This window comes from Phoenix dactylifera, chromosome 3, assembly GCF_051530095.1.
Source record: "Phoenix dactylifera cultivar Ajwa chromosome 3, Ajwa_hap1_PhDact_Kaust_v1.1, whole genome shotgun sequence".
Lineage (NCBI taxonomy): Eukaryota > Viridiplantae > Streptophyta > Magnoliopsida > Arecales > Arecaceae > Phoenix > Phoenix dactylifera.
The window spans coordinates 22,084,543-22,228,721 of NC_143192.1; the positions used below are offsets into that span (position 1 = coordinate 22,084,543).

At 43.8% G+C, this 144,179-nt stretch overlaps 1 protein-coding gene across 1 annotated transcript; it reads left to right on the top strand.

The window, feature by feature from the left end:
* Nucleotides 1-28,491: 28,491 nt before the first annotated feature.
* On the top strand, nucleotides 28,492-98,193 carry LOC149767983 (uncharacterized). Its single transcript, XM_089929895.1, has 4 exons — nucleotides 28,492-29,175; nucleotides 29,258-29,761; nucleotides 97,280-97,326; nucleotides 97,851-98,193. Exons 1-4 carry the CDS (start codon nucleotides 28,582-28,584, stop codon nucleotides 98,191-98,193), a joined length of 1,488 nt encoding a protein of 495 aa, XP_089786021.1. The 5' UTR covers nucleotides 28,492-28,581.
* The last annotated feature ends 45,986 nt before the right edge of the window (nucleotides 98,194-144,179 follow it).

A 144,179-nucleotide genomic window follows, 5' to 3' on the forward strand; every position in this document is an offset into this window, starting at 1 on the left:
GCAAGATGTGAGTGCCAAAGGATCCAAAAGATCCAGAGATGAGATAAACCAAAGATATTTGTGGCACCTCAGACTTGGCCATATTGGAGAGGATAGGATGAACAAAATGGATAAAGATGGGCTTCTCGGCTCATTGACTTCCGAGTCATATCCAGTTTGCGAGTCCTGTCTTCAAAGAAAAATGGCTAGACTGCCCTTTGTAGGACATGGGGAGAGGACCACTGAAATATTTACCCTAATACATACAGATGTATGTGGCCCATTCGATGTGCTAGCCAGGGGACGTTATTCTTACTTCATTACCTTTACCGATGATTATTCACGGTATGGGTATGGGTATCTTATGAGACATAAGTCTGACTCTTTTGAAAAGTTCAAAGAGTTCAAGAATGAAGTAGAAAAACAAACTGGAAAACCTCTTAAGGCTCTTCAATCAGATCGAGGAGGAGAATACCTTAGTAGAGAATTCCGGGACTATCTCAAAGAAAACGGCATAGTCTCACAATGGACACCTCCGGGTACACCTCAACTCAACGGGGTGTCAGAGAGGAGGAATCGAACCCTATTGGATATGGTCAGGTCCATGATGAGCTTCACTGATTTACCCATGTTCCTTTGGGGAGATGCCTTACTCACAGCGATTTATTTATTGAATAGAGTTCCCTCTAAATCCGTTCCTACCACACCGTATGAGATATGGCATGGTAAGAAACCAAGTCTGGGTCATCTCAAGATTTGGGGATGTCCGGCCCACGTCAAGCGACTACAGGCGGACAAGTTAGAGGCTAGGACCATAAGTGCTCGTTTTATAGGATATCTTAAAGAGTCATTAGGATACAATTTCTACATCTCAGAGGATCACAATGTGTTTGTGAGCCGTCATGCCATCTTCTTGGAAAATCAGTTTATCCTTGATAGAGGCAGTGGGAGGAAAATTGAGCTTGAAGAGAAAGTCTCTGAAAAGCAACGAGTCATGGATCCTATAGAACCCATTCATAAAGAGCCAGTACACGATGTCTCTCAACCACCTCGTAGATCTAGTAGGGTCTCTCATCCTCCCGATAGATACTTAGGTATACTAGAAGAGGATACCGAGGAAATATTCCTAGTGGGAGATAGGGATCACATACAGGATCCCAAAACCTACAACGAGGCGATATCTGATATCGATTCCGAGAAATGGCTGGAAGCTATGAAGTCAGAGTTAGACTCCATGCATTCCAACCAAGTCTGGACCTTAGTAGATCCACCAGAAGGTATTGTACCTATTGGATGCAAATGGATCTACAAAAGAAAGATAGGTTCGGATGGAGAGGTAGAGACCTATAAGGCAAGGCTTGTGGCGAAAGGGTATAGTCAACGCGAAGGCATTGACTATCAGGAGACCTTTTTGTAGGGTTCTAGCATGTCATAATGGGCAGCGGAAGCTAGGGATTTTAAAAATTTTCTTAATAAAGTCCCTATGCATGAAACCCTTTTAAGCCTAGATCACCTTAATGATTACAATCAAATAATATAAAATAAATACAGAATTAGTAGAATACCTCAAATGCTAATCCAAAGTGTACAATCTCCACGAGGCGTCCAAGTGTCCGCCCTCCAATGGTGATCCACACGAAAACTTGATCAAGACTTTAGCTCCAAAGACTTTTGATCCTTAATGCAGAATTCTTCTAAAGAACTCTAATAGCTTGCTTTCCTTCCTTTCTATTTTTCTTTAGCCTTCTAAAATCACTTCTAATCCTTTTGTCCTAAGGAAGACCACCTTGTCTTGGCTTAGGACACACTAGAAGCAATGTTAGAAAGAAAGAAACTAATGTAAGAAAGAAGGGATATGAGAGAGAGAGAGTTGGATTGATTTCCGATGATTAGAAAACACCGGGAGCATTCCTATTTATAGATGGCGTGGGGATGCATCACCAAAGGATGCATCCCATCCACACATCCTTCAGATGGGGCGTGATAAGAGGAGAGAAGGCGCCACAAAAATAGGGAGAGGCGTATCAAAAGTGGTTAGGATAAGATCAAGCGCTTATGATGTGGCGCTTGATTCCCTAAGCACCTCTTCATGAAAATGCGCCGTACTCTTCCCTTTCTTCACTTCTTCTCACGCAAGAAAAATAGGAACCAACCTTATCCATTCATCAAGGGTTGATGATGATCCAAAGGCCATGAAAGAAGGCGCCATATATCCCTTAGGCGTGATGAAGAGAGAAGAGAGAGAATGGATAAGATCAAATAAATGGTTCATCCTTATCCATTTAATCTTCACGTATTCTCTCTCTTTCCTTCACCTATTTTTCATCTCCACGCCTCCCAATGATATCCATCACGTCATCATGATCTCCCATCATCCTATGATGAAAATCCAATGGCTCCAATTCATGGTGCCATCCATTTGATCCATCTCTTCATCCAAATATTGATCCAACGGTCAAAAATGAATGATTTATCAAATCTAATCCAATTAGACTCAAACCAAGCCAATTAGGTGCCAAATCTTGGCTAACCCATATTAGAATATGATCTAATCAAATTAGATTAATTAAGAATCAGATTCGAATCCAATTCGAATCAGATTCGAATCCAGTTCGAATCAGGAGCTAAGGTTTGCAACACCTGCTAGGATGTTTATCTTGCAAACATGATCTAATCCAATTAGACCCTTGATAAATTTTCTTGTGTGTGACCCATTGGGTTCCATACTTAGCCAGCAATAGGTGTGAGTGCGAGTTGACCCAACTTGATTAGAACTCTTCTAATCGATTTAAGTCTAAACTGCGCGAACCCGAACTTAACAATTAGAATTCTTTCTAATTGGTGATCGAATTAAACTCTTTAATTCGATCAAACTTATAAGACAAGATTCACGTCTAGCAACGTGTCATGTCTACCCGAAAAATATGGAATTTGGTAGAAATACCAAAAATACCCTTCAGTGGCAAGTTACCATGCAATTCAATCCTTTAATCAAACTGCATCCCAAATATGTATATGAGTATGAATATATGTCAAACCCAATTAATATTCATATTTTTCTCAATCTTTTAATGATAATTCAAATAATGAAACATTAGAAACTCTTTCTAATTTTCATTCTGCTTTGATCAAAGGCTTCCTGAATTATCATATGATTAGAATAAATAGGATGCTATCTTCTCTTACTAGAAGTGATTAATTCCTTGTTGACCTACTCATAATCTTCGTACACAATCCACCATATCCAGAAGACCTCGTACATAACTTATTGTCATGAATGAGTGTAAACCAAAACATAGGTTCATGTGCACAAGATACCATGGTGATCTCAGGTCAAAGGATCAGTTGCACAACTCCCACTAAGAGAATCATCTTTTGACATGTAAGTAAGACTTCATAAGATTTCTCTTTGTAGGTCAATTCAGTGAACTCATTCTTCTAATGAGCACCCATATCTTTGTATTAGTGTCTCCACACAAATGATTGTGAGATCAATCATCCTCTGCATCGAGCATACATAAGACATGCCAGTTTTTCCGGTAATCATTGATCCCCGACTCAATGTACCAATGACTGGGAATATTTAAGATTAGGATTTTAGGATTTTAAGTCTCACTAGTATGATCTCATCATAGTCTTAAAACCATTGCCCTAATCTAAGGAGTTTATCATAAATATAATCAACAGCATATGATAAAACATAATGCCTTTATTCATATTTAAATGTTATGTACATGATTTGGACAAATCAAAAGAAAAACCCTTCGCAATACATATTGCGATTGGCTTGTAGGGCATCTACTCTTTCAATCTCCCACTTGCACTAAAGCCAATCGCTCTTATATTTTATCCCCATACAATCGAGGTGGCGATCGAACTGCTGTTGTGGTAGAGCTTTAGTGAACGGATCTGCTAGGTTGTTCTTGGTGTCTACTCATTCAATGACTATGTCTTGTCTCTCGACAATCTCTCGAACAAGATGGAAGCGTCTTAGAATGTGCTTGGATTTGTGATGAGACCTTGGTTCCTTCGCTTGAGCAACAGCTCCAGTGTTATCACAATAAACTGGGACTGGTCCAGCAATCTCGGGAACTACTCCTAACTCAGAGATGAACTTCTTCATCCAGACAGCTTCCTTAGCGGCTTCACTTACAGCAATGTATTCTGCCTCAGTAGTTGAGTCAGCTACAGTTTGTTGTTTGGAACTCTTCCAGCTCACTGCACCACCATTTAGGGTAAAGATATACCCTGAAGTGGACTTGCTATCATCTGGATCTGATTGAAAACTAGAATCAGAAAATCCTTCTAGTTTCAACTCAGATCCTCCATAAACTAGAAAAATATCTTTTGTCCTTCTCAAGTACTTAAGAATATTTTTCACAGCTATCCAATGATCCTCTCCTGGATCAGCCTGAAATCTACTTGTTATGCCTAAGGCATAAGCAACATCAGGCCTAGTACATAGCATAGCATACATAATCGATCCTACTGCCGAAGCATAGGGAATAGAATTCATTCTATTCCTCTCTTCAGATGTCTTAGGAGACATCTTCTTAGAGAGACGTATGCCATGACTCATAGGCAAATAACCTCTTTTACTTTCTTCCATGCTGAATCTTTTCAGCACATTATCTATGTACCTAGACTGGGACAAGCCTAGCATCCTTTTAGATCTATCCCTATAGATCTTTATACCAAGTATATAGGATGCTTCTCCCAAGTCTTTCATGGAAAAGCTTTTTGACAGCCAAGTCTTGACCGATTGTAACATTGGAATATCATTTCCAATGATCAGTATGTCATCTACATACAATATTCAGAAGACAATGGCACTCCCACTAGTCTTCTTGTACACACATGGTTCATCCACATTTTTGATAAAACCAAACTCTTTGACTGTTGTATCAAAATGGATGTTCCAACTCCTCGATGCTTGCTTTAATCCATAAATGGATCTCTTAAGCTTGCATACTTGATTTGCTCTCTTACTTGAGACAAATCCTTCTGGCTGTGTCATGTAAACCTCTTCCTCAAGATAACCATTAAGGAAGGCGGTTTTGACATCCATCTGCCAGATTTCATAATTATAGTATGCAGCTATTGCAAGCAAAATCCGAATAGATTTGAGCATAGCTACTGGCGAAAAAGTTTCATCATAGTCAATTCCTTGCTTTTGCCTGAAACCTTTTGCCACCAATCTAGCCTTGTAGGTTTCTACTTGGCCATCTGCTCCAATCTTTTTCTTATAGACCCATTTGCAACCTATAGGGTTTACACCCTCTGGTGCATCAACCAAAGTCCATTCTTGGTTGGTATACATAGAATCTATTTCGGATTTCATGGCTTCTAGCCATTTGTCAGAGTCATTACTCTTGACAGCTTTCGAATAGGTCAGAGGATTATTATTCTGAACAATGTGGGCTTCATCATTTTCAATGATGAACCCATACCTCTCAGGTGCTCTTCGCACTCTATCTGACCTTCGGAGAGGAGATGTGTGTTGTGGTTGTACCTCATCAATGGGTACATCTGGTTGAAGAATTTCTTGTGTTTCTATTTGTAGGTTTTGAACTTCTTCAAGTTCAATTTTTCTATCCTTGCCCTTTTCTAAGATAAACTCTTTTTCTAAGAAAATGGCATGCCTACCTACAAAAACTTTTTGTTCGATAGGATGATAGAAGATGTATCCTATACTATCTTTAGGATAACCTACAAAAATACATTTATCTGATCTAGCACTTAGCTTGTATCCAAAATTTCTTTTGACATAAGTTTGACAACCCCATATCTTAAGAAACTTAAGATTAGGCTTCTTTCCTCTCCATATCTCATATGGAGTGCTAGGTACAGACTTAGAAGGTACCCTGTTTAATATTAGTGCAGCGGTCTCTAGGGCAAAACCCCAGAAGGAAATAGGAAGATCAGTAAAGCACATCATGGACCTTACCATATCTAATAGAGTACGATTCCTCCGTTCAGCTACACCATTTAATTGTGGCGTATACGGAGGTGTCCATTCAGAGAGAATGCCCTTTTCTTTAAGATGATTTAAAAACTCACTAGAAAGGTATTCACCGCCTCGATCAGATCGAAGGATTTTAATACACTTTTCGGTTTGTTTTTCAACCATACTTTGATACTCTTTAAACTTATCAAAAGCTTCGGATTTATGTTTCATAAGATACACATATCCGAACCTTGATAAATCATCAGTGAATGTGATGAAGTAAGAGTATCCACCTCTAGCTAGAGTTGTCATAGGACCACATACATCTGTGTGTACAAGTCCTAATAACTCACTTGCCCTTTCTCCATGTCCAGTGAATGGAGACTTAGTCATTTTACCCATAAGACAAGATTCACAAGTTCCTAATGATTCATAATCATAAGGATCAAAGAACTCTTCTTTGTATAACTTGTTGATTCTTGATTCACTTATGTGACCAAGTCGGCAATGCCAAAGAAGGGTGTTATTCACTTCCTCTCTTTTTCTTTTATTGCTTTTATTAATATGAAAGACATTGTCATTAAGTAATAAAACAAGAAGACCATTTTCCATAATGCCATTGCAAAGATGCTTATTAGAAAAATAAATAGAGCAACCATTGCCCTTTCCATTAATTTCAAATCCTTTCTTTAACAACAAAGGAATGGAAATTACATTTCTAATAATTTTGGGCATATAATAACAATCTTCTAATTGTAGGAGCTCTCCCGAAGGTAACTCCAAGTTGTAGGTTCCAACAGCTTCAGCCTGGATGGACTCTCCTCCAGCGCCATACAGCTCGAAGTCACCTTTCTTCAAAATTTTAATTTTCTGTAGTCCATGCAAAGATTTGCAAATGTGAAAACCACAGCCGGTATCCAATACCCATGAATTTGAATTTGAAGAACTTAATGACAAGTTGGCATGTAACATAAACATACCTTTTGATGCAACTCTTGCATCGGTCTTCATACTTGCAAGAAAACTCTTGCAATTCCTTTTCCAGTGGCCAGCTTTGCCGCAATGAAAACAGGTACTTGATCCGGAGTTTTTCTTTCCTTTTTTCTTTTTGATGCTACTCTTGGGGTTCAATCGTTTCTTAGAACCCTTATTTCCCGATTTCCTTTTAGAAGTGCCATCTATAAGGAGGAGTGGACCTTTATCCTTCTTAATATGGCCTTCAGCTGTTTTGAGCATATTTAACAGCTCGGGCAGGGAGGTGTTCAGCTTGTTCATGTGAAAGTTCACAACAAACTGAGAGAATGAATCAGGCAGTGATTGCAGGATCAAATCCTGACTGAGCTCACTATCCATAGCAAAACCTAATTGACTTAATCTAGTGATTAAGTCTATAACCATAAGAACATGGTTTTGCACTGGAGTTCCTTCATTCATTTTAGCACGGAACAACTGCTTAGATATCTCATACCTAGCAGTCCTGCTTTGTTCTCCATACAACTCTTTTAAATTGAGAAGTATGGATTGAGTGTCCATGCCTTCATGTTGCCTCTGTAATTCATTGCTCATAGAGGCAAGTATGATACATTTGACAGTCAAACTGTCATTTTTCCACATCTTATGTGTGGCAACCTCCTCTTCTGTAGCATCATCCCCTAGATCTCCAAGATCAGGGGTTTCAAGTATATAGAAAATTTTCTCCTGAGTGAGTACTATCTTTAAATTCCTCAACCAGTCCACATAGTTTGGTCCGGTCAACTTGTTGGCATCTAAGATGCCTCTTAGTGAAAGTGAAGCCATTTAATAATTCTACATATGCAAGAACATAACTAATATAAGCAGACCAATCATGATGACATGTTTGCAACTAGATAAGGACTTTAATCTAATTTGTCTCCTACTATTTTTATCGAATATCATAGCCCTCTCCTATGATAAACGTGAAAATATAATTTTTCTTAGTAGGGTTGAGATCCTAATTCATCATAAAAAGCCTTGTGTTTACACAACAAACTCTTATGAGTTCAAAGGTAGGAAACTCTTTCCAATTGCATCTCATGCAATTCTCAACTTTATCTTGTCCTCTTAAAATACTTATTGCCTTGTGTTAGCACAACAAACAATAATATTTTAGTTAAGTCAAACCCTTCATTTCCATATAGTCATATTCGAATAATATTGCCCTTGTGGTTACACAACAAGGCAATATATTAAAATATGCCATAAGCATCTTAATGCACCAAGACAGTATAACATCAGTCCCCATTGCAAGTTTTGTGTTAGCACAACAAACTAGCATGGATCTTGACATAATAATATCGAGGCATGAAGGAAGGCTATCAATAGTGTTATATCAACATTAAGCTTATCCATAATAGACAATCAAACAATTGGCCAGGTAAGCAGGTGGGAGGCTCCCCTTACTCAAAGAGTAAGGTCCTAATTAAGTAACCACCTTTAGTGCTTTCCTTAGACACCAATTAGATTAATTATTCTAGAATGGGTTAGCTCAAAGTTTTTCAACACTATGACTTAATATAATTTTTATTGAGGGCTTACTAGTCTCTAGCACATTCTTTAATTGTAACATATGTTTAACATATCTAAAATAAGCTATCATGCATCATAGCTATCTCATAGCATGTATAAATCATAAGCAACTAATTAACATGCTTCAACATATTTTCATATGGAAAATATCATATCATGACATTTTATTACATATCATATCATATATGAATCATATATTTCAGCATTTCATTAAGCATATGACATTACTATCTCATAGTAAATTAATAATCATACATCATGCATTATTATTTGATTGAACCAATTAAGGATGGCTCTGATACCACTGTAGGGTTCTAGCATGTCATAATGGGCAGCGGAAGCTAGGAATTTTAAAAATTTTCTTAATAAAGTCCCTATGCATGAAACCCTTTTAAGCCTAGATCACCTTAATGATTACAATCAAATAATATAAAATAAATGCAGAATTAGTAGAATACCTCAAATGCTAATCCAAAGTGTACAATCTCCACGAGGCGTCCAAGTGTCCACCCTCCAATGGTGATCCACACGAAAACTTGATCAAGACTTTAGCTCCAAAGACTTTTGATCCTTAATGCAGAATTCTTCTAAAGAACTCTAATAGCTTGCTTTCCTTCCTTTCTATTTTTCTTTAGCCTTCTAAAATCACTTCTAATCCTTTTGTCCTAAGGAAGACCACCTTGTCTTGGCTTAGGACACACTAGAAGCAATGTTAGAAAGAAAGAAACTAATGTAAGAAAGAAGGGATATGAGAGAGAGAGAGTTGGATTGATTTCCGATGATTAGAAAACACCGGGAGCATTCCTATTTATAGATGGCGTGGGGATGCATCACCAAAGGATGCATCCCATCCACACATCCTTCAGATGGGGCGTGATAAGAGGAGAGAAGGCGCCACAAAAATAGGGAGAGGCGTATCAAAAGTGGTTAGGATAAGATCAAGCGCTTATGATGTGGCGCTTGATTCCCTAAGCACCTCTTCATGAAAATGCGCCGTACTCTTCCCTTTCTTCACTTCTTCTCACGCAAGAAAAATAGGAACCAACCTTATCCATTCATCAAGGGTTGATGATGATCCAAAGGCCATGAAAGAAGGCGCCATATATCCCTTAGGCGTGATGAAGAGAGAAGAGAGAGAATGGATAAGATCAAATAAATGGTTCATCCTTATCCATTTAATCTTCACGTATTCTCTCTCTTTCCTTCACCTATTTTTCATCTCCACGCCTCCCAATGATATCCATCACATCATCATGATCTCCCATCATCCTATGATGAAAATCCAATGGCTCCAATTCATGGTGCCATCCATTTGATCCATCTCTTCATCCAAATATTGATCCAACGGTCAAAAATGAATGATTTATCAAATCTAATCCAATTAGACTCAAACCAAGCCAATTAGGTGCCAACTCTTGGCTAACCCATATTAGAATATGATCTAATCAAATTAGATCAATTAAGAATCAGATTCGAATCCACTTCGAATCAGATTCGAATCCAGTTCGAATCAGGAGCTAAGGTTTGCAACACCTGCTAGGATGTTTATCTTGCAAACATGATCTAATCCAATTAGACCCTTGATAAATTTTCTTGTGTGTGACCCATTGGGTTCCATACTTAGCCAGCAATAGGTGTGAGTGCGAGTTGACCCAACTTGATTAGAACTCTTCTAATCGATTTAAGTCTAAACTGCGCGAACCCGAACTTAACAATTAGAATCCTTTCTAATTGGTGATCGAATTAAACTCTTTAATTCGATCAAACCTATAAGACAAGATTGACGTCTAGCAACGTGTCATGTCTACCTGGAAAATATGGAATTTGGTAGAAATACCAAAAATACCCTTCAGTGGCAAGTTACCATGCAATTCAATCCTTTAATCAAACTGCATCCCAAATATGTATATGAGTATGAATATATGTCAAACTCAATTAATATTCATATTTTTCTCAATCTTTTAATGATAATTCAAATAATGAAACATTAGAAACTCTTTCTAATTTTCATTCTGCTTTGATCAAAGGCTTCCTGAATTATCATATGATTAGAATAAATAGGATGCTATCTTCTCTTACTAGAAGTGATTAATTCCTTGTTGACCTACTCATAATCTTCGTACACAATGAAAGAGTAGATGCCCTACAAGCCAATCGCAATATGTATTGCGAAGGGTTTTTCTTTTGATTTGTCCAAATCATGTACATGACATTTAAATATGAATAAAGGCGTTATGTTTTATCATATGCTGTTGATTATATTTATGATAAACTCCTTAGATTAGGGCAATGGTTTTAAGACTATGATGAGATCATACTAGTGAGACTTAAAATCCTAAAATCCTAATCTTAAATATTCCCAGTCATTGGTACATTGAGTCGGGGATCAATGATTACCGGAAAGACTGGCATGTCTTATGTATGCTCGATGCAGAGGATGATTGATCTCACAATCATTTGTGTGGAGACACTAATACAAAGATATGGGTGCTCATTAGAAGAATGAGTTCACTGAATTGACCTACAAAGAGAAATCTTATGAAGTCTTACTTACATGTCAAAAGATGATTCTCTTAGTGGGAGTTGTGCAACTGATCCTTTGACCTGAGATCACCATGGTATCTTGTGCACATGAACCTATGTTTTGGTTTACACTCATTCATGACAATAAGTTATGTACGAGGTCTTCTGGATATGGTGGATTGTGTACGAAGATTATGAGTAGATCAACAAGGAATTAATCACTTCTAGTAAGAGAAGATAGCATCCTATTTATTCTAATCATATGATAATTCAGGAAGCCTTTGATCAAAGCAGAATGAAAATTAGAAAGAGTTTCTAATGTTTCATTATTTGAATTATCATTAAAAGATTGAGAAAAATATGAATATGAAATTGAGTTTGACATATATTCATACTCATATACATATTTGGGATGCAGTTTGATTAAAGGATTGAATTGCATGGTAACTTGCCACTGAAGGGTATTTTTGGTACTTCCACCAAATTCCATATTTTCCGGGTAGACATGACACGTTGCTAGACGTCAATCTTGTCTTATAGGTTTGATCGAATTAAAGAGTTTAATTCGATCACCAATTAGAAAGGATTCTAATTGTTAAGTTCGGGTTCGCGCAGTTTGGACTTAAATCGATTAGAAGAGTTCTAATCAAGTTGGGTCAACTCGCACTCATACCTATTGCTGGCTAAGTATGGAACCCAATGGGTCACACACAAGAAAACTTATCAAGGGTCTAATTGGATTAGATCATGTTTGCAAGATAAACATCCTAGCAGGTGTTGCAAACCTTAGCTCCTGATTCGAACTGGATTCGAATCTGATTCGAACTGGATTCGAATCTGATTCTTAATTGATCTAATTTGATTAGATCATATTCTAATATGGGTTAGCCAAGAGTTGGCTCCTAATTGGCTTGGTTTGAGTCTAATTGGATTAGATTTGATAAATCATTCATTTTTGACCGTTGGATCAACATTTGGATGAAGAGATGGATCAAATGGATGGCACCATGAATTGGAGCCATTGGATTTTCATCATAGGATGATGGGAGATCATGATGACGTGATGGATATCATTGGGAGGCGTGGAGATGAAAAATAGGTGAAGGAAAGAGAGAGAATACGTGAAGATTAAATGGATAAGGATGAACCATTTATTTGATCTTATCCATTCTCTCTCTTCTCTCTTCATCACGCCTAAGGGATATATGGCGCCTTCTTTCATGGCCTTTGGATCATCATCAACCCTTGATGAATGGATAAGGTTGGTTCCTATTTTTCTTGCATGAGAAGAAGTGAAAAAAGGGAAGAGTACGGCGCATTTTCATGAAGAGGTGCTTAGGGAATCAAGCGCCACATCATAAGCGCTTGATCTTATCATAACCACTTTTGATACGCCTCTCCCTATTTTTGTGGCGCCTTCTCTCCTCTTATCACGCCCCATCTGAAGGATGTGTGGATGGGATGCATCCTTTGGTGATGCATCCCCACGCCATCTATAAATAGGAATGCTCCCGGTGTTTTCTAATCATCGAAAATCAATCCAACTCTCTCTCTCTCATATCCCTTCTTTCTTACATTAGTTTCTTTCTTTCTAACATTGCTTCTAGTGTGTCCTAAGCCAAGACAAGGTGGTCTTCCTTAGGACAAAAGGATTAGAAGTGATTTTAGAAGGCTAAAGAAAAATAGAAAGGAAGGAAAGCAAGCCATTAGAGTTCTTTAGAAGAATTCTGCATTAAGGATCAAAAGTCTTTGGAGCTAAAGTCTTGATCAAGTTTTCGTGTGGATCACCATTGGAGGGCGGACACTTGGACGCCTCGTGGAGATTGTACACTTTGGATTAGCGTTTGAGGTATTCTACTAATTCTGTATTTATTTTATATTATTTGATTGTAATCATTAAGGTGATCTAGGCTTAAAAGGGTTTCATGCATAGGGACTTTATTAAGAAAATTTTAAAATCCCTAGCTTCCGCTGCCCATTATGACATGCTAGAACCCTACACACAATCCACCATATCCAGAAGACCTCGTACATAACTTATTGTCATGAATGAGTGTAAACCAAAACATAGGTTCATGTGCACAAGATACCATGGTGATCTCAGGTCAAAGGATCAGTTGCACAACTCCCACTAAGAGAATCATCTTTTGACATGTAAGTAAGACTTCATAAGATTTCTCTTTGTAGGTCAATTCAGTGAACTCATTCTTCTAATGAGCACCCATATCTTTGTATTAGTGTCTCCACACAAATGATTGTGAGATCAATCATCCTCTGCATCGAGCATACATAAGACATGCCAGTTTTTCCGGTAATCATTGATCCCCGACTCAATGTACCAATGACTGGGAATATTTAAGATTAGAATTTTAGGATTTTAAGTCTCACTAGTATGATCTCATCATAGTCTTAAAACCATTGCCCTAATCTAAGGAGTTTATCATAAATATAATCAACAGCATATGATAAAACATAATGCCTTTATTCATATTTAAATGTTATGTACATGATTTGGACAAATCAAAAGAAAAACCCTTCGCAATACATATTGCGATTGGCTTGTAGGGCATCTACTCTTTCACTTTTCACCTGTAGCCATGCTAAAATCCATCCGAACATTGCTTGCCATTGCAGCATTTCATGATTATGAAATCTGGCAGATGGATGTGAAAACTGCTTTCCTGAATGGATATCTTGATGAAGATATCTATATGGAACAGCCTTTGGGTTTCACTTCCAGTGATGGAGATCACAAGGTCTGCAAGCTGCAAAGGTCCATCTATGGACTAAAGCAAGCATCTCGGAGTTGGAACACTCGTTTCGATGATGCAATCAAAACGTTTGATTTCATCAAAAACGAAGAGGAACCGTGTGTTTACAAAAAGGTTAGTGGGAGTGCTGTCGTTTTTCTCGTACTGTACGTAGATGACATTCTCCTGATTGGGAATGATATTCCCATGCTAACCTCGGTCAAGGTCTGGTTGTCAAAAGAATTCTCCATGAAAGACCTTGGGGAAGCATCCTATATTTTGGAAATAAAGGTCTATAGAGATAGATCTAAAAGAATGCTTGGCCTTTCACAGAAGATGTACATAGAGGAGGTGCTGAAGAGGTTCAGCATGAAAAACTCCAAGAGGGGTCTCTTACCCCTAAGGCATGGAATTCATCTCTCCAAGAAGATGTGCCCCAACACATCTGAAGAGATTCAACGCATGAGCAAGATTCCTTATGCATCGGCAATAGGAAGCCTCATGTATGCCATGCTATGTACACGACCTGATATAGCTCTTGCTGTGAGTGTCACAAGCAGATATCAGTCGAACCCAGGTGAAGAACACTGGACAGCTGTGAAGAATATTCTTAAGTACTTGAGAAGAACTAAAGATTTATTCTTGGTTTTTGGAGGATCATCAGAGTTAAAGGTAGAAGGGTACACAGATTCAGACTTCATGACTGATGTCGATGACAGGAAGTCAACATCTGGATATGTGTTCTTGTGCAATGGTGGTACGGTAAATTGGAAGAGTTCTAAACAACCGATCATTGCTGATTCTACTATGGAAGCTGAATACATCGCCGCCTCTGAAGCTGCTAAGGAAGGCTTTTGGTTCAAGAAATTCATTGCAGAGTTGGACGTGATGACATCAGATGCCATAACACTCTACTGCGATAACAATGGCGCCATAGCCCTTGCTAAGGAGCCAAGGTCTCATCAGAAGTCTAAGCATATAGAGCGGCGCTTCCATCTCATACGCGACTATATTGAGAAGAAATATATAGAGGTGTAGAGAGTAGACTCCGCGGATAACGTGGCGGACCCGTTCACTAAGCAGCTGAGTCAGCAAAAGACTGAAGCCCACCTTGAGAAGATGGGCCTAAGATATATGACCAATTGGCTTTAGTGCAAGTGGGAGATTGTTAGATGTATGCCCTAGAAGCCAATTTGGCTGACACATTGTTGATTCTAGGGACATAATTTTGTACTTGACTATTTATTATTGAATAAATAAAAGGCATCTTTTCATTCATATTGTTTATGTGTCTATGAATCGTCCGAGAAATTAATAAGATGATGATACATATTCTCAAGAGTTGAGAATTTGAGCCATGTATCATTGGTGATTAATTTCTAAATGCTCCTGATCAATTGATCATCATGAGGACGGTGATCGATCCGATCAGTGCACAGATCACTTTCCTTCTGGATGGACGAGACTTGAGTCCACAGTGTAGGGACACTGAAGTGATAGTGCAGGTGCTTGTTAGAGAACAAGGGTACTGAGCGTGACCAAGACAAGAAGTCACTTGGATGTCTATCCACTCGTCAGTGACTTGCTTGATGTTGCAGTAGTGTGACTGGTCCTTTGACCTGCGGTGCTTCGGCTACTCACAGTGAGGTTATTGTAGTTTGACTGCACACATACATGGTCTCTAGCCATATGGGTCCATGCAGTGTAGATTGGCTGCAGTAGGTTCACTGTAGGAGTAGGGTATGCACCTATAAGGAATCTATCGACCTTGATAGAAGAGGAGTGATCCTATGTGATTTGTTAGACTGAGTTCTAAGACCTTGGCCAGGGCAGTAATATAAAGTGGAAAAAGAGTTTTCCACTATCGAACTCAAGTCGAATAAATCTTGACATATGACAGACGATGGGGTTTGACGAGTTGTCCATGACCTCCGTCCTGTAGGGATCCACGATAGTAGGACTGTATCACATGTTAACTGCACCTAGAGGTTCATCATTCCATTCTGCTGGGTAGCCACTACATGCTGCTAGGTGTCACTGGTGGATGGTGGGACTCATAGGGATTATCTTGATGATCGATAAACCCTAACGAGTTGAATTGGAATCGTTCCAACCCATTGAAAGGAGTTTTCAATGATATAGTGATAGAGATCACAATATATCTCACTACCAGTCAGAATAGAACCTATGGGGTCACACACACTAGAAGTATTGACCGATCCGATGGTTGAAAAGTGATTATGAATCACGAGTAATCAATTTGATTGATAAGAAGTTGAAGAAGGAACAAAGGGGATTAATTAATTGGACTTGAAACAAGAGTCCTACTTCGGGTAGGATTCCTAGAGTCCTAATTGGATTAGGACTGGGAATCCTAGTTGGAGTAGGACTAGGATTCCTACTTGGAATAAGATTCCTACAATCCTAATAAGATTAGGAATTTTGAATCAAAATCGGATTCCTACTTGAAGTAGGATTCCTAGAAATCCTAATTGGATTAGGACTTCGAATTCAAATAGAGTCCTAATTGGATTAGGACTAAAATTAAATACATCCTAATTGGATTAGGATTCCTTAAGTCTAAATTAATTATTAATCTAATGAATCAACATGACTCCTAATTGGATTAGGATTGAAGAGTTCAATTGAGTCATGGTTCATTCAAGTCCTAATTGGATTAGGACTAGCATAGATTGAACCCAATTTGGCTAATCCTAATTAGATTAGGATTAAACCATGAGAGAGGCACCTAATCCTCTTTGGGAGAGGATTAGGTTAACCAAGTAAGAGGGACATCAGCCCCTCTCCACTTGGCTAGGGCGACATGAAGAGCTAGGGCCGGCGCCCCTTCTTTGGTAAGTTATCATGGAGCTCCTAATTGTTAGGAGCTCCACTCACTTTAAAAGGAGGACTAGGGCCGGCCCCCCTCAAGGTTGAATCCTCTCTTCCTCCAAGCCGTGGCCCTCTCCTTTCCCTTGGTGTTCAGCCGCAAGCAAGGTGCAAGCAAAGGAGAGCTTGGCGACATCCCTTCTTCCTCCTTTTGGCTTCAACGCGTGTGAAGAGAAGAAGGCTGCGAAGGGCTTTGATCTTCTTCCTCTTCTTCATCCTTCTTCTTCCTCCTCTCAAGTGCAATCAAGAGTTGATTGAAAGAGAGGACATCAGCCATCAAAGCTATCTCTGCAAGGGAGCTAGCACCCCGGTGAGATAGAAAGCTTGGATCGGATCCTGCTTCGTGTGGATACCCGTAGAGGCCGGACGTTTGAACGGCTTCAAGCGAACCCTCTTCCAAAACCACGAATTCAGATTTGCGGTGATCATCTACCCGCGCAAGGTGAAGATTTGATCTTCCTAATAGTTTTAAAAGTTTTAATTCTTACCTAATTACGAAAGGTCTCGAAACAACGTTCATGCGATGAACGTCGAACCCGTGCATGCCGATTCCGCTGCCATCTGAAAATTTTTTGAAATATCAGCGGCATGGGCGGGTTCCCAACAGTTATGCCTAAGGCATAAGCAACATCAGGTCTGGTACATAGCATAGCATACATTATTGATCCTACTACCGAAGCATAGGGAATAGAATTCATTCTATTCCTCTCTTCAGATGTCTTAGGAGACATCTTCTTAGAGAGACGTATGTCATGACTCATAGGTAAGTAACCTCTTTTACTTCCTTCCATGCTGAATCTTTTCCGCACATGATCTATATACCTAGACTGGGACAAGCCTAGCATCCTTTTAGATCTATCCCTATAGATCTTTATACCAAGTATATAGGATGCTTCTCCCAAGTCTTTCATGGAAAAGCTTTTTGATAGCCAAGTCTTGACCGATTGTAACATTGGAATATCATTTCTAATGATTAGTATATCTGTTAGGAGTATGCCCTAGAAGCCAATTTGGCAGATGCATTGTAATTGTTCTAGAGGCATAAAATTTATACTTGATCATTTTATTAATAAATAAAATAGGCTTTTTTGTTCATTCATGTTATTATGTGTCCATGAATCGTCCTAGAAATTAATAAGATGATAACACATATTTCCAAGAGTTGAGAATTTAAGGCATGTGTAATTAATAGTTAATTCCTAAATTGCTCCTGATCATGGATCATCACGAAGGACGATGATCGATCCGATGAGATTAGTGCACAGATCACTTTTCTTGATGGACGAGTCTTAAGTCCACAGTGTGGTGACACTGGGGTGATTGTGCAAGTGCTTGTTAGAGAACAAGGGTACTGAGCGTGATCAAAGTAAGAAGTCACTTGGATGTCTATCCATTCATTAGTGACTTACTTGATGCTGGAGTTGTATGACTAGTACTTAGACCTGCGATGCCTCAACTAGTCACGGTGAGGTTGCTGTAGTTTGACGAGCACATAAACATGAGCCCTAAGGATTCTTGTGGTGCAGATTGGCTGCAGTAGTTTTGCTGACGGATTAGGGTTGCATCTAGATGGGATCTATCGACCTTGATAGATTAGGAGTGATCCTATGTGATTTATAAGATTAAGTTCGAAAGACCTTGGCCAGGGCAGTTCTGGAAAAAGAGTTTTCCAATCTCGAACTTGAGTCAAATAAATCTGACATAAGACAGACGATGGGGTTTGACGAGTTATCCATAACCTCCATCATGTCAGGATCTACGATAGAGGTATTGTATCATACGCTAACTGCACCTAGAGGTTCATCCCTTCCGTCCTGCTGGATTGTCACTATATGCTGCTAGGTGTCACTAGTGGATTGTGAGACTCAAAGGCATTCACTTGGTGATCAGTAAACCCTAAGAGTAGAGTTGAAATCGTTTCAACCTATTGAAAGGAGTTTCGATGATATTATGATGGAGATCATAATATATCTCACTACCAATCAGAATAGAACCTACGGGGTCACACACATTAGAGGTTTTGATCGTTCCGACGGTTGGATTGCGTTTTAGATTCGTAATTAAAATTGATTGTCAATTTGATTGACAATTGGTTTAACCCGCTAAAAGTTAGTGAGTTAAAGAAGAAGGATTTGCAATTGGATTGCAATTTAATTGATTTAATTGGAACTAATTAAATTAGGCTTAATCTTTTTGGATAAGGATGGGAAGGCCTAATTAATTAGAACTCCTTATTAGATAAGGAACTTGATTCATGAAGTCCAAAAACAAGTCCTAATTAGATTAGGATTCATATAAATCAATTTGGAGGACACATTGGGTTCTAATTAGATTAGAATTCAATTGGCCAAGTGGGACCATGTAATTCCTAATTAGATTAGGAAATAAATGCATGAAAAACCAGGAAGGGATCTTCCTTCATGCCGTGTGGAACAAAGGAGGAAAGAAGGAGGGGCGTCCGCCCCTCCTCCTTCTCACACGCATGAAGAAAGAAGGGGTGTCCGCCCCTCCTTTCCTAGTTTGATCCCATGCCACATGGAGGGCCGGATGCTCCTCCTCCTCTTTCACGCGGATTGCCACATGGCACGAGCACATCCCTTGGATTCTCTCCAATCACTTTTAAGTAAGGGTTGTGATAGAATTAAGTAAGGGGTGTTGCTGATTTTGGAGGGATGAATCAAGGATTGATTGATTGATGAAATTATTCCTTATTTGTGTAGGCATGAGATGCCTATTTAAAGGGACCAGGTGTGATGCGTAAGTGATAATTGGAGCCTTCAATCAGCCGCCACCCTCTCCCTCCTTCTTCCCTTTGGCGTGAGCAAGAGAGAAAGAAGAAGAGCTGTCGTCTTCTTCTTCCTCCCCTTCGATGTTCGTCGTCTTCCTTCTTCTTCCTCTCAAAGTAATCAAGGAGTTGATTAAAGAGAGAGGAATTCAGCCATCAAAGATGATCTCTGCAAGGGAGCTAGCACCTCGGTGAGATCTTGGAGCGATCTGTACCTCGTGTGGATACCTGTAAAGGCCGAACGCTTGTGCGGCTTCAAGAGAACCAGAAATCCTACGATCATCAGATAGCGGTGAAGTTCTACCCGCTCAAAGGTAAATATTAGATCTTTATAAATTCTATATAATTAGGAATTATAGTAGATCTGAAATCAATCATGTCTTTCAATTTTAATCTTCCCTTTAGATTTCATAAAACTGAGTTAGAGAACTCTAGAAAATTTTTGAAATCTACGTTCCCTAGAACGTTCATGAGATGAACGCCCCCGCACGTGTCTTTCCGCTGCGATCGTCGCAACGCGTGTGGGGGTAATCCAACAATGGTATCAGAAATGCGTTTATGAGATTTAGATTAAAATTGATTGGCTTGATTAGGATTTAATTAGATCTAAAATTTTCTTTTATGCTTGCTTAAATTTCTGCGTGCTGAAATTTCAGATTTCAGCATGCAGATTTTTGTTTAAAAATCTAGATCTTGCATGATTAGTTTTAATCACAATCAGATTGCAGAATTAAAATCATATCTTACATGATCAGAATTTCAGCTGATAGCATGTTTAATTGAAAAATTTCTAGATCTGAAAATTATGTGCATGAGATGTATGTAAAGGCTCAATCAAAGATTCGTGATCATAAAAGATAAATTTCTATTTATGCCTATGCTTAAAAGAAAATTAGTATATGCATGAGATGTATATATATATTAAGCAATTTTACATAAGATGTGAATAAAAACCCAATTAGGTTAGGCCATTTACATAAGATGTAAACCGAACTAATATGCCATTTACATAAGATGTAAACACATATGCAAAGGGTTTCAAATTCACATAGGATGTAAACCTAAACAATATGACATTTACAGAAGATGTAAACGCATAACATATGAAAGGAGTTTCATATTTACATGAGATGAAAATTCTATTTGAGACCTAAAACCTCCTCAATCAGTCGAGAGTGAACGATACATTGAGCTAGTCATTTTTGATTAATTGATCTAATTGGTGTCTAGAAAAGCATTAAAGGTGGTTACTTAATTAGGACCTTACTCTTTGAGTAAGGAGGGCCTCCCACCTACTTACCTGGCCAATTGATCGATTACCTTCTATGAATAGCTCAAAGTTGGAATCACTAAGACTAGATTACCCAATATTAAGTCTAGTGGTCTTCCACCGTAGTAGAGCTGCTAAGGTCTTTTCGGCGTTGATTTGTCTCGACTGGATATAGTGGGCAAGTTGCATCAGGGGACCGGACCTCTCTATAGACATGAGATGTTGTAGGGGTAAAGATGGGGTTGGGCCCAATAACTGTTAGGTGAGGGACCCAATGACGGCTTTGCTTCTGCGGTTATACGGTGGGTCCGACTTAACTAAGGAATGGAGTCAATAACTGTTAGGTGAGGTCTTCATTACTTAGAGACCGGATAGCGCTACAATTTGCTTGAGAAGCATTGCACAAGAGTTGTACAATCATCGTTTATGTATTACCAATAACTATTAGGTGAGATGGTATGTAAATTGGTGGGACCGTAGCACCCCACTAGAAATCCTAGTCGCGAAGGGTTTCCGTTTCTCTACCTGAGGAGTGTGAGAGATTCAAAGAAATAGTGGAAGGTGTTTGTTTTAAAAGTCCCTAAAACAAATAGAAATTCTCTACCGTTTGACCAAACCCAATTATAAAAAACTGCTCTGCAATTTCAAAATAGTTTTGAATTGTGTGAAATTAGGATGTGTGCTAGACTATGAAATTCCTGCATTACCAGTCCGTCTGATCACTGATCAGCGTAAGACGCATGACAAGTGGACGAACAATGACAATAAAATTAGGTGCTACATAATGGTATCAATGTCCAATGAACTTTAATACCAGCATGAGAACATGAAGACTGCCGGGAATATATTGAATCACATGCAAGAGTTGTAGGGTGAGCAGAGTCGCGCAGCACGGTTTGAAATGTCCAAAAGGCTCTTCAAGGCCAAGATACGCGAAGGGCAGTTCATCCATGATCATGGTTTGACCATGATAAAGGATTTTGAGGAGCTTGAGAAGCTCGGCATGACCATGCACAAGGAATTGCAAACGGATTTGATCCCGCAATCCCTTCCAGCTTCATATGAACAGTTTATAGTAAACTACCATATGAACAAGATTGTATGCATCAAAACAGAATTGTTAAATAAATTGGTAATTACTTAGGGACCTTGAAGAGTTCAAGGGGCATAGTTCTCGCTGTTGAGTTGGTTTCTACTTCTAAGAGACAGTCTACCTAGAAGAAGAAGAAGACTGCGAAGAAGCAAAAGATCGAGAAAATGCCAAGTAAGAAAGTTCCAAGAAAAATGCCAATTGCAAAGGAAAGTGTTTCCATTGCATCATGGACGGTCATTGGAAGAGGAACTGTCCTATCTACATAGAAAGCATAAAGAGCAAGAAGGGTGACACACCTTTAGAAGATATGTCAGATATGCTCACGATACTTAGGGACTGTTACCTGTTGCTAGCAGAAATTAGATTTCTTTATCTTGTTTAGCATAGGAAGATTTTTATAAGACTACTATTCCATTTATTTGAGAAATAAATTGGTTGCACGTAGTTTTATGATTGTCAGTCACTATCACATACATATGGATGTATCTATAAATATATCTGAGCAAACAATGAGTACCATAGGATCCAAAAGATCAGAGATGAGATAAATCTAAAGTATTTGTGGCACCGAAGCTTGGCTATATAGGAGAAGACAGAATAAACAAATTGGAGAAATATGGGCTAACTTTCGAGTCATATCCGATTTGTGAGTCTTGCCTTCAAGAAAAATGGCAAAATTACCCTTTGTAGGACACGGGGAGAGGTCCACTGAAATACTTACCCTTGTACATACTGATGTGTGTGGCCCATTCGATGTGCAAGCTAGGGGAGGTTATTCTTACTTCATAACATTTACCGATGATTGTTCACGGTATGGATATGTGTATCTGATGAGATACAAGTCTGAAGCCTTTAAAAAGTTCAAAGAGTTCAGATATGAAGTAGAAAAACAAACTGAAAAACTCATTAAGGTTCTTCGATCAGATCGAAGAGTGAATACCTTAGTAGAGAATTCCGAGATTATCTCAAAGAAAATGGTATAATCTCACAATGGACCCCTTCGGGTACATCTCAACTCAACGGGGTGTCAGAGAGGAGGAATAGGACCCTATTGGATATAGTCAGGTCCATGATGAGCTTCACTGATTTACCCTTATTCCTTTAGGGAGATACCTTACTTTCAGCAATATACATATTGAATAGAGTTTCCTCTAAAACTGTTCCTACCACACCATATAAGATATGGCATGGTAAGAAACCAAGTCTTGGTCATCTCAAGATTTGGGGATGTCCAGCCCACGTCAAGCGACAACAGGCAGACAAGCTAGAGGCTAGGACAGTTAGTGCTCGTTTTATTGGATATCCTAAAGAGTCATTAAGATACAACTTTTACGTCCCAGAAGATCACAAAGTATTTGTGAGCCAACATGCTGTCTTTCTGGAAAAACAGTTTATCCTTGATAAAGGCAGTGGGAGAAAAATTGAGCTCGAAGAGAAAGTCTCTAAGGGGCAATGAGCTACTGTGCCTATAGAACCTATTCATATTGACCAAATACATGTAGAACCTCCTCCACCTCGTAGATCTAGTAGGATTTTCATCCTCCTGAAAGGCACTTAGGTATGCTTACAGAAGATGTAGAGGAAGTGTTCCTCATAGAAAATAGGGATCATTGTAAAGATCCCAACACCTACAACGAGGCAATGCTAGACATCGATTCTGAGAAATGGATGGAAGCAATGAAGTCAGAGATAGACTCCATGCATTCCAACCAAGTCTGGACCTTAGTAGATCTACCAGAAGGTATAGTACCTATCGGGTGTAAATGCATCTACAAGAGAAAACTAAGTTCGGATGGTAAGGTAAAGACCTGTAAGGCAAGGCTAGTGGCGAAAGGTTATAGTCAGTACGAAGGCATTGACTATCAGAAAATCTTTTCACCTATAGCCATGCTGAAATCCATTCAAACATTGCTTGCCATTGCAGCATATCACGATTATGAGATATGGCAGATGGATGTGAAAACTGCATTCTTAAATGGATACCTTGAGGAAGATATATATATGAAGAAGCCTTAGGGTTTCACTTTCAGTGATGGTGATCACAAGGTCTGCAAACTGCAAAGGTCCATCTATGGACTAAAGCAAGCATCTCGGAGTTGGAACACTTGTTTCAATGATGTGATCAAATCGTTTGATTTCATCAAGAACGAAGAGGAACCATATGTTTATAAGAAGGTTAGTGGGAGGACTATTGTATTCCTCGTATTATATGTGGATGATATTCTCCTAATTGGGAATGATATTCCCATGCTTACTTCGGTCAAGGTTTGGTTGTCCAAGGAATTCTCCATGAAAGACCTTGGAGAAGCATCCTACATTTTGGAAATTAAGTTCTATAGAGATAGATCTAAAAGGATGCTTAGCCTGTCATAGAAAATATACATAGCGGAAGTGCTGAAGAGGTTCAGCATGGAAAACTCTAAAAGGGGACTGTTATCCCTTAGGCATGGGATTCATCTCTTCAAGAAGATGTGCCCCAACACATCTGAAGAGATTCAACACATGAGCAAAATCCCTTATGCTTCGGCTAAAGGGAGCCTCATGTATGCCATGCTATATACACGACCTGATATAGCACATGCTGTGAGTGTCACAAGCAGATATCAGTCAAATCCAGGCGAAGAGTGTTAGATGTATGCCCTAGAAGCCAATCTAGCTGACACATTGTTAATTCTAGGATATAATTTTGTACTTGACTATTTACTATTGAATAAATAAAAGGCATCTTTATCATTCATATTATTTATGTGTCTATGAATCGTCCAAGAATTAATAAGATGATGATGCATATTCTTAAGAGTTAAGAATTTGAGCCATGCATCATTGGTGATTACTTTCTGAATGCTCCTGATCGATGGATCATCACGAGGACGATGATCGATCCGATGAGATCAGTGCACACATTGCTTTCCTTATGGATGGACGAGACTCGAGTCCACGGTGTAGTGACACGGAAGTAATAGTGCAGGTGCTTGTTAAAGAACAAGGGTACCGAGCGTGACCAAGACAAGAAGTCACTTGGATGTCTATCCACTCGTCAGTGACTTGCTTGATGTTGCAGTAGTGTGACTGGTCCTTTGACCTGCGGTGCTTCGGCTACTCATAGTGAGATTATTATAGTTTGACTACACGTATACATGGTCTCTAGACATACGGATCCATGCAGTGTAGATTGGCTGCAATAGGATAACTGTAGGAGTAGGGTATGCACCTATATGGAATCTATCGATCTTGGTAGATAAGGAGAGATCCTATGTGATTTATAAGACTGAGTTCATAAGACCTCGGCCGGGGCAGTAAAAACAGTGGAGAAAGAGTTTTCCACTCTTGAACTTAAGTCGAATAAATCTTGACATATGACAGACGATGGGATTTGACAAGTTGTCCATGACCTCCGTCCTGTAAGGATCTACGATAGTAGGACTGTATCATATGATAGCTGCACCTAGAGGTTCATCATTCCATTCTGCTGGGTAGCCACTACATACTGCTAGGTGTCACTGGTGGATGGTGAGACTCACAGGGAATATCTCAATAAATCCTGATGAGTTGAGTTGGAACTGTTCCAACCCATTGAAAGGAGTTTTCAATGATATTGTGATAGAGATTGCAATATATCTCACTACCAGTCAGAATAGAACCTATGGGGTCACACACACTAGAAGTATTGACCAATCTGATGGTTGAAACGTGATTATGAATCACAAGTAATCAATTCGATTGATAATAAATTGAAGAAGGAACAATGGAAATTAATTAATTGGACTTAAACACGAATCCTACTTAGAGTAGGATTCCAGGAGTCCTAATTGGATTAGGACTGGGAGTCCTACTTGGAGTAGGATTCCTACAATCCTAATTAGGATTAGGATTTTGAATTCAATATGGATTCCTACTTAGAATTGGATTCCTAGAAGTCCTAATTAGATTAGGACTTCGAATTTAAATTAGAGTCCTAATTGGATTAGGACTAAAATTAAATAAGTCCTAATTGAATTAGGATTTCTTAAGCTCCAAATTAATTATTAATCTAATGAATCAAGATGACTCCTAATTAGATTAGGATTGAAGGTTTCAATTGAGTCATGATTCATTGAGTTCTAATTGGATTAGGACTTACCTAGATTAAACCCAATTGGTTCATCCTTAGACTAAGCCTAATTAGATTAGGACTTAGCCATTAGGAGGCCCCCTAATCCTCCTTAGAGGAGGACTAGGGCTAACAAAGAGGAGGGCCATACGCCCCCTCCTCCTTCTCTTCTTTGGTGCGGCAAGACAAGAGGGGCCGGCGCCCCTCTTGGAAATCAATCAAGGAGCTCCTAAAAGTTAGGAGCTCCACTTGCTTTATAAAGGGGTATGGGAGGCACCTAGGGCATTCAATAGAAGTTCTCCTCCTTGTGGCCGTACGCCTCCCTCTCCCCTTTCCTTGGTTCAGCCGCAAGCAAGAAGAGGAAAAGAAAGAAGCTTGGCGGCCTCCTCCCTCCTCCTTTGCTTCATCCAGCGCAAGGGAAAGAAAAGGGCTGCAAAGTGCTTTGGTTCTTCTTCAAGATCCCTCCTTCTTCTTCCTCCTCCCAAGCATATTCAAGAGTTGAAAGAAATGGAGGAAATCAGCCATCTAAAGTTGTCTCTGCAAGGGAGCTAGCACCCCAGGGAGACAAGGAAGCTTTGATCGGTTCTTTGCTTCGTGTGGATACTCGTAGAGGCCGAACGCTTGTGCGGCTTCAAGCGAGCCTTCTTCCAAAACCACTGTTGCTGGTGGTCCAAACCGAGAACGATTGACACGACGGTGTGAACGGGGTTCCGCCTGAGTTGTCTTGGTTGGTGCTGGTTGCGCTCCACCTTCCGCCAAGGAACCTGCAAACAAGCCTTGCACCACCACCAGGGTGGTGATGGCCCTCCGACGGTCAAGTCAGAGGAGATTGGAGGAGGAGAGATGATAATCACAAGTGGGAGAGAGTGCTCTGGGAGGTATTGCTTACCCCCCCCCCTTCTCCCCCCAGCCGCATATATACCTGGCTGGGAGGTCTCTCAGGGGGGTTTGTCGTCGTGGGGCACGATAGAATGGCCACTGACATGGCCGTTACGGGGCGTCGTGGAGCAGCGCCGGGTACGGTCATGGCAGGGCGTAGTGGAGCTCCGCTTTGTACGGTCGATACAGGAGATCGTGGGCAGCATCGGGTACAGCCGTTGCAGGGAGTAGTGGAGCAGGAGGCCGCGGCGTGCCTCTGGAGAATAGCCTGTCGTTATCAAAAGATCTCCGACTCGGGGTCGGAATGCTGGATCATAGGGCAGCCGACCTGGGGTCGGGCTGCGAAGCCGAGGAGGTCCGACTCGGGGTCGGAGTGCTGGATCATAGGGCAGCCGACCCGGGGTCGGGCTGCGGAGCCGAGGAGGTCCGACTCGGGGTCGGAGTGCTGGATCATAGGGCAGCCGTAGCTTTCCTGGATACGCGTGCCGATCACGTGGGGCATGGCGGCTCAATTCCCCCATAACAGTAGCCCCCGCTTCCGAGCCTGGAACCAGAAGGGGAACAGGTGAAGGGAGTGATGTTTCGAGATTGCCGCCATCCTTCGGAGAGGCGCGCGCGCTTCAAGCTTCCCGCCTTCTTTATGGCCTATGGCGGTTGCTGCTGACCTGGCAACCTGAGGATTTCGGCGGACATCCTTCCTTAATGGTGTCGATTCGCCTTTGGGGTGCGAGCGACCCTTCGGCGGCCAGGCGTCTTCTGGCGTCATCGAGGTGTCACTTGCCCTTTCGCCTATTTAATCGGGGGCCCTCCCCCGTCCGTCTTCTTCTTTACGGACATTTTCGAGTTTCTCCTTTGCGCTACCATTGTTGCCGCCGAAACGTTCGCTTGCTTTTCCTTTGACGCTCTCGGAGCCGTTCTTCCTCCTCTTCAAGTGAGTTTCCCACTCTTCTACTTTGAGCTCTTCATACTTTTTCTTTTTGTACTAGTGCACCCCAGTCGTTCCGGCCTTTCCCTCCTTCTTGACCCCGTCCTGACCGTAGATTGGCCATTAGGGATGGGCGAAGTGGGAGCAGATAGCATCAAGTCAAAACTGGTCGCCGAGGACTTAGACGGATTTGTGGCTCGGTACCACCTTCCCGAGGCCTGCAATGTCACGCTCCCAGGGCCTGAGGAGAGGATGTCTCATCCTCCTCGAGGGAAGATCGCCATCAATGAGGGCATCCTCCAGGCCGGGTTCCGCTTTCCCCCTTCAGACCTAGTCTTACAGGTGCTCCGGGGTTTAGGAATGGCACCGACGCAACTGGTGCCGAACTCGTGGCGTGCTCTGACGGTCTTCCAGGTTCTCTGTCGCTTGCATGCGATTCCCGCCACCTTGAACGTTTTCTGGGAGCTCTACGGCCTGAGCGGCCACCCCCAGGACAAAGGGTGGTGGTGCTTCGCAGCGCGGCGAGGGTGCGGCCTTGTCAAGGAGGGTCCTACCTCCATTCACCACTGGAAGGAGCGCTTCTTTTTCGTTGATGCAGACCCCTCCTGGGAAATCAGGGCAATCTGGGGGACGCCGGTGAAGTCCCCAATTGGCCTGTCGAAGTTGTCGAGGGAGGAATCCGAGGGCGTCGCCGCCTTGAAGGGGTTGGTCGCCGAGGGCCAGCTTCCCCCGGTGGGCCGCCTTATTTCTGAGGATACCTTGGTGAACGTCGGTTTGAGCTCGGTCCCCACCGACTGTGAGTCCGCCATCGTTTCTTTAGCTCTTTTCTTCTCTTTCGTTCCTTCTTCCTTTCGGTTTCTCAGTCCCTGACCATCCCGTCCTTCTTGCAGAGGTCGACGACGTCATGCGGTCGGTGAAGTCGAAGGCTGTTGGTAGGGCGTCCCTGCTGGAAGCAGTCCGGAGGAGGAAACGAGCTCTTCCGAGCGGGGCCCCACCGGCGAAGAAGTCCCGTAAGGAGATACCTCCGATGCCGACCGACGAGTCCGGGCCCACCGGTCAGGGAGATGTCGTGGGCACCGACCGGCAGCTGACGCTGTATCAGCCCTCCGGTGGTAAGGTTGCCGCTACTCCGGAGGTGCCACCTGAGCCTGCTCAAGACGGACGGGTCGGACGTGATCGGTCCCCAACCCGGCCTTCGACTCGGTCGGCTCCTGATGACTCGAGGAGGGACGCGCCGAGGCCCCGGCCGAGCGGGACCCTATCAATTCCTGGGGCGACCCCCGCCCCGAGCGTGATCAGCCGGACTCTTCCCCAGGCGATGGATAAGGGTAAGGCTGCAGAACCACCATCCGGCTCCGGGGAGAAATCGGGGTCTGCCTTCACTACCGATGGCGCCCGAAATCTCATCGAAACAGTGTTGCTGGAGAAGGACCGTCGGCGGGTCCGGGAGTTGGATGTCTCTGACGTCGGGGCCGCCAGCTGCGTCTGTCTCATGTCGGTGAGTGTTCTTCTGGCCGTCTTTCACCATTTATTGGCTCTGTTGTTCTCCGCCTGACTCCCTTATTTTTCCTATTTCTTAGCTCGCCCAGTACATGATCCGTCTGGAGGAGTGCTACAAGGAACAGGCGGGGCTTTTGGCGAAGGCCGAGGACCGGCTGAAAGCAATGGAAGAGGGAGGCCGGGCTGCGGCAGGCAGGACGACCGGGGACCTCGAGGCGAGGCTCCGGGAGGCCGAAGAGCGGGCACTCGGCTTCGCCGCCCTGGAGGAGCAACTGTCAGAGGCTCGGGAGCAACTCAAAGCCGCCTCGGGCCTCGAAAGCAGGGTCAAGAAGGCGGAGGAACGGGCTGAAAAGCAGTCCCGGAAGATCGCGGACTATCGAGAGCGGTGGGAGAAGGCCCAGCGGTCTGCCGACAACGCCTGCGACCGAATCCGCTCTTTTGAAGCCAAACTAGGCGAACTGGAGTCGGCCCTGGAGAAGTCATGCACGGACGTCCAAGAGCTCCGTTCGCGCCTGAAGGAAGCCGAGGCCGCTCGGGTTGCTACCGAGGCGAAGCATAAAGAGGCTCAGGCTGATCTGCTGAGGGTCTCCTCTGAGGCCGAAGGCCGGATTGTGGCGAAGGTCTTGGAGGCCAAGGCTCAGATTATGGAGCGAGCTGAGGCGGAGCTGGCCGAGAAGAGGGCGGAAATCGGGCGTCAGGCGGTAGAGGCTTATCGCCAGTCCGCCGAGTTCGCCCATGATATGTCGGAGGCAGTGCGGACCTATCGCCAGTCTGACGAGTTTGTCCATGACGCGTCGGACGCGGGGGCCGAAGCCTTCACCTTGGGCTTCGAGGAGGGCCTGGCAAGGGTGTCGGCTAAGTATCCCGAAGTTGACCTGAGCGAGATCTCCCTCCTGGACTCCTCTCCGGCACCATCGCCTGCTGGTTCTCCTGCTGCTTCCCTGCCTCCCGCGGACGAGCCCGGCGTTCCCGACCCGGGAGTTCCTCCAAGCTGACCTCTTGTACCTTTCATTGTCTTTTTTATTTTTGTATGTCGGCGTTTTGCCCAATTGTATGGGCCTCGGCCCTGAAAATTAATGCACGTCGAATATTTCTTCATCTCGCCCTCGTCCTCTTTTTTTTTTTTTTTTTTTTTTTTTTAGCTCTTGGTTGCTTCTTGCTGACTTTTGATTCCCGAAGTTCTTCCGGCGCTAGGCCAGGCATCCGAGGGTTAAACCTCAGGAAACTCTTCCGGCGCTAAGCCAGGCATCCGAGGGTTAGGCCTCAGGAAATTCTTCCGGCGCTAAGCCAGGCATCCGAGGGTTAGGCCTCAGGAAACTCTTCCGGCGCTGAGCCAGGCATCCGAGGGTTAGGCCTCAGGAAACTCTTCCGGCGCTAGGCCAGGCATCCGAGGGTTAGGCCTCAGGAAACTCTTCCGGCGCTAAGCCAGGCATCTGAGGGTTAGGCCTCAGGAAATTCTTCCGGCGTTAAGCCAGGCATCCGAGGGTTAGGCCTCAGGAAACTCTTCCGGCGCTGAGCCAGGCATCCGAGGGTTAGGCCTCAGGAAACTCTTCCGGCGCTAGGCCAGGCATCCGAGGGTTAAACCTCAGGAAACTCTTCCGGCGCTAAGCCAGGCATCCGAGGGTTAGGCCTCAGGAAATTCTTCCGGCGCTAAGCCAGGCATCCGAGGGTTAGGCCTCAGGAAATTCTTCCGGCGCTGAGCCAGGCATCCGAGGGTTAGGCCTCAGGAAACTCTTCCGGCGCTAAGCCAGGCATCCGAGGGTTAGGCCTCAGGAAATTCTTCCGGCGCTAAGCCAGGCATCCGAGGGTTAGGCCTCAGGAAATTCTTCCGCTCGCTGGTCGGCCAAGGCTGGCGCAAGCCGAAGCGACCGGTCGGGGCTTCCGGCTAGTCTGCTCCCGGGATGATCATCGGGTTAGCCAGGCATCTGAGGGTTGTCAAGCCTCAGGGAAATTCCGCTCGTTGGTCGGCCAAGGCTGGCGCAAGCCGAGGCGGCCGGTCGGGGCTTCCGGCTAGTCTGCTCCCGGGATGATCATCGGGTTAGCCAGGCATCCGAGGGCCGAGCCTCGGGAGATTCCACTCGTTGGTCGGCCTAGGCTGGCGCAAGCCGAGGCGACCGGTCGGGGCTTCCGGCTAGTCTGCTCCCGGGATGATCATCGGGTTAGCCAGGCATCCGAGGGCCGAGCCTCGGGAGATTCCACTCGTTGGTCGGCCTAGGCTGGCGCAAGCCGAGGCGACCGGTCGGGGCTTCCGGCTAGTCTGCTGCCGGGATGATCATCGGGTTAGCCAGGCATCCGAGGGCCGAGCCTCGGGAGATTCCACTCGTTGGTCGGCCTAGGCTGGCGCAAGCCGAGGCGACCGGTCGGGGCTTCCGGCTAGTCTGCTCCCGGGATGATCATCGGGTTAGCCAGGCATCTGAGGGTTGTCAAGCCTCAGGGAAATTCCACTCGTTGGTGGGCCTAGGCTGGCGCAAGCCGAGGCGACCGGTCGGGGCTTCCGGCTAGTCTGCTCCCGGGATGATCATCGGGTTAGCCAGGCATCTGAGGGTTGTCAAGCCTCAGGGAAATTCCGCTCGTTGGTCGGCCAAGGCTGGCGCAAGCCGAGGCGACCGGTCGGGGCTTCCGGCTAGTCTGCTCCCGGGATGATCATCGGGTTAGCCAGGCATCCGAGGGCCGAGCCTCGGGAGATTCCACTCGTTGGTCGGCCTAGGCTGGCGCAAGCCGAGGCGACCGGTCGGGGCTTCCGGCTAGTCTGCTCCCGGGATGATCATCGGGTTAGCCAGGCATCTGAGGGTTGTCAAGCCTCAGGGAAATTCCGCTCGTTGGTCGGCCAAGGCTGGCGCAAGCCGAGGCGACCGGTCGGGGCTTCCGGCTAGTCTGCTCCCGGGATGATCATCGGGTTAGCCAGGCATCCGAGGGTTAGGCCTCAGGAAATTCTTCCGCTCGCTGGTCGGCCACTTGTCGCTCGCCGCCCATCGGGGTTTCTCTGTGCCCAGCCGCGACCGTGTTTCTCCTCTCCTCCAAGCGTTGCCTGGGGGGAACACGAGAAGGGTATTAAACGCTAATTAATGCGTTACCTGGGAAATCGGATCGCCAGTTGCTGCTGGTGAGGAGTGTTAGTTGAGCGGCCGCGATACGCGGGTTCTTCGAGGAGGATGCGGCCTGGGCGCGAGCGGAGACACGTGGACCTAGGGGTATACGTCACCCGGATCGTCCTGCACAAAGAATGCGATTTAAGGAGAATGACGCTTAGGAAATCGCGGGGAGATACGCCTCGGGAGCCGGAACGGCTCCGGATTCAGTGCGCCTGCATTTATTGGAGCCACCCGTATCGGAACTACCAGGGGGCCGCAGCTTGGCTATAAATACAGGTGCAGGTACGATGGAATTTGCCAAGCCGGAGCTGCAGGTTGCCATGGATCGCGGACCTCCTCCTTGGCATATGACTGAGAGACTCCTGTCGAAGGAAAGGGGAGGCGCTCCCCTTACAACTTCAGCCAACTAGCCGTTTCATCTGGGATCAACAAGGAGGGTCTTCCCGGCGGAACTCCGCTCTAGGCGTTTCATCCGGGATCACATCTCCCCTCCTTGAAGTTCAGCCTCCCGGTTGAGCTCTGCGCCGGACGCTCAATCCGGGACCGCGCCTCCATATACTCTTCCCCCTCGAATCCCTTCTCTTCCCTACCACTGGGGAAGATGGGAATATCCTTTGGAGGCGGCGTTCCCCTGGGGGCAGCGGGAGCTTCTTCTGCGGCGGCTCCTCCTCTTTTTGGTGAGGTGCTGGATGGCGCCTCCGGTTAGAAGCACCCACTTCTGGTGGGACTGCAGCCGCCCTGGGTTGAGGGTTTGGGTCCCCACCTCTTCTTTACTTTCTTTACTCCCTAATTCCCCTCTGGGAATTCCTTGTAATCACACGAGCACGCCACTGTAACCAGAAATTATTGAAATGAAAAGTATTGCACCTTTTTAAATTGTCTTTCTGGCCTTGTTGTTCTACTGGTAATACATCCGCAGGTTAGCGGAATTCCAGCCCCTTGGAATTTCTCGGCCATCTAGGGCTTCCAACTGGTAGGAGCCAGGTCGGTTTACCCAACGAACTTTATACGGGCCTTCCCAATTTGGCGCTAGCTTCCCACCTTCCGTAGGTTGAGATGCCTTAGCTCGCCTCAGCACCAGATCTCCAATTCTGAAAAGCTTCGGTCGGACTTTGGAGTTGTAATATCGGGCCACCCTCTGCTGATACATTGCCATCCGTACCTGAGCCATTTCCCTTGCCTCTTCCAAGAGATCCAAGTTCCCTCGGAGTTGCTCTGAATTGGCCTCGGGTCGGTGCGCGGCCACCCGAGGCGAGGGGAGTCCGAGCTCCACGGGGGCAACGGCTTCCGTGCCATAGGTTAGGCTGAAAGGCGTCTCTCCAGTAGGAGTCCGTTGTGTGGTCCGATATGCCCAAAGGACATTCTCGAGTTCCTCGACCCAAGCTTGCCCCGTCCGGCCGATCCGCGCTTTGATACCCTGGAGGATTGTCCGATTTGTGACCTCGGCCTCGCCGTTGGTTTGGGGATGCGACACGGATGTGAACCGATGCTCGATCCCGAATTCCTCGCAGAAGTCCCGGAAGTGCTTGTTATCAAACTGTCGACCGTTATCCGAGATGAGGACCCGTGGTACTCCAAATCGGACAATGATGTTCTTCTTCACGAACTTCCGGACTTGTGCCTCCGTGATGGTGGCCAGTGGCTCTGCCTCCACCCACTTGGTGAAGTAGTCGATGGCGACAATCAAAAATTTCCGCTGGGCCGAAGCGACGGGGAATGGTCCGAGGATATCCATTCCCCATTGTGCGAAGGGCCAGGGCGCGGTGATTGGCGCCAAGGGGACAGAGGGGACTCTCTGGACGTTGGCGTGGCGCTGGCAGGCGTCGCATTTCCGCACGTGGTCCTTCGAGTCCTCCATCAAGGTCGGCCAATAGTAGCCTTGCCTCATGATCTTATGCGCCAAGGACCTAGCCCCCAAGTGCGATCCGCAGATGCCTTCGTGGACTTCGCCGAGGGCGTAGGCCGCTTCCGCGGGGCGGAGGCACCTTAAGAGGGGGGCGGTAAACGAGGTCCGATACAGCCTCCCTTCATAAAGTACGTAGTGGGCGGACTTCTTTACAAGCCGCCGGGCCTGATCTTCGTCTTCAGGGAGGATTCCTTCGGCGAGGTAGGCGACGAGCGGGTCCATCCAAGACGGCTCCGGATCAATTGCCATCACCGCTCCAGCCCCGTCAATGCTCGGGGCATCCAGGGTCTCCAGGTAGATTGCCCTCGACAAGTTGTGCGCGTCTGCGTCCACTAGGCGGGACAACCTGTCGGCCCTGGCATTTTCGCTCCTCGGGACCTGCTGAATGTCAACACTGCCGAGGTCGGGAATGAGTGTTTGCACCTTCCGGACGTAGCTCTGCATGGTCGGGCTCCGCGCCTCGAACTCCCCTCGAACCTGCCCGACCACCAGCTGGGAGTCGGTGAAGACTTTCAGACGCCGGATGCCGAGCTCCTTGGCGAGTTTGAGTCCCGCGACTAGGGCCTCGTACTCCGCCTCATTGTTGGTCACTGGAAATCCGAACCTCAAGGCATACTCGGCTATCACTCCATCGGGATTGGTGAGGACCAGCCCAGCCCCTCCACCTTCAGGGTTCGACGATCCGTCAATGTGGAGCGTCCAGATCGGGAGATCGAGGCTGGGTGTCTCCGGCGGCTTAGGTTCCGCCTCCTGCACAGTGCACTCAGCAAGAAAGTCCGCGAGTACCTGGGCCTTGATGGCTGGTCGGGGCTGGTAGCGGATGTCGAACTCACCAAGTTCTACTGCCCACTTCACCAGCCGTCCCGCATTCTCTGGATTGCTGAGAATCTGCCGCAGTGGTTGATCGGTCAAAAGGGTGACAGAATGAGCCTGGAAATAGGGGCGAAGCCTCCTGGTCGCAGTCAGCAGCGCGAAGGCGATCTTCTCAGCCTTCGTGTACCGCGTCTCGGCATCCCGGAGGACTCGGCTGATGTAGTATACAGGCTTCTGAAGTCTTGCCTCTTCCCGAACCAGTACTGCGCTGACTGCGGTTGGGGAGACCGCCAGGTAAAGGTAGAGCATCTCCCCCTCTTGCGGCTTGGACAGCAGGGGAGGAGACGCCATGTACTCCTTGAGCTGGTCGAACGCCGCATGGCATTCGGCCGTCCAGAGGAAGTCTTTTGGGCGCTTCAACACCTTGAAGAATGGTTGGCAGCGTTCGGCCGACTTTGCCACAAATCGTCCGAGCGCGGCGACCCTTCCAGCGAGCTCCTGAACCTCCTTCACTTTGGTCGGAGGGGACATATCTTGGATGGCTTTGATCTTGTCCGGGTTGGCCTCGATCCCGCGCTGGTTGACAATGAAACCGAGGAACCTCCCGGCCGAAGCACCAAAAGCGCACTTCGCTGGGTTTAGCTTCATGCGAAACTTTCGCAAGGTGGTGAAAGTCTCCTCCAGATCTGCAATGTGCTGGTCTGCATGGCGGCTTTTTACCAGCATATCGTCCACGTACACCTCCATATTCCGGCCGATCTGCTCCTTGAAGATTTTATTGACGAGGCGCTGGTAAGTGGCGCCAGCGTTCTTCAGACCGAAGGGCATTACCTTGTAACAGTACAGCCCCCGGTCTGTTATGAAGGCAGTTTTCTCCTCGTCCTGTGGAGCCATCATTATTTGGTTGTAGCCGGAGAAGGCGTCCATAAAAGACAGTGGCTGATATCCGGAAGTCGCGTCGACCAGTTGGTCTATCCGTGGAAGCGGAAAGCTATCCTTGGGGCACGCCTTGTTCAGGTCGGTGTAGTCGACGCACATCCTCCACTTCCCGCTCGCCTTCCGGACAAGTACGACGTTTGCCAGCCACTCGGGGTAGCTCACCTCTCTTATGAAACCTGCCTCCAAGAGTTTGTCTACCTCCTGGTCGACCACCCGGATCCGATCCGGGGCACAGTGTCTCTTCTTTTGCTTTACTGGTCGGTGGGTCGGGTCGACGTTGAGGGTGTGAGAAACGACCTCCGGGTCGATCCCAGGTACATCGGCCGCCGACCAGGCAAACACATCTGCATTGGCTCGGAGGAATTCCACTAACCGGAGCCGAGCTTCCAAGTCGAGGTTGGCACCGACCCGGACCGTGCGGTCCGGGCGGTCTTCTTCGAGGGGAACTTCGATTACGCCCTCGGCCGGCTCCCCGTGCCGCAAGGCCACTTCGTCTCTGGCGTCAAGTGACTCGACGCTTAGGGCCTCCATGGGCTTCTTCCCTTTGAGAGTTGCTAGGAAACACTGCCGTGCGGTCGGCTGGTCACCTCGGACCTCTCCAATCCCGGCCGCTGTGGGGAACCGCATGAGCAAATGGTAGGTAGAAACCACCGCGCGAAGGGCGTTCAGTCCGGGTCGTCCGAGGATAGCGTTGTAGGCCGAGGGGACACGGACGACCAAGAACCCGAGCCGCACCGTGGCTTCTGCGGGTGCAATGCCCGCAGTCACAGGCAGCTCGATGACACCTTCGGCCGAGATAGCGTCTCCAGTGAATCCTATGAGGGGGGTGGATGTTTTGTGCAACAATTGTCGGGAAAAGCCCATCTTTTGGAAGGCCTCGTAATACAAAATATCAGCTGAGCTTCCACTATCCACAAGAACACGCCTTACATCATAGTCCGCCATAGTGAGAGAGATCACCATGGCGTCATCGTGGGGAGTCTGAACCCCCTTTACATCTTCATCACAAAAAGTGATTATATTTCCGACCCGCTGCCTCTTCGCGACGGCCACTCCTGATACTTCCGCCGAGCCCCCTGCGTTCCTCACGGGCCGAGAGCAGCCCCCAGTGATGGTGTGGATCACTCCCGCAACGGGTCGATTCTGCTCCCGAGGCTCCTGAGGGGCCGGGTCGGCTGGACGCGGGTCTGCGGGGGGACGTCGGTCGTTTACATATCGACCGAGACGCCCTCGGCGAATGAGAGCCTCGATCTCGTCCCGAAGCTGGAAGCAGTCTTCGGTATCGTGGCCGTGGTCTCGGTGGTACTCACAGTACGCCCGAGAAGGCTTCCTCCCAGGGATCTTCTTCATCTGCCTCGGGACCGGGAGGTCCTCCCGCCCCTTGACCTCCATGAGGATCTGGGCCCGGGGGGCCAGGAGTGGGGTGTACCGGTTGAAGCGCCGGTGCGGAGAACGAGGGCGTGTGGCGCCGTGGTTCCTTGCTGGTGACGGGCTTCTGCGCCGGCGTTGAGGCGTCGGGCTCCTCCTCTGGGGTGCCTCTTTTCGCCTTTTCTTCCCGGGCTTTAGAGGGGCTTCGGCGGCCTCCTTGTTCCGGTGGGAGGCTGCCTCCTCGGCGTCTGCATACTGGTTTGCCCGAGACAACAGCTCCGGGAAGCTCCGCGGCAGACGTTTGTCCAGGGAGAAGGTGAGTCTGCCCTTCCGGAAGCCTCGCTTCAGGGCTGAGAGAGCCACCTCCTGGCTCAAATTCCGGACCTCCAGTGTTGCCTTGTTGAAGCGGGTGAGATAATCCCGCAGGCTCTCTCCCTCGTTCTGCCGGACATCGAAGAGGGAGTCGGAGACCAGTCTTCGCCGGCTACTGACGGCGAAATGGCTGATGAAGAGACGGGTGAACTGGTGGAAGGACTGGATGGAATTAGCCTCCAGGCCGGCGAACCACGCCCTTGCCGGGCCGCGGAGGGTCGCCGGGAAGGCCTTGCAGAGGAGAGGATCCGATGCTCCATGGAGGAGCATAAGAGTCCTGAAACTCTCCACGTGGTCCCGTGGGTCCGCCGCCCCGTCGTAGGGTTCGATCGCCGGCATTTTGAACCCCGGCGGGTTTAGGGTTCGCAGGATCCTTGAGGCAAGCGCCGGCTGGGAGGAGATTTCCAAGTCGGCGAAGGGATCTTTGGAGTGGCCCTTCAGGACCTGGAGCTGTCTGTGGAGATCGTCCACCCGCCGGTCCAGGGAGCGCGACCGGTGGGTGGGAGACAAGGAGCGGCGCGAGGGGGACCGACTGGAGTGCGGGCCCCTCGAGGACTGGGGTGTCTGAGAACGCGCCCGGGTCCGCCTCTCGTACCCCGCGCAGCTCCGATGAGAAGGTCCTGGCAGAATGGACCGCACTCGAGAATCCTCCCCGCGCCGGCGCTCCTCTCCATGGGAGAGGAAGGAGCGCGGGTTGTGAGGAAGAGGCGAGTGCTCGGGGAGCAGCGGCTCCTGAGCTCGCTGCGGCACCCGAGAGATCACACCCTGCAGATTCTGCACTGCCTCCGCGAGGGTGCGAACCTGCTGGGCTAGCTGGTCGAACTGAGCAGGTTCGACCGTCTGAATGGGAGGAGAAGCGGTGGAATGCTGCTGAGAGTGTGTTGGGGACGCAGCAGCCTCCCGGCCAGAGGCGCGAGAGGCTCCGCGACCGGAAGCATTGGAAGCTCCGCGACCACCTCGCCGTGCCATTACGATCGTTCTGAGATTCGGTGCCCTCCTTCTAGCGCCAACTGTTGCTGGTGGTCCAAACCGAGAACGATTGACACGACGGTGTGAACGGGGTTCCGCCTGAGTTGTCTTGGTTGGTGCTGGTTGCGCTCCACCTTCCGCCAAGGAACCTGCAAACAAGCCTTGCACCACCACCAGGGTGGTGATGGCCCTCCGACGGTCAAGTCAGAGGAGATTGGAGGAGGAGAGATGATAATCACAAGTGGGAGAGAGTGCTCTGGGAGGTATTGCTTACCCCCCCCCTTCTCCCCCCAGCCGCATATATACCTGGCTGGGAGGTCTCTCAGGGGGGTTTGTCGTCGTGGGGCACGATAGAATGGCCACTGACATGGCCGTTACGGGGCGTCGTGGAGCAGCGCCGGGTACGGTCATGGCAGGGCGTAGTGGAGCTCCGCTTTGTACGGTCGATACAGGAGATCGTGGGCAGCATCGGGTACAGCCGTTGCAGGGAGTAGTGGAGCAGGAGGCCGCGGCGTGCCTCTGGAGAATAGCCTGTCGTTATCAAAAGATCTCCGACTCGGGGTCGGAATGCTGGATCATAGGGCAGCCGACCTGGGGTCGGGCTGCGAAGCCGAGGAGGTCCGACTCGGGGTCGGAGTGCTGGATCATAGGGCAGCCGACCCGGGGTCGGGCTGCGGAGCCGAGGAGGTCCGACTCGGGGTCGGAGTGCTGGATCATAGGGCAGCCGTAGCTTTCCTGGATACGCGTGCCGATCACGTGGGGCATGGCGGCTCAATTCCCCCATAACAACCACGATTATCAGTTTGCGGTGATCATCTACCCACACAAGGTGAAGATCTAATCTTCATAATTGTTTTAAAAGTTTTTAATTCTAATCTATCTACGAACGGTTTTTGAATAACGTTCATGTGATGAACGATTGATCCCGCTTATGCCTCTTCCACTGCCATCTGAATTTTTTTAAATTTTCTGCGGCATGGGCGGGTTCCAAACAGTGGTATCAGAGCTTAGGCTTCGTAGATTAAGGTTAGAATTAATTATAAACAGGCATGTTAGATCTGAAATTTAAAAGGTTATGTATGCTGAAATTTTCAGCATGCAGAATTTTTTAGGGTTGCTGATTTTTGCATGCTAATTTTTATATGTTTAAGTTGATGATTCTATTGCATTGTTAATGAAATTACAAAGATTTAGAATCATGTTTTACATAATCAGCAACTCATGTGATGACATAACAATTTAGGTTTCAGATCTGAAAATTTTAATTGATGCATGTGGTGATGATCATAGGATTCAAACCCTTTTGGTATCAAATATAATAACCTGCGATGTGATCTGTAATGTCATGTAATTTTTCAGATGCTTGCATGCAACTTATTTGATGGTTTGAGGGGCCTGCGTGCCTCCTAAAAGGGATGTAATTTATTTTTAAATCTGGTTGTATTTCTGTGATGAAATGTACGTCAACGATCATTCGAAGACAGCACATGAGATGAACAGTGATCTGAGCGGTTGATGGCGATTGGATCACGAGTTGATCGAGGATCGAATCAAGGAGGCTCAGAACCAATTCAAGAGTTGAAGACCAATTGATCGATTGACGTGCATGTGCTTGTAATATGACCCAATTAGAATCCATGATCATCACCTGTATTCAGCTTTAATTTTATTGCTGCAATTATAACTGCCTGTGATGTGCCGTTTTTGAATGTGATGTGAATGTGAACGGGATAGATAGATTTACATATGATGCAATCTAGTATAGCAATCCCAATGAGACCTAAACTAAAACCTCCTCAATCAAGTCGAGTGTGAACCAACATGAGCGAGTCATATTAGATTAATTGATCTAATTGGTGTCTAGGAAAGCATGAAAAGTGGTTACTTAATTAGGACCTAACTCTCTGAGTAAGAGGAGCCTCCCACCTGCTTACCTGGCCAATTGTTCGATTACTTCTTATAAGAGCTCAAGTTGCAAACTCTAAGACATGATTAACCAATATTAAGTCCATAGGTCTTCCACCGTAGTAGAGCTACTAAGGTCTTTCTGATGTTGACTTGTCTTGGCTGGACACAGTGGGCAAGTTGCATCGGGGGGCCGGACCTCTCTATAGACATGTGATGTTGTAGGGATAAAGATGGGGTTGGGTATCAATAACTGTTAGGTGAGGACCCAATGACAACTTTATTTCTACGGTTATACGGTGGGTCTGACTTAACTAAGGAATGGGACCAATAACTGTTAGGTGATAATTGGAGACTTCAATCAGCCGCCACCCTCTCCCTCCTTCTTCCCTTTGGCGTGAGCAAGAGAGAAAGAAGAAGAGCCATCGTCTTCTTCTTCCTCCCCTTCGTCGTTCGTCGTCTTCCTTCTTCTTCCTCTCAAAGTAATCAAGAAGTTGATTAAAGAGAGAGAAATTCAGCCATCAAAGGTGATCTCTGCAAGGAAGCTAGCACCCCGGTGAGATCTTGGAGCGATATGTACCTCGTGTGGATACCTGTAGAGGCCGGACGCTTGTGCGGCTTCAAGAGAACCAGAAATCCTACGATCATCAGATAGCGGTGAAGTTCTACCCGCTCAAAGGTAAATATTAGATCTTTATAAATTCTATACAATTAGTAATTGTAGTAGATCTGAAATCAATCATGTCTTTCAATTTTAATCTTCCCTTTAGATTTCATAAAACTGAGTTAGAGAACTCTAGAAAATTTTTGAAATCTACGTTCCCTAGAATGTTAATGAGATGAACGCCCCCACACGTGTCTTTCTGCTGCGATCGTCGCAACGCGTGTAGGGGTAAACCAACAATATCATCTACATACAATATTAAGAAGACAATGGCACTCCCACTAGTCTTCTTGTACACACATAGTTCATCCACATTTTTGATAAAACCAAACTCTTTGACTGTTGTATCAAAATGGATGTTCCAACTCCTTGATGCTTGTTTTAATCCATAAATGGATCTCTTAAGCTTGCATATTTGATTTGCTCTCCCACTTGAGAAAAATCCTTCTGGCTGTGTCATGTAAACCTCTTCCTCAAGATAACCATTAAGGAAGGCGGTTTTGACATCCATCTGCCAGATTTCATAATCATAGTATGCAGCTATTGCAAGCAAAATCCGAATAGATTTAACATGGCAACTGGTGAAAAAGTTTCATCATGATCAATTTCTTGCTTTTGCCTGAAACCTTTTACCACGAGTCTAGCCTTGTAGGTTTCTACTTGGCCATCTGCTCCAATCTCTTTCTTATAGACCCATTTGCAACCTATAGGGTTTACACCCTCTGGTGCATCAACCAAAGTCCATACTTGGTTGGTTTGCATAGAGTCTATTTCGGATTTTATGGCTTCTAGCCATTTGTTAGAGTCACTACTCATGACAGCTTCCGAATAGGTCAGAGGATCATCGTTCTGAACGATGTGAGCTTCATCATTCTCAATGACAAAACCATACCTCTTAGGTGCATTTCGCACTCTATCTGACCTTCGGAGTGGAGATGTTTGTTGTGGTTGTACCTCATCAATGGGTACATCTGGTTGAGGAATATCTTGTGTCTCCATTTGTAGATCTTGAACTTCTTCAAGTTCAATTTTTCCATCCTTGCCTTTTTCTAAGATAAACTCTTTCTGTAAGAAAATGGCATGCCTACCTGATAGTCAATTTTAAAGACCACGCAATAGCACATATCTGGTAGGATAGTGATTACGGGTATCGATCCACAGGGATTGAGGTACAGTTGTTTTCTTAAAAATATTTGAAAAAGAAAATTTGTGAAGACTATTAAACTAAGCAATTTAATAAGAAATGCAATTAAAATGATATCAGTTTGGAGAAAACCTAGGGCAAGGAATTCACCACTAACATCGGAACAAGAATTAATTGTATTTTAATTTATTCTTGGATTAACATGCAAATTAGCTACAAGCCTAATAAGCATTTAAATAGAAATTCACAAAAGCAATTTGGGAATAATCCATCTTCAGTTGGCATGAAATGTCTACCCTAATCTAAGGTGGTAGCACACCACATCTTTCTTAAGCATGAACTATCTTATATTTACTTAGTGATCATGAAGAACAATTATATAAACTTCACATTTAAAATTACAGAAATTAAACATGAGATAAAAGAAGATATCTATTAAAAACAATAAGTTCACACAACCCCAAGAATAGAAATAAAAAAAATACAAAATTCTTATCCTTTTGTTAGGGCTGCATCCAGCCCTAGAGAAGAGCTTAGGCTTCCATGCAGTGGTGGATGGCAGCAGCAGCACAGCAACAGGCTCCCATTCCTTCCTTCTCTTCCTCTAGCGACTCCCCTACGAACGTGGACTTCATTATTTCTTCATATGGGAAGTTATTCCCGAAATGTCCAAAATTTTCTCCCTCTTATTTTTGTGGGAATTTGGCTGGTAACCCAAGCTTGCCCTTCCTCTGTGTAAGGCTCCCTCCTTTTATAGGCTGCAATCTCCTCCTCTCTCCTCTGTTCCGAATGAAGGATTAAGATGAACAAAAGCGGGATAATGCAGATGACTTCTATCCCTTGATCCTTGGACGTGGGAGTTATCTTGCGGATGATGATTTGAGTCTATCCGTGGCTGATGGAGCTGAACTTCGGTTGAGCAGCTGAGAACGGAAGAACGGCTGGGACGCAAGCATTTGAGAGGATTTCGGAGGCTGGGATCTGATCATTTCTTCAAGCATGGGTGATGAGATCCTGTTCCGAAGCCGAGAAGGATGCAGTTGCTTGTGAATGGTTGGATAGCTCATGCGGACGGTGGATGCTTGAATCAAAGGGAGATGATGTCTATCCGGACGCTGGGAAGCTTGGATTTGGTTCTACCCGTGGATACTGGACTTAATCCGAATTGAAAGGAAGCTTGGGAACGGCTGGCCATGGGATAAGGATGGAATGACTCGGCCTCTGTTCTGCTGGAAGGATGATTTTGGTTCCATGCGGACAGTGGATGCTTCGGATGAGTGGAACAAACCGATGCTTTCAACGTGGAGGAGACGAATCTGAGAGGTGACCAGGGGATGAAGATGCTGGATGCGAGGATCGTGGGATATGGCCTGATCTGTTCAACGTGGAGGAGAAAAGATCACAACGGGATGAAGCTAATCCGGATGCTGAGTTTGAGCTTATCTGGACTCTGTTTTGAAGCAGGGATTTATCCGAGATGATGGAGTTGGGATGAGGATGCAGATGGGCTTTGTTTGGTAGAGAAACGTGGGAAGGATGATTTGCTTGGCATGCATCGCGGGAGAAGCTGGGAGTCCGGAAGAAGAGGGTGGTTGCTGGTTCTCACGCGGAACAGGGGATTTTGGGATTTTGTTTGTGAATGGAAAGAGTCCAGAACAAGAAGAAGGTGATGATACGTGGATGATCTCATGTTCTGCTGGGGAGAATCCGGAGGATAATGGAATGGGTCTCGGCTCTAATCCGGACGCGGCTGGGATCAAACATGGGTGATGGAATTTGAGTTTATCCCGTGAAGATGGAACCAATCCAAACGGGATAAGCGTAGGATCTAGCGGAAGAATTGGAAGATGATCAACGTGGATATGATTCCGAGGGACGTTGGGAGATTCGGGAAGATGAACACGGTTGAAGCTGGAGACTTATCCGTGGATGATAATCGGAAGAAGATTTGATGTTTCAACACAGTTGCTGGAAGGGAATGTGTGAGATGAGTGGAGGCTTTGAACGCGGAAGGGATGAAGGCTGATAGATTCGGCTGGGAGCAGGACTTTTAGACGCGGGGGAGGATGGAATGCAAGCTTGTATTATGACCTGGACGGTTGGGAATGAACTCTATTTTGAGCATCGAGTGGATTACGTGGAAGATACTTTGGAATGAAGGGGACTTGCATGATGACGTGGGATGGACTTAGAAAGGAGTGAACAGGGAAGTTTGAACTCAATAGATTTGGGTTCAGGGCTCATCCCAAATAAGTTTGACTCGACCTGCATTCATTAAGCTTAATCAGTGAATAAGTAAAACTTGAATAATTTATTAAAATGAAATGATGAAGGTAACACAATTTTTTAGTTGAATTTACAAAATATGTGATTTAAAATAATAATAAGTGCTATGAATAAGATATTAATTTATGCATTATTTAGCACTTATCACACCCCCCCAACCTACATTTTGCTAGTCCTCGAGCAAAATAAAATAAAAAAAAACTAACTCACTTTCGCAGGAATCGCGATTGCTTTTACCATATGTAATAAGGCTTTAAACCTCTAGGTGGCCCTAGTGGACGAGTTTTGTCTCGTGAGGGTTTCCGACTCAGATACCCACAAACTGCTATCGCTACCTAAAGAATTTATTTTACTGTTTTATAAAATCTGATTTCAAATGCATAAATGCCAATAATTTCAAAAGCACACAAAGTTTTAATTACTCTAAGTCAGCCCAAGTCCTAGATCAGTATGCAATTTAAGTTGAAGTCATTAAGTTTTTGTTAGAGAGTTGTAAGACTTATTTATACTTGGGTGCTCAGTGATATCTGGACCATACACAAGCTAAGACTTTAGATTTTCCAAAATACTGCTAAAGCTAGTAATTTCCAAGAATTGGTCAGATAAGACCTAATCACTGATTCAAAATCATCCTATCTTGCAGGATTCCGAGAGTTGTGGATGTTTACTTTAATACCTCATGGGCTTTATCTGTAATATTCCAGTTTACTCGAATTTTTACAACGACGGTTTTCACACTATCGTCTTTTTCAAGGTCAATATTATTTTCTCTTTCTCTATTTTTTTTCATTTATTTATTTTGTATTTATAAATAAATTATGCACTTTTACTCTTGCAATGATTCCTCCGTGTAGCGAGCATTCAGTCAACAACTTCCACACCAGATGGCATAAGGTGTTGGGCATCAAGACTCCCCTACGGACCTATACTTGGTTTCATCATCACAAGCCCGCTGATCTTTAACGATAGGTAGCCCTTTTCGATGTACCTGACTAAATTCACTTGTTTATATATATATATATAAGAGATAATAGTGAATTAGATAGGTATGATTCATCAGGACTCAAGGTTGCTACCAGACTTAACAACATAATGTTGAACCCAACCCTTAGAAGTGCAGGCCATGTATGTTGTGAAATTTCAAAGTAAAAATTATCTTACAACTCGCTAAAAGAACTTTTAATAAAAAGAACTCAAATTGTCTTACTCCTGACTAGTCATTGGGCTTTTTTAGATTTTATATACTTCGTGTATTTATCACGTCAGCACTAAGACATAGAAATTAGGTTTTTTTTTTGAAATAAAAAAATTAAAAAAACTTATTCACAAATCAAAAATGCGAAAAATTTCTTCAAAAATTTCAATCCTATACCCCCCAACCTAAATCAGACATTGTCCTCAATTTTTTTTAATATTATTATATTATTATTTTTTTATTTTTTATATATATTTTTTTAATTGTGGATGAAGATATGATGCATATGAAGGATAGAAGCATTTTACCGTAGTTTCATCAGTAATATGAGGTGAAGATGAGATTATCGGTTGCGGTGTTCTTCTACCCGTACAAAGGTGAAGATGAGATCTTCATTTGAATTTTTAGATTTCTGATTTGCTGGTAGTTTAACAATTCATAATTAACAAAGGTTCTGAATCACTGATTCAGAAAATTTTTGAAATCCATCCGATCCTGTTCCGGCGTATGTGATGCACCGGGCCCGGCATGCGGATTCTGCCACGATCGTCGGGCTGCTGCGGGGTAATCCAACAGTGGTATCAGAGCCATGGTTTTGGGGATCCAATTAAGATAATAGTTAATTGATTATGAATTAGTTCTGATTTTTTAATTATTATGCATGCTGAAAAATTCTGCATGCTGAAATTTCGTGATGCTGAAATTTTCAACATGCTGATTTTGTTAGATCGATCATGCGATGTTAGTTTTAAAATTATGATGTGATTATGATGTTTAAAATTAAGGTATTGCATGATCTGGATCTCAGATGGTTGCATAATAAAATTAAAATCAGATTTGATAAAATCATACATAAGATGCATGTAGTGATGATCATAGGATTCAAATCCTTTTGGTATCAAATGTAAAGACCTGCGATGTGATCTGTAATGTCATGTAATATTTTCAGATGCTCGCATGCATTTTATTTGATGTTTTGAGGGGCCTGCGTGCCTCCTAAAAGGGATGTAATTTATTTCTATATCTGGTTGTATTTCTGTGATGTAATGTGCGTCAACGATCCGTCGAAGATAGTACATGAGATGAACGTCAATCTGAGCGGTTGATGGCGATTGGATCAAGAGTTGATCAATGATCGAATCAAGGAGGCTTAGGACCAATTCAATAGTTGAAGACCAGCTGATCGACTGACGTGCATGTGCTTGTAATATGACCTAATTAGAATCCATGATCATCACCTATTTAAAATTTAGATTTTATTTATTACTGCGATTTTAACTGCCTGCGATGTACCATTTGTATGTGATGCGAATGTATGCGGGATAGATAGATTTACATATGATGCAAACTAATAGACCAATCCAAATGAGTCCTAAACTAAAACCTCCTCAATCAAGTCGAGAGTGAACCAACATGAGCGAATCATATTAGATTAATTGATCTAATTGGTGTCTAGGAAAGCATGAAAGGTGGTTACTTAATTAGGACCTTACTCTCTGAGTAAGGAGAGCCTTCCACCTGCTTACCTGGCCAATTGTTCGATTACCTCTTATGAAGAGCTCAAGTTGCAAACACTAAGACATGATTAACCAATATTAAGTCCATAGGTCTTCCACCGTAGTAGAGCTGCTAAGATCTTTCTGATGTTGACTTGTCTCGGCTGGACACAGTGGGCAAGTTGCATCGGAGGGCTGGATCTCTCTATAGACATGAGATGTTGTAGGGGTAAAGATGGGGTTGGGCACCAATAACTATTAGGTAAGGACCCAATGACGACTTTATTTCTACGATTATATGGTTGGTCTGACTTAACTAAAGAATGGGACCAATAACTGTTAGGTGAGGTCTTCATGACTTAGAGACCAAGTAGCACTGCAACATGCTTGAGAAGCATTGTACAAGAGTTGTACACTCATCCATTTATGTGTCACCAATAACTGTTAGATGAGGTGGCATGTAAATCGGTGGGACCGCAGTACCCACTAGAAACCCTAGTCGTGTAGGTTTTCCATTTTCCTACCAGGAAAGTGTGAGGAATTCGAGAAAATAGTGGGAGGTACATTTGTTCTAAAAGACCCTAGAACAAATTAGGATCAAGTACAAAATTCTAACTAGAATCTTTACTCTCTGAGGATTATAAAGTCAGCTTCTAGACATTTAACTCATATCCTATAGAACAACCGTTTGACCAAAACCAATTATAAAGACTGGCTCAGCAAATTTCAAAACAGTTTTGAATTGTGAGAAATTAGGGTATGTGCTAGACCATGGAATCCCCGTGTTACCAATATGTCCGATCATTGATCAGCGTAAGATGCATGCTAAGTAGACGAACAATGATAATAAAGTTAGGTGCTGCACAATGGCATCCATGTCCAATGATTTGCAATGCCAGCATGAGACCATGAGACTGCCAGGGACATATTAAATCACCTGCAAGAGTTGTATAGTGGTCAGAGTCGTGCAGCATATTTTGAAGTGTCCAAGAGGCTCTTCAAGGCAAAGATGCGTGAGGGGCAGTCTGTCCACGATCACTGTTTGACTATGATCAAAGACCTAGAGGAGCTTGAAAAGCTCGGTATGACCATGCATAAGGAATTGCAAATAGATCTGATCCTGCAATTCCTTCTAGATTTATATGAACAGTTTATAGTAGACTACCATATGAACAAGATTGTATGCACAAAAAAATATAGAATTGTTAAATAAATTGGTAACTACCTTAGGGACCTTGAAGAGTTCAAGGGGCATCATTCTCGCTGTCGAGTTGGTTTCTACTTCCAAGAGAGAGTCTATCTGGAAGAAAAAGAAGCCTGCAAAGAAGCAGAAAAAGGATAAGAAGCCAAGTAAGGAAGTTCCAAGAAAAAGGCCAATTGCAAGGAAAAGTGTTTCCATTGCATAATGGACGGCCATTGGAAGAGGAACTATCCTACATACATGGGAAGCATAAAGAACATGAAGGGTGACAGACCTTCAAAAGGTATGTCAGAAATACTCAGGATACTTAGGGACTGTTACCTATTGCTAGCAAAATTTGATTTCTGTATCTTGTTTAGCATAGAAAGATTTTTATAAGACTACTGTTCCATTTATTTGAGAAATAAATCGGTTTTACGTGGTTTTACAATTGACAGTCTCTATCACATACATATGGATGTATCTGTGAATGTATTTGAACAAACAGTAAATACCATAGGATCTAATAGATCCAGAAATAAGATAAATCTAAAGTATTTGTGGCACCTCAGGCTTGGCCATATAGGAGAAGATAGAATAAACAAATTGGAGAAACATGAGCTTTTGGGCTCATTGACTTTCGAGTCATATTCGATTTGTGAATTCTGCCTTCAAAAAAAGATGGCCAAATTATCCTTTGTAGGACATAGGGAGGTCTACTAAAATACTTACCCTAATACACACTGATGTGTGTGGCCCATTCGATGTGCAGGCTAGGGGTTGTAATTTTTACTTTATTAACTGATGATTACTCACAAAATAGATATGTGTATGATACACAAATCTGAAACTTTTGAAAGGTTCAAAGAGTTAAGATATGAAGTAGAAAAATAAACAGAAAAACTCACTAAGGTTATTCGATCAAATCGAGGAGGTGAATACCTTAGTGGAGAGTTCCGTGATTATCTCAAAGAGAATGGTATAGTTTCATAATGAACTCCTCCTGGTACACCTCAGATCAATGGAGTGTCAGAGAGGAGAAATCGGACTCTATTGGATATGGTCCGGTCCATGATGAACTTCATTGATTTACCCTTGTTTCTTTAGATAGATGCCCTATTTTCAGCTATTTATATATTGAATAGTGTTTCCTGTAAGTCTGTTCCTACCACACCGTATGAGATATGGCATGGTAAGAAGCCGAGTCTTGGTCATCTCAAGATTTGGGGATGCCCAGCCCACGTCAAGCGACAACAGGCGGACAAGTTAGAGGATAGGATAATTAATGCTCGTTTTATTAGATATCATAAAAGAGTTATTAGGATACGATTTTTACATCCCAAAGGATCACAAAGTGTTTGTGAATCGACATGTTATCTTCATGGAAATAGTTTATCCTTGATAGAGGCAGTGGGAGGAAAAATAAGCTCTAAGAGAAAGTCACTGAAAAGCAACGAGCCATTATGCTTATGGAACCTATTCATATTAAGCCAGTACACATAGTACCTCCTCCATCTCGTAAATCTAGTAGGATCTCCCGTCCGCCTGAAAGGTACTTAGGTATGCTTACAGAGGATGTAGAGGAAGTGTTCCTCATGGGAGATAGAGATCAAGGTAAGGATCCCAATACCTACAAGGAGGTGATGTTAGACATCAATTTCGAGAGATGGCTGGAAGCAATGAAGTTAGAGTTGGTGTTGACCCCCTAATGGATTTTGATGAATACAAAACACTAAAGCATAATTCTATTTATCTTAACAATTTACTTGAGAATTTTAGGTGATTAATTAAGAATATTGTTAAGAAATGTCTAGGCAAGTTCCCATAATTTTTATGAATTTATTGAAGAATTTTTTGAGTTGAAGAAAACAGATCAGGGACAGCCGAGACGTCTCCGGTTTGTCCCAGAGACGTCTCTGGCACAAACAGGAAGAACTGGCACGTTTGGAGACGTCCCCGGCACCTGGCGAGGCATCTCGCAGGGTCGGAGTCGACTCTCTCAGTAGCGGAGTCGACTCTCTCAGTGGCGGCAGAAAGGCTGATTTCAAGAGATGCGCGCGAGCCGTCTCCACAGGACGCGGAGTCGTCCCCGCAAGTAAAAAGCAGACTTCCCGAGTCGTCCCCGAGGTAGCGGAGTCGACTCTCTCAGGGTTTTCCAGAGGATGTCTTTTTCGGTGATAAGGCAGCGGAGACGTCCCCTGAAAGAGCGGAGTCGACTCTCTCAGAGAATTCCAGAAGACTTGTTTTTCGGAGATATAACGGCGGAGTCGTCCCCAAGGCAGCGGAGTCGTCCCCATGCTAAAAGCGCAAACAAGCCGAGACGTCCCCGTAAAGTGCTGAGGCGACCCTCTCAGAAAAACAGAAAAACAAGTATTCAAACGGCTCATTTCCAGAGTCGTCCCCGTAAAGCGCCGAGTCGACCCCAAACATCGTCAAAAGTAAAATCTTACAGCCGAGACGTGGAGCACCTGGGACGCGACTGACAACTTTTGCAGGTTTGGTTTGAATTTCAAATCTCTTTAACTTTATCTCTAACGGCTATATTTGCTTTTTGGGCTATAAAAGGGAGCTCTTAAGTGCTTTCCAACAACTTCTCACCAACCCAACACAAGATCATTCAAGAGAGAAGAAAGAAAAAGTGGTTCAAGGGAGTCAGTGCATTCAAGTGAAGAAATCAAGTGCCTTCAAGTTTCCCAACTGATTTCGTGCTCAACTACTCTCTCCCGTTCGGCATTCAAAGCTCACATTCAAGCCAACGCGATCCACATCGGAAGAACCACCATTTCCCACGCTTCCAACGGCTAAAAGGGTTCTTCCGGGTTTCATTGTTTATCAATGTTATATTTGCTTATTTAGAGCTTTCAAATCTTTTGTAAAACTTTTTCAATATTGTGCTTGTTCCAGTCAAGGGACTTGGAACAAGGGAAAGGCGTCCCAAGCCTAGGTGAAATTGGGGGTTATAGGGTTCGTTGTTAGCCCGGTGTAAAACAACGAGTTGGGTAGTGAACTCACAAAACTACCGTACTGTGATCTTGGATTATAGTGGAAATTCCCAAAGGTGCTTTGGGGAGTGGATGTAGGAGCAGTGGAAGCTCCGAACCACTATAAAAGCTTGTGTTTGCGATTGTCTGTTTTCATACCTTTATTTTTACTTTAGCTCATACATTTGTGTGTTTTATTTTTAATTAGACAAAAAGTTTTAAGACACCCAATTCACCCCCCTCTTGGGTGACCATCTCTGGGCAACAAGTGGTATCAGAGCGGGTGCTCTGTATATTTCTTGAAGACCTAACCGTCTTAGCTAAAGATCTAGATGGCAACACCCTTCAACAATGTTCCTGCTGAGGGGCAGGCAACTAATAGACCTCCACTCTTCAATGGGACAAATTATACCTATTGGAAGACTAGGATGAGGATCTTTATTCAAGCACAAGATTATGCCTTGTGGAGGGTTATAGTTAAGGGACCACAAGAACCATCACACATGGTGCATGGCATTCAAGTTCCCAAACCTGAGGAGGATTGGGATGAGAATGATAATAGGATGGTTCAACTCAACTCTAGAGCCATGAACTCATTATTTTGTGCTCTAGATGTGAATGAGTTCAATAGAGTTTCAACCTGTACTTCCGCCAAGGAAATATGGGATAGACTTGAAGTTACCCACGAGGGTACAAATCAAGTCAAAGAATCTAAAGTGAACATTCTAGTTCACAAATATGAGCTATTTAAGATGGAACCTAATGAAACCATCACATGCATGTTTACACGCTTCACCGATATAATTAATGGTCTAAAGAGTTTGGGTAAATCTTATACTAATCCGGAATTTGTGAGTAAAATTCTCAGGTCTTTGCCGAAAGCATGGGAAGCAAAGGTCACGGCAATCGTAGAAGCCAAAGACCTCAACACTTTGGGACTAGAACAACTATTGGGCTCATTGATGACGCATGAGCTCACAATGAAGCAACATGAAGAAGAGTTGCCAAAGAAAAGGACAATCGCACTCAAGGCCACTTCGAGTGTGTGTGAAGAAGAAAGTAGTGAGAGCGAAGAAGAAAGCGAAGATGAGGATTTGGGTTTGATAGTGAGGAAGTTTAAGAAATTCATGAGAAGAAAGAAACCCTTCCCAAGGAAAAAGTTTGGAGGGAGAAATGATTGGGAAAAAGAAAAAGAAAAAGAAAGAGACCCAATCATATGCTATGATTGCAAGAGACCGGGACACATTCGTTCCGAATGCCCTCAACAAAAGAAGTACTTTGGGAAGAAGAAGAAGAAGGCATTAAAGGCAACTTGGAACGATAGTGACACATCCTCCTCCGAGGAAGAGAAGGAAGAGACCGCCAATTTGTGCTTCATGGCGTTCGAAGATGACGAGGTATGTCAAAACTCAACTATAAATTTTACTTTAGAAGAATTGTATGAAGCTTTTCAAGAACTTATGAGTGATTGTAGTATGTTAGGAGCAAAGAATAAAGAATTAAAAGCCTCGAATCTAAAACTAAAGGATGATATTAAAAATCTATTGATTGAGAAAGAGAGCGTTGAAAATGTTAACACCATTGATCTAGAAAATAAAAATTCAAAACTTAGCATTGAAAATAAAACGGCAAAAACACTAATTAAGGAATTAAAACTAAAAGTAAAATCCCTACTCGATAATAATACCTCACTTGCACAACATGTTGAATCCCTTAAAAAGGATAAGGAAGAACTAGTTAAAGAAAATTTGAATCTTAAGAATGAGGTACATAAGTACAAACCAATTGTTGAAAAATTTACACAAAGCTCTGAAAAATTAAGTCTTATTCTTTCAAATCAAAGAGCTGTTTTTAATAAAGCCGGATTAGGATATAAAACTAACAAGCAACAAAAGTATCTAAAGAATTTCTTTGTGAAAGCAAAAGATGTCAAAACTGAAAAACCTACATGCTTTCATTGTGGAAAAAGTGGACATAAAGCTTACTCTTGTATTCAAAGAAAGATCCAAACAAACAAGAGTACATTTGTAAAAGCTAAAAACATAACTAAAGTATGGGTGCCTAAGGGAACCAACTACACTAACCACGAAGGACCCAAGAAAACTTGGGTACCTAAGAGCTTCACATGATCATTTTGCAGGTATGCCTTGCAGCCGAGAATAAAAAGAGAATGTGGTATCTTGATAGTGGTTGCTCAAGGCATATGACCGGTGACAAGAGTCTCTTCGTCACCTTGAAATCAAAAGGAGGAGGAGTAGTCACATTTGGAGACAATGCAAAAGGTCAAATCATTGATGTTGGTAAAATCTCCATATCACCCTCCTCATTTATTGACAATGTATTGTTAGTTAATGGACTAAAACATAATTTATTAAGTATAAGTCAATTTTGTGACAAGGGTTTTAAAGTGTCATTTGAATCTTCACTATGCATAATTAGTAGTCCAGTTGACAATGAGATCATACTTACGGGACATAGGCATGAAAATGTTTACATGGTAGATCTTGATGATCTCACCATGAAGGATGGCCAATGTCTTGTAGCCATGGATCCCAAAGTTAATGAGACTAGTTGGTTATGGCATCGTAGGTTAGGGCATGCTAGCATGGATTTAATTTCTAAATTGATTACAAAAGATCTAGTCAAAGGACTATCAAAAATAGACTTTGAAAAGAACAAAATTTGTGCTGCATGCCAATTAGGGAAACAAACAAGAAGTTCTTTCAAGTCTAAGAACATAGTCTCAACATCAAAACTCCTAGATCTAATTCACATGGATTTGTTTGGACCCACTAGAACTGCTAGTCTAGGGGGTAAGAAATTTGGTCTTGTAATTGTTGATGATCTTTCACGTTTTACATGGGTTTCATTTCTTGCACATAAAGATGAGTCCTTTCCCGCTTTTATCAAGTTTCATAATAGAGTTTCAAATGAACTCAATCTTAAACTAAAAGCAATTAGGAGTGATCATGGTACCGAGTTTGAAAATCAGTACTTTAAAAAGTTTTGTGATGAAAATGGTATCAATCACAATTTCTCGGCACCTAGGACACCTCAACAAAATGGGGTGGTAGAAAGGAAGAATCGCACACTAGCAGATATGGCTCGTACCATGTTGTGCGAATCGGATCTACCAAAGTACTTTTGGGCTGAAGCAATAAATACTTCATGTCATATTTTAAACCGTGCTTTAGTTAGATTCATCTTAAAGAAAACACCTTATGAGTTGATAAAAAGTAAGAAACCAAACATAAGCTATTTTCATGTTTTCGGTTGTCGATGCTTTATTTTAAACAATGGAAAGGACAATCTAAGCAAATTTAGTGCTAAATCAGATGAGGGGATCTTCTTAGGTTATTCCTCATCTAGTAGAGCATACAGGGTCTTCAACAAGAGAACTCTCGTTGTTGAAGAATCCATTCATGTTGTTTTTGATGAAACTAATGGAGATTCTTCTAGAAAAGAAGAAGATAGTGATGCAGGTATACTTGAAGACAGAATGAAGGAATTCTCCATACAAGACAAGCAACTTGAAGATGAAGTCAAAGAAGATACAATTCAGCAAGATGAAGAAGATCAACCCCAAGCAAGAAATCAAGATCTTCCTAAGGAATGGAGGTATGCACATGGTCATTCAAGGGATCTAATCCTTGGTGATCCTTCGCAAGGGGTAAGGACAAGATCCTCTCTAAGAAATACTAGTAATTATCTTGCTTTCGTTTCACAAATAGAGCCTAAATCACTAGAAGAAGCCGAAAAAGATGATAATTGGATGAATGCTATGCAAGAGGAATTAAACCAATTTGAAAGAAATGAAGTTTGGACTCTAATGAAAAGACCCCCTAATGTTTCAATTATAGGCACCAAATGGGTATATAGAAATAAACTAGATGAAGATGGAATAGTAATAAGAAACAAAGCTAGGCTAGTGGCCAAAGGATATAATCAGGAGGAAGGAATAGATTTTGATGAAACTTTTGCTCTTGTTGCTAGGTTAGAGGCTATTAGACTACTTTTGGCATATGCATGCTTCATGGATTTTAAACTCTATCAAATGGATGTAAAAAGTGCATTTTTAAATGGTTATATAATGGAGGAAGTTTATGTAGGACAACCTCCAGGGTTTGAAAACCACTTACATCCAGATTACGTTTATAAATTGCATAAAGCATTGTATGGACTTAAGCAAGCCCCTAGAGCATGGTATGAAAGATTAAGTAATTTCCTAATTGAAAATAAATTTAAGAGAGGAAATGTAGACAAAACCCTCTTCATTAAAAGAAAAGGAAATGACTTATTGCTTATACAAATTTATGTGGATGATATAATTTTTGGTGCTACTAATGATAGCCTTTGTCAAGAGTTTGCCAAGCTTATGCAGGGAGAATTTGAAATGAGCATGATGGGTGAGCTTAACTTCTTCCTTGAGCTACAAATAAAACAATCAGAGGAAGGCATCTTCATCAGTCAGTCCAAATATATCAAGGAAATGTTGGAAAAATTCAAGATGAAGAATGCAAAGGAAATCAGCACACCCATGGGCTCAAGTTGCAAGCTTGACAAAGATGAAAAAGGTAAAAGTATAGACTGCAAATTGTACAGAGGTATGATAGGCTCTTTACTTTACCTTACTGCTAGTAGACCAGATATATTATTCAGTGTTTGTATGTGTGCTAGATACCAAGCATGTCCTAAGGAATCACACCTGCAAGCTGTTAAAAGAATTTTTAGATATCTAGTAGGGACATCTAATGTAGGCTTATGGTATTCTAAACAATCTGACATAAATTTAATTGCTTATTCCGATGCTGATTTTGCCGGGTGCAAACTCGACAGAAAAAGCACAAGTGGCACATGTCAATTCTTGGGTGCTAATTTGGTTTCTTGGTTTAGTAAGAAACAAAATTCAGTTGCCTTGTCCACAGCTGAGGCTGAGTACGTTGCAGCTGGAAGCTGTTGTGCCCAAGTTCTTTGGATTAAGCAACAACTTGAGGACTTCGGTATCGAAATGGATAATATACCAATTAAATGTGATAATACAAGTGCAATTAATTTAACAAAAAATCCTGTCCAATACTCTAAATCAAAGCACATAGAGATTAGGCATCACTTTATTAGGGATCATGTGCTGAAAAATGATGTGATGATTGAATATGTATGTACTGAAAATCAATTGGCCGATATCTTTACAAAGCCCCTTTGTAAAGATAGGTTCAACTTCTTAAGGAATGCTTTGAGCTTGTATGATCCTAGCAAATAAATTCAACTTGTATTGCAATGCTTGGCTACACAAACTAGTAATCCACCTCAAGGTCCATAAGTGAAAGCATGAATCCATCTAAGCTAAATGACGAACTGTTTGACTTTTCGGAGGATGGTTACCCTCCCTTGGACTCTTCATGGAGATATTTTCAGAGCCTATTTCATAGGTATTCGAAATTTGGTCAAACATTCCTCATTTCAATATTAATTATTCAAAAATCATTATCAAACTTTTATAGGATGTATTATTAAGGGGGAGGATCACAAACAAACTCACTCTGTATTCACCAAAAGAAATCATGTTGATTAATGTGGTTAAATAAAATAAATTGGGAAAAGGTTACAAATCAGTCTGAAATTTTTCAGTGCCGGAGACGTCTCTGGCAAATCGCAGAGACGTCCCCCCGGCGAGACGTCTCGCATCAGTTGCGGAGACGTCTCGGGGACCGAACGAGGATTTTTAAAATAGGTCGAAACAACTCGAGCCGACCCGAGCTATCCCTTTCATCCCCGACAAAAACAAAAACCCTAGCCTCCATTTTCTCTCCAACACAAACCCTAGCCTCTTTCTCCTCATTTCCCTAGGTTTTCCATTCAATGGCACCTAAAAGAGCTAGGAGGACTGGTGGGAGGCGTCCTAGGGCAGCAGCCGACGGTGAGGAACGGAGGGAAGAGCCTTCCGCACCGTCTCCTCCGGTTGCTCCGCCAACCGTGACCATTTTCTGTGCGAATCGCACAGTAACCACTGGAAGGTACATAGATTTTCATTTTATAGATAGTGAGGGGTTCTCTATTGGAGAGAGACTCCGTGCCCAAGGTTGGGAATGAAAGAGTAGATGCCCTACAAGCCAATCGCAATATGTATTGCGAAAGGTTTTTTCTTTTGATTTGTCCAAATCATGTACATGACATTTAAATATGAATAAAGGCGTTATTGTTGACCCCCTAATGAATTTTGATGAATACAAAATACTAGAGTATAATTTTATTTATCTTAACAATTTAATTGAGGAATTCATGTGTTTTATTAAGAATATTGTTAAGAAATGTCTAGGCAAGTTTCCATAATTTTTATGAATTTATTAAAGAAGTTTTGAGATGAAGAAAATAGATCAGGGAAAGCCGAGACGTCTCCTGATAGTCTCAGAGACGTCTCTGGCACAAACAGGAAGAACTGGCATGTTGGGAGACGTCCCCGGCACCTGCCGAGTCGTCCCCGCGATAGCGGAGTCGACTCTCTCAGTAGCGGAGTCGACTCTCTCAGTGGCGGCAGAAAGACAGTTTTTTCAAGAGATATGCGCGAGACGTCCCCACCGTACGCGGAGTCGTCCCCGCAAGTAAAAAGCAGACTTCCCGAGTCGTCCCCAAGATAGCGGAGACGGCTCTCTCAGGGTTTTCCAGAGAATGATTTTTTTTTTCGGTGATAAGGCAGCGGAGACGTCCCCTGAAAGAGCGGAGTCGACTCTCTCAGGGAATTCCAGAAGACATGTTTTTCTGAGATAAAGAAGCGGAGTCGTCCCCGAGGGAGCGGAGTCGTCCCCATTCAAAAAGTGCAAACAAGCCGAGACATCCCCGTAAAGTGCAGAGACGACCCTCTCAGCAAATCAGAAAGGCAAGGATTCAAACGGTACAATTCCAGAGTCGTCCCCGTAAAGAGCCGAGTCGTCCCCAGACAACGTAAAAAGTAAAATCTTGTAGCCGAGACGTCTCTCGTTGAAGCGGAGACGTCCCCGGAGCGCCTGGGACGCGACTGACAGCTTTTACAGGTTTGGTCTGAATCTCAAATCTCTCTTACTTTATCTCTAATGGCTATATTTGCTTTTTGGGCTATAAAAGGGAGCTCTTAAGTGCTTCAAAACAACTCTTCACAAACCCAAAAGCTAGATCATTTAAGAGAGAAGCAAGAGAGAGAAGTTCAAGGAAGTGAGTGCATTCAAGTGAAGAAGTCAAGTGCTTTCAAGCTTCCCAAGCGATTTCAAGCTCAACCACTCTCGCGCGCTCGGGATTCAAAGCTCACACTCAAACCTACGCGATCCACATCGGAAGAATCACCATTTCCCACGCTTCCAACGGCAAAAGGATTCTTCCGGGTTCTATTGTTCATCATTGTCTTATTTGCTTATTTAGAGCTTTTTTAATCCTTTGTAAAATCTTTTATTGTGGTGCTTGTTCCAGTCAAGGGACTTGGAACAAGGGAAAGGCGTCCCAAGCCTAAGTGTAATTGGGGGTTTTAGGGTTTGTTGTTAGCCCGGTGTAAAACAACGAGTTGGGTAGTGAACTCGCAAAACTACCGTACTGTAATCGTGGATTATAGTGGAAATTCCCAACGGTGCTTTGGGGAGTGGATGTAGGAGCAGTGGAGGCTCCGAACCACTATAAAAGCTTGTGTTTGCGATTGTTTGTCTTCATAGCTTTATTTCCTGTTTAGCTCATACATTTGTGTGTTTTATTTTTAAATAGTCAAAAGTTTTTAGGACACCCAATTCACCCCCCTCTTGGGTGACCATCTCTGGGCAACAAGTGGTATCAGAGCGGGTGCTCTGTGTATTTCTTGAAAGACCTAACCGTCTTAGCCAAAGATCTAGATGGCAACACCCTTTAACAATGTTCCTGCCGAGGGGCAAGCAACCAATAGACCTCCACTCTTCAATGGGACAAATTATACCTATTGGAAGACTAGAATGAGAATCTTCATTCAAGCACAAGACTATGCCTTGTGGAGGGTTATAGTCAAGGGACCACAAGAACCATCACACGTAGTTAATGGCATTCGAGTTCCTAAACCTGAGGAGGATTGGGATGAGAATGATGATAGGATGGCTCAACTCAATTCTAGAGCCATGAACTCATTATTTTGTTCTTTAGATGTAAATGAGTTCAATAGAGTCTCTACATGTAGTTCCGCTAAGGAAATATGGGATAGGCTTGAAGTTACCCACGAGGGTACAAATCAAGTCAAAGAGTCCAAAGTGAACATTCTAGTTCACAAATATGAGTTGTTTAAGATGGAACCCAATGAAACCATCACATGCATGTTTACACGCTTTACCGATATAATTAATGGTCTAAAGAGTTTGGGTAAATCTTATACTAACCCGGAGCTTGTGAGTAAAATTCTCAGGTCTTTGCCAAAAGCATGGGAAGCAAAGGTCACGGCGATCGTAGAAGCCAAAGACCTCAACACCTTGGGGCTAGAACAACTTTTGGGCTCATTAATGACGCATGAGCTCACGATGAAGCAACATGAAGATGATTTGCCAAAGAAGAAGACAATTGCACTCAAGGCTACTTCGAGTGCGTGTGAAGAAGAAAGTAGTGAGAGTGAGGAAGAAAGTGAGGACGAGGACTTGGGTTTTGTTACGGGGGAACTTAGCCACCATGCCCCACGTGACCGGCACGCGCGCCCGGGAAGACTACGGCTGCCCCTTGATCTAGCAATCCGACCTCGGGTCGGATATCTTCGGCTCCGCAGCCCGACCCCAAGTCGGCTGCCCCTTGATCCAGCAATCCGACCTCGGGTCGGATATCTTCGGCTCCGCAGCCCGACCCCGAGTCGGCTGCCCCTTGATCCAGCAATCCGACCCCGAGTCGGCAATCTCTGACAACAACAGACTGTTCCCCTGAGGCACGCCGCGGCCCCCTGCTCCACTACTCCCTGCAACGGCCGTATCCGACGCTGTTTCACGATCCCCTGTAACAGCCGTACAAAGCGGAACTCCACTACGCCCTGCCATAGCCGTACCCAGCGCTGCCCCACGACGCCCTGTAACGGCCATGTCAGTGGCAACCCCATCGCGCCACACGATGACCAATCCCCAAAAGAACCCCCCAGCCTGGTATATATGCGACTGGGGGGAAGGGGGAGGGTAAGCAAGATTTTCTAGAGTATCATCTTACCTGCTACCTCTCCTTCTCCTTCGATCTTCCCTAACTTGATCGTCGGAGGGCCCCCACTACCCCGGTGGTGGTGCGAGGCTTGCTTGCAGGTTTTCCGGCGGAAGGTGGAGCGCAACCGAAGCAATTCCAAGGGAACCCCGTTCACACCGCTGTGCCAATCGTTCTCGGTTTGAACCCCCAGCAACAGTTGGCGCTAGAGGAAGGGACCGGATCTCAGAGCGATCGTAATGGCACGGCGAGGTGGTCGTGGAGCTTCCAATGCTTCCGGTCGCGGGGCCTCTCACGCCTCTGGCCGGAAGGCCGCTGCATCTCCAACACACTCTCAGCAACACTCCACCTCCCCACCGCCCGTTCAGACGGTCGAAGCCGCCCAGTTCGACCAACTAACCCAGCAGGTTCGCACCCTCGCGGAGGCGGTGCAGAATCTGCAGGGTGCGATTTCTCGGGCGCCGCAGCGGGCTCAGGAGCCGCCGCGGCCTGAGCATTCGCCTGTCCTCCTCAACCCGTGCTCCTTCCTCTCCCATGGGGATGAGCGCCGGCGCGAGGAGGATTCTCGAGCATGCTCCATTCTGCCGGGACCCTCCCACCGGAGCCGCGCGGGGTCCGAGAGGCGGGCCCGGGCGCGTTCCCAAACCCCCCAATCCTCAAGGAACCTGCGCTCCAGTCGGTCCCCCTCTCGCCGCTCCTTGTCTCCCACCCACCGGTCGCGCTCCCTGGACCGGCGGGTGGACGATCTCCACCGACAACTCCAGGTCCTGAAGGGCCATTCCAAAGATCCCTTCGCCGACATAGAGATCTCCTCCCAGCCGGCGCTTGCCTCAAGGATCCTGCGGACCCCGAATCCGCCGGGGTTCAAAATGCCGGCGATCGAGCCCTATGACGGGGCGGCGGACCCGCGGGATCACGTCGAGAGTTTCAGGACCCTTATGCTCCTCCACGGAGCATCAGATCCCCTTCTCTGCAAGGCTTTTCCGGCAACCCTCCGTGGCCCGGCGAGGGCATGGTTCGCCGGGCTGGAGGCTGACTCAATCCGGTCCTTCGACCAGTTCACTCGCCTCTTCGTCACTCATTTCGCCGTCAGTAGCCGGCGGCGACTGGTCTCCGACTCCCTCTTTGATGTCCGGCAAAACGAGGGAGAAAGCCTGCGGGATTATCTTACCCGCTTCAACAGGGCTACGCTGGAGGTCCGGAGCCTGAGTCAGGAGGTAGCTCTTTCAGCCCTGAAGCGTGGCTTCCGGAAGGGCAGACTCACCTTCTCCCTGGACAAACGCCTGCCGCGGAGCTTCCCAGAGCTGTTGTCCCGGGCGAACCAGTATGCGGACGCCGAGGAGGCGGCCGCCCACCGGAGCAAGGAGGCCGCCGAGATCCCTCCAAAGCTTAGGAAGAAAAGGCGGAAAGAGGCACGCCAGAGGAGGAGCCCGACGCCCCAGCGTCGGCGCAGAAGCCCGTCGCCGGCGAAGAACCACGGCGCCCCACGCCCTCGTTCTCCGCCCCGACGTTTCAACCGGTACACCCCTCTCCTGACTCCCCGGGCCAAGATCCTTATGGAGATCAAGGGGCGGGAGGACCTCCCGGCCCCGAGACAGATGCGGAAGATCCCTGGGAAGAGGCCCTCCCGGGCGTACTGTGAGTACCACCGAGACCACGGCCACGACACGGAAGACTGCTTCTAGCTTCGGGACGAGATCGAGGCTCTCATCCGCCGGGGGCGTCTCGGTCGATATGTGAGCGACCGACGTCCCCTCGCAGACCCGCGTCCGGCCGACCCGGCTCCTCCGGGGCCTCGGGAGCAGAATCGACCCGTTGCGGGCGTGATCCACACTATCACTGGGGGCTGCCCCCGACCCGTGAGAAACGCAGGGGGCTCAACGGAGGCGTCGGGGGCGGCCGTCGCAAAGAGGCAGAGGGTCGGCAACGTAATCACTTTTTGTGATGAGGATGTAAAGGGGGTTCAGACCCCCCATGATGATGCCATGGTAATCTCCCTCACCATGGCAAACTATGATGTAAGGCGTGTTCTTGTGGATAGTGGAAGCTCAGCTGATATCTTGTTTTACGAGGCCTTCCAAAAGCTGGGCTTGTCCAGACAATTGTTGCACAAAATGTCCACCCCCCTCGTAGGATTCACCGGTGACGCTGTCCCGGTGGAAGGTGTCGTTGAGCTGCCTGTGACTGCGGGCGTCGCACCCGCAGAAGCCACGGTGCGACTCGGATTCTTGGTCGTCCGTGTTCCCTCGGCTTACAACGCTATCCTCGGACGACCCGGGCTGAACGCCCTTCGTGCGGTGGTCTCCACGTACCACTTGCTCATGCGGTTCCCCACGACGGTCGGGATCGGGAGGTCCGAGGTGACCAACCGACCGCACGGCAATGTTTCTTAGCGACCCTCAAAGGGAAGAAGCCCGCAGAAGCCCTAAGCGTCAAGTCCCTTGATGCCAGAGACGAGGTGGCCTTGCGGCAGGGGGAGCCGGCCGAGGGTGTGGTCGAAGTTCCCCTCGAGGAAGGCCGCTGGGACCGGGCGGTCCGGGTCGGCGCCAATCTCGACCCGGGAGCTCGGGCCCGGTTGGTGGAATTCCTCCGAGCCAATGCCGATGTATTTGCCTGGTCGGCGGCCGATGTACCTGGGATCGACCCGGAGGTCATCTCTCACGCCCTCAACGTCGACCCGACCCACCGGCCAGTGAAGCAGAAGAAGAGACACTGTGCCCCGGATCGGATCCGGGTGATCGACCAGGAGGTAGACAAACTCTTGGAGGCAGGATTCATAAGGGAGGTGAGTTACCCTGAGTGGCTGGCAAATGTCGTACTTGTCCGGAAGGCGAGCGGGAAGTGGAGGATGTGCGTCGACTATACCGACCTGAACAAGGCGTGCCCCAAGGATAGCTTTCCGCTTCCGCGGATAGACCAACTGGTCGACGCGACTTTCGGACATCAGCTGCTGTCTTTCATGGACGCCTTCTCCGGTTACAACCAGATAATGATGGCCCCACAGGACGAGGAGAAAACTGCCTTTATAACAGACCGGGGGCTGTACTGCTACAAGGTAATGCCCTTCGGTCTGAAGAATGCTGGCGCCACTTACCAGCGCCTCGTCAACAAAATCTTCAAAGAGCAAATCGGCCGGAATATGGAGGTGTACGTGGACGATATGCTGGTGAAGAGCCGCCAGGCAGACCAGCACATCGTGGATCTGGAGGAGACTTTCACCACCTTGCGGAAGTTTCGCATGAAGCTGAACCCAGCGAAGTGCGCCTTTGGCGCTTCGGCCGGGAGGTTCCTCGGTTTCATTGTCAACCAGCGGGGTATCGAAGCCAACCCGGACAAAATCAAGGCCATCCAAGGTATGTCCCCTCCGACCAAAGTGAAGGAGGTTCAGGACCTCGCTGGAAGGGTCGCCGCGCTCGGACGATTTGTGGCAAAATCGGCCGAACGCTGCCAACCATTCTTCAAGGTGTTAAAACGCCCGAAAGACTTCCTCTGGACGGCCGAATGTCAAGCAGCATTCGACCAGCTCAAGGAATACCTGGCGTCTCCTCCCCTGCTGTCCAAGCCACAAGAAGGGGAGATGCTCTACCTCTATCTGGCGGTCTCCCCAACCGCGGTCAGTGCGGTGCTGGTTCGGGAAGAGGCAAAGCTCCAGAAGCCCGTGTACTACATCAGCCGGGTCCTACGGGATGCCGAGGCGCGGTATACGAAGGCTGAAAAGATCGCCTTCGTGCTGCTGACCGCGACCAGGAGGCTCCGCCCCTATTTCCAGGCCCATTCTGTCACCCTCTTAACTGATCAACCACTACAACAGATCCTCAGCAACCCCGAGAATGCGGGACGGCTGGTGAAGTGGGCAATAGAACTCGGTGAGTTCGACATCCGCTACCAGCCTCGGCCCGCCATCAAGGCCCAGGTGCTCGCGGACTTCCTCGCTGAGTGCACGGTGTAGGTGGCGGAACCTAGACCGCCGGAAACGCCCAGCCTCGACCTCCCGACCTGGACGCTTCACATCGATGGGTCGTCAAACCCCGAGGGTGGAGGGGCCGGGCTGGTCCTTACCAGTCCTGATGGAGTGATAGCCGAGTATGCCTTGAGGTTTGGATTTCCAATGACCAACAACGAGGCGGAGTACGAGGCCCTAGTCGCGGGACTCAAACTCGCCGGGGAGCTCGGCATCCGGCGTTTGAAGGTCTTCACCGACTCCCAGCTGGTGGTCGGGCAGGTCCGTGGGGAGTTCGAGGCCCGGAGCCCGACCATGCAGAACTACGTCCGGAAGGTGCAAGCACTCATTCCCGACCTCGGCAGTGTCGACCTCCAGCAGGTCCCCAGAAGCGAAAATGCCAGGGCCGACAGGTTGTCCCGCTTGGTGGGCGCAGAGGCGCGCAACCTGTCGAGGGCAATCTACCTGGAGACCCTGGATGCCCCGAGCATCGGCGAGGCTGGGGCGGTGATGGCGATTGACCCGGAGCCGTCTTGGATGGACCCGCTCGTCGCCTACCTCGCCGAAGGGATCCTCCCTGAAGACGAAGATCAAGCTCGGCGACTTGTCAGGAAGTCCGCCCACTACGTACTCTATGAAGGGAGGCTGTATCGGACCTCGTTCACCGCCCCCTTCTTAAGGTGCCTCCGCCCCTTGGAGGCGGCCTACATCCTCGGCGAAGTCCACGAGGGCGTCTGCGGATCGCACTCGGGGGCTAGGTCCTTGGCGCACAAGATCATGAGGCAAGGCTATTATTGGCCTACCTTGTTGGAGGACTCAAAGGATCACGTACGGAAATGCGACGCCTGCCAGCGCCACGCCAACGTCCAGAGAGTCCCTTCTGTCCCCTTGGCACCAATCACCGCACTCTGGCCCTTCTCACAGTGGGGAATGGATATCCTCGGACCGTTCCCCGTCGCTTCCGCCCAGCGGAAATTCTTGATTGTTGCAATCGACTACTTCACCAAGTGGGTGGAGGCGGAGCCGCTGGCCACTATCACGGAGGCGCAAGTCCGGAAGTTCGTAAAGAAAAACATCATTGTCCGATTTGGGGTACCCCGGGTCCTCATCTCGGATAATGGTCGACAGTTCGACAACAAGCATTTTCGTGACTTCTGCGAGGAGTTCGGGATCGAGCATCGGTTCACATCTGTGTCGCATCCCCAAACCAACGGTGAGGCCGAAGTGACAAATCGGACAATCCTCCAAGGAATTAAGGCGCGAATCGGTCGGACGAGGTAAACTTGGGTCGAAGAACTCGAGAACGTCCTTTGGGCGTATCGGACCACGCATCGGACCCCTACCGGGGAGACGCCTTTCGGCCTAACCTATGGCATGGAAGCGGTCGTCCCCGTGGAGCTCGGACTTCCCTCGCCCCGGGTGGCCGCGCACTGACCCGAGGCCAATTCGGAGCAGCTCTGAGGGAACCTGGACCTCTTGGAAGAAGCGAGGGAAATGGCGCAGGTCCGGATGGCGATGTATCAGCGGAGGGTGGCCCGGTATTATAACTCCAAGGTCCGACCAAAACTTTTCAGAATCGGAGATCTGGTGCTAAGGCGGGCCAAAGCATCTCAGCCCGCGGAAGGTGGGAAGCTGGCGCCAAATTGGGAAGGCCCGTATAGGGTTCGCTGGGTAAACCGACCTGGCTCCTACCAGTTGGAGGCACTAGATGGTCGAGAAATTCCAAGGAGCTGGAATTCCGCTAACCTGCAGGTATATTACCAGTAGAAAGACAAAGCCAGAAAGACAGCTCAAAAAATATATAGTTCTTTTCATTTCAATAATTCCTGGTTACAATGGCGTGTTCGTGTGATTACAAAGAATTCCCAGAGGGGGATTGGGGAGTAAAGAAACTAAGGAAGAGGTGGGCACTCCGTGGAGCTGAAGATCTGGGATCCCGAACCCTCCGCCCGAAGCAGCTGCAACCCCACTGGCCGTGGGTGCTTCCCCCCGGAGGCGCCATCGACGCCTCACGCAAAAGACGAAGAGCCGGCGCGGACGAAGAAGAAGTTCACACTGCTTCTAGAGGAACGCCACCTCCAAGGGATATTCCGGTCCTCCCCAGGAGAAGGGGAGGAAAGGAATATAAGGGAGAAGAGCGCGAGGAGGCGTGATCCCGGATGAAATGCCTAAAGCGGAGTTCCACCAGGGAGAATCCTCCCGTTGATCCCAGATGAAACGGCTAGTTGGTGGAAGTCGCGAGGGGCGCGCCTCCCGTTCCTCCGGCTGGAATTTTCCAGCCACGCGCCGGAGAGGAGGTCCACGATCCATGGCAACCTGAACAGCTCCGGCTTGGCAGGCTCCACCGCACCTGCGCTTATATTTATAGCCAAATGTGGCCCCCCGGTCGTTCCGATGCGGGTGGCTCCAATAAATGCGGGCACATCGAATCCGGAGCCGTTCCGGCTCTCGAGGTTTATCCCCCCACGATCTCCTAGGCATCATTCTCCTTAATTACATTCTTCGTGCAGGACACTCCGGACGGCGTGTATCCCGCGGCCCACGTATCTCCGCACGCGCCCAGGCCGCATCCGCCTCGAAGAACGCGCGTATCGCGGCCGCTTAACTGGCACTCCTCGCAAGCAGCAACTGGCCGGTCCGATTTCCCAGGTAACGCCTCAATTAGCATTTAATGGCCTTCTAGTGTTCCCCAGGCGACGCTTCGAGAGGGGGAGAAACACGATCGCAGCTGGCCACAGAGAAACCCCGTCGAGCGGCAAGTGACAGGCGCGTGGCCAACGAGCGGAATTCTCCGAGGCTCAGCCCTCGGATGCCAGGCTAACCCGATGATCATCCCGGGAGCAGACTAGCCTGAAGCCCCGACCGGCCGCCTCGGCTTGCGCTAGCCTTGGCCGACCAACGAGCGGAATTCCCCGAGGCTCGGCCCTCGGATGCCAGGCTATCCCGATGATCATCCCGGGAGCAGACTAGCCTGAAGCCCCGACCGGTCGCCTCGGCTTGCGCCAGCCTTGGCCGACCAACGAGCAGAATTCCCCGAGGCTCGGCCCTCGGATGCCAGGCTAACCCGATGATCATCCCGGGAGCAGACTAGCCTGAAGCCCCGACCGGTCGCCTCGGCTTGCGCCAGCCTTGGCCGACCAACGAGCGGAATTCTCCGAGGCTCGGCACTCGGATGCCAGGCTAACCCGATGATCATCCCGGGAGCAGACTAGCCTGAAGCCCCGACCGGTCGCCTCGGCTTGCGCCAGCCTTGGCCGACCAACGAGCGGAATTCCCCGAGGATCGGCCCTCGGATGCCAGGCTAACCCGATGATCATCCCGGGAGCAGACTAGCCTGAAGCCCCGACCGGTCGCCTCGGCTTGCGCCAGCCTTGGCCGACCAACGAGCGGAATTCTCCGAGGCTCGGCCCTCGGATGCCAGGCTAACCCGATGATCATCCCGGGAGCAGACTAGCCTGAAGCCCCGACCGGTCGCCTCGGCTTGCGCCAGCCTTGGCCGACCAACGAGCGGAATTCTTCGAGGCTCGGCCCTCGGATGCCAGGCTAACCCGATGATCATCCCGGGAGCAGACTAGCCTGAAGCCCCGACCGGTCGCCTCGGCTTGCGCCAGCCTTGGCCGACAACGAGCGGAATTCCCCGAGGCTCGGCCCTCGGATGCCAGGCTAACCCGATGATCATTCCGGGAGCAGACTAGCCTGAAGCCCCGACCGGTCGCCTCGGCTTGCGCCAGCCTTGGCCGACCAACGAGCGGAATTCCCCGAGGCTCGGCCCTCGGATGCCAGGCTAACCCGATGATCATCCCGGGAGCAGACTAGCCTGAAGCCCCGACCGGTCGCCTCGGCTTGCGCCAGCCTTGGCCGACCAACGAGCGGAATTCTCCGAGGCTCGGCCCTCGGATGCCAGGCTAACCCGATGATCATCCCGGGAGCAGACTAGCCTGAAGCCCCGACCGGTCGCCTCGGCTTGCGCCATCCTTGGCCGACCAACGAGCGGAATTCTCCGAGGCTCGACCCTCGGATGCCAGGCTAACCCGATGATCATCCCGGGAGCAGACTAGCCTGAAGCCCCGACTGGTCGCCTCGGCTTGCGCCAGCCTTGGCCGACCAACGAGCGGAATTCTCCGAGGCTCGGCCCTCGGATGCCAGGCTAACCCGATGATCATCCCGGGAGCAGACTAGCCTGAAGCCCCGACCGGTCGCCTCGGCTTGCGCCAGCCTTGGCCGACCAACGAGCGGAATTTCTCGAGGCTCGGCCCTCGGATGCCAAGCTAACCCGATGATCATCCCGGGAGCAGACTAGCCTGAAGCCCCGACCAGTCGCCTCGGCTTGCGCCAGCCTTGGCCGACCAACGAGCGAAATTCCCCGAGGCTCGGCCCTCGGATGCCAGGCTAACCCGATGATCATCCCGGGAGCAGACTAGCCTGAAGCCCCGACCGGTCGCCTCGGCTTGCGCCAGCCTTGGCCGACCAGCGGAAGAATTTCCTGAGGCCCAACCCTCGGATGCCTGGCCTAGCGCCGGAAGAATTTCCTGAGGCCCGACCCTCGGATGCCTGGCCTAGCGCCGGAAGAATTTCCTGAGGCCTAACCCTCGGATGCCTAGCCTAGCGCCGGAAGAATTTCCTGAGGCCTAACCCTCGGATGCCTGGCCTAGCGCCGGAAGAATTTCCTGAGGCCTAACCCTCGGATGCCTGGCCTAGCGCCGGAAGAATTTCCTGAGGCCTAACCCTCGGATGCCTGGCCTAGCGCCGGAAGAATTTCCTGAGGCCCAACCCTCGGATGCCTGGCCTAGCGCCGGAAGAATTTCCTGAGGCCCAACCCTCGGATGCCTGGCCTAGCGCCGGAAGAATTTCCTGAGGCCGAACCCTCGGATGCCTGGCCTAGCGCCGGAAGAATTTCCTGAGGCCCAACCCTCAGATGCCTGGCCTAGCGCCGGAAGAATTTCCTGAGGCCTAACCCTCGGATGCCTGGCCTAGCGCCGGAAGAACTTCAAGAGTCAGGAGTCGGCGAGACGCTACCAAGAGTTAAGAAGAGGAAGGACGAAAGTGAAATGAGGAAACACTCTGTTTGCATTAACTTTCATTGCATCAGGGCCGAGACCCATACAACATGGCAAAACGCCAACATACAAAGAAAAGAACAAAGAAAAGTACAGAGAGTCAGTTTGGAGGAACCCCTGAGTCGGGAACGGCGAGCACGTCCACGAAGGGTGGGGAGACGGTTGGAGAATTGGCAGGCAATGGCATCGGAGGGGAGTCGAGGAGGGAGACCCCACTCAGGTCAATTCCAGGGTATTTAGCGGACACCCTTGCCAGGCCTTCATCGAAGCCTAAGGCAAAGGAGTCGGACCCCGCGTCCGACATGTCACGGATGAACTCGGCGGACTGACGATAGGCCTGTACCGCCTGACGCTCGATCTCCGCGCTCTTCTCGGCCAGCGCAGCCTCCGCTCGCTCCGTAATCTGAGCTTTCGCTTCCATGACCTTCGCCACAATCCGGTCGTCCGCCTCGGAGGAGACCCTCAGCAGATCGGCCCGAGCCTCCATGTGCCTCGCCTCGGCAGCGACGCGAGCAGCCTCAGCCTCCTCCAGGCGCGAATGAAGCTCCTGGTTGCTCGCACGAGTCCCCTCCAAGGCCGACTCCAATTCGGCCAGCTTGGCTTCAAGAGATCGGGTTCGGTTGCGGGCGTTGTCGGCCGACTGCTGGGCCTTCTCCCACCTCTCCCGGAAGTCGGCAGCCTTCCGGGACTGCTTTTCGGCCCGCTCCTCCGCCTTCCTGATCTCGCTTTCGAGACCCGAGGCAACCTTGAGTTGCTCCTGAGCATCCAACAGTTGCCTCTCGAGGACGGCGAAGCCGAGTGCCCGCTCTTCGGCCACCTGGAGCCTCGTTTCGAGGTCCCTGGTCGTCCTCCCCGCCGCAGCCTGGCCTCCCTCCTCTACAGCTTTCAGTCGGCTCTCGGTCCTCGCCAGAAGCCTCGCCTGTTCCTCGTGGCTCTCCTCCAGGCGGATCATGTACTGGGCGAGCTAAGAGATAGGAAAAATGAGAGCGTCAGACGGGGATCAACAGAGCCTATAAACGACGAAAGCGACCAAAAGAACACTCACCGACATGAGACAGACGCAGCTGGCAGCTCCGACTTCAGGGATGCTCATCTGCCGGACCTGCCTACGGTCCCTCTCCAGCAGCACCGTCTCGATGAGGTTTCGGGCGCCGGCGAAAGTGAAGGCCGACCCCGACTTCGCCCCGGAGCCGGACGGTGGTTCTGCGGCCTTACCCTTACCCATCGCTTGGGAGAGAGTCATGCCAACCGTGCGCGGGGCAGGGGCCGCGCCAGAGATCGACAAGGTCCCGCTCGGCCGGGGCCTCGGCGCGCCCCCCCTTCTCGTATCATCCGAAGCCGACCGAGTCGAAGATCGGGCTGGGGACCGACTGCGTCCGACCCGGCCGCCCCGGGCGCGCTCGGATGACACCTCCGGAAAAACGATAGTCTCATCACCGGAGGGCTGATACGGCGTCAACTGTCGGTCCGAGCCCGCGGCGTCCCCCTGATCGATGGGCCCGGACCCGTCTGTCGGCGTCGGAGTCGCCTGCTGGCGGGGCTTCTTCGCCGGTGGGACCCCGCTCGGAGGAGTCCGTTTCTTCCTCCGGACCGCTTCCAGTAGGGACGCCCTACTAACAGCCATTGCCTTGTCCGACTGCATGACGTCGTCGATTTCTGCAAAAAGGACGAGATGGTTAGAAACTAAGAAACCGATGGAAAGAAGAAAGGAAAGAGGAGAAAAGAGCTAAAAAAGAAGAAGTAGTGGCGGGCTCACGGTCGGCGGGGACCGAGCTCAGACCGACGTTCACCAAGGCATCCTCGGAAATAAGGCTAGCCACCGGGGGGAGCCGGCCCTCGGCAACCAACCCCCTCAAGACGGCGACGCCATCGGACTCCTCCCTCGACAACCTCGATAGGCCGATCGGGGACTTCATCGGCGTCTCCCAGGTTGTCCCGATTCCCCAAGAGGGATCTACGTCGATGAAAAAGAAACGCTTCTTCCAGCCATGAATGGAGGAAGGAGCCTCCTTGACGAGGCCGCACCCTCGCCGCGCCGCAAAGCACCACCACCCTCTGTCCCGGGGGTGGCCGTTCAGGCCATAGCATTCCCAAAAGACGTTCAGGGTGGCGGGAACCTCGTGCATGCGGCAGAGAACCTGGAAGGCCGTCAGGGTACGCCATGAGTTCGGCACCAGTTGCGTCGGCGCCACTCTTAAACCTCGAAGCACCTGCACGACTAAGTCCGAGAGGGGAAGGCGGAACCCAGCCCGAAGGATGTCCTCATTGATGGCGACCTTCCCTGGAGGAGGATGGGACATCCTCTCCTCAGGCCCCGGGAGCGTAACGTTGCAGGTTTCGGGAAGGTGGTACCGGGCCACGAACCTATCTAGGTCTTCGGGGACCAGCTCCGACTGAATGCGGTCTGCTCTTACTTCGTCCATCCCTAACGGCCAGTGAATCTACGGTCAGGACGGGGTCAAGAGGGGAGAAGGGACCGGAACGACTGGGGTACACTAATACGAAAGGAGAAAGTACGGAGGGCCCTAAATTGCAGAGTGGGGCAACTCACCGGAAGGGAAGGAAGAACGGCTCCGAGAGCGCCAAAGGAGGAGCGAACGAACAGTCCGACGGCAACGGCAGCAACACAAGGGAGAAACTCGAGGATGCCTGTGAAGAGAAAGGCGGACGGGGGAGGGCCCCCGGTTAAACAGGCGGAAAGGCGGGTGACGCCTCGGTGGCGCCAGAGGACGCCTGGCTGCCGAAGGTTCGTTCGCGCCCCAAAGGTGAATCGGCGCCATTAAGGAAGGATGTCCGCCGAAATCCGCAGACCGCCAGATCAGCGACAACCGCCATACGCCGTAAAGAAGGCGGGGAGCTCGAAGCGCGCGCGCCTTTCCGAGGGATGGCGGCAATCTCGAAGCATCACTCCCTTCACCCGTTCCCCTCCTGGTTCCAGGCTCGGAAGTGGGGGGCTACTGTTACGGGGGAACTTAGCCACATGCCCCACGTGACCGGCACGCGCGCCCGGGAAGACTACGGCTGCCCCTTGATCCAGCAATCCGACCTCGGGTCGGATATCTTCGGCTCCGCAGCCCGACCCCGAGTCGGCTGCCCCTTGATCCAGCAATCCGACCTCGGGTCGGATATCTTCGGCTCCGCAGCCCGACCCCGAGTCGGCTGCCCCTTGATCCAGCAATCCGACCCCGAGTCGGCAATCTCTGACAACAACAGACTGTTCCCCTGAGGCACGCCACGGCCCCCTGCTCCACTACTCCCTGCAACGGCCGTATCCGACGCTGTTTCACGATCCCCTGTAACAGCCGTACAAAGCGGAACTCCACTACGCCCTGCCATAGCCGTACCCAGCGCTGCCCCACGACGCCCTGTAACGGCCATGTCAGTGGCAACCCCATCGCGCCACACGATGACCAATCCCCAAAAGAACCCCCCAGCCTGGTATATATGCGGCTGGGGGGGAAGGGGGAGGGTAAGCAAGATTTTCCAGAGTATCATCTTACCTGCTACCTCTCCTTCTCCTTCGATCTTCCCTAACTTGATCGTCGGAGGGCCCCCACTACCCCGGTGGTGGTGCGAGGCTTGCTTGCAGGTTTCCCGACGGAAGGTGGAGCGCAACCGAAGCAATTCCAAGGGAATCCCGTTCACACCGCTGTGCCAATCGTTCTCGGTTTGAACCTCCAGCAATAGGTTTGATAGTTAGAAAGTTTAAAAAATTCATGAGGAAAAAGAAACCCTTCCCTAAGAAAAAGTTTGGAGGGAGAAATGATTGGGAAAAAGAAAAAGAAAAAGAAAGAGACCCAATCATATGCTATGACTGCAAGAGACCGGGACACATTCGTTCCGAATGCCCTCAACAAAAGAAGTATTTTGGAAAGAAGAAGAAGAAGGCATTGAAGGCAACATGGGATGATAGTGACACATCATCCTCCGAGGAAGAGAAGGAAGAGACCGCCAATTTATGCTTCATGGCGTTCGAAGACGACGAGGTATGTCAAAACCCAACTATAAATTTTACTTTAGAAGAATTATATGAAGCTTTTCAAGAACTTATGGGTGATTGTAGTATGTTAGGAGCAAAAAATAAAGAATTAAAAGCCTCCAATCAAAACTGAAGGAAGATATTGAAAACCTATTAATTGAAAAGGAGAGCGTTAAAAATATTAACACTACTAACCTAGAAATCAAAAATTCAAAACTTAGCATTGAAAATGAAAAGGCAAAAACACTAATTAAGAAATTAAATCTAAAAATAAAATCCCTACTCAATAATAATACCTTACTTGCACAAAATGTTGAATCTCTTAAAAAAGATAAGAAAGAACTAGTTAAAGAAAATTTGAATCTTAAGAATGAGGTACATAAGTACAAACCAATTGTTGAAAGATTCACACAAAGCTCTGAAAAATTAAATCTTATTCTTTCAAATCAAAGAGCTGTTTTCAATCAAGCCGGATTAGGATATAAAACTAACAAACAACAAAAATATCTAAAAAATTTCTTTGTAAAAGCAAAAAATGTAAAAACTGAAAAACCTACATGCTTTCATTGTGGAAAGAATGGACATAAAGCCTACTCTTGTATTCAAAGAAAGATCCAAACTAACAAGAGTACATTTGTGAAAGCTAAAAACATAACTAAAGTATGGGTGCCTAAGGGAACCAACCACACTAACCAAGAAGGACCCAAGAAAACTTGGGTACCTAAGAGCTTCACATGATCATTTTGCAGGTATGCCTTGCAGCCGGGAATAAAAAGAGAATGTGGTATCTTGATAGTGGTTGCTCAAGGCATATGACCGGTGACAAGAGTCTCTTTGTCACCTTGGAATCAAAAGAAGGAGGAGTAGTCACATTTGGAGATAATGCTAAAGGCCGAATCATTGGTGTTGGTAAAATCTCCATATCACCCTCCTCATTTATTGATAATGTATTGTTAGTTAACGGGCTAAAACATAACTTATTAAGTATAAGTCAATTTTGTGACAAGGGCTTTAAAGTGTCATTTGAATCATCACTATGCATAATTAGTAGTCCAATTGACAATGAGATCATACTCACAGGACATAGGCATGGAAATGTTTACATGGTAGATCTTGATGATCTCACCATGAAGGATGGCCAATGTCTTGTAGCCATGAATCCCAAAGTCAATGAGACTAGTTGGTTATGGCATCGTAGGTTAGGGCATGCTAGCATGGATCTAATCTCTAAATTAATTACAAAGGATCTAGTTAAAGGACTACCAAAAATAGACTTTGAAAAGAATAAAATTTGTGCTGCATGTCAATTAGGGAAACAAACAAGAAATTCTTTCAAGTCTAAGAACATAGTCTCAACAACAAAACCCTTGGAACTAATTCACATGGACTTGTTTGGACCCACTAGAACTGCTAGTCTAGGGGGTAAGAAATTTGGTCTTGTAATTGTTGATGATTTTTCACGTTTTACATGGGTTTCATTTCTTGCACATAAAGATGAGTCCTTTCCCGCTTTTATCAAGTTTCATAATAGAGTTTCGAATGAACTCAATCTTAAACTAAAAGCAATTAGGAGTGATCATGGTACCGAGTTTGAAAATCAGCACTTTGAAAAGTTTTGTGACGAAAATGGTATCAATCATAATTTCTCGGCACCTAGGACACCCCAACAAAATGGGGTGGTAGAGAGGAAGAATCGCACACTAGCAGATATGGCTCGTACCATGTTGTGTGAATCGGATCTACCAAAATATTTCTGGGCTGAAGCAATAAATACTGCATGTCACATTTTGAACCGTGCATTAGTTAGATCCATCTTGAAGAAAATACCTTATGAGTTAATGAAAGGTAAGAAACCAAATATAAGCTATTTTCATGTTTTCGGTTGTCGATGCTTTATTTTAAATAATGGAAAGAACAATCTAAGCAAATTTAGTGCTAAATCAGACGAGGGGATCTTCTTAGGTTATTCCTCATCTAGTAGAGCATACAGGGTCTTCAACAAGAGAACTCTCGTTGTTGAAGAATCCATTCATGTTGTTTTTGATGAAGCTAATGGAGATTCTTCTAGAAAAGAAGAAGATGGTGATGCAGGTATACTTGAAGACCGAATGAAGGAATTCTCCATACAAGACAAACAACATGAGGATGAGATCAAAGAAGATACAAATCAACAAGATGAAGAAGATCAACCTCCATCAAGAAATCAAGATCTTCCTAAGGAATGGAGGTATGCACATGGTCATCCAAAGGATCTAATCCTTGGTGATCCTTCACAAGGTATAAGAACTAGATCCTCTCTAAGAAATACTAGTAATTATCTTGCTTTCGTTTCACAAATAGAGCCTAAATCACTAGAAGAAGCTGAAAAAGATGATAATTGGATGAATGCTATGCAAGAGGAATTAAACCAATTTGAAAGAAATGAAGTTTGGACTTTAATGAAAAAACCCCCTAAGTGGGTGTATAGAAATAAACTAGATGAAGATGGAATAGTAATAAGAAACAAAGCTAGGCTAGTGGCCAAAGGATATAATCAGGAGGAAGGAATAGATTTTGATGAAACTTTTGCCCCTGTTGCTAGGTTAGAGGCAATTAGACTACTTTTGGCATATGCATGCTTTATGGATTTTAAACTCTATCAAATGGATGTAAAAAGTGCATTCTTAAATGGGTATATAATGGAGGAAGTTTATGTAGGACAACCTCCAGATTTTGAAAATCACTTACATCCAGATTATGTGTATAAATTGCATAAAGCATTATATGGACTTAAGCAAGCCCCTAGGGCATGGTATGAAAGATTAAGTAATTTCCTAATTGAAAACAAATTTAAGAGAGGAAATGTAGACAAAACCCTCTTTATTAAAAGAAAAGGAAATGAATTATTGCTTGTACAAATTTATGTGGATGATATAATTTTTGGTGCTACTAATGATAGTCTTTGTCAAGAGTTTGCCAAGCTTATGCAGGGAGAATTTGAAATGAGCATGATGGGTGAGCTCAACTTCTTCCTTGGGCTACAAATAAAACAATCAGAGGAAGGCATCTTCATTAGTCAGTCCAAATACATCAAGGAAATGTTGGAAAAATTCAAGATGAAGGATGCAAAGAAAATCAGCACACCCATGGGCTCAAGTTGCAAGCTTGACAAAGATGAAAAAGGTAAAAGTATAGACTGCAAATTGTACAGAGGTATGATAGGCTCTTTACTTTACCTTACTGCTAGTAGGCCAGATATATTATTCAGTGTTTGTATGTGTGCTAGATACCAAGCATGCCCTAAGGAATCACACTTGCAAGCTGTTAAAAGAATTTTTAGATATCTAGTAGGGACATCTAATGTAGGCTTATGGTATTCTAAACAATCTGACATAAATTTAATTGCTTATTCCGATGCTGATTTTGCCGGGTGCAAACTCGACAGAAAAAGCACAAGTGGCACATGTCAATTTTTGGGTGCTAATTTGGTTTCTTGGTTTAGCAAGAAACAAAATTCAGTTGCCTTGTCCACAGCTGAGGCTGAGTACATAGCAGCTGGAAGCTGTTGTGCCCAAGTTCTTTGGATTAAGCAACAACTTGAAGACTTCGGTATCAAAATGGATAATATACCAATTAAGTGTGATAATACAAGTGCAATTAATTTAACGAAAAATCCTGTTCAACACTCTAAGTCAAAGCATATAGAGATTAGGCATTATTTTATTAGGGATCATGTGCTGAAAAATGATGTGATGATTGAATATGTATGCACTGAAAATCAATTGGCCGATATCTTTACGAAGCCCCTTTGTAAAGATAGATTCAACTTCTTAAGGAATGCTTTGAGCTTGTATGATCCTAGCAAATGAATTGAACTTGTATTGCATTGCTTTGCTACTCAAACTAGTAATCCACCTCAAGGTAAACATAAGTGAAAATATGAATTCATCTAAGCTAAATGACGAACTGTTTGACTTTCCGGAGGATGGTTACCCTCCCTTGGACTCTTCATGGAGATATTTTCAGAGCCTATTTCATAGGTATTCGAAATTTGGTCAAACATTCCTCATTTTAATATTAATAATTCAAAAATCATTATCAAATTATTATAGAATGTATTATTAAGGGGGAGGATCACAAACAAATTCACTCTGAGTTTATCAAAAGAGATCATGTTAATTAGGGTGATTAAACAAAAATTAGAAAAAGATAGAATTCAATCTGAAATTTTTCAGTGCCGGAGACGTCTCTAGTAAATCGCAGAGACGTCCCCCCAGGCGAGACGTCTCGCCTTAGTCGCGGAGACGTCTCAGGGACCGAACTAGGTTTTTTAAAATAAGTGAAACAGCTCGAGCCGACCCGAGCTATCTTCTCTCATCCCCGACCAAAACCAAAAATCCTAGCCTCCGCTTGTTCTCCATCACAAACCCTAGCCTCCTTCTCCACATTTCCCTAGGATTTCCACTCAATGGCACCCAAAAGAGCTAGGAGGACCGGTGGAAGGCGACCTAGGGCAGCGGCCGACAGTGAGGAACGGAGGGAAGAACCTTCCGCGCCGTCTCCTCCGGTTGCTCCGCCAACCACGACCATCTCCTGTGCAAATCGCACAGTCACGACCGGTAGGTACATAGATTTTGCATTTTTAGATAATGAGGGGTTCTCTATTGGAGAGAGACTCCGAGCCCAAGGGTGGGAGCACCTTTGCACCCTCAATACCTCGACCTACCCCGGCCTAGTTAGAGAACTTTTTAGCAATATGGCATTAGGGGACTTAGGGTACACTGCATATGTCCGGGGGACATTAGTAGAAAACAATGAGGATGTCCTATCCACTGTTTTACAAATTCCTAAGGACGGTGAGGCTCCAACCTCACATCCCCAAAGGGAAATAGCCCTAAATTTAATTTTAGGAAGAGAGGACTGCGGCCCTCTTGATGTTGTCAATTCCCAAGACCTAAATGCAGAGATGAGATTACTTCTAAGTATTGTCAACAGGGTCTTGTTTCCTAAAACCGGCTGCTTCGATTTTGTTTCGGAGCGAGACCTAGTTGTTATGCATCATATCCTACTAGGGATTCCTCTAAACCTCCCTAGACTTATGTTAAACTATATTGCACTATGTCATAGGTATTCTAGGTTTAGTATACCCTATGGCATGATCTTTACCTTAGTATTCAAACACTTTAAGGTTCACATTCCCGAAAATGAACCTGCAAAGCCCTTGAGAAACACCGACTATTACAATGAGGGCACAATGAGAAGAATGGAGTTTCATAAGATAGATGGATCTTGGGTCAAAGTTCCAAAAAGAAAAGCACAAACCCTAGAGCCTGAGATCCCACATCACGAGTCTGACCACCACTCTCCTCCACCTAGCCACATGGATATCCCTGATATACCCTCCAGCTCAGCTGGACCTTCCACATCCATGCCACCACCTCCTCCAGTCAGTGGGCCTTCCTTCCTATCAGAGGATCAGATGCGCACCTTAGCATCTGTCATTTGCCAGCAGATGAGGGAGGAGATGAGATCCATGATCTCCACTGAGTTGGCCCCCATCAGAGCTTCACATGAAGGGCTTCTACAAGAGCTGAAGGAAGTTAGAGCTCAAATTGAAGCTACAACGCAAGAAATAATTGGTGTGGGTGCCACCCAAACCTGCAGGACAATTGAGCTCAAGGACAGCTTGAAGACCATTTCCAAGAGTCTCAAAGAGTTGACAAGCCCAGGAGGCAACGTGGGCACCTTGGTTGCCCAACTCAGAGGAAGAATTGAAATGGCAACCATAGAATTTGAAGCACTTGTGGCAGCCTTCCACAAGTCACAGGGAGATCAATTTAAGACCCTAATGGATTCCATCAATGCATTCATAGATGCAGCTTGTAAGGTTTACGAGCAACGTCGCCGATGAGGGACATCTTGTAGGATCTTCTTTTTGTAAACCCTAGGCTATTTTGAAACACTTTTTGCATTAAGAAATCAATACTTGTAATGATTTCTTCTCTTGACTATGTACTGACTTCAAAGGTTCACAATGATACATGAATACAATCTCTCTTTTGAAAACTTTGTGTACATTGCCAACTCTGTGTATATGTTTCTGTGATTGTGTATGTGATTTTGTGATGTGCCATAAAAATCTTATCACATACCTTGAGTGTTCAAATTTGATACAAAGAAACAATGCACATAAAACAGGGGGAGCACATCTTGTGATAACAACGTTAAACAAAAAGATGAGTCTGAAATGAATTCCAAAACTAAGGGGGAGTGATATGAATGACTGAATTCATTAATAGAAATGACTTGGACAGGGGGAGCACAACTTGAATATCCTTGAGTGGTTCACGGAAATATGCTGAATCTTACTAGGAAGTATGCTTTAAGCACCTACAGATAATTTGTCCCCTTCATTGTTGATGACAAAAAGGGGGAGTAGATATATAGATAAGGGGAGTAGAACCAAAGAACCAATATGGATAAGGGGAGTAGAACCAATATGGATACATTGGAATGCACAATACAAAATTCATGCTTAAAAGTTGAATTAGAAGAGATAAAATTGAAGAATATTGGTTTTAAGATAATTGCCCTTCTGGAAAAGAAAGGGGGAGTCAAAAAGAACTTAGCTTTCAATTATCTTTAGCATCAATATTTCATTTCACATTGTATCTAGTTCTAATCAAAATATTATACTTGTACATCTGGGCAAATACTGTGTATATGTTTAAATTTCGAATTTTGCATATACTCAGTGTTTTGTCATCATCAAAAAGGGGGAGATTGTTGACCCCCTAATGGATTTTGATGAATACAAAACACTAGAGTATAATTTCATTTATCTTAACAATTTAATTGAGGAATTCATGTGTTTTATTAAGAATATTGTTAAGAAATGTCTAGGCAAGTTCCCATAATTTTTATAAATTTATTAAAGAAGTTTTGAGATGAAGAAAACAGATCAGGAAAAGCCGAGACGTCTCCTGATAGTCTCAGAGACGTCTCTGGCACAAACAGGAAGAACTGGCACGTTGGAAGACGTCCCCGGCACCTGCCGAGTCGTCCCCACGATAGCGGAGTCGACTCTCTCAGTAGCGGAGTCGACTCTCTCAGTGGCGGCAGAAAGAGTAGTTTTTTCAAGAGATATGCGCGAGACGTCCCCACCGTACGCGGAGTCGTCCCCGCAAGTAAAAAGCAGACTTCCCGAGTCGTCCCCAAGATAGCGGAGACGGCTCTCTCAGGGTTTTCCAGAGAATGATTTTTTTTTCGGTGATAAGGCAGCGGAGACGTCCCCTGAAAGAGCGGAGTCGACTCTCTCAGGGAATTCCAGAAGACATGTTTTTCTGAGATAAAGAAGCGGAGTCGTCCCCGAGGGAGCGGAGTCGTCCCCATTCAAAAAGTGCAAACAAGCCGAGACATCCCCGTAAAGTGCAGAGACGACCCTCTCAGCAAATCAGAAAGGCAAGGATTCAAACGGTACAATTTCAGAGTCGTCCCCGTAAAGAGCCGAGTCGTCCCCAGACAACGTAAAAAGTAAAATCTTGTAGCCGAGACGCCTCTCGTTGAAGCGGAGACGTCCCCGGAGCGCCTGGGACGCGACTGACAGCTTTTACAGGTTTGGTCTGAATATCAAATCTCTCTTACTTTATCTCTAACGGCTATATTTGCTTTTTGGGCTATAAAAGGGAGCTCTTAAGTGCTTCAAAACAACTCTTCACAAACCCAAAAGCTAGATCATTTAAGAGAGAAGCAAGAGAGAGAAGTTCAAGGAAGTGAGTGCATTCAAGTGAAGAAGTCAAGTGCTTTCAAGCTTCCCAAGCGATTTCAAGCTCAACCACTCTCGCGCGCTCGGGATTCAAAGCTCACACTCAAACCTACGCGATCCACATCGGAAGAATCACCATTTCCCACGCTTCCAACGGCAAAAGGATTCTTCCGGGTTCTATTGTTCATCATTGTCTTATTTGCTTATTTAGAGCTTTTTTAATCCTTTGTAAAATCTTTTATTGTGGTGCTTGTTCCAGTCAAGGGACTTGGAACAAGGGAAAGGCGTCCCAAGCCTAAATGTAATTGGGGGTTTTAGGGTTTGTTGTTAGCCCGGTGTAAAACAACGAGTTGGGTAGTGAACTCGCAAAACTACCGTACTGTAATCGTGGATTATAGTGGAAATTCCCAACTGTGCTTTGGAGAGTGGATGTAGGAGCAGTGGAGGCTCCGAACCACTATAAAAGCTTGTGTTTGCGATTGTTTGTCTTCATAGCTTTATTTCCTGTTTAGCTCATACATTTGTGTGTTTTATTTTTAAATAGTCAAAAGTTTTTAGGACACCCAATTCACCCCCCTCTTGGGTGACCATCTCTGGGCAACAGTTATGTTTTATCATATGCTGTTGATTATATTTATGATAAACTCCTTAGTTTAGGGCAATGGTTTTAAGACTATGATGAGATCATACTAGTGAGACTTAAAATCCTAAAATCCTAATCTTAAATATTTCCAGTTATTGGTACATTGAGTCGGGGATCAATGATTACCGGAAAGACTGGCATGTCTTATGTATGCTCGATGCAGAGGATGATTGATCTCACAATCATTTGTGTGGAGACACTAATACAAAGATGTGGGTGCTCATTAGAGGAATGAGTTCACTGAATTGACCTACAAAGAAAAATCTTATGAAGTCTTACTTACATGTCAAAAGATGATTCTCTTAGTGGGAGTTGTGCAACTGATCCTATGACCTGAGATCACCATGGTATCTTGTGCACATGAACTCATATTTTGGTTTACACTCATTCATGACAATAAGTTATGTACGAGGTCTTCTGGATATGGTGAATTGTGTACGAAGATTATGAGTAGGTCAACAAGGAATTAATCACTTCTAGTAAGAGAAGATAGCATCCTATTTATTCTAATCATATGATAATTCAGGAAACCTTTGATCAAAGTAGAATGAAAATTAGAAAGAGTTTCTAATGTTTCATTATTTGAATTATCATTAAAAGATTGAGAAAAATATGAATATGCAATTGAGTTTGACATATATTCATACTCATATGCATTTTTGGGATGCAGTTTGATTAAAGGATTGAATTGCATGGTAACTTGCCACTGAAGGATATTTTTGGTATTTCCACCAAATTCCATATTTTTCGAATAGACATGACACGTTGCTAGACGTCAATCTTGTTTTATAGGTTTGATCAAATTAAAGAGTTAATTCGATCACCAATTAGAAAGGATTCTAATTGTTAAGTTCGGGTTCGCGCAATTTGGACTTAAATCGATTAGAAGAGTTCTAATCAAGTTGGGTCAACTCGCACTCACACCTATTGCTGGCTAAGTATGGAACCCAATGGGTCACACACAAGAAAACTTATCAAGGGTCTAATTGGATTAGATCATGTTTGCAAGATAAACATCCTAGCAGGTGTTGCAAACCTTAGCTCCTAATTCGAATTGGATTCGAATCTGATTCGAATTGGATTCGAATCTGATTCTTAATTGATCTAATTTGATTAGATCATATTCTAATATGGGTTAGCCAAGAGTTGGCACCTAATTGGCTTGGTTTGAGTCTAATTGGATTAGATTTAATAAATCATTCAATCTAGACCGTTAGATCTTGATCTACCGTTGGATGAAGACATAATGGAGAGTTGGTTTAACCCAATTGGATTGGGTTAGAGGATGGCTACCATAATTGACCATTGGATCTTAATCCCACCATTGGATGAAGACATAATGGGTCAAGTGAATGGCGCCTTGCATTGGAGCCCTTGGACATCATCATGAAAGATCAAGAGGTGAGGCGTGATGGACATGTGATTAGCATGTGATGTTGACTTGGTCAAAATATGGCACCACATGAAAGGACATATCATTTGATACACCTCCTCACTTGATCTGCACCTCCTCTTATTTGATATGGCCCTTTAGATGATGCCCTTTCATGAGAGGATGTGTGGATGGGATGCATCCCTTGGAGATGCATCCCTACACCTATTATAAATAGGTTAGCACTCCATGGGTTTCATCATTCCAATTCCACCCCACTCCTCTCTTCTTTCTTTCTTACATTAGTTTCTTTCTTTCTAGCATTGCTTCTAGTGTGTCCTAAGCCAAGACAAGGTGGTCTTCTTTAGGGCAAAAGGATTAGAAGTGATTTTAGAAGGCTAAAGAAAAATAGAAAGGAACGAAAGCAAGCCATTAGAGTTCTTTAGAAGAATTCTGCATTAAGGATCAAAAGTCTTTGGAGCTAAAGTCTTGATCAAGTTTTCGTGTGGATCACCATTGGAGGGCGGACACTTGGACGCCTCGTGGAGATTGTACACTTTGGATTAGCGTTTGAGGTATTCTACTAATTCTGCATTTATTTTATATCATTTGATTTAATCATTAAGGTGATCTAGGCTTAAAAGGGTTTCATGCATAGGGACTTTATTAAGAAATTTTTAAAATTCCTAGCTTCCGCTGCGCATTATAACATGCTAAAACCCTACAGTGGTATCAGAGCCATCCTTAATTGGTTCAATCAAATAATTATGTATGATGTATGATTATTAATTTACTATGAGATAGTAATGTCATATGCTTAGAGAAATGCTGAAATGTATGATTAATATATGATATGTTATGTAATAAAATATCATGATATGAAATTTTCCATATGAAAATATGTTGAAGCATGTTAATTAATTGCTTATGATTTATACATGCTATGAGATAGCTATGATGCATAATAGTTTATTTTAGACATGTTAAATGTATGTTACAATTAAAGAATGTGCTAGAGACTAGTAAGCCCTCAATAAAAATTATATTAAGTCATAGTGTTGAAAAACTTTGAGCTAACCCATTCTAGAACAATTAATCTAATTGGTGTCTAAGGAAAGCACTAAAGGTGGTTACTTAATTAGGACCTTACTCTCTGAGTAAGGGGAGCCTCCCACCTGCTTATCTGGCCAATTGTTTGATTGCCTATTATGGATAAGCTTAATATTGATATAACACTATTGATAGCCTTCCTTCATGCCTCGATATTATTATGTCAAGATCCATGCTAGTTTGTTGTGCTAACACAAGACTTGCAATGGGGACTGATGTTATACTGTCTTGGTGCATTAAGATGCTTATGGCATATTTTAATATATTGCCTTGTTGTGCAACCACAAGGGCAATATTATTCGAATATGACTATATGGAAATGAAGGGTTTGACTTAACTAAAATATTATTGTTTGTTGTGCTAACACAAGGCAATAAGTATTTTAAGAGGATAAGATAAAGTTGAGAATTGCATGAGATGCAATTGGAAAGAGTTTCCTACCTTTGAACTCATAAGAGTTTGTTGTGTAAACACAAGGCTTTTTATGATGAATTAGGATCTCAACCCTACTAAGAAAAATTATATTTTCACGTTTATCATAGGGGAGGGCTATGATATTCGATAAAAATAGTAGGAGACAAATTAGATTAAAGTCCTTATCTAGTTGCAAACATGTCATCATGATTGGTCTGCTTATATTAGTTTTGTTCTTGCATATGTAGAATTATTAAATGGCTTCTTCACTTTCACTAAGAGGCATCTTAGATGCCAACAAGTTGACCGGACCAAACTATGTGGACTGGTTGAGGAATTTAAAGATAGTACTCACTCAGGAGAAAATTTCCTATATACTTGAAACCCCTGATCTTGGAGATCTAGGGGATGATGCTACAGAAGAGGAGGTTGCCACACATAAGATGTGGAAAAATGACAGTGTGACTGTCAAATGTATCATACTTGCCTCTATGAACAATGAATTACAGAGGCAACATGAAGGCATGGACACTCAATCCATACTTCTCAATTTAAAAGAGTTGTATGGAGAACAAAGCAGGACTGCTAGGTATGAGATATCTAAGCAATTGTTCCGTGCTAGAATGAATGAAGGAACTCCAGTGCAAAACCATGTTCTTATGGTTATAGACTTGATCACCAGATTAAGTCAATTAGGTTTTGCTATGGATAGTGAGCTCAGTCAGGATTTGATCCTGCAATCACTGCCTGATTCATTCTCTCAGTTTGTTGTGAACTTTCACATGAACAAGCTGAACACCTCCCTGCCCGAGCTGTTAAATATGCTCAAAACAGCTGAAGGGCATATTAAGAAGGATAAAGGTCCACTCCTTCTTATAAATAGCACCTCTATGAGGAAATCGGAAAATAAGGGTTCTAAGAAATGATTGAACCCCAAGAGTAGCATCAAAAAGAAAAAAGGAAAGAAAAACTCCGGATCAAGTACCTGTTTTCATTGCGGCAAAGCTGGCCACTGGAAAAGGAATTGCAAGAGTTTTCTTGCAAGTATGAAGACCGATGCAAGAGTTGCATCAAAAGGTATGTTTATGTTACATGCCAACTTGTCATTAAGTTCTTCAAATTCAAATTCATGGGTATTGGATACCGGCTGTGGTTTTCACATTTGCAAATCTTTGCATGGACTACAGAAAATTAAAATTTTAAAGAAAGGTGACTTCGAGCTGTATGGCGCTGGAGGAGAGTCCATCCAGGCTGAAGCTGTTGGAACTTACAACTTGGAATTGCCTTCGGGAAAGCTCCTACAATTAGAAGATTGTTATTATATGCCCAAAATTATTAGAAATGTAATTTCCATTCCTTTGTTGTTAAAGAAAGGTTTTGAAATTAATGGAAAGGGCAATGGTTGCTCTATTTATTTTTCTAATAAGCATCTTTGCAATGGCATTATGGAAAATGGTCTTCTAGTTTTATTACTTAATGACAATGTCTTTCATATTAATAAAAGCAATAAAAGAAAGAGAGTGGAAGTGAATAATACCCTCCTTTGGCATTGCCGACTTGGTCACATAAGTGAATCAAGAATTAACAAGTTATACAAAGAAGAGTTCTTTGATCCTTATGATTATGAATCATTAGGAACTTGTGAATCTTGTCTTATGGGAAAAATGACCAAGTCTTTATTCACTGGACATGGAGAAAGGGCAAGTGAGTTATTAGGACTTATACATACAGATGTATGTGGTCCTATGACAACTCCAGCTAGAGGTGGATACTCTTACTTCATCACATTCACTGATGATTTATCAAGGTTCGGATTTGTGTATCTTATGAAACATAAATACGAAGCCTTTGATAAGTTTAAAGAGTATCAAAGTATGGTTCAAAAACAAACCGGAAAGTGTATTAAAATCCTTCGATCTGATCGAGGAGGTGAATACCTTTCTAGTGAATTTTTAAATCATCTTAAAGAAAAGGGCATTCTCTCTGAATGGACACCTCCGTATACGCCACAACTAAATGGTGTAGCTGAATGGAGGAATCGTACTCTATTAGATATGGTAAGGTCCATGATGTGTTTTACAGATCTTCCTATTTCCTTCTGGGGTTATGCCTTAGAAACTGCTACATATGTGCTAAACAGGATACCTTCAAAATCTGTATCTAGTACTCCATATGAGATATGGAGAGGTAGAAAGCCCAATCTTAAATATTTTAAAATATGGGGCTGCCAAGCATATGTCAAAAGAAATTTTGGACATAAGCTAAGTGCTAGATCAGATAAATGTACATTTATAGGTTATTCCAAAGAAAGTATTGGATATCTCTTCTATCACCCTGCTGAACAAAAGGTATTTGTTAGTAGGCATGCCACTTTCTTAGAAAAAGAGTTTATCTTAGAAAAGGGCAGTGAAAGAAGAATTGAACTTAATGAAGTTCAAGACCTACAAATAGAAACACAAGAAATTCTTCAACCAGATGTACCCATTGATGAAGTACAACCACAACACACATCTCCTCTCCAAAGGTCAGATAGAGTGCGAAATGCACCTAAGAGGTATGGGTTTATCATTGAGAATGATGAAGCCCACATCATCGAAAATGATGATCCTCTGACCTATTCGGAAGCTATCATGAGTAATGACTCTAACAAATGGTTAGAAGCTATGAAATCCAAAATAGACTCTATGTATACCAACCAAGTATGGACTTTGGTTGATGCACCAGAAGGTGTTAACCCTATAGGTTGCAAATGGGTCTATAAGAAGAAGATTGGAGCAGATGGCCAAGTAGAAACCTACAAGGCTAGATTGGTGGCAAAAGGTTTCAGGCAAAAGCAAAGAATTGACTATGATGAAACTTTTTCACCAGTTGCCATGCTTAAATCTATTCGGATTTTGCTTGCAATAGCTGCATACTATGATTATGAAATTTGGCAGATGGATGTCAAAACCGCCTTCCTTAATGGTTATCTTGAGGAAGAGGTTTACATGACACAGCCAGAAGGATTTGTCTCAAGTGGGAGAGCAAATCAAGTATGCAAGCTTAAGAGATCCATTTATGGATTAAAGCAAGCATCGAGGAGTTGGAACATCCGTTTTGATACAACAGTCAAAGAGTTTGGTTTTATCAAAAATGTGGATGAACCATGTGTGTACAAGAAGACTAGTGGGAGTGCCGTTGTCTTCTTAATATTGTATGTAGATGACATACTAATCATTGGAAATGATATTCCAATGTTACAATCGGTCAAGACTTGGCTATCAAAAAGCTTTTCCATGAAAGACTTGGGAGAAGCATCCTATATACTTGGTATAAAGATCTATAGGGATAGATCTAAAAGGATGCTAGGCTTGTCCCAGTCTAAGTACATAGATCGTGTGCTAAAAAGATTCAGCATGGAAGGAAGTAAAAGAGGTTACTTACCTATGAGTCATGGCATACGTCTCTCTAAGAAGATGTCTCCTAAGACATCTGAAGAGAGGAATAGAATGAATTCTATTCCCTATGCTTCGGCAGTAGGATCAATTATGTATGCTATGCTATGTACTAGGCCTGATGTTGCTTATGCCTTAGGCATAACAAGCAGATTCCAGGCTGATCCAGGAGAAAATCATTGGATAGCTGTGAAAAATATTCTTAAGTACTTAAGAAGGACTAAAGATATTTTTCTAGTTTATGGAGGATCTGAGTTGAAACTAGAAGGATTTTCTGATTCTAGTTTTCAATCAGATCCAGATGATAGCAAGTCTACTTCAGGGTATGTCTTTACCCTAAATGGTGGTGCAGTGAGCTGGAAGAGTTCCAAGCAGCAAACTGTAGCTGACTCAACTACTGAGGCAGAATACATCGCTGTAAGTGAAGCCGCTAAGGAAGCTGTCTGGATGAAGAAGTTCATCGCTGAGTTGGGAGTAGTTCCTGAGATTGCTGGACCAGTTTCAGTTTATTGTGACAACACTGGAGCTGTTGCTCAAGCAAAGGAACCAAGATCTCATCACAAATCCAAGCACATTCTAAGACGCTTCCACCTCGTTCGAGAGATCGTCGAGAGACAAGACATAGTCATTGAACGAGTAGACACAAAGAACAACTTAGCAGACCCGTTCACTAAAGCTCTACCACAACAGCAGTTCGATCGCCACCTCGATTGTATGGGGATAAAATATAAGAGCGATTGGCTTTAGTGCAAGTGGGAGATTGAAAAGGTAGATGCCCTACAAGCCAATCGCAATATGTATTGCGAAAGGTTTTTTCTTTTGATTTGTCCAAATCATGTACGTGACATTTAAATATGAATAAAGGCGTTATGTTTTATCATATGCTGTTGATTATATTTATGATAAACTCCTTAGTCTAGGGCAATGGTTTTAAGACTATGATGAGATCATACTAGTGAGACTTAAAATCCTAAAATCCTAATCTTAAATATTTCCAGTCATTGGTACATTGAGTCGGGGATCAATGATTACCGGAAAGACTGGCATGTCTTATGTATGCTCGATGCAGAGGATGATTGATCTCACAATCATTTGTGTGGAGACACTAATACAAAGATGTGGGTGCTCATTAGAGGAATGAGTTCACTGAATTGACCTACAAAGAAAAATCTTATGAAGTCTTACTTACATGTCAAAAGATGATTCTCTTAGTGGGAGTTGTGCAACTGATCCTATGACCTGAGATCACCATGGTATCTTGTGCACATGAACTCATATTTTGGTTTACACTCATTCATGACAATAAGTTATGTACGAGGTCTTCTGGATATGGTGAATTGTGTACGAAGATTATGAGTAGGTCAACAAGGAATTAATCACTTCTAGTAAGAGAAGATAGCATCCTATTTATTCTAATCATATGATAATTCAGGAAACCTTTGATCAAAGTAGAATGAAAATTAGAAAGAGTTTCTAATGTTTCATTATTTGAATTATCATTAAAAGATTGAGAAAAATATGAATATGAAATTGAGTTTGACATATATTCATACTCATATGCATTTTTGGGATGCAGTTTGATTAAAGGATTGAATTGCATGGTAACTTGCCACTGAAGGATATTTTTGGTATTTCCACCAAATTCCATATTTTTCGGATAGACATGACACGTTGCTAGACGTCAATCTTGTTTTATAGGTTTGATCAAATTAAAGAGTTAATTCGATCACCAATTAGAAAGGATTCTAATTGTTAAGTTCGGGTTCGCGCAATTTGGACTTAAATCGATTAGAAGAGTTCTAATCAAGTTGGGTCAACTCGCACTCACACCTATTGCTGGCTAAGTATGGAACCCAATGGGTCACACACAAGAAAACTTATCAAGGGTCTAATTGGATTAGATCATGTTTGCAAGATAAACATCCTAGCAGGTGTTGCAAACCTTAGCTCCTAATTCGAATTGGATTCGAATCTGATTCGAATTGGATTCGAATCTGATTCTTAATTGATCTAATTTGATTAGATCATATTCTAATATGGGTTAGCCAAGAGTTGGCACCTAATTGGCTTGGTTTGAGTCTAATTGAATTAGATTTAATAAATCATTCAATCTAGACCGTTAGATCTTGATCTACCGTTGGATGAAGACATAATGGAGAGTTGGTTTAACCCAATTGGATTGGGTTAGAGGATGGCTACCATAATTGACCATTGGATCTTAATCCCACCATTGGATGAAGACATAATGGGTCAAGTGAATGGCGCCTTGCATTGGAGCCCTTGGATCATCATCATGAAAGATCAAGAGGTGAGGCGTGATGGACATGTGATTAGCATGTGATGTTGACTTGGTCAAAATATGGCACCACATGAAAGGACATATCATTTGATACGCCTCCTCACTTGATCTGCACCTCCTCTTATTTGATATGGCCCTTTAGATGATGCCCTTTCATGAGAGGATGTGTGGATGGGATGCATCCCTTGGAGATGCATCCCTACACCTATTATAAATAGGTTAGCACTCCATGGGTTTCATCATTCCAATTCCACCCCACTCCTCTCTTCTTTCTTTCTTACATTAGTTTCTTTCTTTCTAGCATTGCTTCTAGTGTGTCCTAAGCCAAGACAAGGTGGTCTTCTTTAGGACAAAAGGATTAGAAGTGATTTTAGAAGGCTAAAGAAAAATAGAAAGGAAGGAAAGCAAGCCATTAGAGTTCTTTAGAAGAATTCTGCATTAAGGATCAAAAGTCTTTGGAGCTAAAGTCTTGATCAAGTTTTCGTGTGGATCACCATTGGAGGGCGGACACTTGGACGCCTCGTGGAGATTGTACACTTTGGATTAGCGTTTGAGGTATTCTACTAATTCTGCATTTATTTTATATCATTTGATTGTAATCATTAAGGTGATCTAGGCTTAAAAGGGTTTCATGCATAGGGACTTTATTAAGAAATTTTTAAAATCCCTAGCTTCCGCTGCGCATTATAACATGCTAAAACCCTACAGGGAACACCTTTGTACCCTCAATACATCGACCTACCCCGGCCTAGTTAGAGAACTATTTAGCAATATGGCCTTAGGGGACTTAGGGTACACTGCACATGTCCGGGGGACGTTGGTAGAGATTAATGTAGATGTCCTATCTAGCGTTTTGCAAATCCCTAAGGACGGTGAGGCTCCTACCTCACATCCCCAAAGGGAAATAGCCCTAAACTTGCTTTTAGGACGAGAGGACTGCGGCCCTCTTGATGTAGTGAACTCACAAGACCTAAATGCCGAGACGAGACTACTTTTGAGTATTGTCAACCGGGTCTTGTTTCCAAAAACCGGTCGCTTCGATTTTGTTTCGGAGCGAGACCTAGTTATCATGCACCACATCCTACTAGGGATTCCCCTAAATCTCCCTAGACTTATGTTGAACTACATTGCTACATGTCATAGGTATTCTAGGTTTAGCATACCTTATGGGATGATCCTTACCCTACTCTTCAAACATTTCAAAGTACCCATTCCAGAAAATGAACCTGCAAAACCCTTGAGAAACACCGACTATTATAATGAGAGCACAATGCGAAGAATGGAGTTTCACAAGGTAGATGGGTCATGGGTCAAGGTACCAAAGAGAAAAGCTCAAACCCTAGAGCCTGAGATCCCACTTCAGGAGCCTGACCACCACTCTCCTCCACATAGCCACATGGACTTTCCTGATGTACCCTCCAGCTCAGCTGGACCTTCCACATACATGCCACCACCTCCTCCAGTCAGTGGGCCCTACTCCCTATCAGAAGACCAGATGCGCACTTTAGCATCTGTAATTTGCCAGCAGATGAGGGAGGAGATGAGATCGATGATCTCTACTGAGTTGGCCCCCATCAGAGCCTCACATGAAGGGATTCTACAAGAGCTGAAGGAAATTAGAGCTCAGATAGAAGCTACAGCGCAAGAACTAGTTAGTGTGAATGCCACCCAAGCCTTCAGATCAATTGAGCTACAAGACAGCTTGAGGACCATTTCAAATAGCCTTCAAGAACTGACAAGCCCTGGAGGTAATGTGGGCACTGTGGTTGCCCAACTTCGAGGAAGAATTGAAAGGGCAAGCATTGAATTTGAAGCACTAGTGGCAGCCTTTCATCAGTCCCAGGGAGAGCAGTTCAAAACATTATTAGATTCCATCAATGCATTTATAGATGCAGCTTGTAGGGCTTATGAGCAACGTCGCCGATGAGGGACATTTTGTAGACATCTAGGGTTCTTCTTTTGTAAACCCTAGGCTCATTTTGAAACACTTTTTGTATTAGAGATGAATACTTGTAATGATCTCCTCTTTTAACTTTGTAATGACTTCAAAGGTTTATAATGATATATGAATGACATACAATTTCTTTTGAAACCTTGTGTACATTTCTGACTCTGTGTATGTGACTCTATGATGTGCCTTAAAGATCTCATAACATACCTTAAGTGCTCAAATTTGACACAATTTATGAATGCATACAAAACAGGGGGAGCACAATAACTTTTACAAAGGTCTGAAATGAATTACTTTTACAGGGGGAGCACAACCTGAATATCAAAGGGAGAGTGAAATGAATTCTGAATTCATTAATAAAACAATAGATAGTGGGAGCATAACTTGAATATCTTTGAGTGATTCATTGTAATATACTGAATTCCCCTAGGAATTGTGTTTTAAGTACCTACGTATAATTTGTCTCCTTCATTGTTGATGACAAAAAGGGGGAGTAGATATATAGAACTTATATATGGAGTAGAACCAATAGGGAATGCAAAATTGAAGAATATTGGCTTTAAGATAATTGTCCTTTTGGAAAAGAAAGGGGGAGTCAAAAAGAACTTAGCTTTCAATTATCTTTAGCATCAATATCACATTTCAACTTGATTCAAATTTAGTTGATATGCTAAAATTGCTTAAGAGCTATTAAGATCAATCTTATGCATAAGGATAGAACTGAAAATTGACTATTCTGAATTATGCACACTGTATCTAGCTCTAATCAAAACATTATACTTGTACATCTGATCAAATACTGTGTATATATTTAAATTTCGAATTTTGTATATACTCAGTGTTTTGTCATCATCAAAAAGGGGGAGATTGTTGACCCCCTAATAGATTTTGATGAATACAAAATACTAGAGTATAATTCCATTTATCTTAACAATTTACTTGAGAATTTTAGGTGATTAATTAAGAATATTGTTAAGAAATGTCTAGGCAAGTTCCCATAATTTTTATGAATTTATTGAAGAATTTTTTGAGTTGAAGAAAACAGATCAGGGACAGCCGAGACGTCTCCGGTTTGTCCCAGAGACGTCTCTGGCACAAACAGGAAGAACTGGCACGTTTGGAGACGTCCCCGGCACCTGGCGAGGCGTCTCGCGGGTCGGAGTCGACTCTTTCAGTGGCGGCAGAAAGGCTGATTTCAAGAGATGCGCGCGAGCCGTCTCCACAAGACGCAGAGTCGTCCCCGCAAGTAAAAAGCAGACTTTCCGAGTCGTCCCCGAGGTAGCGGAGTCGACTCTCTCAGGGTTTTCCAGAGGATGTCTTTTTCGGTGATAAGGCAGCGGAGACGTCTCCTGAAAGAGCAGAGTCGACACTCTCAGAGAATTCCAGAAGACTTGTTTTTCGGAGATATAACGGCGGAGTCGTCCCCAAGGCAGCGGAGTCGTCCCCATGCAAAAAGCGCAAACAAGCCGAGACATCCCCGTAAAGTGCCGAGGCGACCCTCTCAGAAAAACAGAAAAACAAGTATTCAAACGGCTCATTTCCAGAGTCGTCCCCGTAAAGCGCCGAGTCGACCCCAAACATCGTCAAAAGTAAAATCTTACAGCCGAGACGTCTCGCGATGAAGCGGAGACGTCTCCGGAGCACCTGGGACGCGACTGACAACTTTTGCAGGTTTGGTTTGAATTTCAAATCTCTTTAACTTTATCTCTAACGGCTATATTTGCTTTTTGGGCTATAAAAGGGAGCTCTTAAGTGCTTTCCAACAACTTCTCACCAACCCAACACAAGATCATTCAAGAGAGAAGAAAGAAAAAGAGGTTCAAGGGAGTCAGTGCATTCAAGTGAAGAAATCAAGTGCCTTCAAGTTTCCCAACTGATTTCGTGCTCAACTACTCTCTCCCGTTCGGCATTCAAAGCTCACATTCAAGCCAACGCGATCCATATCGGAAGAACCACCATTTTCCACGCTTCCAACGGCTAAAAGGGTTCTTCCGGGTTTCATTGTTTATCAATATTATATTTGCTTATTTAGAGCTTTCAAATCTTTTGTAAAACTTTTTCAATATTGTGCTTGTTCCAGTCAAGGGACTTGGAACAAGGGAAAGGCGTCCCAAGCCTAGGTGAAATTGGGGGTTATAGGGTTCGTTGTTAGCCCGGTGTAAAACAACGAGTTGGGTAGTGAACTCGCAAAACTACCGTACTGTAATCTTGGATTATAGTGGAAATTCCCAAAGGTGCTTTGGGGAGTGGATGTAGGAGCAGTGGAAGCTCCGAACCACTATAAAAGCTTGTGTTTGCGATTGTCTGTTTTCATACCTTTATTTTTACTTTAGCTCATACATTTGTGTGTTTTATTTTTAATTAGACAAAAAGTTTTAAGACACCCAATTCACCCCCCTCTTGGGTGACCATCTCTGGGCAACAGTTGGACTCCATGCATTCCAACCAAGTCTGAATCTTAGTAGATTCACCAGAAGGTATAGTACCTATTGGGTGTAAATGGATCTACAAGAGAAAATTAAGTTCGGATGGCTAGGTAGAGACCTATAAGGCAAGGCTAATGGCGAAAGGTTATAGTCAGTGCGAAGGCACTGAATATCAGGATACTTTTTCACCTGTAGCCATGTTGAAGTCCATTCGAATATTGCTTGATATTGCAGCATAATATGATTATGAGATATTGTGATGGTGATCACAAGGTCTGCAAACTGCAAAGATCCTTCTATGGACTAAAGCAAGCATCACAGAGTTGGAATACTCGTTTCAACGATGTAATCAAATCGTTTGATTTCATCAAGAATGAAGAGGAACCATGTGTTTATAAGAAGGGTTAGTAGGAGAGCTATTGTATTCCTCGTGTTGTACATGGATGATATTCTTCCAATTGGAAATGGTGTTCCCAAGCTAACTTAGGTCAAGGTATGGTTGTCTAAGGATTTCTCCATAAAAGACTTTGGAAAAGCATCCTATATTTTGGAAATTAAGGTCTATAGAGATAGATCTAAAAGGATGCTTGTCCTGTCACAGAATATTACATAGAGGGAGTGCTGAAGAGATTCGGCATGGAAACCTCTAAAAGGGGATTATTATCCCTTAGGCATGGGACAAATCTCTCCAAGAAGATGTGCCCCAACACATCTGAAGAGATTCAGCGAATGAGCAAGATCCCTTATGCTTCGGCTATAGGGAGCCTCATGTATACCATGCTATGTACATGATATGATATAGTATATGCTGTGAGCGTCACGAGCATATATCAGTCAAATCCAGGCAAGAAACACTGGATAGATATGAAGAACAGTCTTAAGTACTTGAGAAGAACTAAGGACATGTTCTTGGTCTTTGGAAGAATATCAGAGTTGAAGATAGAAGGATGCACACATATTGATGAAAGAAAGTCTACATCAGAATATGTGCAATAATGGTTCAGTAAATTGAAAGAGTTCCAAACAACCGATCATTGTAGATTCTACCTTAGAAGCTGAATGTTAAGCCGTATCTAAGGGTGCAGAGGAAACCTTCTAGTTTAAGAAGTTCATTACTGAGTTAGGTGTAATGTCATCAGATGCCATAACACTCAACTGCGATGACAAAGGCACCATAGCACTAGCTAAAGAGTCAAGGTCTCACCAGAAGCCGAAGCACATAGAGCGGCGGTTTAACCTAATAAGCGATTACCTCGAAAAGAAATAAGTAGAGAATCAGAGAGTAGACTCCACAGGAAATGTGGTGGACCCATTGACTAAGCAGCTAAGTCGGCAAAAAACTGAAGCGCAACTTTAGAAGATGGGGCTTTAGGTTTATGGCTGATTGGCTTTAGTGCAAGTGGGAGATTGTTAGATGTATGCCCTAGAAGCCAATTTGACTGATGCATTATTTTATTCTGGGACATAAATTTGTACTTGACCTTATTATGAATTTATTAAGTTGGGCATTCTTTTCATTCATGTTCTTATGTATCCATGAATCGTCCAAGGAATTAGTAAGATGATGACGCATATTCTCAAGAGTTGAAAATTTGAGCCATGTATCATTAGTGATTAATTTCTAGATGCTCCTGATCAATGGATCATCACGAGGACGGTGATTGATCCGATGATATCAGTGCACAGATCGCTTTCCTTATGGATGGACGAGACTCGAGTCCACAGTGTAGGGACACTAAAGTGATAGTGCAGGTGCTTGTTAGAGAACAAGGGTACTGAGCGTGACCAAGACAAAAAGTCACTTGGATGTCTATCCACTCGTCAGTGACTTGCTTGATGTTGCAGTAGTGTGACTGGTCCTTTGACCTGCGGTGCTTCGGCTACTCACAGTGAGGTTATTGTAGTTTGACTGCACATATACATGGTCTCTAGACATATGGCTCCATGCAGTGTAGATTGGCTGCAGTAGGTTCACTATAGGAGTAGGGTATGCACCTATATGGAATCTATCGATCTTGGTAGATAAGGAGAGATCTTATGTGATTTATAAGACTGAGTTCGTAAGACCTCGGCCGGGGTAGTAAAATAGTAGAGAAAGAGTTTTCCACTCTCAAACTTAAGTCGAATAAATTTTGACATATGACAGACGATGGGGTTTGACGAGTTGTCCAGACCTCCGTCCTGTAGGGATCCACGATAGTAGGACTGTATCATACGATAACTGCACCTAGAGGTTCATTATTCTATTCTACTGGGTTGCCACTACATACTGCTAGGTGTCACTTGTGGATGTCGGGACTCACAGGCATTTACCTGATGATCGGTAAACCCTGACGAGTAGAATTAAAAGTGTTTCAGTCCACTAAAAGATGTTTCAGTGATATTGAGATGGAGATCTCAATATGTCTCATTACCAGTTAGATTAGAACCTACGAGGTCACACACATTAGGGGTTCTGATTATTAGGATTGTCGAATTGTGATTTGGAATCACAATGTCAATGAGATTGATGTTTGAAATAACCCACTAAGAGTTAGTGAGTTAAATGGAAGAATTAAATAATTATAATTAGATTATAATTAAGTCTTTGATTTGCTAATTAATTGAGTCAAATTATGTTGGGTCTGACCCAAAGAAATTTGACTCAAATCCTAGTCAAAAGTTGGCTAGATCGAGTCCTTAAAAACCCTGCCAAATTCAGCCTTTTTCCTATTATTGGAGCCTCCCTCTTGATGCCTTATTTTGAGGGGTCAAAATAGGCAAGAGGGGGCAGCCAAGAGGACAAGGAGGGGCGTGGCCCCCTCTCCTTCTTTGCTGGGAGCCAACTCCCCTTGATTCTTTCGCTAGCCCAAGGGAGGAACAACCAGCCGGCGTTGCAGCAGTGGAATCAATCCACAGCAATGGCAGCAGGCCTGTGCAATCCCAAGCATCATCCATGGGCAAGGAGGCAGCAGCAGCCTCCCACAGCAGCAAGGCCAAGGATCCTGTTCCAGCAACCATGGCAATTTCAGCCATCCCTGAAAATTCTGCAAGCATATCCAAACCGCAGCCACCTGCGGCCAAGAAGCTGAATAAGGAGAAGTTGCAGGACTACACCAAAAGGGGTTTGATTCTTTCCAAGAATCAAGGGGCTCACCATAAAGGGAAGGGCACCAGGAAACCTAGAAGGACTAGGAATCCTGGCGCCTAGGTGATTGGAGCCCTATTAATGAAGCCCCACACCCCAAGCATCCGAGAGAATTCTTTTCCCAGGCATGGGGCAGCAAGGCTAATTTTTGGAGATTTTAAATCAGCAAAGAAAAGGGGGGAAAAGAATAAAAACAGTGAAGGGTTTTCTTCTTCCTTTGAAGGCTGCACAAGGTGGGATCCTTATGATTTCTTCTTCCTTCTTCTTCGACATCCAAGAGAGGCTTTTGCAAGGAGCTAGCACCCTGGTGAAGCCCCATCTCTGATCTTCAGCAACCTCGTGTGGATACTTGTAGAGGTCGGACGTTTGTGCGGCTACAAGGAACCAAACCACGATCATCGGTTGCGGTGTTCTTCTACCCGTACAAAGGTGAAGATGAGATCTTCATTTGAATTTTTAGATTTTTGATTTGCTGGTAGTTTAACAATTCATAATTAATTGTTAGATCTTAGTTTAGTCCCCATCTAAATTTTAAAAAGGTTCTGAATCACTGATTCAGAAAATTTTTGAAATCCACCCGATCCTGTTCCGGCGTATGCGATGCACCGGGCCCGGCATGCGGATTCCGCCACGATCGTCGTGCTGCTGCGGGGTAATCCAACAAGAGACACAATTTAGAATTGAATAGCCAACCCTTTTGATTAGGCTCGAAAGACTTACGGTTAATGTATTTGTCATGGAAAGCTTTAGTCCTTGCCTTGTATATTTTGGCATTTTCATACGCCTCATTGCGTAACTCTTCAAGCTCATTCAGTTGAAGTTTCTGGTTAGAACCAGCTGCTGCCATATTAAAGTTAAACTTTTTAATGGCCCAAAAAGCTCTATGCTCAAGTTCTACCGGTAAGTGGCAAGCTTTACCAAAAATCAGTCGATAAGGAGACATGCCAATAGGAGTCTTATATGCAGTACGGTAAGCCCATAGAGAATCGTTTAACCTCTGAGACCAATCTTTCCTATCAGGGCGTATTGTTTTTTCTAAGATGTGTTTTATCTCCCTATTGGAAACTTCAACTTGCCCGCTTGTTTGGGGATGGTATGGGGTGGCAACTTTGTGGGTGATTGAATACTTGCGAACCAAAGCTTCAAAAGATCGGTTGCAGAAATATGATCCCCCATCACTAATGATAGCTCGGGGTGTGCCAAAGCGACTAAATATATTTGTTTGTAAAAACTTAACCACAACCTTATGATCATTAGTCCTAGTGGCAACAGCTTCTACCCACTTCGAGACATAATCTACCCCGACAAGAATGTACTCAAAACCAAAAGAACGTGGGAAAGGGCCCATGAAGTCAATACCCCAGACATCGAAAATTTCTATAATTAAAATGGGGTTAAGTGGCATCATATCTCTACGGGTGATTGTACCCATTCGCTGGCATCACTCCCAAGTTTGGCAAAAATTGTGAGCATCTTTGAACAATGAGGGCCAATAAAATCCACTTTGTAAGACTTTAGCTGCAGTTTTTCTACCCCCAAAATGTCCTCCGCAGGCTTGGGTATGACAAAAATCAAGAATACTCTGAAATTCACATTCCGGCACACATCGACGGGTTACTTGATTAGGACAGTACTTAAACAGATCGGGGTCATCCCAAAAGTAGAACTTAACTTGCGAAAAGAATCGATCCTTGTCCTGCTTGGACCAATGATCGGAAATTTGTCCTACGGCAAGATAGTTCACTATGTTGGCAAACCATGGTGTTTTCACTTCTTGTACCTCAAACAATTGTTCATCTGGAAAAGAGTCATGAAGTGGTGAAATGTTATGAGGAGGCTCGAGAAAGATTCTAGACAAATGGTCTGCTACAATATTTGTGGTACCTTTCTTATCACGAATTTCTAGATTAAATTTCTGTAACAACAGGATCCATCGAATTAGGCAAGGCTTGGTGTCCTTCTTTGAAAGGAGGTACCGGAGAGCAGAATGATCAGTGAACACAATAACCTTGGACCCTAAGAGATAGGACCGAAACTTGTCCAGAGCAAATACTACAGCTAGTAATTCTTTCTCAGTAGTGGTATAATTCAATTGCGCATGTGAAAGTGTCTTACTAGCGTAGTAGATGACATGAGGAAACTTCTCTAGCCGTTGCCCTAAAACCACCCCAATGGCGTAGTCCGAAGCGTCACACATAAGTTCAAATGGAAGGGTCCAATTGGGAGGTTGTATGACAGGTGCTGTAGACAACTTAGATCGGAGTTTTTCAAAGGCCTCTTTACATGCTTCATCAAAGATAAAGGGTGTATCCTTGGCAAGGAGATTGCACAAGGGCCTAGAGATTTTGCTGAAGTCTTTAATGAAGCGACGGTAAAAACCAGCATGGCCAAGAAAAGAACGGATTTGTTTCGCAGATTTGGGTGGAGGAAGATTAGAAATAAGATCAACTTTTGCTTTATCTACCTCAATACCCCTTTTGGACACAATGTGTCCCAAGACTATTGATCCGAACAAGGAAGGTAGAATCGCAAAGCCTTCGTTCTGATCGTCAAAATAGGAGAGAGAAATGTTTTGGGACCAAGGGGTTATATTGGGAAGAGCTCTCGTACACTTATGTGACTCTCTCTGTTACAAGGTCTACTCCTTACTACAGAGGCTATCTCTTCCTTTGAACTCTCAAGCTTCTCTCCCAAGCTCTCTCTCTCTCTCTCTCTCTGTTACAAAAGCTCCTTCTTTACAGAGGCTAACACCCCCCATTTTCCCTTCGTCTCCCCAGACTAATTAAAGGCCGAGGCTTAACGAAGCTTCTTCCACAATCCCACGAACTCGACGTGGACCACTTCCTCTAGAGTGAGCAAGACGTGGAGGGGTTATGCGGTGCAACTGCATGGAACCAAGAACTGGCTTCCCATGCTACTCCCCCACATCCCACATTCTCCCCAATAGCCATGCATGGCTTAGAGGTACTTCAAAGCCTCCCGGGTCCCACGTTGCATGAGATTATGCCATGCAACAAAACTCGTGCCTCACGCGGGTTAGTTCGGAAAACTTTCCCCGTCCGTTGTGCATAGTTCTTGAGGTGGGACCCAAGCGCGGACGCGTGATGACTCGGGAGTAGGCTTGGAACACGCATCCCATGCTCCTTACGCCCACGTCCATGCAATGGTTACCGTGCATGATGCGGGATGGCTTGGCTCGAGTTTCCTCCTGCTTGGCGAATGCGTGGGACTCACCATCGTCTTCACGTCGGGATGGATCTCCTCCTCGCATGGAACTCGGAAGACACATCGGGTATGGTTCTCCTCACATGGAACTCGGAACGCGTTTCCTCCCGCGCGTTGTGTGGTTCCTCTGGCGTGGGGCTGAGACAACTGAGACGCTCGTAAGTGCTAGAGATCGTCCCGGATCATGGCTTCCCTTCCTTAGGAGGAGCCAACTCCTGCTGGTTCTAGAACCGAAGGTGGGGAAACTGGGATTGCCCAGTCTCCTTTGAGAACCATTTTGCCGCACTGGGTCGTTGGCCCTTTCGTCCAACTCGGAAGGACTCCCTAGTGCCGCGCCGGGTTGTGGTTGCCTTCCGTTCCAAGATAGCATCTTCTGCCAACACAGTTTCTTGTGCGGTAACCAAATCCTCTACAGTTGGTAATGTCTCACCCGGCTCGTCGTCCAGCATTGACGGCTCAAAGGGTTTCAATTTTTCAATGTTAACAACCGAGTACATTTCCATATATACTGGCAGCTCTAGTTGGTAGGCATCGTCGCCGATCTTTCGAAGAATCTTAAAAGGTCCATAATGGATGGGCTTAAGCTTTTTTCCTTCACCTTTCAGTTGTTGCTTTCCCAGATGTAACCAAACAAGATCACCCACCTGAAAATTACCACTGACTCGGTGCCGATCATGACGTTCTTTGTATTTCCGTTGGGCCCTTTGTAACTGTTGTTCTACCTCTTGGTGTACCTTTCTGATGTTTTCCAAGAACTTTTGTGCCCTTGCCATATCACTTCCTTCTCTGGTTGTTCGTGGTGTAGGCCCGATCGTGAACTCCAAGTCAAAAGGGCTTTGTGGTAGAAAACCCAAGCAAACTTCGGCTGGAGCTTTGTTCGTCTAGCTGTGCACCGTGTGATTGATGGCAAATTGTATGAAAGCAATGCTATCGTCCCAAGTTTTAGGATGCCTAGCATTGTAGCCCCGTAGAAGATGGACAATGGTCCGGTTGACAACCTCGGTCTGGCCATCCGTTTGTGGATGGAAGGCCGTGCTCCGTTTAAGCTTTGTGTCCACCTTGGCCCATAGAGAACACCAGAATTTGCTTAGGAAACGACTATCACGGTCGGAAACAATTGAGCTGGGAAGCCCGAAGATTTTCCACACATTCTCAAAAAAAAGCCGTGCCGCCTCTTCAACTGTGATACTCTTATTGCAAGGCATGAGCACCACCATTTTTGAGAACCTATCGACTACAACAAATAGGTAGTCATGTCCCCACCGTGTCTTTGGAAGGCCACCCAAGAAGTCCATTGAGACACTTTCCCATGGGCGTGTCGGAACGGGCAGTGGAGTGTATAACCCGACTTTCCGATTGGCGGGTTTGGATGTGCTGCACAACACGCAGCCCTTCACAAATCGGACCACATCCTGCTGCATCCGCGGCCAGAAGACATATCGATGGAGATTCTGCAGAGTCTTTGTAACTCCAAAGTGACCTGCTACTTTTGAGGTGTGCGCCTCTAATAAGTGCTTAATAATTTATAATTTAGCTATCTTTCCATAGCACTTATCAATGTTCTTAAACTGATAAATACATATTTTACCATGAAATTGAATAAACATTGAAATAAATTTAAATTATGGTAAGAGGTAAATAATTCTTTTCTTAAACCAGATTCTGAACTTGTCTCTCTCTTGATTGCAATCTTTCATGAAAACTACAGAAAAATACATAAGGAGATTGTGTTGACCCGGCTAAGATTATAATTAAATGGGCTTTGGTCTTGATTAGATTAAAAGTCATAATTGTATAGGAAAATATTTGATTAACCCTCTTATTAAGTCACGGTCCTGCTTTTAGCCTTGTTGAGTCCGGTCTGAAGCAGTTTAGCAAAAATTAAATTTAAATGACATTGGGCTCGAGAGTAAGTTCAAGCAAATCAACGATCATGACCCACCTCAAACCAAAAGTCAATTCCCAACCAATTCATTACCTGCCTTCATATAAAATTGATAAATTTAAAACAAGAAAAAAAAGAAAATAATGAATATAATAAAATAAAAATAATTTCGGAAAGAATCACTGAAAACACTGTTCATATGAACAGTGTCCCGTGAAAACACTGTTCATATGAATAGTGTCCCGTGAAAACACTGTTCATATGAACAGTGTTAAAAAAATAAAATATAATAACAAATGAGTTCACTGTTTATCTTCTTTCCCCCTCCCCCGCAGTGCATCACGGCCGAGATTCCCGTCGATTCTCCCGTTCCAGCCACGAGATGGCGTCGCCTAAGAAATCCTCCACGCGGTGCAGCCAACCTTCCGTTCCTCCGCCTGCGCCTCCGCCTCCGCACAGCGGCCATTCGGAGCGATCCTCCCAGCCGCATCTTCCGCGTGCCATCCGCCGCCCGTTCCACCTCCCAGCAGCCGGAAATCACTCCTCCATGATCAACGCTTCCAGCGTCCCATGAAATCAAGCATCTAGCCGTCTCCCTCTGCCGGATTTGAGCCATTCCAACCGTCCGCAATTCCATGGAATTGGCGAATCCTTCTTCTTTCACTCCACATTAATCCCGCAGCCAGCTCCCATCGGATGAGCATTCGGGATTCGCATCCTCACCAGTGTACTCCCAGGGGATCCATCACCGGTGAGAGGGTCTATATGAAGAGGCCATCGGCAAAGAGAAGGAGGGGGGAGCTTGGGGGAGAAAAACAGGGGAGACCCTCTGTTTCGGTGAAAAGAAGAAGAGAGCCGAGAGGGAAGAAGGGAAAAAAATGAAATAAAAAGAGAGAAAGGAGGGGGAAAGAGAATAGTTTTGATATTTTGGGAATAATGGGAGTTGATCAATTTCATTTGAAGATGGGAGGTCGTCCGGAAGCCATGCTCGGCTAAACGTCTAGTCTAGGGCTGGATGAAGCCCTAGCAATGTTACAGGGCATTGTAGTTCTTATTTTCTTTATTATTTTGGAGCTTGTTTAAATTCTTATTATCAATGAAAAATCCTTTTATTATGTTTAAACTTTGAGCATGCTATTTATTATTCATGTTTGCTAAAGTAGTCTAAGATGATCCATGCCTAGGAAGATGAGGTGTACTGCTCCCTAGGTTAGCATAATTAGGTAGACACTTCATGCTACACCGAAGATGGATCTTCCTAACACTATTTATGCTTTTATTTTAAAAGGCTTGTAGCCAATATTGCATGCCCCTCCAAAAGATAAAAAAATAAAGAACACAAACCCTGATGCAATGCTATGTGGTGGACTCCAAACCCTAGATCCATTTATTCTGATAAATTCTAATTCGCACTCATAGTTTAATTTAGTTAAATTAAGTTAGCAAATTCTTCTTCTTGATTTATTTTTCAAAGAAAAATAACTTATTCTATAATTCCTGTGGACCGACACCCGTAATCACTATCCTACAAGGTACGTGCTATTGCGTGGTTTATTTTCAAAATTGAAAGAACCGATCAATTTTTGGCGCCGTTGCCGGAGATTGCTAGCATAGTTATTTTTCCTATCATTAAAAAAATAATTAATTAATTAAAAAAAATTCAATATATATATATATCTAAAATAAAATAAAAAATTATTTTCTATTATTGTTATTTTTTTATCTCCTTTTTCTCTTCTACTAATTTTTTTTTTAATTTTTCTTTTTGTCTTATTTGATCAGGAATTGAAGAGGAGATCTGGGCTATCAAAAAGGAATGCTTTAGAGGTTTGCTTAAAAATTTTAAATTGCTGGAAAAATTCTCTTTGGTAACCTCTAAACCTTTCTTATTTAAATTAATTATTAGCTTGAAATTTTGTGGTGATTGTTTGATTTCAATTTCAGCAAAAGTGTGAATGCATGCTTGATACACATACACAAATTAATCCGCACATAGTAAGGGCAATCACCCCAACAAGATAAGAGCCGGATTTCATCACCGGACTCTTGCCCAATTTAGGTGAACTCAATCTCACATAGTGTCACTTTAATTAAAATCAATTAGACATTGGCCCCTAGGGACATTCGAGCTCAATAGGACGAAGATCACCTGCACCAATTTCGCTCTGTGGCTTAGTTGATGTCTAGGCAAGCTTTGTTCCTATAAGGGAGACAGTTCATCTGTTCGAGGCAAGTGGGTTTTAAGTAGGACCTTTGCGAACGCATCGTGACCCCTCCACTTACCTGGGAGCTTACCTGGTCAACTCGATTCATTAGACCGGATTGGAGGCTTAGGTGCCCTCTTCAAACCAGTTAGGAACTGTCTAGTGATTTTAGGACAAATACAAGGATTGATGTGTTTATCTTTTATTGCATGCTTGACTGATCGAGTACTAGTATATGCAAGGTAGTCGTTCTAGAGTACGAAACCTATTACCTTTTGACCCTGAAATAGAACGAATCCTTAGGAACATTCGAGCTAAGATCAAAACATTAGGATCATCCCCACCTCTTAAGATGGCTGAAGAACAACCCAAACTTCTGAGGGAGTACTTTACTCCCACCATTTACACTTTCCCATCTTGCATTCGAGTACCTGAGGTAGCAGCGGTACAATATGAAATAAAGTCTAGTGTGATCCAAATGCTCCCAACTTTTTATGGGCTCACCAACGAAGAACCATATAAACACCTAGATGAATTCCTTGAGATTTACACCACAGTCAAGATTCAGAACTTCACTGATGATGGTCTGAAACTTAGATTATTCCCTTTCTCCCTTAAAGATAGAGCTAAACAATGGCTGAATTCTTTAGAAGCTAACTCGATTCGTTCTTGGGATCAAATGCAACAAGAATTTCTTAAAAAATACTTTTCCATAGGAAGAACAAACCAGTTTAGACGTGCCATTACAAGCTTCTCCCAAACTGAGGGGGAAGAATTTCATGAAACTTGGAAGAGATTTTGGAACCTAATCCGTAAATGCCCTCATCATCAAATACCTAAGTGGCAGCTAGTGCAATGTTTCTATGACGGATTGACTGAACGAAACCGTCAGATGATCGATGCTGCATGCGGGGGGACTTTCATGCTTCGAAATGAGCATGAAGCATGGCAACTATTTGAAAATCTTAATGAAAACTCCCTCCACCATGCTTCATGTTCTCGTCAAGCACCCCCGAATTTTCAAAGAAAAGGGGCCATTTGTGAAATAAGTCGTTCTATGGACCTGTCTAGCAAGGTAGATGCATTGTCCCATAAGATTGACCAACTAATGATAGGAGGACATGTCGTTAGCTTTTCCCAAGCACAAGTATGTGCTTTCTGTTCTAGCCCATCGCATCCTATTCATGAGTGCCCCTCAGCACCCCAATTCCCCGAACTCGTGCAACAACATATCAATGCTGCTCAAACAAAACCCAGACTGGGTAATGATCCATTTTCCAATACATATAATCCGGGATGGCGGAATCATCCAAATTTTTTTTGGAGGCAGCAAGCTTCGAATAATACCCAACCCTACTCCCAAAATTTTCAAAATCCTCAGAATTTTCATCTCTACCGTCCCTCAAATCAATTTCAACACCCTCCTCCTCCAACCCAAAGAAATACAGCCTTTGAGGAGAAGGTGTTGACTGCCCTTCAAGGTTTGGAGGCAAACACACAACTATTGCACTCTCACACGCAATCAATTGCTAAGCTAGAATCCCAAATGGGTCAACTAGCCAATGCATTAAACAAGCGAGAGGAAGGTAAGCTTCTAAGTCAACCAATGAGTAATCCTAGGGGACAATACGTGGCTCAAGAAACTCGACTAAATCATGAGCAAGCCAATGTTTTGACTATCCTAAGGAGTGGACGTATAATAGATAATAAGGTTGGGGAGGGTAACAATAAGAAAGGTGAAGAAGAGGAGAGGAATGTATCACATGAAAACCCAAAACCTTCTTCAGCTAGTCCACCATCTGCCACAACCCACATTCCAAAGGCTCCATTCCCTGAAGCACTTAATGCACCCTCTCCCTTTGGCAAGAAGGGAACTTTATTAGAAGAGATGATGGAGGTCTTCAAACAAGTTAAAATCAACCTCCCACTCCTTGATGCCATCAAACAAGTTCCCTCCTATGCCAAATTTCTCAAAGACCTTTGCACCCAAAAGCGAAAATCTAGAACATATGTGCCTAAAAAGATCCTCCTAACTGAGCAGGTAAGTTCCATTCTCCAACACAACACCCCTCCAAAGTTCAAAGATCCTGGTGCTCCCACTATTTCCTGTGTCATAGAAAATAACTCCATCGACCGAGCACTCTTAGATCTAGGGGCAAGTGTGAATCTTCTACCCTATTCAGTCTATGAAAAATTTGGGATAGGTGAATTAAAACCTACCTCGGTGTCCTTACAATTGGCTGATCGATCTGTGAAGATACCACGGGGGATGATTGAAGATGTTCTTGTCAAGGTAGACAAATTCTATTTTTCAGTAGATTTTATCGTCCTTGACATGGAACATGTGCCCAACCTTAAAAAATAAATTCCTGTGATTCTTGGTCGTCCCTTTTTAGCTACAGCCAATGCATGTATCAACTATAGAACTGGGGCAATGGATATATCATTTGGGAACATGAAAATTAAGTTGAATGTGTTTCATGCGGCTGACCAACATGTGAGGGAAGACGGATGTTGCCTAATTGATGAAATGGATGATCTTGTAGAGGAAGCCCTTCCCTATATCTTAGCAGATGACCCCCTAGAGGCATGTTTGGCCCATTTTGACATTGACAACTTTGATATAGACAAGGCCATAGAAGAAGTTAATATCTTACTTGACAATCAATCTCCCATGAGTTCCCTTCCTTGGAAGATCCGACCTGAACCTCTTCCCCCTATTGCTAGCGCACCACTTTGTCCTTCCATTGATTCTCCACCTAAACTTGAGTAAAAGCCACTTCCGATAACTCTTAAGTATGCCTTTCTAGGATCAGAAGATACCCTCCCTGTAATCATCGCGGCCAACTTATCTACTGAACAGGAGGGTAAACTTTTAAGGGTACTAGAAGAGAATAAACATGCCATAGGATGGTCTGTAGCCGATTTGAAAGGGGTTGACCCCTCCATATGCATGCATCGAATCCACCTCGAAGATGATGCAAAGCCCACCCGAGAAATGCAAAGAAGACTCAATCCTAACATGAAGGAGGTAGTCAAGAAAGAAGTGGTGAAGTTATTAGATGCCGGAATCATTTATCCAATTTCTGATAGTAAGTGGGTGAGTCCGACACAAGTGGTACCCAAGAAATCAGGTATCACTGTGGTTGAAAATACGGAAGGAGAATTGATACAAACACGCACAACCACGGGTTGGCGCATGTGCATTGACTACAGGAAACTTAATTCGATGACTAGGAAAGACCATTTCCCTCTACCTTTCATAGATCAAATTTTGGAACGGTTGGCTGGTCAAGGTTTCTACTGCTTCTTAGATGATTATTCTCGATATAATCAAGTACCTGTTTACCCGGACGATCAAGAGAAAACCACTTTTACTTGCCCATTTGGGACATTTGCATATAGGAGGATGCCTTTTGGACTATGCAATGCACCCGCAACTTTTCAATGATGCATGATGGCCATTTTTTCAGATATGGTGGAAAACTTTCTAGAAGTGTTCATTGATGATTTCTCAGTTTTTGGCCTATCTTTTGACGATTGTCTGGACAATTTGACCTTAGTTTTGAAAAGATGTAAGGAGACCAACCTAGTATTAAGTTGGGAAAAGAGCCATTTCATGGTTCAAGAAGGCATAGTTTTAGGACAAGTCGTGTCCAAGAGGGGCATTGAAGTAGATAAAGCCAAAGTCGATCTTATTTCCCATCTCCCTCCACCTAAAACTGTGAAACAAATCCGATCATTCCTTGGCCATGCTGGATTCTACCGTCGCTTCATTCAGGATTTCAGTAAAATTTCCAAACCCTTGTGCAATCTTCTTGCCAAGGACACTCCCTTTGTCTTTAATGAAGCATGCAAAGAAGCATTTGAAAATCTTCGCTCGAAATTGACCACTGCACCTATCATACGGCCTCCTAATTGGACCCTTCCATTTGAACTGATGTGTGACGCATCCGACTATGCCATTGGGGCAGTTTTAGGGCAACGGCTAGATAAGGTACCTCATGTCATCTACTACGCTAGTAAAGCACTCTCAGATGCACAATTGAACTACACCACCACTGAGAAAGAATTGCTAGCTGTAGTATTCGCGCTAGACAAGTTTCGATCTTACCTATTAGGATCCAAGGTTACCGTATTCACTGATCATGCTGCCCTTCGACACCTTCTTGCAAAGAAGGACACCAAACCCCGTCTGATTCGATGGATTCTTTTACTACAAGAATTTGACCTAGAAATTCGTGACAAGAAAGGAACTGCAAATGTCGTAGCAGATCACTTATCTAGGATTCTTCTCGAGCCCTCTAAGAATACCTCACCCTTACATGATGCTTTCCCAGATGAACAATTATTTGGGGTACAAGGAATGAAAACGCCATGGTTTGCAAACATAGTAAATTACCTTGCCATAGGACGAATTCCTGATGATTGGTCAACTCAAGACAAGAACCGATTCTTTTCACAAGTAAAGTTCTATTATTGGGATGATCCCGATCTATTCAAGTATTGTCCCGACCAAGTAATCCATCGATGTGTCCCCGAATGCGAATTTCAAAGTATTCTTTCATTCTGCCATTCACAAGCTTGTGGGGGACATTTTGGGGGTAGAAAAACTGCAGCAAAAATTTTACAGAGTGGATTTTATTGGCCCACACTTTTCAAAGATGCCCATAACTTTTTCCAAACTTGTGAACGGTGCCAACGGATGGGTACCATCTCCCGTAGAGATATGATGCCTCTCAATCCTATTTTAATTGTAGAAATTTTTGATGTATGGGGTATAGACTTTATGGGCCCTTTTCCACCATCTTGTGGTTTCGAATACATTCTAGTAGGGGTTGATTATGTCTCAAAATGGGTAGAAGCTGTCGCCACTAAAACTAATAACCACAAAGTTGTGGTTAAATTTTTACATGAAAATATCTTTTGTCGTTTTGGCACACCCAGAGCCATCATCAGTGATGGGGGATCTCATTTTTGCAACCGGTCATTCGAGGCTTTGGTTCGCAAATATAACATCACCCATAAAGTTGCTACCCCATACCATCCCCAAACGAGTGGACAAGTCGAGGTGACCAATAGGGAGTTAAAACATATCTTAGAGAAAACGGTACGTCCCGATAGAAAAGATTGGTCTCAAAGGATAAATGATGCACTCTAGGCCTATCGTACTGCCTACAAAACTCCTATTGGCATGTCTCCCTACCGATTAGTTTTTGAAAAAGCTTGTCACTTACCGGTAGAACTTGAACATAGAGCTTTCTGGGCTATCAAAAAGTTTAACTTAGACATGGCAGTAGCTGGTCCTCACCGAAAACTCCAACTAAGTGAACTTGAAGAATTGCGCAATGAGGCTTATGAAAATGCTAAAATTTATAAAGCAAGGACTAAGGCTTTTCATGATAAAAATATTAACCGCAAGTCCTTTAAACCTGGTCAAAAGGTTTGGCTATTCAATTCAAAGTTGCGACTCTTCCCGGGTAAACTTCGCTCTAGGTGGGATGGACCATTCATAGTAAAAAAGGTTTTTTCTTATAGTGCAGTAGAGATCCAACACCTCAATGGTGAACATATTTTAAAAGTCAATGGCCAAAGGTTAAAACCTTATGTGGACTGTGTTACCGATGGGCAATTGATCGAATCCCTTAATTTGACGAACCCTGTTTATCAAAATAATTAAGGATGCACTGTGTCTGGCTGAAAACAATAAACTTAGCGCTTGTTGGGAGGCAACCCAATTCTCTTAGATTTTTTTCTTTAACATTGAGGACAATGTTAGGTTTAGGTTTGAAAGTATTTTTAAGTATTTTTAATCATTTTTTGTTTTGTTTGTATCTCTTGCATTCGTTTTTACTTCATAATGTCAGGTTTATCAAAAGAAATAAAAAAAAATATATATCTTTTAAAAAAAAATGTGTTCATTTTTATTTTTTATAAAATAATAATAATAATAATAAAATTAAAAAAAAAGTTTTTGTTTTTAAAAACCTAATTTCTATACATTTATGCGAGAATGATAAACACACAAGGTATATAAAATCTAAAAGCCCAATGACTAGTCGGAAGTAATACAAATTTAAGTTCTTTTTATTAAGTCTCTCTTAGGGAGTTGTAAGCTAATTAATACTTTGGAATTTCACTACACACTAATCGACCCTTCTAAGGTCTAAGCTCGACATTATGTTGATAGTATAGTAGCAACCTTGGACCCTGATGAATCATATTTATCGAATCCAAAAAAAAAAAAAGAAAGAAATTTCATCAATAAAAATGGATTTAGTCAGAAACATCGAAAAGGGCTACCTATTGTCAAAGGTCAAGTGGGCTTGTGATGAGGACTCTGAGCATAAGTCCGTAGGGGAGTCTTGATGCCCGACACCTTGTGCCAACTGGTGTGAGAGTTGTCGACTGATTGCTCGTTACACGGAGAAATCACCACAAGAGTAAAAGTGTACAATTTATACATATTTTATTATTAAAAAAAAAACTTTGTATTGACCTTGTAAAAGACAATAGTGTGAAAGCCGTCGTTGTAGAAATTCGAGTAAACTGGAATATTACAGATAAAGCCCGTGAGGTACTAAAGTAAACATCCACAACTCTCGAAATTCTGCAGATAAGATGATTTTGAATCAGTGAGTAGGTCCCTTCGACCAATTCTTGGAAACTACTAGTCTTTGCAATATTTTGGAGATCCGAACCCTTAGCTTGTGTACGGTCCAGATTTCACTGAGCACTCTAGTATAAATAAGTCTTACAACTCCCTAACGGAAATTTAATGACTTCAACTTGAATTGCATTTTGACCTAGGACTTGGGCTGACTTAGTAATTAAAACTTTGTGTGCTTTTGAAATTCTTGGCACTTATGCATTAGATATATATATTAAAAAAAAAAAATCTTTAGGTAGAGACAACAGTTTGTGGGTATCTGAGCCGGAAACCCTCACGAGACTATAACTCGTCCACTAGGGCCACCTAGGGGTTTAAAGTCTTGTTAAATATGGTAAATGTAACCGCGATGCCTGCGAAAGTGAGTTAAAATTCTTCTTTTCTAGTTTTATTTTGCTCGAGGACTAGCAAAACATAGGTTTGGGGGTGTGATAAGTGCTTAATAATTTATAATTTAGCTATCTTTCCATAGCACTTATCAATGTTCTTAAACTGATAAATACATATTTTAACATGAAATTGAATAAACATTGAAATAAATTTAAATTATGGTAAGAGGTAAATAATTCTTTTCTTAAATCAGATTCTGAACTTGTCTCTCTCTTGATTGCAATCTTTTATGAAAACTACAGAAAAACATATAAGGAGATTGTGTTGACCCGGCTAAGATTATAATTAAATGGGCTTTGGTCTTGATTAGATTAAAAGTTGTAATTGTATAGGAAAATATTTGATTAACCCTCTTATTAAGTCATGGTCCTGCTTTTAGCCTTGTTGAGTCCGGTCTGAAGTAGTTTAGCAAAAATTAAATTTAAACGACATTGGGCTCGAGAGTAAGTTCAAACAAATCAACGATCATGACCCACCTCAAACCCAAAGTCAATTCCCAACCAATTCATTACCTGGCTTCATATAAAATTGATAAATTTAAAACAAGAAAAAAAAGAAAATAATATAATAAAATAAAAATAATTTTGGGAAGAATCACTGAAAACACTGTTCATATGAACAGTGTCCCGTGAAAACACTGTTCATATGAACAGTGTTAAAAAAAATAAAATATAATAACAAATGAGTTCACTGTTTATCTTCTTCCCCCCTCCCCCGCAGTGCATCACGGCCGAGATTCCCGTCGATTCTCCCGTTCCAGCCACGAGATGGCGTCGCCTAAGAAATCCTCCACGCGGTGCAGCCAACCTTCCGTTCCTCCGCCTGCGCCTCCGCCTCCGCACAGCGGCCATTCGGAGCGATCCTCCCAGCCGCATCAACCGCGTGCCATCCGCCGCCCGTTTCACCTCCCAACAGCCGGAAATCACTCCTCCATGATCAACGCTTCCAGCATCCCATGAAATCAAGCATCTAGCCGTCTCCCTCTGCCGGATTTGAGCCATTCCAACCGTCCGCAATTCCATGGAATTGGTGAATCCTTCTTCTTTCACTCCACATTAATCCCGCAGCCAGCTCCCATCGGATGAGCATTCGGGATTCGCATCCTCACCAGCATACTCCCACGGGATCCATCACCGGTGAGAGGGTCTATATGAAGAGGCCATCGGCAAAGAGAAGGAGGGGGGAGCTTGGGGGAGAAAAACAGGGGAGACCCTCTGTTTCGGTGAAAAGAAGAAGAGAGCCGAGAGGGAAGAAGGGAAAAAGAAATGAAATAAAAAGAGAGAAAGGAGGGGGAAAGAGAATAGTTTTGATATTTTGGGAATAATGGGAGTTGATCAATTTCATTTGAAGATGGGAGGTCGTCCGGAAGCCATGCTCGGCTAAACGTCTAGTCTAGGGCTGGATGAAGCCCTAGCAATGTTACAGGGCATTGTAGTTCTTATTTTCTTTATTATTTTGGAGCTTGTTTAAATTCTTATTATCAATGAAAAATCCTTTTATTATGTTTAAACTTTGAGCATGCTATTTATTATTCATGTTTGCTAAAGTAGTCTAAGATGATCCATGCCTAGGAAGATGAGGTGTACTGCTCCCTAGGTTAGCATAATTAGGTAGACACTTCATGCTACACCGAAGATGGATCTTCCTAACACTATTTATGCTTTTATTTTAAAAGGCTTGTAGCCAATATTGCATGCCCCTCCAAAAGATAAAAAAATAGAGAACACAAACCCTGATGCGATGCTATGTGGTGGACTCCAAACCCTAGATCCATTTATTCTGATAAATTCTAATTCGCACTCATAGTTTAATTTAGTTAAATTAAGTTAGCAAATTCTTCTTCTTGATTTATTTTTAAAAGAAAAATAACTTATTCTACAATCCCTGTGGACCGACACCCGTAATCACTATCCTACAGGGTACGTACTATTGCGTGGTTTATTTTCAAAATTGAAAGAACCGATCAGCCTCCCGTATCCAGCACACACGTTCGGCCGCTCGTGGTACGCATAGCAGCTCTCCTTTGTAGAGGAGTTTATCCCATAGGACAAACTCGGTTGGCCTCCTTGCTTCAACATCTGCTAGTGCGCCTTGAAAATCAAGGTTTTCTGAATACCAGCCGGCGTACTCCTCATGGGTGGTTGGCTGCACTTGCATAACTGCTGATAAGCAAAGGGTTGCGGCTGGTGGTCTCGAGAGCATGTCAGCCATTTTGTTGTGTATGCCTTTCTTGTATTTGATCACCAGGTTGAACTGTTGTAGGTACGTCATCCATTTCATATGACGCGCCTGCTGCAACCTGGACTGAGTTTGCAGATATTGGAGCGACCGGTGGTCGGTGTGCACCACTGTTTCCTTGCCCAAAAGATAGACTCGCCAGTGTTTTACAGCTTGATGTAGGGCAAGCAACTCCTTGTCGTACGTTGGGTAGTTTTTCTGAGCCCCTTGGAACATCTCAGAATGGGATGCCACGGGCCGCCCTTCTTGCAGTAGCACAGCTCTCATGGCGTACCCTGACGCATCTACTTCAAGCTCGAATGGTCTTTGAAGATTGGGCAAAGCGAGAACAGGCGCTTCACTGATCTTCCTCTTTAATAGAAGGAAGGTATCCTCATGTTTCAAAATCCATTCAAACTTTTGATTGGCTTTCGTTAACGCATGCAGCGGGGAGGCCAGAATAGAGAAGTTTCAGATGAACTTTCTTAGGTATTGATAAGCACCCATGAAGCTCCGGACCTCACTTACAGACCGAGGCCTGGGCCAATCTCTGATTGCCTTCACTTTGTCCGGGTCGACTCGTAACTCCCCGTTGCCCACCACGAACCCAAGATACACCAAGGTCCGCTTCCCGAACTCGCATTTTTTTTGGTTCAGGCGCAGCTGATATTTCTCCAGCAATTCGAACACCTTACGCACATGCGTCAAGTGCTCCTCCCATGACCGGCTGTAGATCAGGATGTCGTCAAGGTATACAATGACGAAGTCGTCGATGTACGGCCGGAGAGCGTCGTTCATCAGCCGCATGAAGGTAGCAGGAGCATTACAGAGTCTGAATGGCATTACTAGCCATTCGAATAGCCCCTGCCGCATTTTGAATGCGGTCTTCCAGGTATCGTCGTCGCGGATCCAGACTTGATAATATCCGGATTTCAGGTCCAGCTTGGTGAAGACAGTGGCGTGCTTCAACTGGTCCAGCAAGTCATCGATGCGTGGAAGAGGGTACCGATTCTTAATAGTAATCTTGTTGAGAGCGCGGTAGTCAATACACATTCTCCACCCTCCATCTTTCTTCGGCACAAGCACTACCGGCGAGCCGCAGGGGGAGCTGCTCGGTTTGATGACATCGCCTTCGAGCAGTTCATTCACCTGCCGCTTGATCTCCTCATTTTCCAACACCGAGTTGCGGTACATGCCAAGGTTAAGAAGCGTTGAGTCAGAAATAAGCTGGATTTCATGTTCCACTGCTCTCTTTGGTGGTAATCCGCAAGCCTCTTTAAAAAGGCCCGCATGCTCGCCGAGTTGCTGTTAGAAGTATGCCCTAGAAGCCAATTTGGCTGACGCATTATTTTATTCTGGAACATAAATTTGTACTTGACCTAATTAAGTTGGGCATTTTTTTCATTCATGTTCTTATGTGTCCATGAATCGTCCAAGAAATTAATAAGATGATGACGCATATTCTCAAGAGTTGAGAATTTGAGGCATGTGTCATTGGTGATTAATTCCTGAATTGCTCCTGATCGATGGATCATCACGAGGACGGTGATTGATCCGCTGAGATTAGTGCACATATTGCTTTCTTTGATGGACGAGTCTTGAGTCCACAGTGTAGGGACACTGGATCAATTGTGCAAGTACTTGTTAGAGAACAAGGGTACTGAGCGTGACCAAGACAAGAAGTCACTTGGATGTCTATCCACTCGTCAGTGACTTGCTTGATGTTGCAGTAGTGTGACTAGTCCTTTGACCTGCGGTGCTTCGGCTACTCACAGTGAGATTATTGTAGTTTGACTGCACGTATACATGGTCTCTAGCCATATGGGTCCATGCAGTGTAGATTGGCTGCAGTAGATTCACTGTAGTAGTAGGGTATGCACCTATAAGGAATCTATTGACCTTGATAGACAAGGAGAGATCCTATGTGATTTATAAGACTGAGTTCGTAAGACCTCGGTCGGGGCAGATTGTACAGTGGAGAAAGAGTTTTCAAATCTCGAGCTTAAGTCGAATAAATCTTGATATATGACGGACGATGGGGTTTGACGAGTTGTCCATGACCTCCGTCCTGTAGGGATCCATGATAGTAGGACTGTATCATACGATAACTGCACCTAGAGGTTCATTATTCCATTCTGCTGGGTAGCCACTACATGCTGCTAGGTGTCACTGGTGGATGGTGAGACTCACAGGGAATATCTCGATGATCGATAAACCCTAATGAGTTGAGTTGGAATCGTTCCAACCCATTGAAAGGAGTTTTCAATGATATTGTGATAGGGATCGCAATATATCTCACTACCAGTCAGAATAGAACCTATGGGGTCACACACACTAGAAGTATTGACCGATCCGATGGTTGAAATGTGATTATGAATCACGAGTAATCAATTTGATTGATGATCAGTTGAAGAAGGAACAATGGGAATTAATTAATTGGACTTAAACACGAATCCTACTTGGAGTAGAATTTTGGGAGTCCTAATTGGATTAGGACTGGGAATCCTACTTGGAGTAGGACTGGGAGTCCTACTTAGAATAGGATTCCAACAATCCTAATTAGATTAGGATTTTGAATTCAATTTGGATTCCTACTTAGAATAGGATTCCTAGAAGTCCTAGTTGGATTAGAACTTTGGATTCAAATTAGAGTCCTAATTGGATTAGGATTAAAATTGAATAAATCCTAATTGAATTAGGATTTCTTAAGTCCAAATTAATTATTAATCTAATGAATTAACAAGACTCCTAATTGGATTAGGATTGAAGAGTTCAATTGAGTCAAAATTGATTTAAGTCCTAATTGGATTAGGACTACCTAGATTAAACCCAAATTGGTTCACCCTTGGTCCAAGCCTAATTAGATTAGGACCTAACCATGAGTGACCTTCCTAATTCTCCTTAGAGGAGGATTAGGTTAACCATGAAGGAGGGGCACACGCCCCTCCTTTTCCTTGCTTGGTGCGGCAAACAAGAGGGGCCGGCGCCCCTCTTGGAAGGTTATCAAGGAGCTCCTAAAAGTTAGGAGCTCCACTTGCTTATAAAGGGCTATGGGAGGCTCCTAGGGCATTGGATTAGAAGCCCTCTCCCTCTCCAATTCGTGGCCACCCTTTCTCCCCTTGGTTTTCAACCGCAAGCAAGGTGAGAAGAAAAGAAAGCTTGGCGGCCATCTTCTTCCCTCCTCCTTGGTTCCAACGCAGGGAAAAGGAAGTAGGCTGCAGGGGCTTTGATTCTTCTTCAAACTTCATCCTTCTTCTTCCTCCTCCCAAGCACAATCAAGGGTTGATTCAAAGGGAGGACATCAGCCATTAAAAGAAGTCTCTGCAAGGGAGCTAGCACCCCGGGGAGATAAGGAAGCTTTGATCGGATCTCTACTTCGTGTGGATACCCATAGAGGCCGGACGCGTGAACGGCTTCAAGCGAACCTTCATCCTAAACCACGAACTTCAGTTTGCGGTGATCATCTACCCGCACAAGGTGAAGATCTGATTTTCATAATTAGTTTAAAAGTTTTTAATTCTAATCTATCTACGAACAGTTATTGAACAACGTTCATAGGATGAACGATTGATCCCGCTTATGCCTCTACCGCTGCATCTGAAATTTTTTTTAATTTTTTGTGGCATGGGCGGGCTCCCAACAGTAGCTTCCCCATCTGGCTCTCCAATTCCCTGCTAGACATGGTTAGTGCTGATACCTTATTTTCAAACTCTATCGGGTGGATCATCACTAGCACAAACTTTTGGCAAGCATTCACCATCCTTCTTGCCTGACAGGCAGACACCAGATCAATAGCATGGCTGGCATTATCCTTGTTAATGATGTACTTCTTCCCATCCTTTTCAAACTGGTATTTCTGTGCTCGCCGGAAGTAGATGGCATCACGCTCCCAAAGATATGGGCTACCGAAAATCACCTAGCATATGTCGAGGGGAACTACTTCACATGTTACCTCATCGATGTACTGGTTGGTAATGGCGAAACGGAACTTGCACTGGCGGTTGATCCGAAGTTCCACATCCTTTTGTATCCATCCAAGTGGATACGGTCATGGATGTGGTGTTGTTTCCAATCCCAGTTTTTGAACTAAGCTGGCCAAGATCAGGTTCTTCTGGCTGCCGGTGTCGATAATGGCTTCTATCACCTCTTGTTTCACTTGGATCCGTAGGGTGAACAGCTCTTCCTTCTCATCGGGTACGGTTGGCGGATTTGAGACTGTCTCCTTCGGCCTGACCATCAGAGACAGACTCTTATCCACACCTTCGACCTGCCCGAGGTCATAGCCTCCCATTAAGTTGGGTGATAATGGGTCCAATGTTTTGATAATTATTGGAGGCGCGACACGCCTGGTACTTATCAAGCATTGGAATTGTCATTCAATATATGATGAGTTAAGTGTACCTTCAATAGGCGGTCAGTGAGCCGAGCCACACTCGGGCTTGGTCGTCTATTAGTTGATTAGATTTAACCCTATCATTTAATGGTTGGACCTGACTAGGATATTCGGTGGAGGTGCCACACGCCTGCCGAAGAACCTAGGGCAAAATTATCACTAGAAGTTGCTTGGTGAAGCAACTGGTTTAGAACCTACCAATAGGTGCATATGGGTTAGCCGAGCCACACTCGGGCCTATATGCAATCTATTGGGTTCTAGTGCCCACTAAAGAATTAGGAGTAATTTTTTGAATTGGAGGTAGAGGCTACCAATTTGTATAAAATAGTGGGAGTATCTTTAGACTAAAGTCCAAGTCTACTGTGTTTAGTCAATTCATATACTAATAGCCAAATTTTCTTTTATGTAGAAATGGCCACAAGTTTGTCACTTCGTTCATTATTGGATAATGACAAGTTGACTGGTCCCAACTTCAATAATTGGTATAGAAAGCTGAAAACTCAGCATAGTCAGACCAAAAGGATTAAGGATGACCAAAGTCAGGCAGAATGCTTCTATTGTAAGAAGCAGGGGCATTGGAAGAGTAATTGTCCTCAGTACCTTACCTCACTTGATCCGAACAGGCTAAGCAAGAGAAAAGGGCAATCAGTTGCTGATCAAGGTATTTATATGATAACACCTTGTAATTTCTCTATATGTGATAATTCGATCTGGGTATTAGATACTGGAAGTCCGTTTAATATATGCAATTCGTTGCAAGGACTTCAGATCAATGAGAGATTTGAAAACAGCGAGAGATTCCTGAATGTTGGAGATGGAAGATCTGTTCCAGTTCTAGCTTTAGGAAATCTCAAACTTGTTTTCAATTCTCATGTAGTTGTCTTGAGTTATTGTCACTATTGTCCTACATTCTTATTGAATGTAATTTCCGTAGGCCTTTTGGCCATAAACGGTTATGAAATTTCAATAAAGAAATATTCTTGTGATATCATTATGAATGGTGTTACTGTAATGAATGGACAATTGAGCAATGGCATCTACTTGTTATCACAACCTGTTAATGTAATGTACACGTCAAGTAAGCATCCTAAAATAAATAATGTCATGGATGTCTACCTTTGGCATCATAGGCTAGGTCATATTAACAAGAACAGGATGAACAGGTTAAGTAAAGAGGGAATCCTCAATGTTAATGATTGTGAATCATTGACAACCTGTGAGTCATGTCTTCTTGGTAAGATGACCAAATCATCTTTTACCGAAAAAGGTGAACGAGCCAGTGATTTATTGACCCTTGTACATTCTGATGTATGTGGGCCAATAAACACAGATGCTAGAGGTGGGTATTCATATTTCATTACGTTTACAGACGACCTTTCTAGGTATGGTTATGTCTATTTAATGAGACATAAATCTGAAGTATTTGAAATGTTCAAATTGTATCGTAATGAAGTAGAAAAACAAACTGAAAAGAGTATTAAAACTCTTCGATCAGATCGAGAAGGCGAATACCTTTCCAATGAGTTTTTGACATATTTAGGAGAGAATGGGATTCTCTCTCAATGGACTTCTCCTGGTATACCACAGTATAACGGTGCATCAGAAAGAAGAAATCGAACTCTGTTAGACATGGTTCGATCCATGATGGGGTTTGCGAGTCTGCCCATATCCTTTTGGGGATATGTACTTGAGTCAGCCTGCTTGATGAGAGCACAAAAGTGCGATCTACACATCACTTAAATTAGTATTATTGCTAACAAATAATGATAGAAGTGTTGTATTAATATAATATTTTTGTGGGGTGCAGGTGATCGGAAATCAAAGTTAAAATGCACATTGGGTTCAAAAAGATGCATCATAGTAGGTGACTAGTCAACCACATGAGGTCAGTCCCAGTTGCACACTAGAAGGAGCATTAGCCGACTAGGTGCAACCACATCCAGCAGCAGCATGTCCTCCCCATTTCGACTAAGTCCATTTGAAGGAATCCTGCACACATCCGTGCTTCAGCCGAGCCCATATCACAACGTCCACGAGCCTTCTTTTTTTTTCCCGTCCGAGTTCATCCATCCACGCGTGCACCCTCCCAGCAAAGTCCAGCCATCCAGGTTCATCACCCTCGCATCCATCTGACTCCCAGCCGCTCGTGAAGCCTCCCAGCGTCCGTGCCCCATTCTCACGTGTTCCCAGCTTTCAGCATGCAAACCCCCCGCGATGCAAGCGATTACAATCCTCCCAGCATCTCCGCGTGCAAATTCCCCGCGTCCAAGGATCTGCTGTTCAGCTCCTCCGCATCCGATTCTTTCGGATCCACGCATTCATCCTTCCGTTCGCGAGCTACCCAGCCGTCCACGTCCGAGTTCCTCATGAGCGCACGCCTCATCCGCACCTCATCCCAGCAAAGATCTACCTTCCAAATCTCATCTTCCCCGCATCTGCAGCATCCGCCCGTGTGGAAGAATTCTCTGCGAAGCATCCAACATCCGTCCGCATGCAGCTCATCATCCCGCGAGCTTCCTGCATCCTAGCGTCCAACGCCCTGCGATCATTCTGTGCATATCATCCGAATCCCATGGCGCCTCTCAGCATCCCGCGAGCAACTCTAGCCGTCCACGTCCATCCTCTTCTCCCGGGGATTCATCTCATCCGGCCATCGACACCGCATGCGAGAGGAGGATCAAATGCCAGCTTGTTATATCCCTCTCGGCTGGGAAGGGAAGGGGGAGTTCATTCGGTGAAACAGAGCTCATTCTCTCCCATTCGAAAAATAGAGCATCAGCCGTTGTGAAAGAAAAAAAAAAGAGAGAGGAAGAAACAGGGCATGCCCTGTTCTTCCGAAAAGAAATTAAAAAAAAAGAGGGAGAGGCTAATATTTTAATGGAGGGCTGATATCTCGTGAAGGGTGATGGAGGAACCTTTGATGTCTTATTTTCTTTCAAGTAAATTCTGAACAATTGATCTCTTTGATTTACATCTATTCATATGTTTTTGATTCTTGCATGTTTATTTATGAGATAGATCTTTTATGGTTTGTATTTCTTGATTCATGGATTGTTTCGATGTTTGATTTGTCCTAGACGTAATCGGCACGATAAATGCTTAGATCTTGAATTCATGTTTTCAAATTGTATACTCCATGATTAGAACTATTCTATCCGATTGATCCTTAATCAAGAATCGTAGAATTTAATTGTTGAAAATAATATCATCGAAGGGGATCCCAGATCCCTACACTATCTTAATCTATCCAAATTTCAATTCTTTGTTTACTGATTTATTTTCTATTTACAAAACATCATCTTTATCCACAAATTTATTGAATTAATTAATCTAAAATTATATTAAATAATCTAATATATTTCGTTCCTTGAGGATTCGATCTCGGACTCCCGAGATTTTACTACTTGTGCGATTCTCCTGCACTTGGGAGAACAATTTTATTTTTGCATCAAGTTTTTGGCGCCGTTGCCGGGGAACGGCTGATTTATTAGTATAATTTTAGATTTAATTAGTACTTTAGTAGTTAGTCTTTTTCTTTCGAAAACAAAAAAAAAAAAATTCTTTACTGCTGTTTTTTTATTCCCTGCACAGTCTGCATCAAATTCTGATATCAAAGTAATTAACCGTCTGATTGAACTCAAAGTTGGTCGTCAGGTGCAGAACCTATGTTTCTTTCATATGAACGGTCTGATTGACATTCTGAAACTTTTAAGACCATTAGATTAATACGAAACCTTGCTGCTTTCTATTTTTAATTTTCTGCATTTAATTGTTTTAGAATCAGGATTTTATTGTTATCATATCTCATTAACCCTTGTTGCTAATTGAAAATTTAAGAAAAAAAACTTTAAGAAAAGATCAAGGGTGATTATTCAAAAATTAAAAAAAAAAGAGGAAAAACCTAAAATTTCAAATTTCAAATTTCAGAATTCAAATTTCAAACTTCAACTCATAAAATTTAAAAAAAAATAAATAATTTGCTTGATCACTTATTCAATGAAATTTAATGTCATGTCATAAAATACTAAAAAAAAAAATCTCTTGATTGTTGCATATAGTATAAGGCATCAGCATAAAATATTCTAAGGGCTGAACCCATTTAAAAAGATAAGGTCGGGATTTCATCACTCGTCCTTAGCCCAAAAATCACCCCATTGCATAAATATCCTAAGCTTAACTAAAATCAACTAGACGTTAAGACCCGATGAGGCATAGGACTATTTAGACTCTCTTGCAGAGACTGCACAATTATGGGATACGGGGGATAGAGTGAATAAACCTTTACCTAAGCCTACTAGCATTGGACACGGGGGCCTTTACAACCTTAGTACTCAGGATGATATTCAGGCTAAAATGGCAGCTCTTACTAGGAAGGTAGAGGAAATTGAACTTAGAAGGATTGAACCCGTCAAGACCGTAGAACATAACAGCGAGTGTTGTAGGATTTGCGAGATGCCTGGCCATCTCATCACTGATTGCTCCACAATACCCGCATTCAAGGAAGTCTTGCACGATCAGGCCAATGTTATGAATACCTATCAAAAATCTTTCAATAATCCTTTTTCGGGTACTTACAACCCTGGATGGAAGAACCATCCAAATTTCAGGTGGAGAAATGACCAACCTCAACAAGTATATAACCCAACTCCTCCACCTCCGCAACCTCATTATGCACACGCACCCCCTCAAAAATCCAGTCTCGAAGAAACTTTGCAATCTTTCATGCAAGGTCAAGCTAAAATCAATGATGAATTAAGAAATCAACTGACAACGCTGACCACTGCTTTAAGTGCTCAAGAGAAAGGTAAGCTACCAGCTCAACCACAACCTAATCCTCAAGTCTATGGCGGTAGTAATGCATCATCTTCAACTTCGCATAAAGAGCAAGCAAAAAGTATAATAACTTTGCGAAGTGGAAAGATTATTGACCGACCAGTTCCAGAACAAACACAAGTCATACCTGATTCTGACCCTCCCAAGACAAAAGAAAAGGATAATGAAGAAACTGAAGCACCAACATCTACTAAAAAAATTGAATGTCCTTTTCCTGCACCATTTCCACAAAGATTAAACCCCTTGCAAAAGCTTGAACCAAACTCTGAAATTCTTGAGCTTTTTAAGCAAGTAAAAATTAATGTACCTCTTCTTGATGCAATCAAACAAGTGCCTTCCTATGCAAATTTTTTAAAAGATTTGTGCACTATCAAGCGTCGTTTAAATGTCAAGAAGAAGGCATTTCTGGCTGAAAATGTGAGTGCAATTTTACAGCATAATATTCTTCCTAAATATAAGGATCCAGGTTGCCCAACTATCTCGTGCATCATTGGCAATTTTAGGATTGAGCGAGCATTGCTAGATTTAGGAGCGAGTGTGAACTTGTTGCCATATACGGTATATGAGCAACTCGGTTTGGGTGAGTTGAAGCCAACAACTGTGACCTTACAATTAGCTGACAGGTCAGTGAAGGTTCCTAGAGGGATTATCGAAGATGTGTTGGTCCAAGTAGACAAATTCTATTTTCCTGTTGACTTTATCGTACTGGACACACATTCGGCTTCCAATTCACAATCTCAGATTCCAGTCATCTTAGGACGTCCATTCCTTGCAACTTCTAATGCATTGATCAATTGTAGAAATGGTGTCATGAAGCTTTCTTTTGGCAATATGACCTTGGAACTGAACGTCTTTAGTATAGGTAAACAACCCAGTGATCATGAAGAAAGTAAAGAAGTTGAATGGGTTGAAACCATTGCGGAAGAATATTTGTTAAAAGAAACATTTACTTAATCGGCCGACAATGGTTTAATAGATTGGTGTTCTGAAGGTACTGCTAATGATGTGGTCCCACCTGGTTTAGATAATTCGGATGTTATAATGGTCAATGGGTGGAGACCGCGAATAGAGGAATTTGAACAGTTGCCACCTCGAAAAGCAAAGATAGTACCATCCCATGAACAAACACCTAAGCTCGAGTTGAAACCTTTATCGAAGGAACTCAAGTATGCCTTTCTTGGATCCGAGGACACATTTCCTATAATCATCTCATCTAATCTGGATCATGCCCAAGAAAGAAAATTACTTGGTGTTCTAAAGAATTATAAGGGAGCTTTAGGATGGTCTATTGCCGACTTGAAGGGGATTAGCCCTTTAATTTGCATGCACCGGATATATTTGGAGGACAATGCCAAAACCACAAGACAAATGCAACGCAGGTTGAATCCTACGATGAGAGATGTGGTTAAAGCAGAAGTCCTCAAGTTGCTTGACGTGGGTATTATTTACCCAATTTCCGATAGCAAGTGGGTGAGTCCTACTCAAGTCGTGCCCAAGAAAGCGGGTCTGACGGTAGTCAAAAATGAGCAGGGTGAACTAGTCCCAACTCATGTTCGACGAGTTGGCGCATGCGTGTTGACTACCGAAAATTGAATTTGGTCACTAGAAAGGATCACTTTCCCCTACCCTTCCTAGACCAAGTTTTGGAAAAAGTTGCAGGACACAAATTCTATTGTTTTCTCGATGGCTATTCCGGGTACTACCGAATCGAAATTTCACCTGAGGATCAAGAGAAGACTACCTTCACTTGTCCTTTTGGCACATTCACTTTTCGTCGGATGCCATTCGGGTTGTGTAATGCACCTGCAACATTCCAAAGGTGTATGCTCAGCATTTTTGAAGAAATGAATGAGAAATTTTTAGAAGTGTTTATGGATGATTTCTCTATTTTTGGCGATTCTTTTAATGATTGTTTATTACATTTACAAGCAGTCTTAGCTCGATGCATGGAAAAGAATCTGATACTAAATTGGGAGAAATGCCACTTCATGGTGCCAAAGGGAATTGTCCTAGGACATATTGTTTCATCGAAGGGCATGGAAGTTGATAGAGCTAAAATTGATTTAATCGCCAAGCTACCTGCACCCAAGACAGTTAGAGATGTTAGATCATTTTTGGGTCACGCAGGATTTTATAGGAGGTTCATCAAGGACTTTAGTGTCATAGCTCGACCATTATGTAACCTCCTATCTCTTGATACACCATTCAATTGGACTGAAACCTGTCAAGAGGCATTTGAAAAGTTGAAGTCTATGCTTAGCACTGCACCCATCGTGCGACCACCTGATTGGTCATTATCTTTTGAGATCATGTGCGATGCTAGTGACTATGCGATAGGAGCTGTCCTAGGACAACGCAAGGATAATAAGCCATATGTCATTTACTATGCAAGCAAAACCTTAAATGATGCTCAAATGAATTACACCACCACTGAGAAAGAATTGCTTGCAGTAGTATTTGCATTAGACAAATTTCGCTCTTATATCCTTGGTGCTCCTATTGTTATCTTTACAGACCATGCAGCGCTAAAATATTTACTAGATAAGAAAGAGGCCAAACCACGCTTAATACGATGGATACTTCTACTCCAAAAATTTGACATCACTATCAAAGATAAAAAGGGAGTAGAGAATGTGGTTGCTGACCATTTATCACGGCTAGTTGTTCATGATTTGGTGCCACAGTTGCCCATCAAGGACTCGTTCCCTGAAGAGCAATTGTTTGCACTTTCTACTATGCCATGGTATGCTGATATTGTAAACTTTCTTGTCACGAACTGGATGCCGGAGCATTGGGGATCGAATGATAAGAATAATTTCTTGCATGAAGTAAGGAGTTATTATTATGATGCTCCCTATTTGTTCAAGTATTGCAATGATCAAATTTTTAGAAGATGCATACCGGATCATGAGATACAAAGTGTACTCTCTTTTTGTCATGCCAGTGCTTGCGGAGGACACTTTGCATCTAAGAAAACGGCAGCTAAGGTGTTACAATGTGGTTTTTATGGCCTACACTATTTAAAGATGCCCACGAGTTCTGTAGGACATGTGACCCATGTCAACGTGTTGGAAGTCTAACTCGTAGGCAAATGATGCCTCTTCAGCCCATTACTGCTATTGAAATTTTTGACATGTGGGGCATCGATTTTATGGGCCCATTTCCACCGTCTTTTGGATATGAGTATATTTTAGTTGGTGTTGAGTATGTGTCAAAATGGGTAGAAGCTGTTGCCTGTAGAACTAATGATCACAAACCTGTTTTGAAATTTCTGAAAGAAAATATTTTTTCACGATTTGGGATGCCCAAGGTTATAATTAGTGATGGGAAAAAATATTTCTGTAATAAGCCTTTTGAGATCCTATTACGAAAGTACGGTATCACTCATAGAATTGCAACTCCTTATCACTCGCAGACTAGTGGCCAAGTAGAGTTAGCCAATCGGGAGATTAAACAAATTTTAGAGAAAACGGTGAATCCATCACGCAAAGACTGGTCTTTAAAACTTTCTGACGCATTGTGGGCTTACCGTACTGCTTATAAAACTATTCTTGGTATGTCCCCGTATCGGCTAGTCTATGGAAAAGCATGTCATCTACCTGTTGAAATAGAGCATAAATCGTATTGGGCCATTAGAAAATTAAACTTTGAACTGTCAGATGCTGGTTTAGCCAGAAAAATACAACTAAGTGAGTTGAATGAAATTCGACGGGATGCGTATGACAATGCTAGACTTTGTAAAGAACGAATAAAAATTAGGCATGATAAATCAATTCTAAGAAAATCTTTTGAACCTGCACAAAAAGTTCTTTGTTATGACTCTCACTTACATCTGTTTCCTGAAAAGTTACGATCAAGATGGACAGGTCCTTTCATTGTAAAAACTGTTTTTCCACACGGGGCAGTTGTAATTGAAAATCCACAGGATGGTAAAATTTTTAAGGTTAATGGATACAGATTAAAACCTTTTCTTGAAAATTTTGCAGATGAAGAGGACTCTTTTCCCTTGGGGGAGCCTTCTTATGACTGAGCATGACGGCCAAGGTATGTGTATATTAGTTAGAATTAATTTTTTTTTCTTTTATTTCTAGTCTTCTACTTATTTTGTAGGTCTTCTTTTCTGGAAATCAACAGCTCAAGGTATTCTTCTTCTTTCTATTATTTTCTCTATTGTCTCTCATATATAGTTTTCTTGCATTTTTTTACATTGAGGACAATGCAATGTTTAAGTTGGGGGGAGGACAATATTTATTGATTAAAAAAAAAAAACTTGTTTTTGCATTTGATTTATTCTATTACTTTCTTTTCTGAGCAAATGCACATGTATTTTCATATTGAGTTTTTGCAACTATTAAGGCAAGGAACACATGCATACTATGACTGATCAGAGACCTATTATTAGATCCCCACACGTGTACTTAATGACAATAGGAAGGCCTCAGGAGTTCATATTTGCTAACTGCATTTTTGTTAGCCTTATCCATAAAAGAAGTATGAGTGTTCTTGTTCGTACCATAAGGTTCATGATTTGGTTTCCATATAAAAATAGAGGTTGAATATCCCGACTAGATTACTTAGGTACCTTATGATCCGACCTTGGTTGACCTATAGTCACAATGCAGTCACATATATAATAAAAATATCTATTTGGTTCAGTCTACCATCTCTTTTCTTGCACAAAAAAAAAAAAAATCCTTATGATGACAAGTCTGGCCTCGTGACGTAGTCTGGTTCGAGTAATTAAGCCCGAGGGGTGTTTCACCTAATGTCTTGAGCCAACTGAATCGAGAGTCATTGGCTGAAAGCTCGCTACATGGACCTTACTAGAGCCTAATGGGGTTGGACTATTGTAATTGTCATTTGTGTTTAAAAATAATAGATTCTATGTATACCAACCAAGTATGGACTTTGGTTGATGCACCAGAGGGTGTAAACCCTATAGGTTGCAAATGGGTCTATAAGAAAAAGATTGGAGCAGATGGCCAAGTAGAAATCTACAAGGCTAGATTGGTGGCAAAAGGTTTTAGGCAAAAGCAAGGAATTGACTATGATGAAACTTTTTCACCAGTAGCTATGCTCAAATCTATTCGAATTTTGCTTGCAATAGCTGCATACTATGATTATGAAATCTGGCAGATGGATGTCAAAACCGCCTTCCTTAATGGTTATCTTGAGGAAGAGGTTTACATGACACAGCCAGAAGGATTTGTCTCAAGTAAGAGAGCAAATCAAGTATGCAAGCTTAAGAGATCCATTTATGGATTAAAGCAAGCATCGAGGAGTTGGAACATCCGTTTTGATACAACAATCAAAGAGTTTGGTTTTATCAAAAATGTGGATGAACCATGTGTGTACAAGAAGACTAGTGGGAGTGCCATTGTCTTCTTAATATTGTATGTAGATGACATACTGATCATTGGAAATGATATTCCAATGTTACAATCGGTCAAGACTTGGCTATCAAAAAGCTTTTCTATGAAAGACTTGGGAGAAGCATCCTATATACTTGGTATAAAGATCTATAGGGATAGATCTAAAAGGATGCTAGGCTTGTCCCAGTCTAGGTACATAGATAATGTGCTGAAAAGATTCAGCATGGAAGAAAGTAAAAGAGGTTATTTGCCTATGAGTCATGGCATACGTCTCTCTAAGAAGATGTCTCCTAAGACATCTGAAGAGAGGAATAGAATGAATTCTATTCTCTATGCTTCGGCAGTAGGATCGATTATGTATGCTATGCTATGTACTAGGCCTGATGTTGCTTATGCCTTAGGCATAACAAGTAGATTCCAGGCTGATTTAGGAGAGGATCATTGGATAGCTGTGAAAAATATTCTTAAGTACTTGAGAAGGACTAAAGATATTTTTCTAGTTTATGGTGGATCTGAGTTAAAACTAGAAGGATTTTCTGATTCTAGTTTTTAATCAGACCCAGATGATAGCAAGTCCACTTCAGGGTATGTCTTTACCCTAAATGGTGGTGCAGTGAGCTGGAAGAGTTCCAAACAGCAAACTGTAGCTGACTCAACTACTGAGGCAGAATACATTGCTGTAAGTGAAGCCGCTAAAGAAGCTGTCTGGATGAAGAAGTTCATCTCTGAGTTAGGAGTAGTTTTCGAGATTGCTGGACCAGTCCCAGTTTATTGTGATAACACTGGAGCTGTTGCTCAAGCGAAGGAACCAAGGTCTCATCACAAATTCAAGCACATTCTAAGATGCTTCCATCTTGTTCGAGAGATTGTCGAGAGACAAGATATAGTTATTGAACGAGTAGACACCAAGAACAACCTAGCAGACCCGTTCACTAAAGCTCTACCACAACAGCAGTTCGATCGCCACCTCGATTGTTTGGGGATAAAATATAAGAGCGATTGGCTTTAGTGCAAGTGGGAGATTGAAAGAGTAGATGCCCTACAAGCCAATCGCAATATGTATTGCGAAGGGTTTTTCTTTTGATTTGTCCAAATCATGTACATGACATTTAAATATGAATAAAGGCGTTATGTTTTATCATATGCTGTTGATTATATTTATGATAAACTCCTTAGATTAGGGCAATAGTTTTAAGACTATGATGAGATCATACTAGTGAGACTTAAAATCCTAAAATTCTAATCTTAAATATTCCCAGTCATTGGTACATTGAGTCGGGGATCAATGATTACCAGAAAGACTGGCATGTCTTATGTATGCTCGATGCAGAGGATGATTGATCTCACAATCATTTGTGTGGAGACACTAATACAAAGATATGGGTGCTCATTAGAAGAATGAGTTCACTGAATTGACCTACAAAGAGAAATCTTATGAAGTCTTACTTACATGTCAAAAGATGATTCTCTTAGTGGGAGTTGTGCAACTGATCCTTTGACCTGAGATCACCATGGTATCTTGTGCACATGAACCTATGTTTTGGTTTACACTCATTCATGACAATAAGTTATGTACGAGGTCTTCTGGATATGGTGAATTGTGTACGAAGATTATGAGTAGGTCAACAAGGAATTAATCACTTCTAGTAAGAGAAGATAGCATCCTATTTATTCTAATCATATGATAATTCAGAAAGCCTTTGATCAAAGCAGAATGAAAATTAGAAAGAGTTTCTAATGTTTTATTATTTGAATTATCATTAAAAGATTGAGAAAAATATGAATATGAAATTGAGTTTGACATATATTCATACTCATATACATATTTGGGATGCAGTTTGATTAAAGGATTGAATTGCATGGTAACTTGCCACTGAAGGGTATTTTTGGTATTTTCACCAAATTCCATATTTTTCGAGTAGACATGATACGTTGCTAGACGTCAATCTTGTCTTATAGGTTTGATCGAATTAAAGAGTTTAATTCGATCACCAATTAGAAAGGATTCTAATTGTTAAGTTCGGGTTCGCGCAGTTTGGACTTAAATCGATTAGAAGAGTTCTAATCAAGTTAGGTCAACTCGCACTCACACCTATTGCTGGCTAAGTATGGAACCCAATGGGTCACACACAAGAAAACTTATCAAGGGTCTAATTGGCTTAGATCATGTTTGCAAGATAAACATCCTAGCAGGTGTTGCAAACCTTAGCTCCTGATTCGAATTGGATTCGAATCTGATTCGAATTGGATTCGAATCTGATTCTTAATTGATCTAATTTGATTAGATCATATTCTAATATGGGTTAGCTAAGAGTTGGCACCTAATTGGCTTGGTTTGAGTCTAATTGGATTAGATTTGATAGATCATTCATTTTTGACCGTTGGATCAACATTTGGATGAAGAGATGGATCAAATGGATGGCGCCATGGATTGGAGCCATTGGATCTTCATCATGGGATGATGGGAGATCATGATCTCGTGATGGATCTCATCTGGAGGCGTGATGATGAAATTTACGTGAAGGGATAAGCACTTAAAATAGATGGCGCCCCTTGGATTGGATAAAGATGACACGTCATCTTATCCTAACTACTCTCCCTTCAACCGCATCATTCTCTCTCTCCTTATTTCTTATGGTGCCACCAATAAGGGCCTTTGGATCATCATCTAGCCTTGATCAATGGTTGAGAATGCTCCCTATTTTTCATGCGTGAGAATAAATGAAGAGAGGCATGAGTACGGTGGATTTCATGAAGAGGTGCTTAGGGAATGGATAAGGATGAAGCGCCATATCATAAGCACTTTATCTTATCCTAACTACTTCTGATATGCCCTCTCATCAAATGACACACCCCTTGATCTCACGCCCCTCTTCATGCATGAATGGATGGCTACAATGCATCCGTACGCCATCTATAAATAGGGAATGCTCCCGGTGTTTTCATCCATCGGAAATCAATCCAACTCTCTCTCTCACATATCCCTTCTTTCTTACAAGCCTTCTTTCTTTCTAACATCACTCTTAAGTTGTCCTAATCCTAGACAAGAAGGTCTTCTTTGGGACAAAAAGGTTAGAAGTGTTTTAGAAGGGAAAAGAAAATTAGAAAGGAAGGAAAGCAAGCCATTAGAATTATTTAGAAGAATTCTGCATTAAGGATCAAAAGTCTTTGGAGCTAAAGTCTTGATCAAGTTTTCGTGTGGATCACCATTGGAGGGCGGACACTTGGACGCCTCGTGGAGATTGTACACTTTGGATTATCGTTTGAGGTATTCTACTAATTCTGCATTTATTTTATATCATGATTGTAATCATTAAGGTGATCTAGGCTTAAAAGAGTTTCATGCATAGGAACTTTATTAAGAAATTTTTAAAATCACTAGCTTCCATGGCGCATTATAACATGCTAAAACCCTTCAAAAATTTGATGGATCAGGTTCTAACAAATTGTAGAAAACACTTGTGAACTTGAGTAGTGCACCTAAAACTCAGGCGGGGCCCTGTTGTGGTAGAGGTATTAGTATTCTGAGAAAGTCATGCAATTTGATGCACATTACACTTTTATATTTCCTTGCTTTGACAGTTGCCATGCTTGAAAATATATATCAATTAATTACATGTGTATTAGCTTAAGATTTATTTCATATTTTTATTATAATCTCATGTCATATAATTCATGATGTTTGTGGGTAACATCCCTGAAAACCCTCACGAGACAATACTCGTCCACTAGGGTAACCTAGGGGTTTAACGGCTTGTTGCACGTGCTAAGTGCAATCGTGATTCCTACGAAAGTGAGTACTCATCTTAATTTTATGCAATTAGTTCTAATAAAACATCAAAGGATCAACCAACACTTTTTGTACTCTAATGTTATTGTTTACTCTGAATTGCTAGAGACTAGCAATAAGCTAGTTGGGGGGTGTGATGAGAGCACAAAAGTGCGATCTACACATCACTTAAATTAGTATTATTGCTAACAAATAATGATAGAAGTGCTGTATTAATATTATATTTTTGTGGGGTGCAGGTGATCGAAAATCAAAGTTAAAATGCACATTGGGTTCAAACAGATGCATCATAGTAGGTGACTAGTCAACCACATGAGGTCAGTCCCAGTTGCACACTAGAAGGAGCATTAGTCGACTAGGTGCAGCCACATCCAGCAGCAGCATGTCCTCCCCATTTCGACTAAGTCCATTTGAAGGAATCCTACACACATCCGTGCTTCAGCCGAGCCCATATCACAACGTCCACGAGCCTTCTTTTTTTTCCCGTCCGAGTTCATCCATCCACGCGTGCACCCTCCCAGCAAAGTCCAGCCATCCAGGTTCATCACCCTCGCATCCATCTGAGTCCCAGCCGTTCGTGAAGCCTCCCAGCGTCCGTGCCCCATTCTCACGTGTTCCCAGTTTTCAGCATGCAAACCTCCCGCGATGCAAGCGATTGCAATCCTCCCAGCATCTCCGCGTGCAAATTCCCCGCGTCCAAGGATCTGCTGTTCAGCTCCTCCGCATCCGATTCTTCCGGATCCACGCATTCATCCTTCCGTTCGCGAGCTACCCAGCCGTCCACGTCCGAGTTCCTCACGAGCGCACGCCTCGTCCGCACCTCATCCCAGCAAAGATCTACCTTCCAAATCTCATCTTCCCCGCATCTGCAGCATCCGCCCATGTGGAAGAATTCTCTGCGAAGCATCCAGCATCCGTCCGCATGCAGCTCATCATCCCGCGAGCTTCCCGCATCCTAGCGTCCAACGCCCTGCGATCATTCCGTGCGTATCATCTGAATCCCATGGCGCCTCTCAGCATCCCGCGAGCAACTCTAGCCGTCCATGTCCATCCTCTTCTCCCGGGGATTCATCTCATCCGGCCATCTCCACCGCATGCGAGAGGAGGATCAAATGCTAGCTTGTTATATCCCTCTCGGCTGGGAAGGGAAGGGGGAGTTCATTCGGTGAAACAGAGCTCATTCTCTCCCATTCGAAAAACAGAGCATCAGCCGTTGTGAAAGAAAAAAAAAAGAGAGGAAGAAACAGGGCATGCCCTGTTCTTCCGAAAAGAAATTAAAAAAAAAAGAGGGAGAGGCTAATATTTTAATGGAGGGCTGATATCTCGTGAAGGGTGATGGAGGAACCTTTGATGTCTTATTTTCTTTCAAGTAAATTCTGAACAATTGATCTCTTTGATTTATATCTATTCATATGTTTTTGATTCTTGCATGTTTATTTATGAGATAGATCTTTTATGGTTTGTATTTCTTGATTCATGGATTGTTTCGATGTTTGATTTGTCGTAGACGTAATCGGCACGATAAATGCTTAGATCTTGAATTCATGTTTCAAATTGTATACTCCATGATTAGAACTATTCTATCCGATTGATCCTTAATCAAGAATCGCAGAATTTAATTGTTGAAAATAATATCATCGAAGGGGATCCCAGATCCCTACACTATCTTAATCTATCCAAATTTTAATTCTTTGTTTACTGATTTATTTTTTATTTACAAAACATCATCTTTATCCACAAATTTATTGAATTAATTAATCTAAAATTATATTAAATAATCTAATATATTTCGTTCCCTAAGGATTCGACCTCGGACTCCCGAGATTTTACTACTTGTGCGATTCTCCTGCACTTGGGAGAACAATTTTATTTTTGCATCACTGCTACATTCTAAATAAGGTTCCAAGTAAGTCTATAAATAAAACACCACATGAGATATGGACTGGACGTAAGCCAATGCTCTCTCACCTTAGGGTTTGGGGGTGTCCGGCATATGTCAAACATTTGAAAACAGACAAACTTGAACCTAAGTCTGACAAATGTTTCTTTGTTGGTTAACCGAAAGAAACAAAAGGATATTACTTCTACTTTGCTGAAGAACAAAAGTTGTTCGTAAGTAATAGAGCAATTTTCTTAGAAAAGGAATTCCTTGGTGAAGGAACAAATAGCTATAATGTTGAGCTTAGAGAAGTTCAACATGTAGAAGATCCGACACCATCTACTGAACCAGTTGAGTCGGATTTGATTAGATCAGATCCAGAACCCATATTAGATGCACCATTAAGGCGATCGGGTAGAGTACCACGTCAGCCGGATAAATACTACGGTTTCTTGGTCCGGGATGGGGATCCTATCGAACCTGATGAAAACGATAAGGATCCGATCACATATATGGATGCAATGCAGAGGTATGACTCTGATAAATGGCTTGGAGCCATGCAATCCGAAATGGAATCCATGAAGGTCAATGATGTTTGGACATTAGTTGACCCACCCGAAGGAATTAAATTCATAGGGTGTAAGTGGATATTCAAAAGAAAACGGAGCGCAGACGGAAAGGTAGAGACCTATAAAGCCCGTCTGGTTGCCAAGGGTTATCGTCAACGTTATGGTATTGACTATGCGAGACGTTTTCTCCTGTGGCATTGCTCAAGTCCATTCGGATTGTGCTTGCGATAGCAGCACATTTAGACTATGAAATCTGGCAAATGGATATAAAGACCGCATTTCTAAATGGAGATTTAGAAGAGGAAGTGTAGATGATACAACCTGAAGGTTTTACATCTGCAGATGAGTCTAAAGTGTGCAAGCTTTAAAAATCCATTTATGGATTAAAGCAAGCTTCACGGAGTTGGAATATACATTTTGATAAGGTAATCAAAACATATGGCTTCATTAAGAATGAAGAGGAACCTTGCATTTATAAATGGGCAAATGGTTCAGTTATTATATTTCTTATTTTGTATGTGGATGACATTCTTTTAATCGGGAATGACATTCCTGCATTACAAGGAATAAAGGTTTGGCTATCATCTCAATTTGCCATGAAAGATTTGGGAGAAGCATCTTACATCCTAGGGATGAAGATCTATAGAGATAGATCTAGAAGACTGCTTGGATTATCCCAATCCACATACATTGATACTATACTGAAGAGGTTCAGTATGATTAATTGTAAGAAAGGCTATCTTCCGATGGGCCATGGAATTAATCTCTCTAAAAGGGATTGTCCGACAACCCCTCAAGAAAGAGAGAGTATGGATAGAATTTCATATGCTTCGGCAGTGGGATCTATAATGTATGCCATGACATGTACTAGACCAGACGTGGCATACTCACTAGGAGTAGTGAGCAGATACCAGTCTGATCCAGGTAGCAACCACTGGAAGGTTGTAAAAACCATCCTTAAGTATTTGAGAAATACTAAAGATCAGTGGCTGTTCTACGGTGATTCTGACTTAAAACTTGAGGGATATACCGACTCAAGTTTTCAGTCAGATCAAGATGATAGCAAGAGCGTGTTGGGATATATCTTTACTCTTAAGGGTGGGGCCATCTGCTGGAAGAGTTCCAAGCAGCATACAGTGGCAGATTCTACATGTGAAGCAGAATATATCGCAGCATCTGATGCCGCCAAGGAAGCTGTATGGTTGCGGAAGTTCATCACCGAGCTTGGAGTGACACCCTCCATTGATGGTCCAGTGCCTGTATTTTGTGACAATACTGGGGCCATAGCTCAAGCAAGAGAACCCAAAGCACATCAGCGGACCAAGCATATTCTACGTCGCTACCACCTGGTTCGAGAGATCATAGATCGAGGTGATATTGATCTTCAGAAGATTGACACAAAAGAAAATCTGGCTGACCCATTTACCAAAGTCCTCGGCATCAAAGAGTTTGACGAATACAAGTCGAAGATGGGTATTAGATACTGTGCCGATTGGCATTAGGCTAAGTGGGAGTTGTTGGGATTTGTATCCTAAATGTCAATCGTCAGCATATTGATGATTGAATTTTGTAAATGAATTGACAAATTAATAAAATGTTATTTGGCATTATTCATCATTTCATCTTTAAATGAACTCTTATATGATGAAGTCCTTAGGACTTATGTTATGATAAAGGAGGATTTATCTTTGAGTCCTTAAACTTGTTCGCGACCAAATGATATGTGGTTACTAGGACGACATCATTATCGAGATTAGGTCGTTGTGTGACATATACGTTGGTTGTCCTCTTAACCAAGGAGTGTGGAGACACTGGTATGCCACACAGGTGAAGTGTAGGAGTACATTTCACTAAACGTGACCAATTCCGGAACGCTCTACTGTCAAGAGATGTTCCGAGTGGATATGGGTATAAGTTTGGCCCTCTGACCTGAGACCGCAACTTGTGACTAGTAAGCAACTCATTGTACTTTGGTACCGGACTATCTGGATTTCTAATTCAGTGACGGAAGGTCACTAGGTGCAGTCAAGTGCTTGCATAGTCAGTTGTGAGTCGAGATGGAATTGACCCCTCCTGGAAACAGGAGATAATGTCTTGTAATTAATTTAGCAAAACCTTGGCCACGGTAATCCCAGTGAGGAGTCACGGGATATCTAAAGTTAATCACATAATGGATGTACTAATTATAGGGTTGACAGTGAGCTCTAAGTCATCCTGGCATTAGGAGTCAAAGGGATTGAATTATACAGTAACCATAGTTCAGGGTTCCAGAATATTTGCTTCGCATATATTCGGCCTATCTGGACGTCGGGTACCATTGTTAGATGGTCACATCGATTAGTGTAGGAAGTCGTTCTTATACTACCGGCTTAGGTTCGAACCTATGAGGTCACACGCATAGAAGATTCTTGATTGATCAAGAAGGCTGATGAATGATTAAGAATCATTCAGGGGTAATTTGGTCAATTCGATTGGCAAATTATCTTATAAAATAATTAAAGTAATTATCGGAGGATTAATTAATAATTAGATTGGTAATGAACTTAATTGGATTGAGTAATTAGACTAAGGATGAGCCAAATTGAATTAGATTCAATTCTGGGCTCAATCAGGATTTTTGACCTGATTGGATTAGGTCTGAATCAAGAGGACTTAGGTTGACCAAATTAAATTAGATTAAATTTGTGCTTAATTAGGAATTGACCTAATTGGATTAGGTTCAACCCATGGTAATTAGATCATTCTAATTGTTAGGATTTAATTAAATTAAATGGGTTTGATCTGAAACTGTTCGGATCTTGAAATCCACTTGTCACATATCCATGCATGGCGCCATAAATTGATTTTTAATATGATTAAAAATTAATTTAATTTATTTAATGGTGCCATGGGACACTTGGCAACATCAGAGACCTCTTTCATCATTAGATGGGTCGAAATGGAGAGATAAATTCATGAAAAGAATTGGATAAGATCAAATTCTCTCTCTTCATGGCATATGTCATCCTTATCTTTATCTCACTTCTAATTAAGGTTGAATTTCGAATTTAATCACCACGTGACCCTCTAATCTGATTGGGAGCATGGGAATTTCGAAATTGAAAGAGAAAAGTGGCAACATGATGAATGGTTTAGATTAGATCAAGCTTCATCATGTAATGGCACATGAACTTGAATTTTGAATTCAAAATTCAAAACCCCACAAAATCCTCCACAAATATGGGATGGTTGGCATGAAGTTAGAGGGGATAGCAACAATAAAAGGACCTCCATCAGCTGGTGGTCGAATTCAAGGAAAAAAGAGAGAAAAAGAAGAAGAAAAAAGGGAAAAGAAAAGAGAGGAACCCTAGTTCATGCATGAAAAAAATTCTGCATTCAATTAGCTGACTTCTTCCTCCTCTAAGTCCATCGCGCCATTAGTTTTAGGGGTCCCTGATAAGAGTCTTTAGATCAGATCTAAGTCCTCTTCAATCCCTTTAAACCTTTCCTCCAAGTTCTTCCAAGAAGGCGGATCAAAAGTTGATAGCGTTGGGAAGATCAAATTTCAGCCACAAGAAATTCTGCGCAAGCTAGCACTTCCGCAGGATTGGATCTCTTCAGAAACTTCGCGTGGACTTCTCGTAGAGGCCATTCGTGTGCGTGGCTACGAAGTCGAGGATCAGATCCACAAGTTTCATCCATCATAAAAGGTATTAATCCTACATTAATCTTTTATTATGGTGTCAAGATCTAGGTCCGATTTTCTGAGGTTTTACCCTCTTTTGGGGCTCCTCATGGAGATATCTCCAGAATCCATTCAATGGATATTCGGAGATTAATTGGAATAGAGTTTTTAAGTTTCAGATCTGATAGTTAATCATGCATGAAAGTTTTAGCATAATTGTTTAAACGATTCCGGCATAATCCTATGTGTTCTTAAGGTGCTGATTTCTAGATTTGATCTTGTAAGCATGCATGAATTAAATTGTTTGATTCGATTTTTTCGGTGCATTTTAAAACTTAAAAAGAACTACGTATGGCTTGATCCCTCTTATGAAGGGGTACGTAGGCAACCCGATCAGGTTCAGCCATGATTTAAAAAAAAAAAAAATCAGCATGCTTAACACCGAAGAACCTAGGATTTACTTTCAGTGTATTCTTGCACGGTCTGGTTGTGGCGCTGTTAAAGGTTGTGCCAGCGGAACCATCGATCTTGTGAGTATCCCATTGGGTAGAATTCCTGGCGAAGGAGACGAGAGAATTCTCCCCATGTCACCTCCTTGTCACTGTTGTCCTTCAGGTACGAGTTCCACCAAGCCAATGCATGGCTTGATAGTTTAAGCCGTGCAAATGCGACTTTCTCGTGGCTACTAAACCCGTAAAGGGTGAAGTAAGTCTCCAGTTGATCGATCCAAGAATCTAACTTCTCCGCGTCGACGGTGCCATCGAACGTCGGGATGTCAATTCTAGCCTCAACTTTAAAAGGCCGAGACCTCTCTTCTACCAGCATCGCGATGCTTGCACCATCATGATCGTAGTCGTCATCCTCCTTCAAAACCGAGGTGCCCTCAGTCTTGTTTTTGGCAGCCATTACGCGCACCCTTGGGGGAGGAAAATCACCGTCATCCTCTTTGGCCCTCGCTGGTAGTAAAGAAGATGTCCGGGTGTGGATCCACGCGATGACAGATTCCAGCTGACTGGACAGCCGATCAACCTTTGCAGTAAGGTCGAGCTGGTCCGGTTCCTGCTCTTTGTCGGCGAACATCGCTGATGAAGGTTCAGTCTTCTTTATTGGCCGACGATGAACTTCCAAGACGGAGAAGGGTTCGCCGGTGGCCTGGTAGCCAGATTTGGTTAGAACCATGCACAGGCAAGAATCTATGTGCTCTGATACCAAAACTTGATCCGAACGAGGAAGGTAGAATCGCAAAGCCTTCGTTCTGATCGTCAAAATAGGAGAGAGAAATGTTTTGGGACCAAGGGGTTATATTGGGAAGAGCTCTCGTACACTTATGTGACTCTCTCTGTTACAAGGTCTACTCCTTACTACAGAGGCTATCTCTTCCTTTGAACTCTCAAGCTTCTCTCCCAAGCTCTCTCTCTCTCTGTTACAAAAGCTCCTTCTTTACAGAGGCTAACACCCCCCGTTTTCCCTTCGTCTCCCCAGACTAATTAAAGGCCGAGGCTTAACGAAGCTTCTCCCACAATCCCACGAACCCGACGTGGACCACTTCCTCTGGAGTGAGCAAGACGTGGAGGGGTTATGCGGTGCAACTGCATGGAACCAAGAACTGGCTTCCCATGCTCCTCCCCCACATCCCACGTTCTCCCCAATAGCCATGCATGGCTTAGAGGTACTTCAAAGCCTCCCGGGTCCCACGTTGCATGAGATTATGCCATGCAACAAAACTCGTGCCTCACGCGGGTTAGTTCGGAAAACTTCCCCCGTCCGTTGTGCATAGTTCTTAAGGTGGGACCCAAGCGCGGACGCGTGATGGCTCGGGAGTAGGCTTGGAACACGCATCCCACGCTCCTCACTCCCACGTCCATGCAATGGTTACCGTGCATGATGCGGGATGGCTCGGCTCGAGCTTCCTCCTGCTTGGCGAATGCGTGGGACTCACCATTGTCTTCACGTCAGGATGGTTCTCCTCCTCGCATGGAACTCGGAACACACGTCGGGTATGGTTCTCCTCGCACGGAACTCAGAACGCACTTCCTCCCGCACGTCGTGTGGTTCCTCTGGCGTGGGGCTGAGACAACCAAGACGCTCGTAAGTGCTAGAGATCGTCCCGGATCAACTATAATCTCTTGAACCATGAAATGGCTCTTTTCCCAACTCAGCACTAGATTGATCTCCTTACATCTTTTTAGAACCAGGGCTAAATTACTGAGACAATCATCAAATGAGGGGCCAAAAACTGAAAATCCATCCATGAATACTTCCAGAAATTTTTCAACCATGTCAGAAAAAATTGCCATCATGCATCGTTGAAATGTCGCGGGTGCATTGCAGAGTCCAAATGGCATTCTTCTATACGCAAATGTCCCAAATAGACATGTGAAAGTGGTTTTCTCTTGATCATTAGGATACACGGCCACTTGGTTATATCCAGAATAACCATCTAAGAAACAGTAGAAACCCTGACCGGCTAACCTTTCCAATATTTGGTCAATAAAGGGCAAAGAAAAATGGTCCTTCCTAGTCATGAAGTTTAACTTCCTGTAGTCAATGCAAACATGCCAGCTAGTGGTCATGCGTGTGGGCATCAACTCTCCTTCTGCATTTTGAACCACAGTAATGCCCGACTTCTTTGGTACTACTTGAGTCAGACTCACCCAGTTGCTATCAGAGATAGGGTAAATGATTCCGGCATCTAGCAACTTTACTACTTCTTTCTTGACCACCTCTTTCATGTTAGGGTTAAGTCTCCTTTGCATTTCACGGGTCGGTTTTGCATCTTCTTCTAGGTGAATGCGATGCATGCAAATAGATGGGTCAATCCCCTTTAGATCAATTACGGACCATCCAATTGCATGTTTGTGTTCTCCGAGTACACTCAAAAGTTGACTCTCCTGTTTGTCAGACAGGTCAGCCGCGATGATTACAGGTAGGGTATCTTCGGGTCCTAGAAAAGCATACTTAAGGATTACCGAAAGTGGTTTTAACTCAAGTTTGGAAGGGGACTCGATGGAGGGGCACTGTGGCGTACTAGAAAGGGTAGGAAGAGGTTCATATCGAATACGCCAAGGACGAGAATTTGTGGGAGACGGATTGTCAAGTAGGACATTGACTTCTTCTATGGCCTTGTTTAAATCAAAATTATCAATGTCAAAATGGGCTAAACATGCTTCCAAAGGGTCATCTGCCAAAATATAGGGAAGGGCTTCTTCTACAAGATCGTCCATTTTGTCTACTAGGAAGCACTCATCTTCCCTTGCGGGTTGATCAGAGGCATGAAATACATTTAGTTTGATTTTCATGTTCCAAAAAGATATATCCATCACCCCAGTTCTACAGTTAATACATGCATTGGCTGTAGCTAAGAAGGGACGACCAAGAATCATAGGGATCTGTTTCTTAAGGTTCGGCACAGGTTCCATATCAAGAACGATGAAATCAACTAGAAAATAAAATTTATCTACCTTGACTAGGACATCTTCTATTGTTCCTCGCAGTATTTTAATAGATCGATCAGCCAATTGCAAGGACACCGAAGTAGGCTTCAATTCACCTAATCCGAATTTCTCATAGACTGAATAAGGCAGAAGATTAACACTTGCCCCTAAATCTAATAGTGCTCGATCAATAGAATTGTCTCCTACCACACAAGAGATGGTAGGGGCACCAGGATCTTTGAACTTGGAAGGAGTTTTGTGCTGGAGGATGGAACTCACTTGTTCAGTTAGGAAGACCTTTTTAGGCATATGTCTCCTAGATTTTCGTTTTTGGGTACAAAGGTCTTTGAAAAATTTGGCATAAGATGGAACTTGTTTTATGGCATCAAGGAGAGGGAGGTTGATGTTGACTTGTTTGAAGACCTCCATTATTTCTTCTAATGAAGTTCCTTTCATGCCAAAGGGAGAAGGTGCTTTCAGACATTGAGAAAAAGGGGCCTTTGGTGTAAGAGGTGTGGTCGATACTGGACTAGATGGTGACAAAGAAGAGTTTGGGTTTTCGTTAGGCACAATCACACTCCTGTCTTCATTTTCCTTTTGTTCTTTTTCTCCAACCTTATTGTCCACTACATGTCCGCTTCTTAAGGTAGTCATGGCATTAGCTTGTTCATGGTGAACATCATTCGGGTGAGTGTCTTGAGCCATGTACTGCCCTCTCGGGTTACTCACTGGTTGGCTTGGAAGCTGATAAGTGCTAAATAATGCATGAATTAATATCTTTTTCATAGCACTTATTATTATTTTAATACACATATTTTATAAATTTAATTAAAAAAATGTGTTACCTTCATCACTGCATTTTAATAAATTATTAAAGGTAATTGGAGTTTTACTTATTTATTTACTGATTAAGCTTAATGTGTGCAGGTCCAGTCCGATAATTCAAGGCGCCCTCTTAAGCATCAGAATCTTGTGCTCACGTAAACTTGAGCGCCATTCCATCCATCCTTTTGTTATATTGTAAGTGGATAGAACGTTTTACCAGGCGAAAACGCCCAGAATTTATGGAGTTAGAGTTGCCCGGTTACCTTGGAGTAGTATCCAAGCTAGGCAGCGCACCCCGCTTTTGCGAAATTTCAATTAGAAAATCTGAGGATTTGGTTTATCCCACACGTACCCGTCATGGGCATCCTGCTTTTCTATGTCCTTCCCCCTTCGAAACTCTCCTGAACAGTCGTAGATCAAACTCCTTCTTTTTTAGTTAGACAGAGTACCGCTTGGTGGAGTTCCGAGGAGGACAGAGACGATCTACAGCTGCACAGCAGCACATTCACACCTCCGTCCCAAAGAAGTAGCAGCATGGCACAAAGCAGTGAGTTCCAACCCTCCGTAACTGAACGAAGTGGAAAACTTCACCGAACGAATTCACCGCCGTATGGCTGACCGGCAAGCAAGGGGGACAACGAGTAGGCGAAATGGAAGTTTGGGAGGCCACAGGCCGAAGGGGGGTAACGACCAATTCCC

Excerpts from the sequence above, each read along its gene's own strand:
- LOC149767983 (XM_089929895.1), top strand. The coding sequence starts at position 28,582 with ATGCGGTCGGTGAAGTCGAAGGCTGTTGGTAGGGCGTCCCTGCTGGAA. Across the intron at positions 29,176-29,257 it reads GCTGCGTCTGTCTCATGTCG|CTCGCCCAGTACATGATCCG; the intron begins GTGAGTGTTCTT and ends CCTATTTCTTAG. Across the intron at positions 97,327-97,850 it reads AGGCATTTACCTGATGATCG|CCCAAGGGAGGAACAACCAG; the intron begins GTAAACCCTGAC and ends TTCTTTCGCTAG.